The 144,179-nt window shown below is 29.5% G+C and overlaps 6 protein-coding genes across 6 annotated transcripts in view; 2 read left to right on the forward strand and 4 right to left on the reverse strand.

Annotated features, from left to right (window-relative positions):
• Positions 1-26,275: 26,275 nt before the first annotated feature.
• Positions 26,276-52,360, reverse strand: LOC131845007 (circadian clock-controlled protein daywake-like). Its single transcript, XM_059194018.1, has 7 exons — positions 52,324-52,360; positions 51,758-51,882; positions 49,467-49,551; positions 32,331-32,568; positions 29,279-29,409; positions 28,172-28,321; positions 26,276-26,427 (listed from the first exon to the last, which is right to left on the reverse strand). The coding sequence occupies exons 1-7, from the start codon at positions 52,358-52,360 to the stop codon at positions 26,276-26,278; spliced, it is 918 nt and encodes a 305-aa protein (XP_059050001.1).
• Positions 45,873-94,375, forward strand: LOC131844981 (trace amine-associated receptor 8b). Its single transcript, XM_059193989.1, has 9 exons — positions 45,873-46,088; positions 87,063-87,523; positions 87,735-87,860; positions 89,244-89,360; positions 90,590-90,729; positions 91,816-91,987; positions 92,628-92,759; positions 93,479-93,604; positions 93,809-94,375. Exons 2-9 carry the CDS (start codon positions 87,305-87,307, stop codon positions 94,274-94,276), a joined length of 1,500 nt encoding a protein of 499 aa, XP_059049972.1. The 5' UTR covers positions 45,873-46,088; positions 87,063-87,304; the 3' UTR covers positions 94,277-94,375.
• Positions 94,289-95,415, forward strand: LOC131845008 (uncharacterized; the record flags this gene model as incomplete). Its single annotated transcript, XM_059194020.1, has 1 exon — positions 94,289-95,415. A coding segment is annotated over one exon (411 nt), but the record flags the coding sequence as incomplete, so codon positions are not given.
• A 21,127-nt stretch (positions 95,416-116,542) lies between these two features.
• LOC131844974 (circadian clock-controlled protein daywake-like) lies at positions 116,543-119,200 on the reverse strand. The gene is made up of 5 exons (XM_059193979.1): positions 119,137-119,200; positions 118,296-118,515; positions 117,449-117,579; positions 116,889-117,044; positions 116,543-116,694 (listed from the first exon to the last, which is right to left on the reverse strand). Exons 1-5 carry the CDS (start codon positions 119,198-119,200, stop codon positions 116,543-116,545), a joined length of 723 nt encoding a protein of 240 aa, XP_059049962.1.
• A 1,725-nt stretch (positions 119,201-120,925) lies between these two features.
• Positions 120,926-126,813, reverse strand: LOC131844973 (circadian clock-controlled protein daywake-like). The gene is made up of 5 exons (XM_059193978.1): positions 126,712-126,813; positions 124,164-124,383; positions 122,738-122,868; positions 121,925-122,080; positions 120,926-121,399 (listed from the first exon to the last, which is right to left on the reverse strand). Exons 1-5 carry the CDS (start codon positions 126,770-126,772, stop codon positions 121,248-121,250), a joined length of 720 nt encoding a protein of 239 aa, XP_059049961.1. The 5' UTR covers positions 126,773-126,813; the 3' UTR covers positions 120,926-121,247.
• A 10,594-nt stretch (positions 126,814-137,407) lies between these two features.
• Positions 137,408-144,179, reverse strand: part of LOC131844964 (beta-secretase 1-like) — an 8,231-nt gene continuing 1,459 nt past the window's right edge. Inside the window, exons 4-9 of the mRNA XM_059193962.1 lie at positions 143,682-143,856; positions 140,747-141,009; positions 140,060-140,134; positions 139,340-139,447; positions 138,676-138,810; positions 137,408-138,100 (exon numbers count right to left, since the gene is read on the reverse strand). Coding sequence (XP_059049945.1) covers positions 137,789-138,100; positions 138,676-138,810; positions 139,340-139,447; positions 140,060-140,134; positions 140,747-141,009; positions 143,682-143,856 — 1,068 coding nt within the window. The 3' untranslated portion in view covers positions 137,408-137,788. The remainder of the gene's footprint in view (positions 138,101-138,675; positions 138,811-139,339; positions 139,448-140,059; positions 140,135-140,746; positions 141,010-143,681; positions 143,857-144,179) is intronic.

The raw sequence follows: 144,179 nt of genomic DNA on the forward strand, positions 1-144,179 counted from the left end.
ACACTTAGCTTTGTTTTATTACAATGTGAATAAGATGGCTAATGAATAGAAGAGAGATCAACGTTACGGTAAGGCTTTACGTCCTATGCTAGATACTGAGCTACGAAATTGCGAACATGATGTTGGTTTTAAGTTCAACTAACATTTATAGTACTCAGAATATAGGAATTTTGCTATTAGAAGTAAGACAATCAATTTAAATGTGAATCAGTAAATAAATACATGGATACAGAGACCTATGTAATCACATTGATACTACATTAGAATATGAAATTCAATGATGACTTTTTTTTAAATGATTTTTTTAGGTATTTCTTATTATTGAAACGTTTAACTTTATAGTTAATTGAATGAACTAAATAACACTCAAATAATTATGTTTATAATTCAAATAATGGCACATATAGCCCGTTCTGATGAACTTCCTCTAGGTATAATTAATTCAAACATCGTCCCGGTAGTTAGTGATAGGAACCGAATAGCGATCAGATGTGCGGGTCACCTACTAAATTAGTTTTGGACGTACAGTATGTAGAGCAACTTGATGAATTGTTTTACACGGTAGTAGGTATACATATTATATAATGTTTGTGAAATAGCTTAGAGTATACTCAATCTATTCAATTAAATAAATACTCCACAATATTTCAACGCAGAAGTTAGTCGGTTGGTACTTACTTGCTGTAGATTAGAGAATTCATAACATATTATGGATATCCTTTTAATTCTCTAACCTACAGCAAATTAACACATAAGGAATCAAATTTTGATTAATTTAATCTTAGTTAATTTTTATATGAGAAACTTATAACCTATTTTTTACTAGATTTAATGATATTATTAGATGATGTGATATTTGAACTAGATTCTGAAAATTCATCAATAAAAATTTTACATAAATATGCTATAATACCTACTCTAATTTTATTTTCTTTTTAATAACAATGTTATGCAAATGTATTTTTTAATAATTAATGATGTTTCTAATTAATGACTAAACTTCTCAGTAATCGCCAATGCTAAATATAATTATTAATTTAAATCATAATTATTCTCTTATGACAATGTGAAATAAATATATTATTATATTACTATGGAAGTTATTGTAATAAGGTAATTGGAACATACAAAGAAAGTGTTAAATTTTTTAATTATGATAATTTTTGAGATTCAAATATTGAAATTTAAAGCGAAGTATTTCAACCATTTCCAATTAAAGGGTAACCATAAAATTGGAATAGGATATATTAGAATAACAATAGTTCCCTGTGTTAGGGACAATGCGGTCACATCACTGTCTGTACGTTCGCAATTAAACCATACACTGCATTTTCATTTGAATAAATATGTAATTAGAATTAGTGGCTGTACCTTGTTGATTAGCTCTGTTCACCTGTCACATATATGTATTTGGACGTAAATATTTATGTGGATGGATAGGAAATACTATTTCAATTATTAGGATAAATGCATGGATTAGTATAAAAATTTAATTCACTTAATTACAATTGACCTCTTCTGAATGGTAGACTTTATATAGTAGACTTCTTTATTTTAAATATATTACATGTATTTATTTCTAAATGGTAATAATTATATTATTTACAACATACTTTAAGCATTTAATCTTTGATAGTTTCAATATTTGAAAATTTACTATCCACAGGTCAAATAATACAATAAATTGCTCTGAAGAAAGGCATTATAGACTTGATAGCGGAACTTACAAAGCGTTTGGTATCCAATAAATAAACATTATTGGTTGGAGTCCATCGGAAAACGATAGTTTGCACAAACGTCTTTATCACACACAGTTCATTGAGCTTTAATGCTAATTTTTGAGACATTAAGTGTCAATAATTTCGGAAAAATTTAGAAAACCTTTAATAAGAATTATTTCATTCTTCTCAAAGGTTTTCTATAGTAAATTTACTTAACATAATAAATACAAGTAAGTATAATACTGTACAGTAAGTAGTTTTTAATAGACAGATAGATTGAATAGAGATTGATGATTTACAGTTTTACTCTAGATATTATAAGTATATTATAATTTAATATACACCATAATATTGATATTATATTGCCGCATGTATTTAGTAGACTTAATTGAGATCCACAAAAGAAATAGTTATTACAATAACAATAAAATACCTTTTTAAATTTGCAATATAATTAGACTTATAAATTTATCGGATTGCATAAATAATTCCATCGTCAGATTGTCACATACTTCAAAAGATGGTCCACCAATAATAGAGTCTAAGGATATGTTTACACTATCTCAGTGAATCAGAGAGCGACATTGACGGATGGTGTTTGTGTACGCTGGAAGAGCCGCACCGATATCTTGTAAACACCAGGTTATTTATTTGCAAACTTCTTAATGTATTACAAAAGACGGCGCACTTATAACTTTCAAAAGGTTCTGACGTTAAGTCAAAAGGACTAATACAGAAATTGTGAAGGCATCAGCAACAATAGGCTAAAAATAAGGAAATCCCTGAACACCCACGCGAATCAACAGTTTTATTCCATTAAAACATAAAACGTACATATATGCGTTGTGGCAATAGAAGCAATTCTCACTGGCCACTAAAACTGAAACCACGTCTCCACTGGTAACTTACTTAAAAAAATGTATAAAATTGTACTTAAATAATGTAATTGTAGGTTGTGTTATAAGTAGGTCTTTTATGTATTCCAATATTACCATTATATGGAATTAGAATAAAAAAACTATTTACATTTATATTATAAACTAATTTTATTTAATTAATATTGTTATTAATCTCATTTTCATTTATATTACTAACATTTTTTCCTAGATCAAAGTTGTGTATTCACGTCATACCTACCTTTCTAACTTCTTATTTATCTTGGCCACATAAACTTTTTATTTATTTTGGTGAGTTAGTTAGCCTCGCCAATGTTCGTATGTATGTAATATGTAATACTTTCCTAAGTTTTTATAAAGTTCCAGACATGTAATTTGATTTTCGTCTTCATTTACAAATACGATTGATCTCATTATTGGTATTTTATTGCAACCACCCTTGGGATTGGTTGCTTAACATTGCTATTGAACATGATATGTTATGCTATAATTAAAGATAAGAGACTATACCTATGTTTCAATGTATTTTTATACTGTATTGTTTATTATAGGTACCTAATTTTTCTTCGTATAAAAATGAAATTTATAGTGTGAAAGAGATACTTATAGTTCTTTTCAACGTCTACGTACGAGTAATATGTTTATTGATAACACCATAGTACAATACAGACTTACGCCGAAAGGTGAGTGAGAAATGAGTTGGAATCTGGTAGACACAAAATAAATGAATTTATATTTCTCAGGTGACGAAAAGACCTCATCCTCCAAACTGTCTCTTGCGTTAAATTGGTTCTTTATCACCTTAAAAACGAAATTGATCTTATCAGATCAAGCAATAAATTTGTCTCCTGCCGCATGCCGTGTGGATTCAAATATATCTAGAAAGATGTAGATACTAAAGACAACGCCTCTGGCTGTGTCATTGGGAATAACAGTCGTTGAAATATTAATATTTAATTTGTAAAGTAAATATTTTATGACGATAGCATTTCATCGTATTATTTTTTCTAATATCTAACTATAAAACGAATTACTAATGAGTGTCGGTTCGCTGTATAAAGCCATTAATATTGGTGTTACAAAGCAAAGCAATGCGGCACTAATGGCAGAACCCCTAATGTCCACACCATCGGTCAATGTCAACTTGCCAAGCTTTTTGTTTCGCTTATGAAATATCCTTAGTCCTTACACATATTATTATCATGCTTTATTGTATTTGTAATTATTCAATTAAATATTGTTTATGTAATATTAAATTGTATCATATAAGTATCTTATGATTCTATCTTTTTTTATTTATCTATACATATAAATAAAATTATAACGTGTGAATGTGAACGTTTGTTTGTAATATTGAAATAACCATTTTTTACTACATGCATATGAATATAAATACGGTACATACAGAAAAAAAATATTTTTTACAATTTTTGTCTGTCTGTCAGTCTGTCTGTTCCGGCTTAACTTATTGGTAGGTAGATGATATAATAAGGAGTAACTTAGGCTACTTTTATTTTAGAAAAAATAAGTTAAATTCCATGTGAACGACGTCGCAGATACAGCTAGTATATAATAAAAATCGTGACGAGGCGAATATTGCCTATGTGTCTGTTTGTATATTAATATTTCATGTAGAAATCGCTAGAGAAATATACAATGAATTTTAACAGAAAATATTGTTGAACATAAATCAACATGTAGGTTAAAAAGTTGGAAGAAACGGAGAAATTTGTGAAGAGGCGACAGTCACACACTAAGCTTCCAAACTATATTCGAACTCTATTCATCCTGATGGTGCCTTGTTCAGAGGTAAAACACGTGTTGCAATATAGTTATAGACTTAATAACGAACCGGAATTTGAACGCCTATTGGTGATCAAATTCCATATTAATTAATTGTTCTCTATTGAGAAAGCATAACGCATCTAATAGCTGGTGGTCAGGTTTCGGCACTGAATATTTATAGTCTTATCTACACATGTTAATGGTAGCGATATTAAACAAAATAATATAAATCTATTAAGTAATGAAATGGACTTGATGAAATGTAATTAAATCATTTACCTATGTATGTGCGTAGTCGAGGATACCACTAGTTTAGCAATAAGTCTTAATATATGTAGGTAATGTAGAGATTGTTGCAACAAAGCGAATCATAGCTATTAGTTTGTCGAAATGCTCTTGTACTGGAAACTACTGAGAGATACTCTCACGTTCTAACTATCGTATGGCGCGCTTGTTATTTAAAAAATCTGTGCAAATAATAAAGTAAACCACAGACTTTTTTATGTAAGAATGTTAGAAAATAGGTTATCATATTGGTATCCATGTAATAAATAAATTTATTTGAAAATATATTACATAAATATAAGCCGCCTAACGTACAAAAAATAATATATTTTCGTCAAAATAGGATTACTTGAGTGTAAAATATAACATCTATTTTGGCAGGATATTGGAAATTGGTTGTTCAACTTTTAATAGAGCTTTCCAATTTAACAGATATCAGTTTAAGCCAATTTTAATTAGTAACCAACGATGTATTTTATCTTCGAAAGCCGGTTGCTATTAAGTACTTCGAGTTTGATATGATGCGGTGACAGAGTTTGTTTTCAATTTAATCTTTTAACTGGATATCGGTGCCCGGTGGAGATTGCATTTTTAAATTTATTAGTCCTTTGTTAATTAAAATACTGATTCACTTTTAATTTTGTACAATCTCGGTAGTTATATGTCATTTTTTGAGATTTACTAATTTAGAGTACAGAAATAGGTACCTAGTTATAAAAGAATAGAATATTTTAGTCATATTTAAATGTGATAATACCATGTGTAATAGATATGTAATGTAATAAGAAAAGAAAAACCGTACAGCTTTAATTTAGTTAAATACCGCGAGATAGAGATCCCACGGGAAATGGAATTGGTTTAACGATGCGAGGATAGCGTAAAATTATTGTAGAATTATGTAAAATTTATTTGATAATAGGATTGAGATATTCGGTATTGTGACAAATTTATACCATTGTATAGTAATAATCTTACAAAGTATTATATTATTTGTGTTGTTATTAGCATCCATAGAAAAAAAAACGTCATCCACTTAATCGGCGTAACAAATGATTCTATATTAAGTATAATTTAACGCTTACGAATTTTAAATACTTATCGTTTTTAATTACGTTGTTTTTTGTATATTGCATATTGCGTGTATAAAATAAGTAAAAATAACCCGAAAATTCTCTGATAGGCGACAAAGCATGTGTTAACGTAAAAGCCTATCCTCCGAAATTTATAAAAAAAATATTATAAGGTTTATAAAATGGTGTGGTCTTTGGTCCCTTAGGAAAACAACACCTTCCTTTCTTACCTAAGGATTATGTAAACTCGGTTCAGCTTTTTGCTACCTTGAAATTGTGTTTTGTTTTGGTAAATGTAGTTTTTGGTTACGACATAGTTTGAATATTAAGTGAGAATTTAAAAATACGTATTATAATATATTATATAAGTATAATATTAATAAATAATATATACTATTTATATTTTTACATATTCTTTTCAAAAGCTTCAATTGCTTGTAGTCAATACTATTAGGCAAATCATTATAAATTGAACTTTTGTGAAATATGCGAAGTAGTTACATAGAATAATCTGAAAAAATAGAACTGTATTTGCTAACTATACTATACCTATACACCTATACCATATATACATCACCTTACAATCTTCAGTAACATTATGTCTATTAGTCCAGAATTTGCTATACTTTATTGAATGTTGTATTTTAAGAAACGTTTCAGAACTAACAACAATTACTGTTAACAAAATAATTTATTATTGCCTAACACTATATATAAATTCAGTAAAGAAATTACAAATTCCAAAAGTCTAGCAGTAGTAACGGGAGAAACTTCTGTTAGGTTTACTAAACCATATCGCATTTATTTCTATGAAACGTACTTAATTAGTTAACATTACAAGTACTTGATTACAAATTAATTAAATATATTATTTTGTCTCGAATCTACATATTAAAAAATTACACCATGATTCAAATACTTCGACTGCTTTTGCTCAGAAGCCCATGAAATTGTTACACGCCGACACTTCGCACATGGTTATTTCTAAAACTTGGCATGTTACGCTCCGCTACTTTTACTTTGGTTATTTGTCAGGCTTAAGTCGTTTTAAATACACGCGAATACATAACAGTATATACTATTTGAAGAAAATAACGCGTGTGAACTCAATGAAGAGTAAGAAATACCATAATGAAAGCAAAAAGAAGATATTGGTGAAGTGTTAATAATACTCGTGAGTAGAATGATGCCACTTTATTATAAATGGGTGCTTTGGCAAAATTCCGTTGTCATTCCCACATTCATGTAGACTGAAAAATGAAGTGCTTTCATGTGAATTATAGGCCAACTTATCCAATTTGAAAAATAGTCTAGCGAGTTACATCTCAGTCTCAATCCAATAAGGGTTATATAGTTATCACAAAAAACTTTAGTAGTCTATCTGAAATGTTATTTTTTCTTGTCAACATATGAATCCAACAACTTCTGCGTATTGATTAAAGTTATAGCTGTATTATTCGACTTTACTCACTTAAATTAGAACATAAGTACACTCTGTATCGTGTATATATACACTCACTTTCTCATTAATCTTAATTATCTACTCGTATGTATCAAATTTAATACAAATCTTTTAACTAAATAGTTAAAAAGTCCGATTCACCAAAAATATCTGGACTTCAGATCATTTTAAAGACTTTTATATTTATAATATCAGCAGGAAATAATTATATTTATTTTAGTGTTAATACAAGAGAAGCGCAGGTTGATCTAAAATTAGTTCACGGCTCACCTATGGTGATGGTAAGTGATTACCGCCGCCCATGAGCACCCACAACACCAGGGGAACTGCAAGTACGTTGTCGGCCTTTTAAAAAGGAATAAGCTCTTTTCTTGAAGGTTTCAATATCGTATCGGTTCGGAAATACCATTGCTGTAAGGTGATTCTACAATGTGGTTGTGCGTGGCAAAAAGTTTCTAGAAAACCGCACTGTATCCTCCACAGAGCGGTTCATCCAGATGATCAGGATGGTATTTTAGTTTCTGGCGGGTGGTACGGTGGTGAAACTCAGCAGGTGGTATTAATCCGAACAATTCCTAAGAACACTCCCCGTAATATATTCAGTAGAAAATGCACAGAGCAGTAGAAAATGCAAAATCTCGCCGCAAAGCCAATGGGTCGAGTCTATCACATAGACGTTGATTACTAATGATTCTGGCTACTCGGTTCTGAATGCGGTCAAATGGAAGTAGCTGGTACTATGGTGCTCCCGCGCAGAGATGAGAACACTATTCCATGTGCGGCCGGATCTGCGTCTTGTATAATTGCAAGCGATGTGCCGCCGTGAAATACCGTCTCACTTTACTGACAACACCAAGCTTTTTTGAGGCTATTTTAGCCTTGTCCTCCAAATGACTGCAAAACTGTATAAGAATTCAATAAATCTACAGAGTAACTACATTATCAGAGAGATTACATTTGTACTAATTAGATCTTAAGCATTTCCTGTAAATAATAGAAATTCTAAAATAACAACATAGAATTAATATAATACGAGAAAACTGTGTGGTTTCTAGATTGTAGCCAAAGTAATATATGCTCACTGAGGCACGGAGATAAAGTAAATCCTTTCGGGGTTTTTAAAAAATACCACATGCTTTTAATAGCAGTTTATTATGCAAATATTTGCGAACATCGGTATCTGAACGAGCTGTTTATTAAAAACACAGTATTGAATACCTATTTTATTCCAATATTCTTTGTTAAATACGAATTGTAAAAGTTTATAACAAAGAGCAAGAGTCTCTTTGTGTACAACATTTATTTCAGTTTTTGTTACAATAAATAAGTTTCTAGGTTATATGTCGTATTATATTGTATTACTACAAAACTAAATATTATATCAAACCTTCCGATATCGAGCTCCCCAAACCTTCCTATTATGATTATTATGTTTATACTATTTGCAATATTTTTAATATATTTCACTAAATAAGGTTATTTTATTAATTTATATTTATTGGCGGGATATTGTTTTTTAATATGAACCTGGTATGTTTTATGCATGCCAAATATTATAGCTTATTATTAAAACAAAATGTATACCTTAATAAGTTATTATCTATAATGATTTATATTATAGCACATATAATATATAGCACGGATAACATAAAGTAACATAAACAGTAATAATTATTTTTATACCAATAATTAAAGTCGAAACGTAAATTACATAATAATATAGTCCGCATTCTATTTAATACACACGTTAAAACAGTTGCAAAATTTATTCAGTTGTTTAAACCTCACATATTTTTCGTTAATAAGCCCCATTAGGACTAAATGGTGCTTATTAAAGGAATTTATGAACACAACGACGACACAACAATTAAAATAATTATCATTGCAATTCACAGGATTCAGGGAAATGAGAGTTACACATAGTTTTTAAGGATATTTTTTTGCATATCAGAGATTATAACGGACGAGCGAGTGTGCAAAATGGTATAAAAGAGATAGGGTTGAAAATGCAGGAGAGCGAGAATTTCCTGGCATCAGCATTTAGCTATTCGATTCTACTGTTCGATTTGTCGACTATTGTTGGCTACCCAGCTCTTTGTTAACTCGAATGAATAGTTTAATATTTCTGACATTTCGATTTCATTAATATTATTATTTGGAATGAAGCTAGTTTCATATCATCTTGTTAATTAACGCTCAAGAGCTTTAAACAACCATAGTTGTCCGACTCTTGCACGCGTCGTTAAGTTGAAATCTTACTGGATACTTATATTGTAAAATAAACTTCTGTTGCAATATTTAACTCTATAGACTTAGAAGCATTGACTGGAAGTAGATACTTAGCCTAGATTATTTATTTTTTAAGTCAAAATAATAAAGAAATTCAAATAAATCATAATATTATTATGATACGATTTTACCTAATGTGATAAAATCGTATTAAATAATATTATGATTTCTCGAACACATTTCTTTAAAACCAGTCAACAAATAACTTTGTGCTACTCACATATTTTTCCCTGATCTAGAACAAATATCTTTGTGATCGTAGCTCTCTTTTCTACTTATATAAATCTGCACTGTTTGCAACTATTCGTTTTACCCTAGATTAAATTTTGTTAATATTTACGATATATACCTATGTATGTAATAGGTGTAATACGTGTTAAATAGACATGTTTTAAAAAGATTATGACAGAATAGCTCTCTTTTCTACTTAATAAAAATATATTCCAAAAAATATACGATATATACCTATAGTAATAGTAATACGTGTTAAATAGACATGTTTTAAAAAGATTATGACAGTCCTAAAAATATAAGACCTATTCCTATACTCGTTACTAAAGCTAAGTACTAACACACTCGACACAACAGACAATATCCTCAAAAAAAGAACAAGTAAAAGTAGGGAAATGCATAATATTTTAAGCGGTAACATAACTTCATGTACCCAATTGATATTGACAGAAATGGAATTGGCTCTCTTTATTGGATTAACATCGAAGTAGGCATCACCATTAGTTCTCGTGCAACTTAGAGGTACAATAAATTCGTTACAGCCGAGGTAAGGTCTTTGAATACCCTTTCGTCGTGTAAGAATCTTAATACTGATGTGGCAAAATCTATTTTTGCTTGGCAAACTTTTCAAGATTGGTAAGTGTGGGTGGCAACCCAATTAGGTCACTTACTTCTGGTTAGAGCACGACACTTCAAACACGTGGGAGGCTGTGAGCACAAGTGTATTTCTATTTACATAATAATATTGTGGTATCTGAAAAAGTGAATTAGAATTAAACTCTGTGTTTTGTTTGGATATAAACAAATTATTTTGTTCTAATGGATTTGATATTTACATTTTTGATTGCATTACACGTAATTTAGGATTTGAGAGAACAAATTTGAAATTCAATTTCCAAGTAAAAATAACAGCAATTTAATTTAAATGCAGATAAACGAACAATTAATTAACAGAATTTTACTTTCTAAGTGAAAAATCGTAGTATGATTCATGATATGTTATATTATATTATGCTTGTTAATAAATAAAATAAAGTAAGAGTAATTGAAGAGAAATATATTCAAAGATAAATAGGTATAATATTATAATATACTGTGTGTACATACAGTCACATTAATTTTATGTGAATATGTCTTTTTACGAGTATTTAATATAAAATTTAATAGAATTGTATGAAGCTAACGCAGTGTTAACGTTAATCCATACTAATAACTACTTACTACTATAAATACGATAGTGAGGTAGACTCACTATCTTATTTATAGTATTAATATGATGTCTGTCTGTTTGTTATCTTTTTACGACAAAACGGCTGAACTGATGCTTTTGAAATTTGATAGGTTATGTCATGAGGTCCGACGTAGCCTTTCTTTTATTTTTTCTAATACAGAAGCGAGCCTAACACCATGATTTCTATTACCTACTCATGTATGTTACAAAACTTATAAAACTTATAAACTTACTGTAACAATAAAGAAATGCGTTACAATCTCCGTATTATACATTTGACATATGCGCAAGTTAAGAGCTGTCAGATAACAGATTTCACAAAATATTATGACTGATGTAATAATAGTAAACACTTAATGCGTTGGTCATAAAATTATATTATAGGTACTGACACATAATTATACTTATTTAGTTAATTAAAAGTTTAGTTGCGGTTTCTAGAGCCACTATAGCAGATTTTGAGAACTAGTGTGCTTGTTATAAGTTTTTAAGTTGAAAGCCGTCTAGTTGAGTTATTTGAATAGTTTCTGTTATTAAAAATATAAAGTCGTATTCTTCCTTTGCAGTATGTTTATTATATATTATGTTTATTTTGTATCATTAATGACATGACTAAAACGTAGCCCGTTATATCAGAATTATTGAGTCTACGGGAGCCATTTGTCATTTTGAAATTTAATTAAATTCAACATTAAACATCTTTACAAATATTATTAATATGAAAGTGAGTTTGTTGGTTTGTTTCCTAAAGTTAATGGATCTGTCGATCATTATTAAAACTGGGATTTGGGAAGAAATTAAACATGGTACACACAAACATTTATTCCTTTAAATCAAGATGTTGATCTTTTGCCCCGGTGATGCGAACAAGTCTTATTTTATACACACAACAGTTTTCTTGTATAACTACAGGATATTTCAAGTCAATAAGCTCAATCTATATAAATTTAATCATTAAAGTGTATAAAATTTTCGCCAAACTATTACTTACAGTTGTTAGTATAAAATGTCTTATCTGTTCAATATATTTATAAAATCAAGAAAAGAAAAACATTTATTCAAATAAACTTACATTGTACTTTTGAATAGTCATAACATTTTTTTTTATTCTACCGTTCATTCGGAAATAAAATTTAAGAAATAAAATTATGCGAAGTTATAAATATGTTTTGTGTATGCAGATTTTTAGGTCTATAATGATTGCAGTGAGTAAACGAGCAACTGCGCTCCAAAAATAGGTCACCACATATTCATTACAATTCTTTTTGCTTTAACACACGCACGTCATACACAACACTGTTGTTTATAAAACGACGTTTTTCCATTGAAAACTTTCCGTGAAATATTTGTTTAAGAACAGCCTGTTTGTTGTCTGTTACTGCGATGTTAGGAAATGTAGCAAGCATTTTAGTAGACAGATTTCGATCTTTTTTTATGTAATAGGAATGGCAAAGAGGATGACCATACACAAGATTATATGACCCGTGATATCTCTTATATTCACATTGCATTGACACTCCGGAAGACTAAGATGCCTCTGTACACATTTCACAGAATTGTCACCATTCGACTAAATTACCTCCTAAAAAGCATGCTGCTTGACGGCTGAGATAGCAGAGGGACACCCCCTGTTCAGAGCTTAACCTAAGTCAAATATTTATCATCGATTTAGTGCAAATATTATTTTCATACCACGTATTAGAGATTATGAAACATGTTCATTACCGTATATAGAGAATTGACAAATTGTATCTAACAATATTTGATATATTAATCAGAGCGGGCTTGTATCGCTACATGTTTAGTCAGGGTATACTTCCTAGATTAACATTGTATGTAGTTGATCTCATCATTTATCCTAATAATTCAACTGCGTGGTACTTACATACGTAGTATACATATATGTGTTATTCTGAAGTATAAGCTATAGTAAAGTTATCAAAATCCGTTCAGTACTTCTTGCATAAAACAGTAACAAAAACCATCGATCCATCCATACTCACAAACTTTCGCGTTTATACTATTAGTAAGTTTTGGATATTTAGATGATACTCAATCATACATAAATATTTTAATGGAATTAAATAAAATATTATAACATTTTGCGCTATATATACATATACTGTTTATGGTGATGAGATGAAATAACGCACTGGTATGCAAGGAATATGAAGTGATATATTTTAACCCAATGTAGCTTATTCGAATAGTGATGGATTACAGGGTAGTACTGAATGGATACTCACCTAATATGGTATCATGTTCAATCATTTATCTCCACCGCTAATAAACCTACCACATATCTACATATATTTATAATTGGTCTTTAAATAAGTCGAGTATAAAACACATTTCATAATATTTCGGTGTAAAAGTTTGCACAAGACAAAACCTATCTCGACCAAGGCCATGATTGTATTTATGATATAACTGGTTACGTACTACAAAATAATGAGTAAAGTTTTCATCAAAATGTTAGATGTGAGCTTTGAAAATCGTTATGTTCGTGTTCCACCAACCTTCACTAATTCGGTGTTAATCATGGAGATGTTAATTAACATAATTAGTAGACGACTTTATGATTGAGCATGCTAAAATTAAGCTATGATAAAATAGTAAACATCATTAAAGTAAGCTGAAGTTATTAACAGAATCATTTTCCACGTTTCTGATGTACTCAGTATCCAATTCACTATTGCCCTTTAATGAATTGTAATTACTAGATCTATTACCTATTATAATTTTAATTAGAGAAATCAAAAATTACTACTCAATGGATTTATAATATTTTGTTTTATTTCGCTACCAGTAGCATATGTGAAACAATAAATATTCATTGCGGAAGCCTGACCATCACTACTGGAAGTGCACGACCTTTCCTATCTGTGATCAAATTCCAACCGTTAGTGCGACACGTGTTTCACCAGAGAACTAGGCATCATCAGGCATTGAATAGAGTTCAGATATAGCTTCAAGCCCAGTGTTGACTGTTCGACGACCAAATTGCGGAGGCTGGCAACAGTCGATCACGTGTCACACACGATCAACAACAACGGTAATGATATAAATCCATTAAATAATGAAAAGAACATTATTTATATAATTAACCAGGTCTTAACACGAACTAATTTTATGGCAAATAAAGGTCGAGTCAGCTCGTGACCATGGCTAGTGCAATATAGTTAAAACGTCGGGAGAAGTAAATACCATAATATTTCTCATAAAATTAGTTCGTGTTAAGACTCGATTAATAATGTAAATAATGTATATTAAATACAAAAGTTTAAAAATAAGTAATGAAAAGTGCTTCCGCAAAATAACAAATAATTGGATAAATTATAATCAGCAATTATACAGTCTAGAAATTTGCATAAACAGTACAATTGTGTTTTATTTTTATTACTATTATTTTTCTGTGTATAATATGTTTATCTTTTCTAATATTAACTTATTTTACTAATAAAATGGTCAGAAAAAGCAATACATAAATTATTATTATTATAAAATACGGAACCCTTGTATACTATAGACACATTAATATTTAACTACATATAGTATTTGATCCAGTAATATTACTGCTACATCAAACGAAAAGTAAAAATATTAGCTGTTGCATAATTAGGCAATGAAAATTTGTGTTTACTGTTATTAAAAATTATACAGTATAAAACTACAAAAGCTAGTAAATAAAAATATATCAGGACTCTCTATAATATAGATGGAGTTGTCAACAAAACATTATCAGCTATCAATTTGGACGCAACAGTTTATATGCCCACGTTTCGTTGGGTGGCTACGTATATTTGAATTCAACGTGGCAGGGGGATCTACTGCCGACACTCGCATTGTTAAATATATTGATTTATTGTCCTATTTTCCATTACTGGAGAGTCTATCAGAAATATAAATTTACGGTCAAAGTAGGCTAGATTTGAACTCATAACTTTTGAGGCGTATATAGACATTGAAAATATTCGTATTATTTTCTCGAACATATTCCTTACGTTGCGACTTTTCATCCAGACAAATGGCATTATTATAATCAATTCAAGAAAATCTGCACCTATTCATCATGTCGTCAGACATTTTTGCAAGTTACAGAGTAAGATGCCTTTCTGAAAGCCATTAGTGAACGAATGTGGCGCTCGGTCATTTGTCGTGTAGAGTAATGGACGTAGTCGGGGATGCCTCGCCTTGTCGCATGCTGACACATTAACTGCTCCTAGCGTTATATTGGCTTTAACTGCTATCAAGTTATACTACAAATATTCAACTTTTTATGTCACTTTACCATATAATATTACTATAAGCTTTTAGTCGCGCTTTCATTCAGGATACAAAATTGTCTGCGATAATACCACTAATTAACAAACATTTACGGTAATAACTTCTGTGGTCTTTTGTATTAACAACACAAATTTATATATAATATCGTTTATAAGTATGTGGACGTGGATGAATGGAAATGGAGAGGACGCCTAAAAAAAGATGGATGGATTGTGTGAAAGATGATATGAATAAAAGGAGAGTATGCTCTGATATGACGACCAATAGAGATCAGTGGAAGAGAATGACATACTGCGCCGACCCCAAATAATGGGATAAAGGCAATGATGATCGTTTATAAGCATGTCTTAGAGTAAAATAGAGACAGAAAGGGAGAGAGAAAGAGAGTAAAAATAATTAGGTATATATAAAAACCTATAAACCATTTGCCTTATGCACTCGGATAAAACCGGGACTATATCAGAGCAATGGTTGGGCAAAGGGCTCTCTCCACCACTATTCAATAATGCAAATGATTTCACTGAGTATAATTTATATTGTATTAGCGGCCCGCTCCGGCATCACAAGTGTGCATTATAAATCTTTGAATTTTTCTTCTTTTGTGTTCACACTTCCATATTAATGCATTTAAATTCGTTGGTTAATTTAAAAGAACTAAGCATATAGCCGACGACTATACTATAGGTGACTTTCTTCTATACTATGTCAAGATTTTCATACATATTATGTGCTACTTTAGGATTGTCAGAATATAACACTCAACTTTGACACGCCTTCAAAGAGAAAATAGGAAAATATATTCCTGAATTGACACTTCGTCATACAAGAAACAGTATTTTGCAGAGATTCGCTTCGATTTTTACCACAATAGAAGAATCATGAAGGATGGAAATGTAAATTATATAGCTTGTTGGTAAGTATAAGTAATACTTTGGCTCTTTGGCATTTGAAAGACACTATTGTTATTCGACTTAAACAGTAACAACAGAGAGTAATAACAGAAAACAGTAGTTATGTAATATTTGTGAATTATAATGAAATAGTATTAAGGCACTTAGAGGTACAAAGATCTTGCATCTACATCTCAAGGAATATGGCGCAAGGAGACAGACAATCCATTCTTATGGTATAGATCATATATATCTGTCGTTTTATTTTCTTTTTTTCTATTAATAAACTAGGCAGTGGTTTAAAAATATGTAATAATAGAGGAACTATTCAATTAACCAATAAGGTGGATAAAAAAATTCAAATTATGAATGATATTAAGAAGTTTTCAAGACAACTCTCCACTTTTTTGGATAGCGGGTAGAAAATGTCATTGTCCAAATAAAAAAAGTTTATCTTAAGTAGAAATTATATTTTATATATGTCCTAATAAAAATATAATCTAATTTCAAAAACGGTTCTTTATTCTAATACATACATGTATATATCCTATGCGATTATGCGGGAACTTAGGATTCTTTATGATATCGTTCTTAAACTACATACCCTACCGAAGTAGAGATTTTGTAAAAAGTCGTCTGCACATTGTACTGCAACACAACAAAACAACTCCACGGTTAAAGAATTGAATCAATTTTAATGAAATATTGGACTTTATATGAACATGTCCTAGCTGAAAACTGTGTATTTACCCTGGCAAAAAGATGGACTCCAGTCTTGAATTATACGTATGTAATATTTTTTTTAATTTAGATTTCATCTAACGACTTAGTCCATTGACAATTGAATGGTTTATAATCTTCCATCTACTTTATTACTGCGGAGTTAATGTGCCGTGGATGTCGGTTCCGGGTCCCAAGTAATGGATTCTGAGGATATAGATGCACAGATTTATAGCTCCCTCAACAGATATATTACAAGTACTTTAATCAGTTCAACTTCTTGCCTATTAATCTCACAACGTATCTTATACTGAATTCTACTAAATCTGAATAGTAGACAAGTTAGTATTTGGCTTTAAAAAAAAGGAAGTTCAGTTGAGTTTCTTGCCGATTCTTCTCAATTGAATATGTATACTGAACTGAATGATAGGAAATAACGTTAATACAAAAAAAAAAATACATTTATAAGGATAAAATGTCCTACATTAATATTTTTTTTTTGTTTTGGTTTGTGATGATGAGCGTCACAATAAAATACATTACAATATGTAAATCTTTTAAAATCTGTGACGTCCTCTGTGGTCTATTGGTTCAGCACACCGCTTTTCTTTCGATGGTCACGGGTGCGATTATTCGCACGGTAGAAACCTTTATATTCATGAGTATAATTGTTTCTATCGCTTTGGGTATTTTCTATGTAGGTATATTATGTATGTATTTACAAAAAAAAATAAGATCTATATATTTATATATCAGTTGTCTAGTAGCCATAACACAAGTTCTGCCTAGCTTGGGCGGGACTAGATAGCGCTGTGTGAATAGTCCTGGGTTATTATTATTATTACTTTAGCAAGAATAAAAATAGCGTTAAATCAAGCTGTATTCAAGAATATAATTTGGTAGCTCTGTGATTGGTTTTCCGGCTGCTGTTAATTAAGATAAGTAGTCGTTAATGTCCAACATACTTAAATTACTTTTATGTTTAATGCTAAAAATATTTATGTATCTGTTTTGTTGAGACATTAGAATGGACTACTGATGAACTGCGTCGAATAATTTACGAGTGTGCAATAACTTTAGTATTGGGTCAGTCTCATAATATATTTGGCAGCTAGAAGCAATAAAGCGTTTCTATTGTCGCCATTCACTCTCCACTGTCTTAGTTATTCCCTTACTAATTGCAAGTTTCTTCCGAACATCTGCCGTCGTTTAATTAATGATCTTGCTCGAGGACTACCGATATTCTTTACCAGTCCACTGGACTGACAATGACATCGGCGTAACTTGTTTTTGTAATAAATAATGCTCGTATGACGTTGATTACAAAATAATTAATGATTTGTATTTAACATTCTAAAAAACAATTTTATTGTTTCTACAAAACGTCAATTTTATGCGAGATATCATAGACATAGAAATATATAGATACAGAAACCATATAAATGATATACTTGTTAATTAATTTTAGACTTTAATTCAAGATTGACATCAATTTACATATTTTATTTATTGAAACATAATAACAACAGCATCGGTGTAAATAATCCCAACACCTAATTAAAATCGGATTAGAATTTGCAAATGCATCGTATAATACAGTAAAAAATAATTGCCTATTTTATTGATAGATGATTGAAAAAATAATAATTAAAAATTAAAAAAGTTATAAACTGTGTAGTAAAGTCAATTAATCAAATTTAAATTATGCCATGTTGCAGATTTAATTTATTTTTTTGTGAAAAAAAGAACAATTTTAATTAAGGGTACTCTTACGGAAAGAGTTGAAGTCCCTTGTAATCAAATCAAATCAAAAATCAATCATGTGGGAGATTTTAATCGCTTTTTAAGGCTAAGTTTTTGTAATAATATTTTTCTCTACCGTTTAGGGTATAGATGAAATTGAGAAGAACTGACAAAAAACGGTTTTTATTGTAACATTGTTACTTATATATTTACATACATATCTAACTTTAACTGAAAATTCTTTGTTTGAATGACCATAGGCATGAGCGATTGACATTTAAGTTATCAATTATTGAGTAATAGAAAGTCTATTACTTACTAAATTATACCTATGTATATAAATGTTAGTAAATAAGATTTAAGATATGCTGTAAACTTATTTTAAGGTCATTCTAGAATCCAGATGATAAAACATACTGCTCCAGTTAGGTACAGGCTGTAAGAGTTACTTGACTGGCTTTACTCGAAATACTTCAAGGACGTTCGATCTTCATTAGCAAGGTGCTCGCAACTAATTGGCAATACGTTAGCTAAGTGCCCCTATTTAGCCGTGGTGACTTTCGATTAATAAGGAATCTTACAAAGTTAAGGTAATTTTAATGTATATTATGAATTTTGTATGTTTCTTTGTATTTAATATATTAAAATAAACTATTAGCCCACAAGACCCCTTTAGTTCAGTCAGAGATATTGTCAACTATCGACGCAATGGTAAACTAAACTCGATATTTTCAAACAAATGGTATTATAGAATCTAAAGCTGCAGAGAGCAAGTCGATCGCAATGTTTCGTGTTAATTTAATTTTCAATTTTTGTCTCAAGCAAATTTATGTACAGATACAAATAGCACCTAAATTTGAATTTCGAATATCTATCACTAGTATTAAAATATATAGATATAAACATTATACCGCAGTTTGATTGAAAATATAAATAAAAGTGAAAAAAAAAATGCATTTCAACGCTATTTCATGAACTGAAATCGCTCTTGATTCGTCTGTGTTTTTCAGTTTTTTATTTTGTTTTGAGGCATCTGGCGCTATAATTCAAGTATTGCAGTAAAAACTGACATGAATATATATAACAGACCACCAGTAAATATTTTGGAATTTTGACAATAAAATTTTGTTAAGGAGAGGTTTGTCTTGTACTATAAATTTATTTGTGTTTAGAACCGATTAACTATATTAATAATGTGTTTTAAACGCGAGAGTTTCAAAATAACAAGTACAAAAAAATTGTGATGTGGTATTTTCTTTTATATCTTATGTATATTAATTCCAAAACCTTTATATGTGATAAAGGTTTTGGAATTAATCTGTGAACAAAGACTGCAAGTCAAGAGTCATGTAGTAGTGTAAGGTCGACTTAAGTGTTAATTCCTGTACAAGAGCTCCACTAATAGCCCTGATGATATGTTCTATAATTACGTTACCACAAAGGCGTATTTATATAACATCTTAAATAATTATGATCTTACTAATATTATAAACACGAAAGTTTGTGAGTATGGATGAATGATGGAGATTTGATATTCTTTCACGCAAAAATTATTGAACGAATTTAAATAAAATTTATAGTAATATATTTTGTACACCAGAATAACACATAGATTATAATTTAAAAAGATATTATGTAAATTGGGAAAATATAATGATAAATATCAAGTTAGTGATGTAGACGAAGTGGCGCGGGCCAGCTAGTTATATCCAATTTAACAAAATTTACTCATAATATCGGAACGTAACTTAAAATGCAAAGCATTAACCAAAATAGAAAATGTATCGAGATCTTGTTGGTTTTAGGAATAGCAAAATAATAATGTTGAATTGAATGATATTTTTTGATGGGCATATTTTCTTTTCTTTCCACGAATTATTGGAATAAATTATAATAACATTTACTTTGCGTACGTATATTCCATATTATTAATTTTGTCTTCTTCTTCCTAACTTATATATTATAATTGATCGACAGAATTCAAATATTGAAAGTTTTATTACTCAAATGGCCATAAAGTGACGGCAAGTCTGATGGTAACAGTGTACACAACCTGTATGTACACGAACAGCACCTACATTGCTGAGTATACTCAGTCAGTGTAGTATCTCATGCGTTGCCATTTCTAAGGAGTGTCATGTTTCCGTATACAATATTTCATCAATTGAACCTAAAAACAATCAGAATAACATATGTATGTATATATATAAATTTATTTATATATTTAAATATAAATGGCTATAAATTTCAGGCTTGTGAAACTGCGGGCACAACTACATATGCAATGGAAATTATACCAAATTTACCTTAAAAATATATAGATTATGGTATATATTGGTATGGTATATATGTATACATAGGTATATTATAAGAATACATATATATGTCATGACAGCCAAATAAACCATTTTAATAGCCCAAACAAAACTGACTACTATCGTACTTGTAAAAATAATTGTCAGCATCTAACTAGTAGCGACAACTTCTGTCGACTTCCCCCAACGCAGGGATATTGAAAGCGAAGTTAGTTCCACAACTGCGTATACATCCATACCTTCCATTAAAACGTGCACTTTTCTAAATCAACAACTTGAGAGTATTGTTCGCTGTTATTGAACTTTTGAGATGGAGAAAATGCTCTTTAACAACTTATTTCTTTCTATTCCAGGTATACTTGTACATACATAAGTATAGTTTTTAATAGTCTAGCTGCGTGATTATATCTAACAATAGATTTAAATAATAATTTGTAATCAGAATTAGCAATGCCAATGAGCAGGCAATATTGTCCATGAATCAGGAATGTATAATTATTTTGTGAACCTATGCAGATTTTCATGTAATTTGAATGGTAAGCAATCTCACGATCCGTCTGTTACATGAACAGAACAGAAAAGTCTGTATACATGAACTATACGGACATCATTTTATCATACCAGTGGTAACAGAACAACTCATTAAATGGGAAAGTTATAAGAGAATAATGAAAATATATGTTATAAGGTTAGCAATAAAAATATTTGGCTATTGAAGAGCATAATAAATGTGAAATAAGCTTTCAGAACTAATCTTCATCTGTATTGTAGAATTTTCTTTATAACTACAAAAATGTAAGATATCTTGGAAAATATAAACACGGTTTAAAATTCTTTGTTTCAAAGTACGTCAAACATAAAACAATCAAGCACACAATTGAGCTTCTTTCCTTACAGGCCTCAGGTAAAAGGACTCAGTCCTGTAAGAAAAATAGATTTCTGAAGTACAGGCGGAGTGTTCTGTGCTGTATCGTATGTCCTGTCGCCATAAAACAGGTCTTAGAGTAGTAAATTGTTTTTATGACTGCAGGCGGTTTACCGAGACTGCTGGTTGCGGAAATATTAAGGGCGCCTCCTACCTTTCAAGGGTGATTTGAGCAACGTTTGCATGTTATGTTTCTTGCGAAATTGCAGGGATGTAAAAAGAGTTCGTTCGTGTGTTAAAAATGTGGATGCTACGGAATTTTAAATACATATAATAAAATTAAAAAAGAAAAACAGTATATAGTACGATAAATTTACTGTTTATTTACAAAAAAATATAAGCAAGATTTAATTAATATTCTTAATTAATAATGGTGAAATATAAAAGAACGCCAGTGTTAGTCTAATAATTAACTAATAATTAATTAGTAATGTTTCTAAAAATTCAAAAATAATCTTTTGGTGTTCATAGCACCTGTTTATTTATTATAATATGTCAGTCAGTTCGAATTACTGCAATATTATTGCTATATCAAACAGTAGTTATCGTATTTAAGGATTTACTTTTTTTGTAGTTAATTTCTGTCACAAAAGTAAATATGAGGATATAAGGATTGTAATAACGAATTTGTTTGCAATTGAATTTCTTATAATAGTGATGTAATATACATGTAAGCTTTTTTAAGTAACTACCAATATGTACAAGAAAATGTATTCATATTAACACTAGATAAATAATTTCACATTTGGAGAAAGTCATATACATCTAAGTATATATTTCATGATATATATGTATTAAATAGGCTTACATTCGTATTTGATCTAAATTTACGTGAGGTTTTAACTTTGCTATTACACTTGTCTGGAAAAAATTCTACATGTTTGTATTAATTTCTCAAATATAAGCACAAGTGGCTGAAAGACTAAGTTTTTGAGATAAGTTAGTCTGTGTACAGCATGTATGGGATACATATATGTGGTCATATTACGTACGATTTATAATAAAGATTTGCAGATTATGTAAATCTAAAGAAAAATCTTGTTTCAGTCCCCCACCGTCACGCTTAGAGCCTCTTTGTTTTCCTCAGCATCTAAAATTATATAATTATTTCAAAGTTGAATACAGCCCAAGTCGTCTGCATTACAGTATCTCAAGTCATTGCCTTACTTAAGACTAAAATCCGGTCTTAATGTTGCTTTTTCAGCCTATTGTGTTCACAGTGATGGCTCAATTCATACTGGCTTTCCGGCTTTTAACAAACTCAAGAAACTAGAAGCTTTTAACTTGGAAGGAAGCGGGATAGACTTGTTACAAACGGATACATGCGATGTGGAGGTAGTCCGGTCGCAACGCAAGTTAAATAATATATAAAAAAATCTGATATTTATCCCTAAATATCTATAAACATGCGGATATTTGTCTAAAATTCGCCGATCATTATTAATCATGTATTTAATACACGATTAATAGTGATCGGCGATACCTAATATTATAAATGAATCATATAAATCTTCACATAAATCATACATATGAATATTTATTAGAGTTTGCTCATATGTATTGATTAAATGGTATATGTATGTACTGTCATAATAGAGATCTAAATATCTTTGCGAGATAATAAACTAAATATACTAATATTAATAGACCGGAAAGTCTATTAGTTTTATTTTATTATAGAATATGTCAGTAGTCTGACTTATTCTATAATAAAATAAAACTAATAGACTTTCCGGTCTATTAATATTAGTATATTTATTACAAGTAGTATTGTAATCAGCCAACTATCATATGTATCCTAATAGCTAATAATATAGGTATAAGCATTAATAAAAAATATTAGAATCATTAGCATTGCATTTTATTAAATACAAATACAATTAGAAATTTTCTCTCGAACAGTAGTTTCCTTTTGAGGAACGTTATAATTTATGTTTCCAGTCCTTGGTTACTTTAAAAGCTTGTTGTATGTCATTTGTTAAATCTCTGCGGATAGACGATTACAAAGTCATGACTGGTATTCAGGTTGGGTGTATTGTTCTCCGCTTGTCTGTATCAGGCAAATTGTTTCGTTGCAACGAAGAGTTTTGCTAACGTTATACAATATTATTTTCGGAATTTTAGGTAAACATTACTATTTTTAACAACATTGCTATGAAAATTTAAAAATCAAGCCTTTAATTTGTTTGAACTAATTAAAGAAAACACATTAATTGTGTAATGTAAAAGTGTAATGTGTAAATATATTGTACGTATACTAGATTTCTAATATTGCAATATGTCACATTGACTATAGTTGACTGTAGTCTTATCAGTTTGTAGCGTCTGTTTAGTATTAGGTATTATTATATTTTAATACTTTCTATTCCATACAATTTCTTTTCACAATGTTAATTCTTAATAAAAAAAAACATTTACGTAGTAGTTATGATCTTTACATGCGGTCATAATTTTGAATTTCATATATTGACCGGATATAGGTATAATTTTCATCGTACTTAATAATAATAGATAGGGCATAATAAACCTCCAGCCACTTTTTCATTAATCAAAGCCAAAATTGTCAGCTAAATTTGAACGGCAATTAAGTGAATAGGCGATCTCAGCTTAAAAGGTAAAATGACTTTCTAAACAACAGCTATTTGGAGGCAATTTGTAGAAAATTTGTTATGAAAATCGTGAGAATAATACCCACCTCTATTCGAGTTTGTTTGAGCGGTACAATATTAATAATAATAATAATTTGAGAGTCCCGCAGCGCCGCGGCGGTTTCCTTTCGGCTGATCTTAAAATTTGATTACTTGACAAAATATTTCCTTCCTATGATTTTCAGAGGATATCTCTTTGGTGTAGACATATTATATATATGTACATAGTATATATTTAATAGTAATCTTCTTGTTGAATTTGGTTTTGTACGATGTTTTTGCAGATCAAACATATTAATTAATTATATTATATTATTTTATTTGTAATGTCATAATTTGAAATATCAAATTCAATTTTTTTTAATTTATTTAATTTATAATTATATATCAAACAGAAAAATACATTTTAAGCTTTACTTATGTATCAATTGCGATATAGAAAGGAATAATCTCTTTTTAACAGCGTAAAAATTATTGAAATATCTATTTTTATGATAGACAACTATTAGGTAATCCAATAAAGAAGTCGTAGTGGTAAGGTTAAAATATATCAATTAAGTATAGTATCGAAATTAAGAGTATACCTCATTGACATTATTCATTTTTTTAAATGAAATGTTATGTTATTTTTAGTAATCAAATTATGACATAATTTTATTACATATACAATATATCTCTCGTCATCTGTGATTGCCTATGGTTTTTATGTATACATGCCAGAGTTACCCTAAGTTACAGTGAATAACAAAAATAGTGGTCTCTGGTTTATCTAGAATAGGAAGAACTTAAAATAACTATAATAATTCTTCACTACTAACCTTTACAAGTAATTTGATATTGGTAAATCACCAATTAGGGAACAAACGAAGGTTCCCTGCGCATTTAATTTCTGACCCACAAGGGTTTTAATTAAGGGTACTCTGGCGGAAAATCTTAAATTAAAATGGACCGGTACACTATTATAATAAGCAAAGTAATAGTATAGGATAGAAGGAGTTTGTTGGTAATAGGAACTTGGGGGTCACCCAATTCTAACAACATACTATGTCAGGTTGACCTCCACGTGGTCTCGGTTAATTCTAAATAAATTGTAGTTAAGTCCTGGTAAATTGATCTCACTGTACTAACAGACTTCACCTCATGCCCATCTTGTTATTTGAAATTTCTTCACTGGTGCTGAACCGTATTCCATTAGGGAAGGCAAAGGCATTATTAAAACATAATACATTTTAAAAGTAGTAAGGATTAACGTGTTTTGTCGTTTTATTCTACACGATGATTAATTTATGAAATACTAGCTGTGCCCGCGGTTTCACCCAAATCAATTTTATAGCCTATATGTTATTCTGATGTATAAATAAGTAGTTTTGCGTGAAATAGTAACTAATATCCATTCATACTCCCAAACTTTCGCGTTTCTAATATTAATAAGACAGTAGTTTCATTTGTTTTTCTAACAATAAATAGGTAATTTTAAACATTGTGACTTGAATTATTTGAGGAATGAGAGCTTACTGAAGTTCAGAGTTGTGCACTGCACTGTGCATTTTCTTTTATTATTTCTTAATTTTATTATTTGTTGGCAATAAGGGCATTTTAAGCTACACTGTACGTAATTTGGTTGTAATGAAAAGTTAAGATAATGAATAGGGTTTTTCCAATTTCCACTATTACCTAAAAGGTATTTTTTGTTATATAATTTGTAATCAAAGGCATAATTATTTATTTTAGATTTATTCATAATATTATTTAATCATTATTTATCTCACATAAAACGTTATTCGGGCATTAGTTCATCATAAGGTACTTGAGCTAGTAATACACCTAAGGTCTCCACCACGGCTTCAATTAGTGAATTACAGACAGACGGACCGACGTCAGCTACAATTTCCCGCCATAATTCATTCAGCAACAAATTGACTTGATCACCTGTAGATAAAAAATATGTCTTATTAAGTTTTCATAACAACAGAATACGTTTATCAAATCTAAAGTAAATTAATGATATCGATCGATAAGTCAATTCTAATATATACATTATGAAAATATCTGATAGCTACCAAAGAAATAAGAGGTAATAAATAAATATGTTTTGCATACTATACAGTCATCGCATATATATAGACTAAGATATATTGTTATTGAATGAAAGTTAAATGTTGCTACTTAATAGAAGGGTCACAAAACACAATACACAACATAATCTCAAACTGTCATAATATAGTGTAACTGTAAATTTTGTTACTTAAAATATTTTGATGTTTAAAATTCACAGTATTATCACCAATAAGTTCTAGTAGCAGTTACCTATAAATGAATAATATAGAAGTAAAACGCAATCAATTGAAACTATTTAAAGTATGACTTAAACTGACTAATATAGAAATAGCACAAGAGAATGTTTAATTTAGAATTTTTCTTCATTTCATTGTTTTTGTTTACTGCAATAAGAGATAAGCGTAAAATATTCTAGCCCCTCCGTTAGATCCCCCGTACAAATCAAAGGCAGTAACTACGACGGCCTGAGCCGAGGTTCGAACCCCTAGCGGTGCCCTCCAGACTAAAGTCGTATCCGTCAGGCGGTAGTTGTTCCGCGTAATAAGTTATTCCGCGGGTTTGGAGTGCCATCTGCACTCGCCTCCTATCGTCCGGTGAAGCTGTAACGGCCAGCTGCGGCCAACAGCATTAGAGTAGTGCGAAAAAAAAGTAAAGTATTTCATGTGTATTAATTTACTGAAACAAATATTTATGTCGATAAATCCCAGTACGTAAGAATACAGTGACATGGTGGACATAACAATAATCAATAAATACATAAATGAAACACTGCCATCACCACTTTCGGCTCATAAATTGCACAGTTTTATTGCTATGTGCCCATAAAATGCCCTGGATGCTGATCCATCATGAACTCGCGGATTTGTTAGCAAACAACGTAATTATTCCCATAAAGCATTGGGATGCAAAATATTTAAATTATTTTCGTTTCGAAAAGTTGTTATATTATACATATGATTTTATATTGTATTTAAATATATAATATTTATTTTGTACTTTGTCACACAAAATGAGTGTGATGATGTATACTATGATATATATGTCACCCATTCAAATTAGGATATTTCATAAATAAAAATAAAGAAAGTAGTCGGTTTAATAACATATGTTTGTTATCAAACTAACTTCATTCACTATACTAAGTAACTAAACCATATTAGCATAGTAGATAATATAGCCTTTACTGAAAATAATAGGCTTTTCTTATGTAAATAACATCGTAATAATATTGCGATCGGAACATTGAAAGGGTTATGTGAATGACAAGCTGATTATTAGTTGCATCCGGTGTATATTTTTGGGTCACGGATGTTATAGAATCTTGGATAACGGAGTGAAATGAATACGCAATGGGTTCAGCTACATTTACATAACTTAAATTCTGGATGGAGTAAACAGAGGCATGCATTAGTCGAATATTTTTTGTCGTGATACACGTAATGTACAATTTGGACCGGATGTTCATTTTATTTTTGTTATTTTAACAGTATTTTCAATAATTCGAGAAAAATCGAGCGCCACTTATTTTCGCATGAAAATATTTGAATCATCATCAATCAAGACTTCAGAATAATTTCTTTATTAAGTAAATAATAGTAAGTATATTTAGACTCACCAATTGCTTTGTCACCGAGCAAATTTTCTAATCTAAACACAGCCTTTTCTATATTGTATTTGATATCATGATTTATAATTTTCCAATGTATTTTACCATCTGGACCAGTCACGTGTTCATACCATAAACTTATTTGTAACACTGTATTTTCTGAAAATATTAGAAAAAGAATATAAAAAATGTGGAAATAAATTCTTCCATGTTATTTATAAATTTGATGTAAAATATATATATTATACTAAATCAGTATATGACTTGGAAGATGGTAAGTGGTTGTAGCCTGTGAAAGATTTTAATACGGAAAGTACATTTCTATCCGTATCTTAAAGTATCTACTTGTGTTCCGTACTACAGTATTCAGTAATTTAACTGCTATAATTCACACTATCACTGGAACGCATCATGAAAGTAAGCTACTTCTCGACAAAGATAAATGAACAAAATTTAAGCACTACGACGACATTGTACTTTATGTTTTCCTCTATTGTATCTAAATAGATAAAACCTATTTATTATTATTTAAGCGCTCCCTATATTAGAACACGATACATCCTTTAATTCAATAAATATTACAGAATAAATATTAAGAAATGTATAAGGATACTTATGAATATTATAACAACGTATCATATCGCATACGTAGATCTACATGTTAATTTAACCTCATTTTAAAAATGTAAGGACCTTAACTTTACTCTGAATTTATATATAAGAAATTTGTAAATTTGTCATAAATAATCCCGATTCGTATCCCACACTAAAAGCCATGCCCCGTCGATATCAATCACGGTATAAAAACAACTACAAAATTTAAAATTCAACCTAGTATTTCCTAGCTCTGGGCCTTACCTAAAGTTTGTTTCAATATATAACAAATTGCCTTCGTATATAAAATATGAATAAAAATTTTGTAAATTCCTTAAATTGTAGAAAATAATAGTTCACCATAAAGACTATTACAGCATTAAAGAATAACTGAGAGATACAATAGTTTAATGTATACACTTGTAAAGCAATAAATAAATAATCCATTATATAAACCAGATCATTTATATATAATGTGTACAAGTGTAGACTGTCATGAAAAAACTTTAAACCTATACTTACTTAATTTAATAGAAGAATCACCATTAGATGTAATTGGAACTATCATAAGTTTCCCACTGAGATCATACTTATTATGTACATCCAAATTGACTACAGCATTTGTATATATCACTTTTTTATTCAAATCAAATCTGAAAATAAATAAAAGTAGTTTTAGTTATGTTTCCATAAAGATAGGGACATAGATACTTAAGGCGATTTAATAGCAATTGAAATGAGTATCATTCAATTATTAAATTCAATTGAAAAAGGTAAGTACTTTATAATACATCATGAAAAAGCAACCATGAATATGCAGATATCCAAGTAGTGCAAGATTTCGTGCAACACTTTATGTTTTATTAATGCACAGATTCACATATATAATTTCTGGTACAGAAATAGTTTTGTGATAATTTTCAGATGGATTATACTATATAAATATTTTAAAATAAATTATAGGTACATGATTTTACAATATAGGTTTCAAATCAGCTGAAGGTGAAACGCAGATCATATACATATTATTAGTAAGTACTTAAATCTACTTTTTGCATACATTGTGTTGTGCTTTCCGGATAAATGATGGTGCTTGTTTTCTATTTTCAAAATTATATAAATTATTGCTAAATAATATTAGTAATATAAATGTATTGTCTATCTAAGCAGTACCTAAATAAAAGTTAGACTAAACCTAAAATAACCTCCAGCCGTGAATAAAATCCGCCAGATCACTACGAGGTTTTTCACTCCATTACTCCTTTTGTGTTTATTGAATCATCGCTGTGCCTAATTATTTGAACGGCCCCTTTAAGTTAAGGCGCCATCATAATATTATTCGTAATTAAAAGGCCCAAAGCTAATTGTCCGTGAGTCATGACGTCGTCGTTAGTCGGGCATATAGTTCATTAATAGTACCGAGAGTAGAGTGTTAGCAAAAAAATTATATTAATAATAATAATAATAATTTTTATTTTGCAATATTTACAATTTAAATTGTTCCCTGGTACCTAAACTAAGTAGAAACTTGTATTTTAGGTGCCAGTTCTCGCCTCCTCTTACAATTAATTAAAATAAAATAAGGTATTAACTTAAGCTTATTATTATTGACTTGTGTGTGTGTGTGTGTGAGAGAGAGAGAGAGAAACAGAAAAATATTAATAGGGGGATACTAGTATTTCACAGTTTATTACAATATTACTTTTTTTTAGGTGAACATGCAATTATGCATCTACGCTAACGGTATACGGTGGTGGAGGAAGATAAGACGAGCACGAAGCTAGGTCAATGAAACAGTGATAAATTCACGTGGAGTTTGAACTGACATGCAGTAGTAGGATCGGTCCTTATTACAATCTACATCTTCCCCTTCTCAAGAATATATATCTTTTGTAAGAGGCCATCACGAGCATGATTATAGATTGTTGTCACATCACTGGTATAAAAAAGACATAGAGGTCGTGAGTACTAAGTAATGGAATCGGTTTTTACCATCATATTACAGGCTACGAAATAAAATAATAATTACTAAATATACCATAAAGAGTTTGATTGAACAAGTAAGACCAATGTGTTCAGAAATTTTTCTGGAATAACTAAAGACATATTACTCAATCATTTTTACACTTGCAGTCAACGCTCGACTTGTTTGTTTTTTAATCATTATGAGTGCAAATCTACAGTTATCTTTTTCAGAAAAAAATTTAGGTTATTAGCTAATTTTATAAAATTCTATATTAATATACATTATACATTTCAATTTCATTACATAATTTATTTTGTAAACTTTACTGTTTGTTAGGAGGCGTTTTCTATGTTAAACTTATCTTATTTACGAATGGTAGTTAATTTAATAAATAACAAAGCCCTTGGCTAATTAGTATTGTACCCACAGATTTTATTTTCAGTTGTGCCAGGTACATGATTAATGATAATAATTTTCGTTACTAAAGACCTAATTAATGTGTACCATAAAATAGAACTAATTGTAAAGAGATTTGTATAAAATAAATTATATAAATGAGAAAATCTTCAAGCAATTTCAAGATTACATAATTTGTTGTTAAAAATATTTAGACTTAAATATTTATGTATAGAATATATATTTAGACCCATATTATTTTCTTACGGTGAAGAGTTGACAACGTGTTACTTTTTTATATTTTTTGTAGGGCAAAAGATCAATTGCTGTACAAAAAAGTAAAGTCTTAAAAAACTCATATAAAATATATGCTGAAAATATTATTAGTATGGAGATATGAGGTGTATACTTATAGAGATAAATGCAGTCAGTGTCAACCAGTAGAACCAATACGATTTTTTTATTATTGTAATATGGTGCATATATAAATTATTTTGTTTTTTATAATATACAAAATCTTTACATTCTAAAAGACTTGAGTAATAAAGTTTAGTTGGTCTTTCTAAAAATATAAACAACAACATTAACTATTATTAATATAACTATTATTTTTGCGAAATCCATATTTGCGAACTACCAGAATTGAATACAATATTTCGATAACTATACATACATATGTATGTACAAGTATAAAGTAGTTAGTAATATTGTTATGAAATCATTATTACATAGGTAGTATAAAACAAAGTCGCTGTCGCTGTCTGTCCCTATTTATGCTTAAATCTTTAAAACTACGCAACGGATTTTGAAGCAGTTTGCAGTTTTTTTTAAAGTTAGAGTGATTCTAAAGGAAGTTTTATATATATAATAAATCATGTACATCCGTGCGAAGCCGGGGCGAGTAGCTAGTTATTGTATAAATTGTACACGAGTGACGCAGTTTATCTAACGAAAAAGTATCTTTTTGGTAACTAAATATATATATATATATTGTAATATTTTCTTAGACCGTAGTAGGGCCCGTATGATAAAAGCTGAGTGAAGATCGATCATTCAGGTACTCAGCAATCTGAATAAAGTTAATAACGTTGTAACCTGTTACGAGAAATATACCTACCCGTGATATAAGTTGTGTATTGCATAAAATATTTATTTAGTTTATGATAACACCATACATATGAGTAAAAAACTTTACTTTGTTTCAGTACTCACTTTAATTTCTCCAACTTCATATCAGATAGACCATGAAAATAGTTATCTTTGAAGACTAATTTCAATCCATTCTCATTAGGGATGTACACAGTCATTTCAGACACGTACAAAGGGTCCAAGGGTGGTAACTTTCTGCTCGTATCTCCTCGAGCAAATTGCTCAAGCGATTCCCTAGCAGACTTTAAAGCACATTCATTTAAGTTAGGGTCATTTCTGGAGCAAGATTTTATATAATCAGCTGAAATAAATAAAATTAGAATATATAATACAATAAATATATTCTTATTACAATGAATATAGTGTAATAATAATAATGAAGTAACTACATAGCTTCAAAAATCAATACAGGTAGTATACCACTCCGTATATGTATTTGTAGATGACACCTGAATAAATAATGGATTGCAAAGGAATAATTTAATAATACACTTAGCAAACCGGTAGCATAGTCTAGTGTACATTATTGAATTATTTTAGTACTAAACTATTAACTACTTAATAACTACTCTATTTCATTTATAGTATTTATAATTATTGTAAATATCGAGTTAATGCTAGTTACTTATTTAAGAAATAAGAGTTCGTATTGTTCAAAATAGTTTTTAATATTGTAATTCACAACACACCGTTTTTATCAAAACTATGTCCTTTATAAAATTGTTATATATTTTAAACTACTTACGTAAAGACTCAGCACTAACGTAATTTAGCAACAACAAGTTGAAACAAATAAAATACAACATATTTATGTTTCAGCACAGAACTGGAGACTAATGTTCCGTCCTAATGAATAAATGCTATTGTAGTCTCATTCGTTATATATAGACTATGAAAATTATCAGTTCCATGGTTATAATCATGGAGATGCAACAGAAAACGTCATGTACAGTTGTACACGTGATTTAATAAATCACTTAGGAGTTAATTTGTTTTCTGTTTATGCTATTATTTTGCATAGTTATTTCGTATTCGCTCCTATAATAGTTGTGATTCATGTATAAAATATAATTATGTATATGAGCAATAGATTGCTGTCACCGGTGTAAGACGGTTTATGTCGGTAATATTTCGTAACACCTGCTTGACATCTTATTTAGCAAACTCAGTTTCACAATTTTAGACGTTGTATGATGTAACATCAAAGTATAAACTTCTTTTAATCATTATCGGAAAAAAGAAAGACCTTAAGTGAGGATCATTAATAATGTTTTGGAACTATACTAGCTGTTACTACTTATTGTAGGATTTTACCTTCTTGTCTATTAGTTAAAATTTTGACAAAATCATTCGTGACTTTTTTTAAGTATTTTTAATTAATCTTCACTATTTACAAAATTTATAATATGGGAATAACCTTACTAAATAAGACAAATATTTTCAGAAACATTTCACAATTATGGAAGTAACGTATGATATATACTAAAAGTGATGATTAAATAGAGAAACTACTTTTTGAAGTTGATTAAAAATATTATAGCTTTGACCTCTATAAATACACATATAAGAACATGTCAAGCCAATCCCAAGTAATAGGAAAAGACGCTTTTCCCTTTAATTGGGAGTCGGTTAACATGAAATATTATGATCTATAATTATCCATAATAGATAGATGAGTCTAGTTGTAGTATTAAATTACATGATATTATTAAATGACGTAAATCATTTTGTATAATTCATTACTTAACTAGTTACTTCGTAGCCTCCATGACGTACTTAATCATATAGGCAGGAGATATATATAATAACAAATTTTAAAATTTTATTTAATTTCATTAACAGTTACTGTTATCTGCGACTTTAGATCTCTGTTTTTAGAGATTTTGATATTAAATGTCAATAGGATCCGTTTATCTGTTTAGTCGTGATAACGTAACAAATTAAATAGAAAATCTACCATTATTTATTCGCTAAATGAATATAAATATATCTTCGATAATTTGCGATTACATATATAAGACATAAATATTAAAATTTATGATATTTTTTATGTTAATAAATACTTACAACTAAATTGAAATAAAAGATATGTTATATTGGTTAATTTAAATTTAAATTTAATAACTACAATAAAATTACAAAGAATAATGCGATTATAGAAATAAAATTATATTTATACATTTTATATGGTAAACATATTAAGTATTTATTTCGAGTATAATTAAAAACCATACTTGCATTTACTTAGCTTTATAGAACGTTCCGAAACAATCATTTAGAAATGTACAATAAGTACATTTTATGTTTACTATTTTATATTGTATTCCTTTTATTTTTACTTTAACAATGTCTGACATGCGACCAAGAGTAGTTTACAAAGCGACGACGGTTTTAATTAAAAACATTCAAGCCTGTAACCCTCATTCATCATGTTTCATAATAAAAAGCTTAGCAACAATTAGTCATTTTCAAATATATATACATATATTAAATAGCACGTTATTACACTGACACTTTTTTACAAAGAAATATTATGGAAAGGAAATGAAAATACGAAATACATTTGTACGTACTACCTTTAACAATTGTAGATTCTTTTTACTGAACCGCGACATACAAATGTGGATAGTTAAAATGTTCATTCCTGTATATATGTCTGACTATGCCCGCAGTTTCACCCACGTGAAATTATGGGCTATATATACATAAATCAGAATATACATTTTTCGCGTGAAAGAGTCACAAACATCCATCTATACTCTCAAACTTTATCATTTATAATATTAGTAAGACAGGAATAGAATAGAATAGAATAGAAAATCATTTATTCAAATAAACTTAATTTAAGCACTTTTGAATAGTCAACAGTTTTTTAAATCTACCGCTTATTCGGAAAGCTGCCTCATCACAAGAAGAATAAGCAAGAAACTTGTGTGTTGCTCTTTTAAACAATCCTTGTAAGTTCACATTTTACAAGTCGAAACGTGTGAATACAAACTATCAACCAGCACTAATTTATTTAGGCTCAAATATAAAAACACAATAAGATTAAATCAGTCTAGTGATAAGAGCAGACCAGTCCCTACAAGCAGCACTCGTTCACGAGTATGACGGATGAGCCAGCCATCACTGCGCTCGACCATATTTTAGGGAGCCCAATGACCCGGCCCACCACGCCGTCACATGTCTGGACATTTTAGTGAGCATGACTACTTATTCCACTCGACCACGTCACAGCTACAAAAATTACTATATGGTAGTTACAGTATTCGCACTTTACATGAGGATGCATGCGGCAATCAATACAAAAGCCGCTACGCTATCATATATCAAGAAAGAAATGAATGAATATGAAAAATAAATTATCACGTTGTCCGCAAATAAACTTATACTTGCTATATATTGCTATCATTTATAAATTAATCTATCCTCTCTGTCAAATAGGTTTTTATGTGATGGGAATAGCAAATAAGCTGATGTCCCATCTGTTGGAAAGTTATGATGGTCTCCTGTTTTGGCGTGCATACGTGCGTCGAATATGACTAAATATTTAAGACTTAAGATTTAATATTTGTTAATTTGTTAGTAATTATTATTTTAAAAGATTGGAGTGTCAACAGTTTTGTATTCATTATAGCAGTTCAACATTTTCGAGATGATACCATAAAATAGAAGGACTGGCGTTAAACTGCCAAAAATGAATTTATTAATATTAATTTATAAAAAAAGTGATCGACTACAATTTGTTTCACCATTAATAAGATATAAAAAAATAAGATTTTTATTAAAAACAAAGAATAGTAATTAAGTAAGATTTTAGTATTATTATCACTATCAGTACAGCAACATATAAAATTGTAATTACTCAATGGTATTTGCTACACATGGTCATCATTCAAGAATGAGTGTGACGATTAACATTGAACATATACGAATACTTATAATACAGATGCAATCTGCACTATGTTATAGTTGTGAAGTAGAGAGTTCACAGTCTAATCATAGTATGAATGATTGTATTCGACACTACAAACAATAAATGACCGCTAATTCAAGTACTTATGGTAGTACTCTGTCCTTAATGGATCTGCTTACTATAATAGGTAGACATAATAATATGAGTATTTTTTAACACTGATATTTCATATGAGGAAGATATATCTGTTAATATCGTTACTTGCTTCTTCGAGCTGCTTTATCCTCAAAAAGACTATTTAACAAAACAAATGGACGCTATCATACTGTTTTAGATTTTAGAAGTGGTACAGTAATTTAGAACTACATATATATTACCTATTATAATTGCCCAATTAGTATATATTCCATAAACAATAAATTATTCCTATAGAATTATCACGTTATAATAACAGAAGCATGGCTTATGTGTGTATTTAAGCATGCATAATTAGTACGAGTAGATACACGGGTACCTTTACTCACGAGATCACTAATTCCGCATAATTTGCTTTAATAGGGCATTTGCTTTAATTGATAGCAGACTACAATGTTTTGCTAGTGTTTGTAGTAGTTTTTTCTCTGAGTTATAAATAGTATACTAGCATTGTATAAAGTTATGTTCTCTAGATATTAGCATTCATATCATTTGGTTGTTGTTGCTGCCGTTAGTGTCATTAATATGTAAATATAGGTGAAATTAAAAAGTACAACAAATTTAGTTTAATACGTTTACGAGATTGATTAATAAAGGTAAACTCATAAAATACATATATTTTCTGAGTTTACCTTTATCCTCGAGGGCAAAACGCCTCAAGCATGGCAAAGGGGTGTGGTGGTTCTGTTCTTCAAGAAGGGACAAATCGCTTCTGAAGAATTTCCAGACCCGTAACACTGCTGAGTCGAATCGTCTATGAAATAATGGGATTTGAATATTACATCATAAATAAGTGCAGTTTTTCATAATAAATATATTATTTAATAAATATTCGTAAGTATGACTATTTATATTGGTTTGGGTATATTGTATTTATATAGTTATGATTTCTTTTTATAAAAGATAATATAAAAATATATATTAAATAATATGTGATATATATTAAGCTATCAATTCTGTTCAAAAGATGTTACAATTTGTAATGGACACTGCATGAAACTACAGGTTACATGAGATTATATGATAAATATATTGTTGAACAACGTATTAATAGAATTTCTATTGAGTTCGCACGTATTTACAATGTATTGTATATTACAAATTCTAACATTTGTGATATATATTAAGCTATCAATTCTGTTCAAAAGATGTTACAATTTGTAATGGCTTTACAATGTATTGTATATTACAAATTCTAACATTTGCTTTACTTTAGCCGGAGGTTATGTTTAGGGAATATAACAATATAACATATTTGTTTGTTTTACAAAATTTATACAGGTAAAATAGGATAATGGAGTGCATATTAATGTCCTACTGCTGGTAGATCTCCTTTCTTGACTACGATATTAAAATCAAAGTCAAAATCATTTAATCATATAGGATACATCCGGCCTCTAATACGCATAATAATTATTTATCACTATCCCTATCGTCTAGATTGATTGGCTAATTGTTATTTAGTGTTAGTAAACTAGCAAGATATTATTATTATTTTACTCAATCTTTGTATAAAATAAATTAGATTTTTAATATTAGTCAGATACTACTACTATGTACTAGCGGTCATGGTTAGGTAGATACAGGATTTTATTTTAAGTAGGTTCTAGCTGTATTTTACTACAATATGGAAAGTATTTATAATTATGACAAAACCAAATGAGTGAGTTACCAATACGATTTATGTTAGATACTTTTATATTCGCAGCTACAGTATATATATATTTTTTATTTATTACACTTTATTGCATCAGAATAGAAGGACATGAGCAAAATTAGGGATGGTGTATCAATATAATATATAATACATTTCAGTGAGATAGATAATATTATTATAACAATACAGAAAATCAGAATATGTATTTTAAAATCCATCCAAACACAACCGACTGAACGAGATAGGAAAACATAAAATGTCACCCCAACACGTTGACAACGCGGCCAAAGGAGGTATTCCAACTCATTTTATTATTTACGATTATTATTGTAAATTGTAGGATTTTCAGCGCTCGTTTCTTTTATCCGGTATTTTAATCGTACTTAATAATTAATTCTTTTTAATATAATAATGAAGAGAGCGGTAGAAAATTACTGGGAACATAATAAATATAATGCTTCCTTAAATAAAAAGTCAACGTGACAAAATTAATATTGATCGGACACAGAACCCGTTTTGTTTAGTATTGCCAATGATATTACGTTGCTTATATAAATTACCACAAGTATTTAAGGTACTAGTAATAGAATTACCCACTTTAATGTTCTCAATATTTAAGAAATATCCTGTCTAATTGCAATACTCAAAAGAATACACTATATTATTGCAGTCAAAGACAGAAAGTTATTAATAAAAAATAATAAAACTGATATACTAACAATATTGCAGTTGAATATTTTGCTATTTATTCTCTACACCAGAGGCTAGTGAAACTAGATTGTCGGGCATATTATGAATTAGTGGCCGAAAGAATAAAATTCTGACTTTGTCTTCAATTTATATTTAAAAAAAACCGATTATAAAATCTAACAGTCTTTTCTCAAAAAAAATCATAAAACACACTAAATTAAGCAAGCGATTATTTATTTTCACTTGAATAAAGAACTTTTATAAACTTAGGAATGACTCTCCTGATAAAAACAATTTATTTTTTAGTGTTTTTCGACATCTACGTACCAACGTAGTAAGAAGATAGTGAGTTTGTTCAAACTTAAACATGAATTTTAGACAATTGTACTCACTATATAAGTAATATGCGGCTCTAAGATACTGGCTGTTATCTGCAATGTCGTCTGCCTTTTTTTTAATAAAAGATAACTTATGTCTGTTCTGAATACAGTCTATATTCATGTCAAACAGTACATTCAGTTCAGCCATTTAGTCGTGTAAATAAACAACAGACGCGTTTCACCCAACAATCAGACGCACTTTTACATTTAGGATATGACTATAGTACGGACAAAGAAATATAGCCAGGCAACTTCTGAAATGGCATTATTAATTTAAACAAATTTGAGAAACTATCCCACATGTATGATTCCCTATTCATCAAATATTTTTCCATAAACCAGATTAAATAGATTTGCTTCTAGATAAGTAACTTATAGGTACTTGTGATTAACGTGATTTCTTAGGGTAACTTAATGTTGAAACTTGTTCGTAGTGAGGTCGTTGTGTAAATTACGGCTATGCCACTTGAGCGAACAATAAGTCCCTCGGTCCTCATGGGGAAATCAAACCTTAACCGATTAAATTGTCATGCCGTTTCGACAAGTGACTACAATTGATGTTGACACTTTGTACTTATAACTTCAATTCAATACTATTATAAATGTGAAAGTGTGACTGCAGGTCCGTCTGCTTGTTACCTTTACATGGCTAACTGGCTGAAATAATTTTACTAATATTATAGAAGCGAAAGTTTATGAGTATGGATGGATAGAAGTTTGCTATTCTTTTACGCAATAACTACTAAACCGATTTTTATGAAACTTTAGCAATACTACTACTATAAAGTTTTGAAGTGATATAACTTATATATCAGAATACCCTTCACATAATCTAAATATGTATAACTAATATCACATATATATATAAATAATCTATACCAGATGTATTATGCTCTTAATATTATTATTTATATGTTATATAGGTCAAACCGCATAAGCACAAACAATTGCGGGCAAATATATATAATACTTACTGTATTCTAATAAATATCTTATCTAGATTCCATTTTACGCGAGTTGGGTAGATTCCAGCTTCAGAATTCCATCATCGCACATTACGTTAGAAATTAACATACCATCCTAAATATCTAAACGAATAGCGGTCCCGCACCGTACGTTTCTCCTCTCCGAAATTTTTGTTAAGCACAACCGCAATAGCCTTCTAGCAAAGATATTTCCAAACCGATGCCATATTGAAACCTTCAAGAAAATAGCTAATTCCTCCTTGATGTTGATGACCATTTAGCCATCAACTCACTTAAAATTCGCCTGGTATTGTGGTTGCTCAGGTATGTTGCAAACTCGTTTGTAGAGTCAAATGTTATAAGAAATTAAGTATATGTAAGTCATGAGATCTGTAGTTAAGCAATAACGCATAAGGGTAGATAAATTAAATATATAAATAAATAAGAACATATGTAATGTATAAAATTTTCGTGTCACAGTCTTTGTAACAAAACTCTTCCGAAAAGGCTTGATCGATTCTTATGAAATTTTTTGTGTATTTTTAGTAGGTCTGAAAATAAGAGTATCTAGACTGAATTATTTTTTTAAAAACATTACAATATTTATTTTTTTGTGATTCAGCATTAAAAATACACGTAATCCTAAATTTTCGCCCTTCTATCATCAATCCTATTTTTAATAGCGATATAAGTTCTTTAATAATTTTCTCAGTCGATAACTAATTAATTTATATGGCAAACTAGGTTTGCCGAGTCAGCTAGTATCAATATATAAATACTAAGAAGCAAAATAGATAGGACCACTTGTACACAAATACTCGGTTCTGCGAAGTATACTACTTAGTTTTCAATTTCAGTCGTCAGTTGAAGATTAGCTACCATTTTTTTTTTTTCACATAAAATGGTATGTAGTCCAAGGTACTTTAACTTGTTGAATGTTTGGAACTAAGTTCATTTTGTATCCAAAAGTTAGATGAATTACAAAAAATCGTGCCGAAAATCCTGAATAGGCAATTTGTCGAGTTCTAAAGTCCCGAAACTTGTTAGCAATAAGGTAAACGTCTTGTCACCCTTGCCATTCTATCTGATGGACATTGATTAATATTGCTACCGTACCTTTAAGGTAGCTGTCAGTAATTACAAAGATATCATATAATCTTTGATCTTATCTGTGAGAAAGCAGAGCGTTTTGTGTACGGCTTTGTTGTTACGTCTCAAAAAGATCTCAATGATCGTGACTTCAAATATCCGAAATTCGACACCAACATTTTGATCATAATTTGAGTAAAGCTAGCTTATAGGAAGTAGGTACAGGTACATGTACAGGTACAGTAGGTACCTACTGTGTTAATTCCATATCTTTTATGTAACGAGGGAGAATACGTACATAATATTTGTACGCATAATGAATATCTAAGGAATATTCTGTTATAAACATATTGAAGAATAGAGTAATTGTCTTCCTATATAAGAATTGTAATTAAAAACATGATTTATTTTAATGTGCCTTAATATATGAAAAGTATGTTCTTTGTCCGCGATAGAATCCTAAACTACTGAATCGATTTGTATATATAGGTACTCGGTCAGTCTGAAAATAATTTGTTATTTATTTTTATATCGCTAAGTAATAAGGGTGAATACTAAAACTTTTTTATTGTTTTTTATTCATTTTACAGTCCACCACAGTGTTTTAATAGCGATATCTTAATTTATAGGACAAAACAACGTTTGGCGGTACACATAATGGTATATAATTGTATATAAAAGTCAAAAGCACAGATAATATAATATTCAAAAGTTTTATCAAATCTAAAGTGTATGGTAAAAAAAACTTAATAAAAGCACTCTGACTATTTAAAAGTGCTTGTATTAAGTGTATTTGAATAAAGATTATTTTTATTTCAAGTCAGTTATATCATAGGCTAGACAGATGGTATTAAAAAGTCAATAAACTCATTTACTACATTTTATAACAATAGAATAATATAAAACATTCACAAACAAGAACTGTACAAGTGAATTATCTGAATCGGTCAATTAATTCAGCGACTGTAAGTTAACAATAAAATAAATTTAACAAGTTATTCTGCAGTGTTGATGTTGCAAATTTAAGTTCACAATTTATTGTACAGTTTTGACAAAGAACTGAATGTCTGTTTGTAGTAATTTCTTAAGAAAGTCAACAGAAACATTGGTAGAAACATAAATAGCTTGATTGTGTCTTTCGATTAACTTTGATATTCATTGTCTCCATTGGAAAGTTGTCATTTAAATCATATTATTGGCAAATGTAATTTGTAATGGAGTTAGGAGAAAGACGACGAGGAAAACGGCTTTTAGAATAAAAATACAGTCGCGAACGGTTATTGTTATACAAATGAGAAGCAATTTTAAGGGCTTTTTGTCGCCACTCAAATTTATTCCTAATGATGCTCATAATACAATTTCATCACTTGGACAGATAGGTAACAAGAGCGATAGAATTACTGACTGAATCGTAATCGATGAATTTATTTATAAGCTACGTATTAGATGTGTATTTATTTTTTTATCACAGGATAACCGTAGTATTGTAGTCAACATATTTCAAGAACTGTATTTTATAATACATCTTACCGAGCAAGTGTTTGGCATGATGATAGCTAGATTATAATACCAAAGATTATATACGTAATAATCATAGTACTTACTAGTAGATTACGAGTAGATATTTAATTGTCACAGGTTATTACTTTTATTACTATTGGGTTGAGCTGATTGGATGCGGCGTTCTTGTTGCATGCGTACTCACGTATGTCCCTGCGCTATACCTGGAAAGCAGTGGTTTTGAGCAAACAATACAATGAGGTGCTGTATTTTGTCTCTATGGGCGATTTAATTTTGATTTATTTTCTGACTAGCTTGTCTGACTTACTTACTATTAAACTAAAATAGGATTAACTTACAAATCGCAAAAAAAATTAGAAACCTATAAGCAGCAAAATATGTTAAAGAAGTTAGTTTATTATTTTTAAAGAACAACTATAGTATGTATGTGTAAATGTGTGTATATATATGTATATGTATGTCTATATAAGCATAAATACAATGAAGAATTATAATTTAACTCTTTGGGTAGGTAATAATTAAATGTACAGCCGAACTAAGTCGTGGGCTAAGCTTGTTTCTGAATATAATCAAAACTATCATTTTAAGTAAAACTCAACCTCAAGGTTGGTAATAAATATGATATACTAATATGGAAATATTCTAAATAAATAATCCCCATAATCCTAATCTCTTTCGTGCAATAAATTTTAAAAGCTTTAATATTAATTGCTGCACATTACATTAAATTCGTTTTGTGTTATAAATGACAACTAGAATCCGCAAAATTAATATTCACTCCAAATGCGGACAGTTCAATTTTAAACTCCGTCAACTTTTGCGATTATTCATTATAACTTCATATTTCGCTAACATGCTAAAACTTTGCATGAAATTGGTGTCATAACTGTAGAAAAATTAATATCAGACACTAATACGTCTTTTATATTGAACTTGATGACTCATGACCTTCCTTTACTTAATAGGATTCTGCTTATCATTTCATTTATGTACGCAGGATAACTTTTTTACTTTCAATTGATGATAATGAAATGGACCCGCATGTCCTAATAGTATATGCTGGCGGGACATCAGTTCATAGAGTAATAATAAATGAAGGAAAATACTTATGTGAATCTAATGAAAAAAATATATTATGTAAACTACGTGGTCACTTGATCATATAATATATATGAAAACAAAAAAAAAATCAGTATTTCAGATTCTTTAAATTATAAGTATTTCACCTGCTTTTCAGATTGGTGTACTCATCAGTTATAGAAAATAACGGCAACTAATTAAATTATACCAAGAGATGATAATAGTTTCTTAACCATATTCAAATATTATTGATGAAATGTGTTCACATTAAATTAGCGTCTAAAATGTATAATACTTCTAATTACTCTTCATTGATAACTGTCGTATTGTAACGTCTAAATATAATTAATTCACTAATGCATTAACGCTCTGCAAACATGGATTATTACGGAATACATACGTCTATGCAATGGACAATACCTGTCCGTGTAAATATGCAGCTGATATAAGGAGGAATTCTGCAGTTTGCAGCCAAAATCTCCTTTGTCTACTAAGGCATTAGATACGTATATGGTGTATATATTAGTATAGAGCATTGTGTATGTACGCAAGAATCTTTATTCAGTGCCAAAATACAATTATATTAATAACCCTAATGTACTAGACTAACTATGAACTTACTGTTATCAATTACAAAAAGACAACAGATATTTTATTAGAATAGGTATAATGTTGATCTATTGGAGTAAGCTGAAATAAATTTTTAAACTTTTAATAAGATACTGAGCACTAACTGAATACTAACACTAAAACTAAACGACAATGAAAATAATTGTTTATGTCCGGTATTTTCAGTTAATATTAGGTATATACGCCTAAATAAATAACTAATATTAACAAATTTACTTTAAAAAAGGTTTGTGTTAATTCTTTTTATTTGAATCTGTAACCTGAGCTGGATCTGGAAATCTTGACTTGAATGAGTGATATGAGTAAATATCCACCTTTATTGGGTAGGCGTATCTAAATATTAAATTTGATATTTAAATATACCTACACAATTAACACTTTCAGAAAAATCTTTACAATTGCCCAATATATCTATATATATGGATATAATACCTACCCCAAAAATAACGTCGATAAAAGAATTCACAAATACGTTACTAAAAAGTAACACAAGATCTGTTGTTAATGTCTTCGATTCATCCCTGATCTTTACATTACAAAGCGTACATTTCCATAGAGGCTATTGTGTTGAGAAGGATCTATATAGCTCAATAACCTTGCACGAAACGAAGTCAAAATCTCATTTTACGTGTAAAAATCAAAAATGTTAAAATATGTGATCATATAAATTGTACCTATCATTAATACGTCACAAAATATATTATTGATGAGTTGCCATTTCTATGATCAGGTGGTAACTGATAAAACTGAACTTCCTAATGTGTTATTTTCTTTCAAAATTATCAATATTATTATATTTTCGAGAGTTAAGTCACAATATAATTCATACATACTCGATTCATATATACTCGGGGATATATATAGTCCTCAAGTGATACGCGGACGGGAAGAGTCAGCGTGGCAAGGCCTCCGACAAGGTGAACTGACGAACTGATCAAGATTGCTGGAAAGCGTTGGATGCGAGCAGCGCAGGACTGATCGTCTTGAAGATTTTTAGGGGAGACCTTTGTTCAGCAGTTTTCCAGGCTAAAATTGATGATGATGATGATACGAAGCTATTATCATAATTTAGACATATAAACCTCACTATTAAGGCAAATATGAATAGATAAGCTGTAGGCTGCATCGTGTACCATGTATCCGAACACGGCTAAGTACCTATACGCACGAGAAAGTCGTCATTTCTTTGACAGTCTAGTAAATCGAATGTTTATTTTAGGCCTAACTGAAAAGGATTATATAAAGTAGTTTTTAGTATCTACAAAGCCGAGATTCCAACCGGTATCTTTTGAGGTTCTTACCTTACAAACGCGTCAATAAGCGGTTAAGTACGACAGTGAGGATAGAGATATCCGAAACAAGCTCGTAATCTGCTTAGCGCAAGCACTACTGGACTTTATCTTCACGCCGGCGGATTGCTACCCTCGGGAACTACCGAATATTTCAGCTTCAGTCACCGTTCGAGCTTCGCAGGGTTGAGACGTGTGCGCTACATCCCCTGCGCACCTTCACTCACTCCGTACGAGAACAAGTCTACTATTTAAATTTAGAATTTGCTGTTCGTTATCTTAACTAGTCAAGCATTTATTCATAATTTGTGAAAATTTTTATTCGTGAAGACATTATATAATAGTCAGGATTACTGTGTTGGTGAAGGCTGGTGACAGCAGTTACTGTTGACACTGTAGACCGACTGTGGTAAGTCATATGCTGTATAGTATATAAATATTATTCCTAAACTTACTCTCTTCTCAGATGTGAAAAAATATTAAATAACATACTTCAAGATGTCAACACTTAAAGTTAAAACTTTAAATCGAGAGATACACATATTTTTCAGTTCCGAATGCCTTTATTTAAATAAATTAGATCATTTTCAATTAATAAAATGGAAAGTTACATAAGTTTCTTAATTTTCCATACTTTTAAAATTACTTTAATTTTTAGATATCTTGCAATTGTGAGTTTTTTTTAATATTTTTAAATACTAACTAACCGTAGGTTAGTAACCTACACATAAGGAATTTAAGATTTTTTAATATTTATCTACTCAATTATGCAGTACTTCTCAAGTAGATATCCGTATATTATTAGATAAATATATGAATTTGTGTAAGTAAATATACACTAAGTAATAAATTATTACTTAGTGTTTCTTTACTTTCACAAATACTTACTACCTATTATTATTATTACTAATAATTATAATAATATGGTAGTATTTTCAAATCATAAAAATATTATTAATTATAAAGCAATATATATTTAATTTGTTTAAAATAGATAATTATAAAATGCATATGGCTTCCCAAATATTTGGTTTAAACAATTGAATGGGCAAATAAGTTGATACAAAAAATAAACATTCCTTTTTCGATTATACTAAACTTTCTTTATACTTTTGATGATTATGAAACAAAAAATATTTTCTTCCATTTATTATAAAATATTATATCTTCTACCACATTCTGAACCTTTATGAGAGATACGAACCGATCAGATTAAAACAGAAGCTAAGGAGACAGAACCTGGATGTAGGTGTATCTTGAAAATCTTTAAAATTTAAATGGAAACATTACGTAATCTCGAGCTGAAAGACTGCAGTGTTCATAGGGTCTTATTTAACATATTAAGACCTTAATTTTCTTATCTTATTGTTAACTTGATTTACTTAAATTAAGAAGTACATTTTATACTTTGAATAGAATAACATCTAATGAAATCACACAATAAGAAACATGATATTTCTGTGTTCTGAAATGGTAACGCAAGAGTCATATCATGGTCCTCACATGAGAATGTGATTTCCGTAGTGTTGTTTACGTATATAGGTGACGGTTACCACTTACCATCGGATAGGGTCCGTTTGTTCCATTCCAATTACATAAAAAAAACTTATTACATTCATAATTTATAATGAGACTTAATCCAATATTACAATTTCAGTATTACAGATAATTTTGTTCTGTAGCCCGCGTTAACGAGACAGAGAGAACAAGAGACATATGATCAGACTCATACGTCTCTTGGTCTCTCTGTCATGAAATTAAGTAATAATTGGTGTAGACATGATAGAATATATTTATGATCAATTAAGTGAAATATTCTTTTCTAGCAAGTTTTATTCATTATTTTACAACGACAATGGTGACATCTAGCTTACTTTCCATTAATGGTATGCAGCTACCGTTCCTTTCCGCCCTTGACCGTTTACTCTTATAATTTATCACGGTTATTTTGATGAAAACCAAAGCCAAGTAGTTATATAAGTAGTCACAATTAAGTCCTACGTTCCTATCAAAATGCGATATTTAATTTAGTTTTCATGTTAAATTATATACGTGCCGTAGAAATACATTTCGAAAATGTATGAAAATGATACAATAGCATTAGAGTCACGATATGTATTGTATTTTAGTGAAAACTCGAGGTAATGAATAGTAAAACACGGTTAAGTAGGCAGGCGTAAATTTTTACTTGCTTATTAAATATATCTGCAGACGCAAAGCTTTATGCGACTGTCTCCAGTGAATAAAATAGTAATTACAAAAACTCAATTTAGTACGATAAATATGTATCTTTTGTTTCCTATATATAATTTGATTTAAGTATAGTACAGTAGTACCTCCAAGTTCAAGATATTAAGTAACCAAACTGAAGTAATAAAGTTTGCATTTTATTTTAATTTCATCGACACTCGTTCGTAAGTAATCTCTCAAAAATATTTTATATTTATTAATATCGTTTGTATCTTTTAAATTAATAACTTTTAAAGTAAATATTGAATTGCAACCTACAGATATGCGTTCTTATTTTTAATAGAATTTATACCTTTTGTTGTTCCTACTCTTCCTCATTATCATAGGATTAGAATAATCATATCAAAATTTACCCAAAACGTGTTTGAGGGCTCCAGGAGATTTACATAAAAAAGAAATTATTCAAGTTAAAAACAGGGAACAAAATTTTTATTGGACATTCTCTTCAATCATATTTCAATATATGGTAATATATATTATTTTTCCCACATAACTCTAAATTTTCTACTTAAGCTAACTAGGTAATATTGCGTGATTTTGAAAATTACAAAGCTTAATAATTGTTATTTTAGATAATAATCAGATAAAGAATAAATATATTAGATTGTAGATCTGTAATTTATTAGATTCAATTTTAAGACTGAAAAATACTCCAATTCTAATATATTATCGAGAAAAGCTTACACAGCACTTAGAAAAGGTATTACGATGTTGAAGTCTTTTTGTTATTAGGTATAATGTCTTTTAGGAATGGTTTAGACTACGGAGAGAGAGGTAATGCATGTATTTACTGTATGATTTAAAAAAATAAATTTCTATTTATAGTAATATACCTTCATGACTGTAATACCAAATTGGGGTAGTTAGGACATTGTAATCCGTCGATGTCACGGTGTATGTAAAATTCCATATGCCCACATTTCGCAGGGTATTTCAAATTCTATTTGGGAAGAGGAGCGCCTACTGACATCTCTCATATTAATTTAATTTGTTTTTGGTGCTTTCATTATCGAACAATCTATTAGATATACGTATATATATATATATATATATTACACATTCGGCCGCATTTGAAATACTATTATCACATACTGAAAATAATACAGTAAGACAGTTAATTCTAGTTAAGTGCCAGTTAATTCCATTTAACCGCATTCGGAATCGAACGGTTAGCATCAATTAATCATCAACGACTTTGTAAGAGATACGACCCACTGTCTTCAGCGATCTACTGAATCACTATGCATTTTTAGTGCATATATCATGGTGAGTATTCTGAGGATTTAGTTTAATACCAGCTGCTGAATTTTAACATTCCGCAACTAAAACCCGCCAGAAACTAAAATACCATCCTAATAATGTGGATGATTGACGATCCTCCACCTTGTGTTTCTTTAGAAACTTTCTGCCATGTACAACCACATTGTGAAATCACCTTCCAGCAATACTATTTTCACTTTCTCAATTTAATTCGAACCAGTACGATATTGAAACCTTAAGAAAAGAGCTTATTTCTTCTTAAAGGCTGGTAATGTACCTGCAATTCCCCTGGCGTAGCGGGCGTGCACGTGGGCGGTGGTAATCACTTCATCATGATGGTAAAGTGTAAACTCGTTTATTTCCTAAAAAAAACAATAACAATTCTAAACAATGCTATGCTATATAAATAAATACAAATATATATTTGCTACTTAATATATCAAAAGCAGTATAAGAACATTGAATACTATAAATTTATATAGGCACAATTACAGATTCATCTCTTACCAAAGTTTTGAAAAATCTAAATATAATAATATTTTGAATTATAATATTTTTTTTCCCGAAATCACACAATTTCGACTTAATAAATTACACGTACTTTTTGACATTCAAATTAATTTACATTTATCCGGTCTGTCCTCGAGTTTGATTTAAACCTCCCTTTTATTTAAATTCAGTATTTGATTAAAGATATCTCTATACTGCATTATATTTCGCTATAACAGTATAATTGGTTTAAGTATTCTTTTACTCTTGGCACTCTTCTTGAAAGGTTCGCTTAAAGTGATTTTCTCTCCCAAAATATATAACAAGAGAAACAGTCTTTGAGGCGAATGGTTGACTCCGTCTAAATCTGATTTTATTGCAGCCGAAAGTCGCCTACAAATAAATTTACTTTTTCATTGTATGATTTATTTTATTTCATCGTATCTTTCATGAATACTGATGAAAGCCTATGGGTGGTTATTGTGAACAATTGTTCTGAATTGTTTTTGGCTAAGGACATTGCTTTCCAATCTTTTTTTATTTTATCCTATGTACAGTATCATAATACTTACACTTTATTTAATTAAAAACATTTGGCAAAACTATTCCTTTAAATGAGAATTATATTGTACGGGATAAAAAATATCATGTTTAGTTTTATAAATATTAGTAGATTTATTAATTTAATCATTTAATTTTTCTATTGAATTTGAATGTATACAACGTAATGAAATATTAATAAAGTAGACAGTAATAAAGCAGTAAAAAAATAACGTAAACATCCGATATTGAAACAATAAATATGATTCTCAATTAAAACTGTGTACTCCTACATTCCGTACGAAAAGCCATGTAATTTAGGCACAGTGCGAGTTTAGCGAGATGGAAAAAATAAAAACGGAAGACAAATAAAATGGCTGGCAACAAATCACGGTCGAGGATGCGTAAACAGGCAGTCGTGAGTCGTGAGGGATCGTGGGACAATGTTCCAACACTGAAGAACTATTACAGATATTATTAACCACCGGGTAAAATGCGATTCTGCTCGTTTACTTCAAAGAAAAACTTGCTTTGACCTTCTTATTTATCTTCGTGAAATAAATACCAATTGACCAAAGCAAACTTTGTTAATTTCATTTACTGTGTACGTGTATCGAAATACCTAGTACCGATAAACAAGTTATCTTTGATCTTTTAAAGTTTGAGAAAATATTTTTATTGACATTCTTTGTAAATGATTCGAAAAATAAACATATTCAGTGTTATACGACATCTTTTAATTAAAAAATATTATTTTTAACTTTAAGACCTTTTATTTTCACATAATTATAATGAGTTTTTTTTTATTAAAATGTAAATTGTAATGAATATTATCTACTTTTATTTTTCAATGCAATATTAACAGTAACATGAACAAGATTTACATGTTTAGCGATGTTTAGTTTTTAAATCAAAAGTGTATTGATACACATATATACGATATTATTATATCTATAACTAATATATTATCTATATTTTATTAAAATATTTTTGTATATTAGAAAAATTTACGCTTGGTTACTTTATATCCAACTGTGTATATTTTTGTTTCGAAAACATTGATCCAATGAATTCCCATCTGATTACGTAAAACAGAATAGACTCCTAAACACTATGTCACGTGCGCTTTGGGCTATAAAGAAACCTTTTCATAACATTTTTTTAAAGATTTCATGATGTAGTTACTTGAGGAAAATTATGAGTTATCCTTATATTAGATAAAATATTGGCGAATTTGTGTTAAGATTATAAAGTAGTGATGCCAGCAACTTCGTCCGTGCTTACATTTGTAGACGCTATCTATGTACCGTCTGTTAATTAATAACCGATTTAGAGTAGTTTACTACCACGCATACTACATTATATAAAGAGATTGTGGAATGAACCACGGTTTTGAGATTTTTTTTCTGAAAAATTTTATGACCTATGTTGTACACATGGAAGTATGTATATTTAACGTTAATAAAAACTATGGATATAATAACAATGTTGCTGTATTAAATGATGAGATAGGTAAATTATAACTAGTTAATATCCAACCACATCTAATACGCGATCGAAGCTACCATAAGCCACTTGTTCGCTCAACAATAATTGTTCTGAAGCTAGATCAAGGTCGATTGATAATTCCATCGATGCTTCTCCAACCACGAAAGTACCGCAAACTAAGATGCCAATATTTATATATGTTTCAATTATCTTTAAGAGCATCGTGGCGTAGTGGCTTATTATCCCGAAATAGATATAGAAAATACAAAAAAAGACTGACGGAGAACATTTTTAAAGCTAAATTACTATCCATTGACATAGATTTTAAATTGAAATAATTATAAGAGACGGTTTTATGTTCAGTATATCGGTATACATAGCTCAGTATACATTATTACAGTTAAACGGGTTTTAACAAGAACAATTTTATGGTAAATAAAAGCATTCACCTTTGTTTACCATAAAATACCAGATTAGACTAGCCGTAGTCACGAATTGAGTTAGCTCGTGACCACGGCTAGTGCAACCTAGTCGAAACGTCGAGAGAGGTTGAGACCTTTATTTACCATAAAATTATTCGTGTTAAAACCCGTTTAATTACATTAATAAATCTGTACTCTCAACACCCGGAGGTTCCTCTACAAAGAGGTCCATGTTCAGTACTTGGTGTTATAGTTAAACATGTATGTTAGTATCATTGTACGGTACTTTTATGGACCCACCAGTGTGACGTAAATTCTTATTCGTTAACTTCTTATAGCCATCAAATTACCTTCATGAAGCAAATGACATTATTTGTTATTTGAAATATATGTATATAAATATACATAAAGACATTATAATTATAACCCTGAAAAAATCACACAGTATCGTCTAGTCCCAAATTAAGCAGATCTTGTGTTATAGGTACTAAACAAATTATAGAAATACTTATGTAGATTATTTTTAGAAATACACAGAAAACATTCAGACAAATTCGAACAATCATACTCATGAATACAAATATTTGTACCAGGCGAGGAATTAAACCCGTGAAATAGGCATGAAAGTTTCTTGTTTAATACAGATAGATATCTGGGAATAAATTCAACGATTCAACGGCATTTATTATATTTGTATTCTCAGTGGAAATAGTGGATGAAAGAGAGTCAGAAATTGTACTAGTAGCAAAATAACTAAAGAACGAGTCGTTTATATAATAGACATCGTAGTATAAATGCTCGTTTGCATCGCTAAAATTATAAGTTAAGAAAAAAATAATGTTATAATGTCACTGAAACGCTAATGTTAGAAGTAACTTTGTTATTAAATGGTAGGTTTTATTTACATTGTATTCAGAAATATATTTATGAACTTACCATAATACAATAGTGATCGCGCCCAAATAAGATCTGAGGTTTCTGAAATCTACTTGCATAAATTAAATAAGTATTAGTATTTCTATCAGTCTGTGTGTTTTCTAAGTATATAATTGTGTGTACATATTTCCAAAAAAAATATCTAAGTATTTATATCACTTATCTAGTTAGTACCCATAACACATGTTCTGCTTACCGTGGGACTAGATGGCGCTGTATTAATTGTCCAGGGTCATTTATTATTATTATATGCATAGACGAATATAAAAATTCATCTCATTTTTCGAATTTATTACGTCGATAAAGACCTTCAATAGTAGTATATATCTTTCATCTACAACAACAATTTTATACATTTTGCTGTACTTATATGTATGTACACGTATATCTTACCTGACAGCGCCTTAAGTCGAAGAACTCAATTATAATGTTTTTATTCCTAACCTATCCACTTTTTAATATCTAAGTTAACTTAATTGTATCATAATCTCTCAAGTGAATATTAGATACTACCTTCATTATTATGGTAATTAGTGGCTTAATAACCTGCCATTCATTTAATCTCATCGTGAATAATGGCGGAATTTGCATGATTTCATGATTTAAATGTCTCGAAAATTTACCTTGCATACGCAGTATTTCCTATATCTAATTTTAAGTACTTAAATATTACTAATAAAATTGATCATTTTTATTTATCTACTTAAAAGAATATGGTACCAAAAAAACTTTAAAATTTAACAATATGCACATATACAAGTTCATTTTATACTATAAAATTAGACACAAGACCCAATGAGAGTAGTAGTTTTCATTTTCTATTTTCAACTCAGAATTATTTTTTCTTATTGAACATACAAAAGTCACGGTCACAAGATTGACTTAGTATAAATTAGTTATTTACAAGAATTAAGTCTAGTCTACTGTCACTGAATCACTGCTATTTTTTTATTTCTTTTCCATTCTAAATTTGAATCATTGTATTTCCTTTGTTTATCAATACACTATAGACAATGTATTTTCATCCTACAAATAATTAAAATTTGTAAAAAAAATAAAAACTGGATGAGAGTAAGGTGAGATAGCGTACGTAATCTCATTAAATATTATGATATGCGGACATTAAATGTAACCTTATTTCATCAAATCGTAGATTTACATAATCTTATCATAAAATAATAAATTTACACCACCTTCACACTGAGTAAGGTAAGGGTTGCATTGCCTCTTGATATGAAATTGTTCTGCAAACAGCACCTTCTTGCTTTAAATTGGCATACCTGATTTTAATTAAAGTAACCAGTTTACTTTCTCTTGATGTATTGTACTAATAAAGATAATTAAATTCATTGTTTGGGTTTATGTTAATGTCATTAATTCTGAGTTGTATATAAACTTATGTATTCAGGAATTCAGGTATTCAGACGGTACAGCTTATGACAATTACATACATTCATCCCCTACATTAAAACTAAAATTAAGAAATCTGTGATGCCATAATTCCTGAATAATTCATAATTCCATTGTCTTCTATAATTCCTTTTTTTCAATGCGAATAGAACAAATAAAGCAAGTTGCTTAGCAGCAGTAGCTGATTTCTATGTAATAGTGACAGTAAAATTTACGTTTATATTAAAACTATTCAAAACTAACTATAATAGGAAAATATTTTATATTACACTAATTGTAATTTTATAAATTTCTAACTCCGATAACTATATGAGAGTCACAAATGCCATTTTTAAAAAAAAATATCTGTTAATAATTCTTAAAACACAAAAAAAAACGATTCTACGTTACTGCCGCAACAGAACTAATTACCACAAGTCAAAGAGGTAATGACTGGTTTATAAAAGTTATTAGTACATCTCTCTGTTAATAATACCTACAATGAATTTGATGATGTATGATTTCTAAAACTAATAAGCCTCTTGTAAAAGAGTATAGAAAACAATAAGTGATTTAAATATGTATAAGCAAAAGGCCTATAAAATGGGCCTCGTGCGTGATTTTAGTCCTTTACCCAGGATTGAGGCCATTAGTAGTTTGTCCTTTCTTAATGGACCGGTTGAGTATTCACTCGCATAATATGTGGCCGACTCTTTAGGGTTACGGACAAAACTAATGGCCTCTGGCTTTGTACTGCATTATAGATGTAAAGAGCTGTGATGTTACATGAATTAACAGCTTGTAAACATCCAGGTACCTGTTATAATAATTTTTTTAATGACCACGTTACCAACTTTATAATTATATTGAGTGTCAAGTTTCACTTATTATAGTTGCAAGAGGAAACAAGCTGATATCTCACTTTGTGGAGAGATAGGTACTGTTGCTATATACACACATCAACGTCATTGCGGACATCATTTCATCATATAATATTCTTAGTACCACTCATAATTTGTTACTACGTCAAACAGCATGAGGTGACATGCGTTTTTATCATAATATTTCACTTCTATATATACCTTCAAATCGAAATATCGCTTACGATGTAAGCAGTTTGTTATCCAAAATTGGTCAAATACCTTCTTACCTTAATCTACGCAGACGATTTTGTGAAAAATCTACCTTAGTAGACCGAGGTACATAGTTACTGATTGTTTCCGAAATACTATTTGGTAGACCAACAAAAAATATTACAGTCAGATTAGGCTATTATCACTCTTGTAGTAATCGAATTACCTACTAACCTTGCTCATATATCGCAAATTATATACAGATAGAATATTCTTTTATTTGCATCTATACAATCAAATGAAATTGAAGGATCTGTTTCAATGTCAAATTAACAGCCTGTCACTAAATACATATGAAAGTATGTGCAGTATATAAAAAAAGTAATTTAAATAAAATGTATCTGTATGGCTGTTTGTTCTTGCTAATCTCTGAACCGTATGGACCGATTTTAATTTACAAATAGTCGATGTTATAAGGAGTAACTAAGGGTACTATGATTTTAGAATTTTTATGTATTTTATTAAATAGTTGTATTCCACGCGGTCGTTTTCCCGGATAACAGCTAGTAATACAGTAAAAGAGAATAGTTATATTTCAATATAAATTGACAGAATATAGCCTACTATTATATCATATAACTTATTGTGTCATGGATATAATAGCACCGAAGTGTTAACCAGACAACAAAAATATTACACGAAGCTTTCTATTCGTGTAATGTCATTCTTTTTCTGGTTTGAAGAGTCGCAATATTGAACCCTAGAGATTTAATATCCCAGTGCAACAATATAATGCTCTTTCTTTATAACCAAATATAATAAAAAGCAGTGTTTATCCGAATTCTATGAAGTCCAATACGACAGTTTAATGCCAGGTACGACAGAGCGAAAACATAACGCAATTACAACGGACGGTCGACTACTGGAGGGCAACAACAATAAAGTAAGGGTTTTAATGTAAAATTAAATTTGTTTGTTGGAAAGGAAACGTTTTTTTAGAATTGTGCAAAGTCGAGGCCGCGATGGACTAATAACATCGTCAAAATGTTTGATGAGACTTTTTGCAACCGTAAATCTCAGTTTTATGTTTCTGATTACTATTCAGATCTTCTTCATTACTCGAAGAACACTCTGTTTACTGTTCTTTTTAATCAGCTTATAAATGATATGTTATGACTTCGATAGATTTCCATTTTTTTCACAGATTGCACTATAAATAAATAATAAACAATACAGAGACTGCTCTATAAATGGATGTTATAAAAGAGACCAGAGAAATAATCCTCAGTATGAATGATATTAGAGCTTACTTTCTGTAAGAAATTGTAATATTGCTGCAAATATTGGAATTATAACAAAATATATAGTATATACTAAATGATAATTTGCATATAACTTAATAGGTATATATATTTTTATTTTGATGAACTACGATTTACAAATTCATCATACACTGTATACAATAAACGAATATAATAATAGCAAATAACAAAGCAATTATTACATAATGTTGTTTCATAACATTATGCATATGACTTTGTAACCCACTGGAATTTCTAAATCCTTCTTTGGCAAGCAATTATTACTTAACTCGCTTAAATTCGTCTACTATGTAAACTGTATGCAAATTACAATTCGCTTCACCACAAAGGATTATATAGGACTCCAAGGTTAGTCGAGGTTGACTCCAAAAGCCTATTACAGATACTAGATAAAAAATATACCCGCGAATTTTTTTAAAAATTTTGAGGTTATAGAAAAAAAATATTATCTTCAATAAAATGTCTATAAAACAAGCTTGAATTATGGCTTCCTTTAAAATAGGGTTATCACCCTTTTGAATATCTCAAATAGCAACGACCGTCGTAGGGTTGACAAGCTGTAGCCGTTGTACGGTTATTGAGGCAACTTTTTGATTTAGAAAAGGATAGTTCGAACACATTTCACGAAAGTAAAGACGTGAAGAGATCCGGAACGCTTCCTTAATTCGGTTGGTCACTGGATTATTATGTAGACGTGGGCTTAATAAATTTGTACAGAACCGGATATAAATTTTTCGTTTTCCTCTATCCATTCTTGTTATAATTTGGTTTTAAAAGGTAAAAAAAAGATAATATTAATTCGAAATAGACTACTGTTTTATTTCAGTATTTAAAAAGTATAATGTTAGGTACTTTTGCAATTGGCTGCCGTAAGTTTGAGGTTCGGATAGTAGGTATGTTTTATATAAATGTATTTTCAAAGTTTTTTATTATGTAAAGTTTATTAAATTTATTTTCTATGAAACTAATATACTATGTATGTAGTATTTATAACTACAGTTAAAGTAAAAATAAATTATTATAATTCGTACATTTTTTACCACTATATACATATTTTTTTTATTCACATATATAATACCTTAATTAGTAGACTAATAAAAAAAAATAGTAAGTAGTAAATAGTAGACTAATAACTAAAAATATCATAGCGCTTATTTGTATCTCATATGGTAGACCATATAAGATACAAATAAGCGCTATGATATTTTATTATATTATAGCGCTATTTAACACATGTTATAATATATATACATATATATAATATTAATGATTTAACGATGCATTAAATATTAATACTAAAGATATTCGGATGGTCTATATTGAGCTGAGAATTTTCTAATGTACATACATAAAGCAATGTGCATTAGTAAATGCCCAGCTAAATAAAGATTTGACAGGAGTCAAAATCTGCAGCAACCTTTTATAGTACAGATTAATTTGGTTTAACATAGAGAGCGTTTAGCAAGAGAGCTAGTGAAACTACAGTATATACACAAATTTTATTATTAGCAATTAAAATCAGTAAGTCGCCTTATACAGCTTGGAAAACTACTAAATTTAAATAACAATATCCCATAATTGAAAAGCAATGAATGCCAGAAAACTTTATATACAAACAACGTTTATTTCATATATCTTCATAATCGCCCCTGTATTATTGTATATTGATAATTATTTTTGTCATAAGTCTTATTTTATACGAACCGGATACTAGTCTTTCCAATTTCATATTTTAATTTAATTAATATTACAAAATTGTAATATTAAATTTGATATTTGTTAGTATATTTCATAGACTTTATTTTAATAATCTATCTATGCCAACCCTAATCATACGGGATTCTTGGGGTCGCGCCTGGCATGTCTACGTGCCATCTTCCGGGATAACCTATACCATAAATTTTATTCGATAACGAAATAATTTGATCTTTCACCTATAGGCCTAGAATTCAATTTCGTTTATCTTCTTTTTTTGTAAAATATTGTTTTCACTACACCTACTCTACTCAATATGAATTATTACTATGTAGATATGAGAAAAATCTCAAAGGCTATAATTTCATTATTGACTTTGGCAGGAAACATTGATGATAATGTTTTTTTTTTTTTAATTTTCTTTCTTTTTCTTAAATAGTAATGTAACAGTGCACTATCAGTTGACAGAAGATCATCGTTGTGTAAAGCATGAGCAAAGCAAAGCATAAGAAACATATCCGTATTTCTGATACATATGAAATGTGTGAGGGTGAAGCCAAGCATTTTCTCTTACATTAATTTGTTTTATTATGATAATAATAATGAAGCTTTTTACAATTATTTGTGAAATTTATAACTGAAATCCTTTAGTTTTTTACAAAAAAAAATATTTTGAATTTCAGTATGTCTTTTGATATAGGCCTCCCCCAATGATCACCATTGGTTCATATCTTTTGTAACTCTTTTCCATTTTGTGAGCATAGATAAATTACCTCATTTGCCGAATTCATTTTTTGCCTTTACCTTTTTCTCCTATCCATCACTAGGATATCATCATCATTTTGTTATTGTCCTACTCCATTTAACTCTTTGTGCACACATCATGTGGCTAGTCTATTGCTACTTCTGCTGGACTATTTTTGTCCGTATATCAGTCTATTTCGACTTTGACCTGTCAGTGTTTTTGATCTGTTGGGTTATTATTTTTATTAAATTATCTAGAGAAAGGTGGATGTGTTGCATTCACCATGACTTCGATAATTAACAATACTTGAGTGTATTCGGTTGGAGTATAATCGTCCTTACTTGTATGTTATGTTAAGATTTTTGGTGTATGTCAGATTTAAACTTAACTATACTTTCTATACGGGGTAAACCATCGGTCCTGCTCTGCTCGCATCCAATGCCTTCCAGCGATCTTGACCAGATCGTCGGTCCACCTTTTTTCTTAAGTAATATATTTTATTCTAATTTATATTAAGAAAGTCACACTGTGAAACTAAGCTGAAAGTAAGTCTGAAAAGTTTATATTTTCACTTGTAAGTTACATCACAAAATCTAGTTAGAATTCCATTAAGTGAATGGAAATCCGAATGAAAATCATTGATTTCTTAAATTTATACTTCGTGTTTTTCTTCTGTCTTTAATTGATCTCATAAAGTAAGTAAGTCTAAACTAGACAGTACATATTTACCAATTGTGATTTAAATTATTATTTTGTTAATTAAAAGGACTTTACTTTAAGGATTGGCCCTGAATTAGTTTGTTAAAATTGAAATCGGTTATTTCTTATTAAAAACTTTATAAAGACTTCTGCAATACCTGTAGGTATTCAGTGCTAAGTACAAAATCCCCTAAGTTTCACCAGAAGCTTTTGTTTATCATTGTTATTAATAAGGTAGACTGAAAAGTAGGTTTTATAGTGGCGCGTAAGTAATTTATTGCTAAAATCTACTCATGATTTATTCATAGACTGTTTTTCGTTAATATTGTCCCTAATACCAACTCGCACGACTATAATGCAAATAGAGATTAATCTGCCTATAGTTACATATATACACATATACATATATGTTAATGGAAAAATAGACTTAGTGATGACATGGCAATGGCGACAGATAACCTTGGTTTTGCAGTGTTCCAACACAGTTCTTCTTCAATGGCTATGGTGAGATATCTTTTTGTGCAGATATTATTTTAACGAGCTATAATAAAATCTAATCTATAATTGAATTTATTATAAATTAATTCAAATTGAACATCATTGTCATCTTCCAACCCACATCTCATATCCTATGGGGTCAGAGATAATTGTTTTAATTTTCACTCATCTCGGCAGTTACTAACTATTTCACCATATTATCGTCAAACAGTCAATCAATCTTTTTTTAGATGTTTCTCTGCCCTTATATGGAGAGTAGGCATGTAAGGCAGGTCGACCATGACAAGGTACACTCTGGACTCTGGTACTCAAGGACTAATTGACCGAACTTCATGCTCATTCTAACGTCCTACACTCTTGTCTCGTAAGCATGTAGCGCTGGCAGGTACACCATTCCATTTACCCATAAAAAACGTATCTACATTCATATATAATACTTTCTTAAAACATTTTCTTAATGTAGGTACATTGAATATATGAGTGAGTGTACAATATTAAGACGAATCCAGACTAATCGTGAATATACAGTAGAGAAATCTTTACGTATATCCGAGAAGTGCCTCGCCGTAAGTCGTTGACTTTCATGAGGCAATATTTCATCAAAGATAAAGACAAGTTTTATGACAAATTTATTATGTTACCTTTGATGCTTCAAAGAATGTCATTAGCCTTCTTTAGCGACTGCAAAAGTTAACAGACAGAAAGTTCTTGAAAAGAAGGGGCTTGATTAAGTATCTACATAAATTCAGAGCTGTACTTAATTTATTTTTCTTAGGGTTCATGTGGTTAAGATAATATTTCGAGATGTAATATAATTGATAGGTACCTATTTACATTTGATAATAATACAATGATAAGTTTTATATAATGGTATAATTTTGGATATCATTATGTATCATGCGATACATGATGACGTTGTGTATATTCATCATAGATGATGATTATGCCATTGCGGAGTTCTCCGATGTAGTACTACCATACCATATAATTTCATTTATAAGAAAATTCAGGTTTATAACTGAAATATGATTTTAAATTATGCATATATACACAAAATTTTAAATACTACAAGTATTTACAGTAGTCTACCAGTCTTGTACAGTTATAATTTCTCTGCTTTGTCCCAAAGGTTTGCTGGTATACAGAGAATGCTTTTAGAATTACTTATGTCCGCTGTGTTGGCATGTAACTTTGCTGTTTACGTTAGGTATTAGAAAATACGCTCAAGCTATGTTTTGATAAACAAAATTAGAGAAAATAATTATTTATTAGAAAATATTCGGTTGTATACGAACTTACAGTTGAAAGCATTCTCTCAGTGTCAATTTTCCTTCAGTTCTTTATATATTTTTTTCTTTAAATGAATAGCTTTAATACAGTGTTTTATTATACCATTTTAAGGAAGAACTTTATATAAAAAGCGCAGAGAAATTCAAGTCTTAACGATTATAAAAAGATATTTTTGTATAAATGAGATTTGTGAAATTCTATTAATTGTATTACGACCATTCCAACGGGATTGCTTCGGATTGCTTGGGACCAATTTAATCAGAATGAAAGTGGAAGGTATAGGAAACAAAACGTCCACTTTACGGATAAAGGAAAATATTAAATTCAAGCTTCGACAGCGCTAAAATAACAAATTAAAAGGAAGAATACAATTATATATTATGGTAATTTATTAATTTCTTATCCGTTATTTTACACAAAACTGTTACATAATTACTAAGTGACTTACTTTTACCATGTACTTCTACTACTGACAGTAGTAATAAATTAGTATGACAACGAGGAAGAATCTAAATTAAAATTTGCTTCAGTGCTTATCTTAAATATCTAATATAGATTAGGTAATAATTGTTAATTTAAACAATGCTCTATTTAATAATTAACTTTTCAATGTTGTAGTTAATCTTTTATTTGTGAGATTATGCATGTTTATGTATAAATTGTAAAAGCAGTTTTAAACAAGAATCAAATATACTCCTTCGCAATCATTCCCTCAGTGATTAATTTGCGTACTAACTAAAACTTAACATTTGAAATTCAAATTTCAAACATTTATTAACAACCGCAGGAAAGGACAACTTTTATTTGTTTGACGTATTATAAGATATTTATATGTTCAGAAACTTCGATTTAGGGTCTTCTCTTGTGGATGTATTTGCAATTAGAGCCCTTGCAAAACTGTTTGAAACAATATATGATTTATAAAGGTTCTACCAAAGTTCATAATGTATACAAATGCGTCTAATAAAGCTCACTCGACTACTTGATTTATTTCTTTATTTCAAATTCATAACCTTTAGTTACATTCCTATATGAATACTAGTATTACATTTTGTAGCAACTATCAGGCTCAAGTGATGCGTATTACTAAACTTCAAAAAAATCTATTTGATATATGTATGTGCCATAAATATACTTGTTTTGTATAGGTAAATAAAGTGTATTTTATTAAGTCTTAAATTGAGATATGTCGAAGAAACTTAGTTGAATGATTACTAAAGATTTAGTTGTTTAACGGTGTAACGAGTCAAATTGTTTTTAATAGTTCAAATGTCACTTTAGTACTGAACTAAAGAAAAATCTCTGTCCTATATATATCAGTTGCGTTTATTGCATTGATAATGGGGACATTGTGTTATAGACTCTGTACTTAATTTCAATAGGAATAATGAAATATTTATTTAACGGCAATTAAAAGATAAAAAAACTGGACTACGCCATCTAAAAAATATATAACAATATCTATTGACCATTATATCAACTAACTATTCCTATTAAAATTTCCTAAAGAGAATGGCTAAAGGGTATTTCTTTGAAAGGAATCTTCCTGAAACTCACCAACTCTAAGGAATTTGACTAAGAATTAGTGTAGCCACTATAATTTTAAAGCTGAATTACTCCTACACTCTACAAACATGTCAGCGACAACCTTGCGTTATTGTTTAATATCGATACATCATACGCTATTGTCTTCGACTAGAAACTGTTATGACAAGTTATCAGTCGACACAAGATTGTTATGGTGTTAGTTGTCTTTATATGTAAGATATTATTCATGTCAATATTGCTTTGTTTTTGACGATCATGGTGGTATAGCGGTGATAAACATAGTAGAGTAGGTCAAGGAAGGTGACTACCCACCTTGACCTACCCTATTCTACTATTAATATTAATATAAAAAATTGTAATAATCATGCTTAATAGATTTTTTATATTAATAAGTATTTCTTATATACATAATAAAAAACTAAACTCCTAAACCATCTGAAGACATTCTTTCAGTGTTTGAAGTGTACATTAATTCACGCATTAGCTTGTACATTATATAAATACCTATAAAAGTCACAAAACTGGTGTGGGCCAGTGGTTATTTATGCAAGTTTATAAAAAAATATATGAACATATCATCTATTAAATTTAATTTTTTTTTATTCAGATGAATTGGCCATGAAAATCTAAAAACTGAGTTTTAAGATCGATTCAAAGCAGCGTAGTTGAACCTTGTTTTTTACCTCTGTATCTGTCTCTCTGTTCTTTTTCCTTATATCATATATATTTTAGCTACACTACAGCATCGTGAGATCCCACGCAATGTTTGTCTACGAAAATTCTGCATCAATTAATTGATAGTGTAAGAATAAACCTATTCACGTGAATACTATATTTATCTAGTAAACGGATTAACCTCATCGGGTCCGAGATGCGGGTGGTTACTGTAGATGAAGATAATTAATATCTATTGTTTCCTATCTATCTACATCGACGCGGTAATGAATTGGTTTGTAATTAATCATCTATCTTAATGTAAACAATGAATGATTATCATCTAATCTTCGAATATATTTTAACAATAATAATATTATCTATTATTATAATATACACGAATTATATAGCTCATGTATATTACCTGTCTATAGACTTTTTTACGAACTATTTTAATGCTGTTAGCCGTAAATAACGTAACGTACAACAAATTAATGAATAATTTACGTAACGACAATTATTTTTAATTAATTTAATTCAATTCTTAACATTTCATGTCTAATAAATGTTATTTAATTTAATACTATTATTTTAGGACTGGTGATAGCTATTTAATAAAGCGCTGGTTTTATGAAATATAGAAAAAGTGGCCTCATTGAACTCGGACTCTTCTGAAATACCAGTAATTAATTTTTGAGGAAATATTATAAAGCTCAATGTTTCTTTGTTTAGATGTTAGTTCCTTAATGATGCTTAAACGCAACATTTAGTACCCAGATATATCATATTCTAGACATTTCTTACCCGAAATCACCCAGGTAGCGCCGCGGGTTATACGTAGTGTTTTGTAAAAGGTTAATTCACAATAAAACCTTTAGTTGTTATAGTAATTGAAGTGATTCTCGAATAGTGTACATATATATGTGGCTGTAGAAATATGTTTAGACGCCGTGTACAAGTTTGATAATATAAAGAAAGGAATCACACAAGGGACGAGAGTCAATTGAGTGAGACTATAACGAAGTGATAACCAAGAACAAGATAACAATAGATCTCTGATCGAGTAGGTAGTGCGTAGGGATAACAATGGCTCCCTAATCGAATTGTCTGTACCTACTTACGTAGGGCAGGAAGAAGGAAATTGTTATATTTCGAAAAAAAAAACTAAGTATCCACCTACATAAATTTCTTTCTGATAGTTTAATATACATAGGCGCCTTACCGACCGGAACTACATGTGAATGCACTTGGTAAAGACTGTCTGTGTCGAAACGTTTCTGTCAGGAAGCTTTCATTTAATTATATGTATTCAGTAAAGAAACACTCGACTCGACCGTTCGAGTCCTGGGACCTGATCAGGAACGCGGATTGTGTTTGTCTGGGGCACCATTTTTTTTTCTAGATTACAGCGGCCCTTCATTCTGCACAATAGAAAAGTGATTTAGTGATTTTAGGCAAAAAATCTGTCGGACACCCTGGTGATAAATGGCAAATGTTATGCCTCCTTATCTTGTAATTTTACTATCATATAACGCCTTCAAACTGAAACACACCATAAAAAAGCCAGCGACTTGGTGGTGAAATAGCTTATATTCATGTAGACGAATTTATACAAAGTCTAGCTCTAATAATTTTTTTACTATTATTACTTTATATAAATATTTCACATACTATATTACATTCTATATTTCACATACTAATATAGGCTTATTTAACTTGGCTCCAATAAAAACAAAAGTTAACCTATTATTTATTCTATTCTCCGAAGATCGATTTGAAATGTCTCAGTGAAAGCAAAGTTTTTTATGCAAGTGTGGAATACGTGAAAGAAGGAAAGTAACATTGCTTTTATTGATATAATTGTACCTACGCTCTCGTAGATGCCTAATCGAGAAGAATTGCAAAAGTTTAGTGGACGTGATCGGGTTGTCAAGGCGAAATAGGATGTAATATGTCGTATGGGACTTCTAAAAGATATTATTTTTCTAAATAAAAAAGAGTTCGAATAAATTCACCTATGAATGGATGAAATAATATAAACTCTTTATTATTCTTCTCACAGAATATGAAGTCACTTAAACCGTATTACTTATTAAGTATTACTATGTAATATTATGTTATCTGTGGTATTACTAATATTATAAAAGCGTATATCTGTGATAGTGGATGAGTAGAATGTTTATTTTCTTTCACTTAAAAACTACTAGATTTTTTAGAATAATATTGTATATATAGATTAACGCATAGAATAACGATTACCAGAATACGCATCACAGGTTAAAGCTAGTTCAATATAAGAAGGTAAATAAAATATTACGAGAGATACCAATGAGCAGCCTAATCTCTATAGAGCAATCTCTTGCAGCCAAACTTAGGATGTAGAGTTACTTCTAATTTAGTATTAAGGTACATGTATATAAGGTACTATAAAATGTATACTTACTGCTTTTTTACTTACTTAGTTACCTTATTAATTATCCTGAGACCAGGTATATGTATAAATTTAATAGCCAAATAAGTTCTCGCTGTTAATCCGTCAGATTATTTAATAAAATAATATAATAAATCAAAATTAAACTTTCAACAATGATATCACGTAAACTGTTCAGAAACTCCGAAAGTGAAAGGAAATATAAATTTCCTTGCGAAGTTAGAATAATTTGAGGTCTAAATTATTGAACTGTAATAAAGGAAATCAAATTTAAGACTCGTAGCAAGTTGTGCTTAGATTTAATTTCGAAATGTTAATTAATACAACCAACTTTTTATCGTAACCTCAACTTTTAATTATTATTTATTTTTCTATAGAGTTTTTGTATAACAGCCGTTGTCAGCTTTAATAATATATGTTGTGAATGAACTATATAGCGGGTAGATATATTTGTAACGGCGATATACAACTGAGTGAAATGTCATAGCTCACTGAGCATATCGATATGATAATTTTCACTAACAATACTTAACTATATATATATTATTTAAATTATTAACCGGGTCTTAACACGAATAATTTAATGGCAAATAAAGGTATTTACCTCTCTCGGCGTTTCGACTAGGTTGCACTAGTAGAGAGTAATGAGTCAGCTCGTGACCACGGCCTTTATTTGCCATACAATTATTCGTGTTAAGACCCGGTTAATAATTTAAATAATGTATATTAAACACGAAAGTTTAAAATTAACTTAACTATATATATTAATTAAACTAATTTAATTAATATATATAGTTAATTATTATATCAGGTAATAGTTATTGATTGCCGTTAAATGATGTTCGACAATTTTCTTATGTTAGTACATCCTGATTATTGCTAATTTGGATAAAAATATAAGTACGCGTAGTATAGTTTGGTCGATAATTAAATAACTGCGTTTCTGTTGTCGTGTTACTTAGAGAGAGCAGTATAGTTGGTACAATATTTACGCATACAATATATAAGATTTATTACAAACGGTAGAACTTAAATATTGAAATATTTTTCATTTATACCTAATATTAGCTACACATATTTATGACTTAGATAATTTTAATTCGTAATATAAGCTTATATTTTATTGATGTATGTTACACCAATATAATATAGTTAACATATTTGGAAGAAAACACCTCAAGTTTTTTATTTAAATCCGACATATACATCTTTATTAGTGTATTAATAAATATTTATTAAAACTTTAATGCACAAAGCAATAAAGTTGTAATATTTTTTTTTTATATTGAGTGTATAATAGGTAAAATATGCAAAGTATTAACGAAAATAAGACTGTTCAAGAATATATGTGAATACAATATTACAAATCCCGATAAATAGCAACAAATAAATAGCGACGTAGATTGCACAGAATCGCAATGAAATTTATTTTATGCACACAATCGTATATCTAGGCTACATAGCATACATTTTGTGCCAAAATGCGTAGGTAAAAAGAGATAAAAATAGAGAACGCCAGTATGATCATAATTTGTACCAGGAATGACATCTACTTGGCTTTATAAACTGAGTCGCTATTGATATTCATATAATTAATCAATTACATACTTTTTATTATTCCACTGTCTTTGTGGTATACTGACGAATAACCAATTTCAATCATATTAAGATTAGAAATAAGATCTATCGATTAAGGTTTCAAATTAGGCGAAGTAATTGCAATTCTCCTCATTTTTAAAGTCGTTACAAATATAGATTTAATTGCTCTATGTGGTATCTACTCTATACTCTGAATACAGTATACGGCAAAAATGTATGTTGACCTCGATTTTTTTAATAAGCTTTCCGTGATATTCTTAACAGTCTTTCAAAATTAATTAATTACTAAATTTATTTTATTTTTACCAATATTTTCTTATATTTTTATTTATATTCTTAAAATTCTTGTTTTAGTAGTATTCGTGTCCTATCAATCCTACAATCCGTCCTATGATATGCCTTGAACAGTACAAAAATTTGTATTCATGAGTATGATTGTTTATATTGACCTAGGTGTTTTCTACGTACATATAATATGTAAGTATTAATAAACCATATATCTGAGTATATATATATCATAATCACCATCACAAACTCTGTTTAGTTAATTAATTAGTTAACTAATTGGCGCAGTGTGAATTGTTTTTGGTTATCGTTATTATTATTACTTATATCATATCTCTTAGATCTGATCCAAGTTAATTTTAATTGAACTGCATACAATACCACAGTGCTAATATATTGTAATATATTTGTGAATCAAATAACAAAATGTAGATTACTGTCTAAAACTAAACTCGTATAACTAGTATCAGCCTGCAACTGCCATTTACGTAAAGTGGATCGCATTAGGCTCACTAATAATCGCTGAATGTCCATTACATTCAGCTGACGTTCACAATGACATGTCCCAACGTAGGGTTCTATTGTTTTCGTGATGCCCAATTATTGTGTAAGAGATCGAATTGAACATTGCATCTTCAAAGGTAGATTATTATTAGTTGTATGAGAATGGTTTGTTATTGAAGATTCTTTGTAAAAACATATTACTGGATAATTTTATTGTTATTGTAGTACTGTACCTACTGTAACAGTCATACATTTTAATCAATGTTAGCTTATGAAAGTTTTATAAAAATAGTCATTTGTTAATATTTAGTCATATTTATCTTTCGCTCTATTTTAAGTAAGTAACTAAGATACTACTATTTTTAAATTAAATTTAATTACCTTTTTGAGGTGTTTTTGAACTGATTCAATGTTATTTTAAACAAATAGTAGAGTAATTTTCAATCTACATCATCATTGACCCTGTACTAATTTTGAGTAGTACGTTTAATTTTTGGGATAACATAACATATGATATATTATTGTATGACTATTATTTTCCAACCTTTCTTGTTTTTATGCACTGAACACAAGTTTTGATTTATTAAAAAGAGAATCATGATATCATAATAAAGATAGTATTGTATTCATGATTTAGGTACACATATAAAATGTAAAACTCCTTTGGTATTGATAATACTATTATGAATATTTCAAAACAGTTCGCATAATTCATATATGCCGCTGCTCTCAATAAAGCTGGAGTCAGTAGCCATAATAATAAAATATTCAGTGTAGCATATTAATTCCGCCTCTATTCTAATAGCTTAATTGTTGTTAACGTTTGAAACTTGCATAACAAGCTTATTAAAGTTGTGATTCAGTATAAAGTGTATTTTACATTATTTAGTATTTGACTTGAAATTATTCATGATAATAAATTGAAGACTAAAAATTATACTAAATTTTATTCTATTATACATATATGACACTCATTATAATAGTGGAAAAGTAAAAAGAAGTAAGTCCAATAAATATTTTCTAGTCTACTTACGTACTAAACTTACGTACTGTACCACAAATATTAAAAAAAACATATACAATTGTATGTTTATTAAATATGCAATGATCCATTACATATATTATTACCATAGATAAGATAATATTACATATTATTACTGTTAATTTATGTGCTACTAATACAAAATATTGCCTATGTCCCTTTTTATGATACAATCTATATTTACGCAAATTAATAAAATATTAAAATTCGTTGAACCTTTTAATTTGGAAATGGTAATCTATGGACAAACTGACACACACACACATATTAATGGAGCACCAACAATGTTTTTTTTTATTTTCACAATATAGATGTATTCTTCATAAACTACTATTAGATATATGACCACTACATTGTACTATTTCCTTCTGTATTTCCTTTATACTGTATATATTGCTATCATATGTATAAACAAATATAAAAGTCAGATCTCTACTATATCGTTTTCTATATTATATGCTCAATTTAGTGTTAGTAGAATGTCACATCGCGTAAATGCCGAGTTAAGTGCATGCCATTAGTCATCCGTCTGCACTTTCCATAACTCTTTATAAATCTAGATAGAAGATATTATTACTGGAATATATTTTGTGACAACCAGCGTAAAGTAAATTATCCTAAAAATATTACCTGGTAAAAACGATTATTATTAATATAGTCCTTAATGGAAGGTCAGAGAGTTAATATTATATTGAACTTTTAACACAATTGGGTATAGAGTTGTCTTGGTTTTGTGAGACTATTTAATTTTGCTGACATCATTTGTCTATTTTCTTAAAGACTATGATATATTTAGGATTAAAGTCATGACCATCACAGCAAATTACGATGCTTTTATTAACTAATATTGTTCAGCATTGACTCCGAATAAAAAAAACACGAACAGGAAGCGTATTATTAAATGAAAGGAAATGAAAACTCTTAATTAACATATTACCTTAAAAATATTAAGTTCTAATTTATCCATTAATTTTTTATGAAATCTTTATATCATCTCTTGAGACTTAAGCAAATGTGAAAATTAAGTTTTATTTTAATCTTTTGTTTCTACGTTAAATTAAATTATATTAATAAATATATTTGAATATTTACAAATTTTATACAACTTTTTTTAAAGTTTGTAGGTATATAATTATTAAGCCAACGAAATAGAGTTGAAAATTAACAATTTGTATCGTGCAATAGTGTCAGAAGGAACAAAATAGCTAAGAAATGTTAAGATAAAGTAATAGTATGAAAACTAAATTATCACAAATAAATGTACCATATAAAAATATAGAAATTAAACTATAGTGGATTGATGAGATGGGTTAGTAGTAGTTAATAAAATTTGTATTATTATATACATATGTGATTTATGAAGTAGACATAGTCGTGTATATTATTCATAGTAGCTCCTTCTGTAATGATACCAGTTAAAGATATAAGCATGAATAACAAAGTCAATATATTATTTAAAAAAAAATTATGATCATAATCATTCCAAACTATATAATAATTGACTGCTGAATCATAGGATTACTCTATGGGTGATGGAATACGAATTCATATAAAGAATAAATAAAAATAGAGAGTGGACTGTTTTTTTTGAAAAGAGAATTAATGGAAAACGCAGGAGAGATACGATTTCGTCCGTGAAGAATACTCCGCACCAAAATAAGCAATCTAACACCAAACTTACTTACTTTTGTTCAGGAACGTCCCGATGTACAGTCTCCATCGGAACAGTGACCACTAACTCTAGAGTATATATTTTCATAAAAACAATTATATTATATAAAATAAATCAATAATTTTCTTGTTTTAAAATAGGTAAAATATGGAGCGTCCTTTTTAATGCAGTTCCTATTTTCAATTGCTTCTTTTATTCTATATTCGAAATTTAAATGGCTGCATATTTTTATTTCTGGCCAGTATTATCAAGCACCCTTTGCTCTAATAAGCAACCCGGTGATACAACCTGTTTAGACTAAGGAAGTTCAGAATACGGAACAATGGGTTACTAGTCACCGTGATATTGTCTGCCTTTTTTACACAAAAGTCCGTCCTGGTGGACGGACATAGGCTATCTTTAGAACCATCTACAATCTAACTTCGTATCAAAATTCATTAACATCCGGTCAGCCTTTTAGACGTGATACGGTAAGAAACAGCTCGACACACTTTTAAATTTATAATTATAAGTACGGTTCTAATTGTATAATTAAAATCCAGTATATATTAGTCGCAAAAACACAATCTATGATCTGAATATAACTCACACATGAGAAGCCACTGCACACAATTATCAGTGATTCCACTTCAAACAGATGTACGAGTGTTATCGCTTCAAGATACGCTCTCATCGATTTTCCATTAGTCGCTAGAGATGTCTTGTGATACCGATAAATGAAGACCTTTATTACAACGTTTACGTATAATAAAGTTAACTCTGATGTAATTCTATAAAGTTTTGCTGCTGGAAAGGTAAGCCTAGTGTACCTGAACAAGAAGTTAGCGTGTATCTTTATACTTTTGCGGAAAACTTTGAAACAAAAGTAATTTCAAGAGCAATGACCGTGTATAACTATAGTTTTATTAATACGTTTACTTAGTACATAAATAAGACCCCTTAGATATATAAGAGTAAGGTATTTGTTAGGATATTGGTAGATTTCGATAAGTAGATACCGGCCAAGAAATTAGAATTACATAAAGCCTTTCGTGTAAAACGAAACTTTAAATATTTTCCATATTCCACTTTACATCTAAATAGTCACATTTATTCTTTCTTTTCAAAAAGGGTTATTGATTAACAAAATTTTTGACTATCTTTAATAACATACAGATGTTCTTGAAAATCATACCATGGTAATGTGCAATTTAAACTTAGAACTATATTTTTTTATAATGGCTTGATTTGAACTTACGATATGTGTAGTCGAAGTAGCGTAAAATATATATATTGAATATATTTGTATTTTTTTGTCTCTACAAACATCACGATCATATAAAAGGTGCTTATAATTCTATTTTATTACATTAGATAGCGCATCATTTTGTATTTTTAGTGACGGTTACATTTTTAGAGCCACTTTAACATCGTAATATAATTTTAAGCGAGCTATCATATCACTTGGATCTTTGGGTTTTTCACTAGCTGGTTTCACGCTGGTTTCACGCGACGTGAAACTTTATTTCTATTCTCGTCCATAGTTGGATGTAATGTTTTTTCGCATTAAATATAATATATGACGGATAATACGCATAACACGTATTACTGTTTTTCTTTCACGTGTTATTGTGGTTCCGCGTCATAAAAACACAAAGGGGCGGCGACGGCATGAAGTGATTTAAAGTCACCGCGAAAGTTGTACCCTTTTCTGCTAGGTTGTTTATATTTCTTGTTTTAAATGCTCTCCCTGATGTTACATTTTGACCTTGTAAATATTATATAAGCAGTAGATATAAAGTTGGCTGATAATGTTTAATAAATTATTCAATTGTACAATAAACATATAATATAAAATATTTATTGAATGAACTGCTACTACATGTATTTTATAATATTTTTTTTTATTTCATAAGGCATTTGTTTCTTAGCCATTAGAGAACAAACTCTTTAGTCTAAGAACTTTTGTCTCAAATAGTTACTTTTATCACTATATGTCGTGGATTAAAAAGCGTTTCCATTTGCAGGTATTTCGGTTTTAGAACAATACTGAGGTACTCTATGAGAGCACATTAAACAAGAAAAATTCATCAAAAGATTTCTATTCATGCAATGCAATGGTTGGCATTGCAAACATTCATAGGCTATACGATAATCGCTTATCATTAGACGCATCGAAATGACGCCTCAAGAATTTTACTAGGATCTTTAATGTTCCCAGAACAAATAAAAATAGGTCAGCCGTGTTAACCAGACCGGGTCAAATGTTGTTTTCGTCTTTTCATTACAACCTAAAAAAGCTAAATATAAGCTGACCAACGAAGTTTCGTAGTTAACTTATAAGTTCTCTTTTTATTGCCCTCTGATGCAGATAAATATGGTCATATAACTATTGGTTAGTGCAGGAAAATTTCCCCATTATGTTGTTGACCATTGTTGTTGTCATAGGTATGGGGTTTGCAGCAGTAGTTTTCTAGGACACAACACAATAGGTTTATACGAAGAAAGGTCACTTAATTTGCATGTGTGTAATCTTAGAACTAATTTTCTTTTACAACTATTTTTATTCTACTATTAAATAAGTATTTTTCAGTGCAATACATTTTGTAGTTTCAAATAATAAAAATATTTTTTTTTACTTTAAATATTTATTCTAAAGTTACTAAATAGAGAAATAAAACACAATAACTTATTTATTTTTGAAAAGAGAGAATTACATTAGAATCGTAATAGCTTAAAATTTATTTTATTGATACTTCCAAATAACAGAAGAAAAGTACATTATCATGTGACATAACCAATTGAACATAATAAAAATAAAATAAAGATAATAAATCAAATTTACATTATTATATTACAGAAGAATATCCTTTAAAATTGAATTTTGTAACGTTTGTCATAATTCATAAATATTAATTGTGATATCGTATATCTCCTAATAATTTCCATACTAAATGGAATTTGTTTCAGAGTTTTTTAAACCATGGCGATATTAAATCTACACCATTAATTTAAACTCTGCTCATATTTTTCACGAGTAGCGGAAATTCGTAACGTGGACACTTGTTTTGAAAAATAACAACAGAGATTTTAATCAGTAAAATTTATCTTAAATGACCGTATCGTATTAGTGCAGCGTATTATTAGTATACTGTATTGTATTAAGATTTTATCTTAAATGACAGTGCCATTAAACTAGTATCTGTCCGCGGTTTCGTCCGCGAGACCATGAATAATCTGATAAATCTTTCTGTAATATTAGTATCTATATGTTAATTGCTGCTCATTTATATAATATATATTAGATACTATTTAATTATTTGCTAGGTACATCTCACAGCCCTGCCTACAAGGGTAATGTTGTTGTATAAAAGTGAAATAATTATTTAATATTGTTTACATTTTTTTATTGTATTGTAAAGAGTTGAAATATCTATTTTTTCTTTATCATATTAGTAAAGATTGATGTCGCAAAGAACAATTGATACGCATGTATTACATAATTAAAATGTATTAAAAATAATTGCTTTTTTTTTTTAAAATAATAATATGTTGGCTATCCCATTCTTGGCTTTCTTGCCAACTTCTCAACACAGCCAAATAGAGCAGCATGCTTGTACTCGTGTGTAGATACTTCCTGACCTACATTACTGTTCGCTATGCTGAAAACATATATACCTATACACTGAAATAGATACAAAAAAATACACCATCGATTTATCAAACAGGAGTAGTAATACATTTGTAACTAGCTACTTGCCCCGGCTTCGCATTATACATATGTATTATACATATAAACCTTCCTATTGTATCACTCTATCAGTACAGTTAAAAAATAATGTTTGCTGTAGTTTCTATCACAAGCTGCTTCATCGGAAACCGCAAATATACCGATATTTGTCCACATGGAAACAGTCATCTTCTTTTTCCTAAACTGCGTAGCCTTATAAAGTAATATTATATAATGGATATATTCGTTTTTTATTTAGAGATAGAGAATTCGTACCTACAAAAAGTTGTATAATCAGCTAATGTAAAATATGGCCCAATTTCATTAACTTCATGAGCTGTGCTTTAATTTACAGTAGGTTACTTTATCTTTAATAATTTATTTCTTAAGTTTATAGTTTAATTTATTTTATTTTATAAATAGTTGTTAAAACGCCTAGTAAGTGAGATAAAGTAATTGGAGCATCTGCGGCTAGTGAACTGCCCGAAAAGTTGCCTGCACTGTGTACTCTTACATGTAAATCTTTTGTATCTAGTATTATGAACATTTTATGAGTCGCTCTATCTTTTGTTATTTGTTACTTGCTACAAAATAGTGAAGTATGATGTACTATGGTGTGTCTAATTAAACAAGTCAGCATATTCAGAACATAACTAATTCTATTGGATATAATAATGTATAACAGTATTCTATTATTTAAATACATTATTAGTGCTTAAACAATCCTACACATATTTAAGACAATTAAACAGGTGCCCACACATTATATTTGGATAATTAAAACTGTTACAACTACTGTTTAAGCTATTTCATTTTTTTTAAAGTAGTGAATATATTTTTCTATAGCTCCCGATTAAGGCAACTGGAAAAAAAAGAATCGAGTAAGTTTTCTATACTTGATTATTTTAATGTTGTTTCAGAATTTTTGATAAGAAGTGTATCGACTCTTTTACAGTAGTAAGTAGTTGATTATCGACATTTTTCATTGGATAAATCTTTCTGTAATATTATTTATATAATGTTATTATTTGATATTCAATGTTTTGACAAAAATACTTGTGAACCGTTTAGTGATAGCGGTGGATGTAAACAGTAATTACCGCCTGCAAATTTATCTACCGATTTTCGTAGACTTTTTTACTCATGCTGTCTTCACAGCTCTATTACTGGAAGTCGCCTGAAAGTCACTACCAACTAACTCTATTCCGTCTAGCTTTCTTTGTAAATGGGTACTTTTGTTCGAAACATCAAAGTGCTGAGTGAATATTTATAGATTTATTTCATGTCTGGTACTGAATTAAATGAACCATACAAAACTAAAAGATATATACATAGCCAAATAAAATTATTCTATCATAAACCACATAGATAATTTAATTTCACACAAAAGAAACAGAATTGTTATTACAAAAAAATCTCCAAATGGCTAAATGATTCGAGACTGAGCAATAACTTTCTCGATGGGTGGTGAGAACAGAGCCAGAACAGTGAAGGGCGGACAGAAAAACGCGTCCAAGGCTTCCGGAGCGGCGCCCCATCGACGATAGAGAACTTAATAATTATCTTGACCCAAATTTTCTTTACACACCACTATATTCTCGTTAAATGAAGCAATAAAGCAATAAAATTATCTCTTCTCCTGTCCTTTCATCTGAACTAATTTTGTAATGTAAAAAAATATTATAAAAAACATTCATTTGAACGTCTCAGTAGTCTAGCGGTTTTGCACACCGACATTACTTTCGAAAGTCGCGGATTCTATTCCTCGCAGGGCACAAATATTTTGTATTTATTGGTATAATTGTTTGTATCAGTCTGGAAGTTTTCAATTTATATATTAATTAACAAGAAAATGCATTATATGTATTGGTATCAGTTATCTAGGACCCATAATAGAAGCTCTGCTTAGCATAGAACTAGATGGCACTAGTATGATTTATCCTGAAATATTATTTTTCATGGAGACAAAATTTCTAACTATTAAATAAATTATGACATTAGAAAGAAAAAAAAACATTACATTTAAGATAATTGATATTTAACCTTTAGCAGATATACATAATTTTTAAATATTATGAAGTATTCAAAAGTTTGTAAAAAAATAAGTCATGATAAAATGTAGAAACTGCACTACTGTCTTTTATTTGGGTTTTATTTATATTCCCTAAGAGGGTAAAATAGGTAATAAAATCCACAAAGCTAAATGCTTCACCAATCTGGAGGGGGAAAAAGCGAAATAAATAGTATAAAGTCATAAAATGTTTTCAAACAATTATAGAAATTGAAAAACTTTGCACCGATATTGAATATTCATGAACATTTCCGAATACTGTTTTTTGGAAACTGAATTAAATTTTTCAACATAGATATAAAATAATTCAACCAGTATAAAGTAGCAACCATGCACCGAATAAAATTGTTACGTACTGGGTACTATAAAAATAAGTATAGTCATTGACATTGAAAATATTTGTGAATATATATAAGATTGAAGTCAACAATTATTTTACTATAAAATTATATAACTTGTCACGAACTACTACATAGTAGTTGTAACAATCAAGTTTTCTGCTGCTTTATAATATCTATCTGAATATATAAAATAATGGTCTAAATAAAAAGACATTGAAAGGAAATATTTTGTTATCTATAAGGGATAGAGTCAATAGTATCATTTAGACATTTTGTTTAATTCATTTTATTTAGTAATTCTAATATGGTAATGCTTTTTAAGAAATTTAAACGTCGAGAGCGTGGTTTACGGGAATCCTAGGCATTACTGAGTTATTTGTTTTCACTGTGACGTTGTGGTTGCCCTTATATTTAGCACATACATTTTTTATCTATATATTTTTGTTGATTTGTGCTATGACACAAAATCTTACTTACAAATAAACATCACATAAAAGAGATATAGTTGAGAAGTTTTGTTTTATTCACCCATAATATTATAGTCCAATATTATTGGCACAGTGTAGTTCACGTCGTTCTCGTAATCTTGAACAATAAAAAAAAATCTTAAGATATATCCCTTGGGGGAGTGACTCCAATAAATCCTATGAGGTTTTACTGCTGCTCGCAGCGTACCAGACCCCTATTCAAGACTCATATATTATTTAAGGTACAGAGTCACGTGCAATAGTCAACCGATTTCAAAAAGGTTTGAGTCTCGGGTGTTTTTCTTGTTATATATAAGAACTAACGGATATTACATGACACCTTTGACCTCTGGAATATCACATTGCGACGTCATGTCCTTACAGATGTTCGATATAAGAACATATGGTCCTAGATTGTCTCTTACAATCAGGTGGGCCGTCCGCCATTCTATAGTTATTTAGGTGCAAAAAAATTTAACTAGAATCGTAATACTGCACTGTGATATAGTTTTGAATGTAATACCAATAATGAATCTATTAATATTTACTTTAATCTATAGCAAATCTATGGGACTTCCTATACCTCGAAGTAGTTTTTTAATGTAAAAGGCATACATCGTACAACTGTACCACTATTGTTTTTATTAGTGTTTAATTAGTGAGATACATATATTCGCATTAATCGTCTGCATACCAAGAAGTTCTAGAAGTATACTATATGCTATAGTATTAACATTATGATAATTTAATGAAATAACTTATATTGTGTGTACTAACAGTGAATTTCAAGTAAAACTAGATTTATCTTTGCAAGTAATATATGAGTACAATAATATTAATTTATAGTTAGAATACCTCACACTTCACATAAATTTATGTGAGGTTACAATTGTAAGACGTGATTCGAATGTATATACACTTTAATTTACGTAGTCTGAATGTTTTGATTATATTATCATATTTAATGTTTGATAAATTAAACGTGATTATATCGTTTTTGGTGACGAAATACATTTCAACCGATTTCAATGAGAAGTATGGTCTCAATTCTAGTGGTCACTATTATAAATATAGTGTTATTTAAGACTATACTCTGCAACGCATTAATATGTAAACCCGTACATTGTCTAACACATGTTAAAATATTACACAATCAGCTGCTTTATGGATGTGGCATCTACTGATAGAACAACTCTTTTGTAACAGAAATCTGACGATCTGGCGGTAGAATTGGCAACCGTTCGTCAATATATATGATGTACGTCGCGAATAGTACCGCTTAGTGCTATCACTGTGGACTAAGATATGTTAATATCCTTGCACCTACTTTAACATTTTCTTATATTATTACTTCGACAAGAACTTACTTGTATACCAAATTTAATTATTAGATATATGTATATATTGTAGGCACAATAATAATATATGTTATAGCGGTATATATATTTTATTTTAAAAGAAAAAAGTTGTTCCTTAGCTCGTCTCCTAATTGTCCAAGTCCCACACAAAACAAACAGATACAACTAAAATAAACCTCAACTTGAAAATTGAAAACCACTGGAAGCTTCAATATTTCAGACATTTCAGTACAATTCCTCGAAATAAATATTTGCTGAATCAAATATCTGTCGTAGATAAGCATTTGAGGAGTTTATTTATAACCGACCAAACTATGCAAAAAGTCCTACCGATCGATGGTGGTGCGTGAGAAATGCAAAAAAAGGGTGAATTATGAATTTTATGTCTAAAAAAATCAGGTTACGTAATCCAGACAGTCAGTCATCACAAATGGTGAGTTAGAATAGTCATTACACATCGTAACACCATTTATTTCGTAAATGCGACTGTTGCAAACTCTTTTTCAATGTTTCTTTTTATATCATACTAGCTACTCGTCCTGGTTTTGCACGGGTGTACATTTATTTTATATATATAAACCTTTTTCTTGAATTACTCTATCTATTAAAAAACCGTTTCAAAATCTGTTGTGTACTTTAAAAGATTTAAGCATACATAGAAACAGAGAGCGACAACGACTTTGTTTTATACTATGTTATGATTTCGAATATAAGAATTTAATATTCAAGTTTCATAAATCAAAGTTCTTTTAATATATAATATATCTTATATATATATATATATATATATATATATATATATATATATATATATATATATATATATATATATATTTTTTGTACCACATCATCATTTTTATTTTGTAGTATGAAATGTACGTACCTATGAAACTGTATTCGTACTTATAAAAGAATATATGGAGTAGGTAATAAATATATAAAATATATTACCTACGCCATCTATCCTTTTAAAGTATGGGCTACACGAAATCGATCTTAATACTCGTATAATTTCTTTAAAGTGCCATTTTCAGGCTTCCTTCTGACATAATTCCTATGCCTTATAGGATTCAACCTATTATTTTGTCTATATAGTTAAAATACAGTCTATGTCTTTTACAATAATGTTTGCTATCGCAATTACAGTAATAAAATATTATGCGTGGAGGTCAACCTTATGGTGCATTGCATAAATGTATCTTAAAACTAAATAGCAATATTTTGAAATTACAACGTAAAGCCTAGAGAGGCGATATTGCTTTTAATAATATTATACACATTCTTGTCGTACATTTCACTTTTTTTTATTATAATTTCAACGTGCAACATTTCATCAATAAATAGATGAAAATATCTCTTTTTTTAAATTTGCACAATATTTTTTATTTATATTGCTCTTGCTAGACTTAGGGAAAAACAAACGCTGAAACACAATTATCCCTTTGTTATATAGTTAAATCCTTTACAGTAGATATATACTTCATAAAAATCCTATATTTCAAGTTTTGAACCTGGCTAAGGATATATATATATATATATATTGATTATATTAAACTTTATTTATACCTACCGGCCATGAATATCCTGAATCCTGAATCAGTTTCTTATCCCAGATAAGAAACTGATTTTATTTAGTTACCATTCTAGTTCATACATTGTAGATTGTAGTTATATATTGTAGATACATATCATTATACTTCAACTTATGTTATTTAAGTCCCGTAATTACACTTTTGATCTGATCATATTGAGTGAATTGCGTATTCGAATTTTGAGGCAAATACTTTAGTAGACTTATTTACTTTTTAGCAAGTAATTTATCTCCACTAATAATCTTTTCTCCAAGAAGTCGACATCAGAATATTGTGAGGTTATTAGGGTTCAATTTATATTTATCAACCTTTTTTAAATTTGATAAGGTATCATTTAGAGTCAAAGAGAATAGAGTACAGATCACCAAACTATCAAACTAATAGTGCCAGTGCCGTCTATCTTTCCGTCCAATTTTGCTCAAAATCCCCCAAATATTTTTATTGGGGGAGTTAAAATTACGTTAAAGATATGGACCATGCCGTCACTATTATTCTTCTGTTTGTTATAATATATACATAATCCCTACTAATACAAGGTTCCCTACAATAAAAACATCATTATTTAACAAATTCTATGCGTGTTATTATATAAAGTAAAAATTTCGGATCAATAAGTTGGTAATCGTCTGTGTAAATGTATTTCTATTTATTTGGACATCAAAGTTTAAATTCAATATATCAGGTCCTTTGAGTGTTAACTGAATTGAACGTTGAACCCTGTAAATGAATAAGCAGTAATAAAATCATAACGTGTCTATGTGCTCACTCATCGCACGGGAAGTGCTTTCATTTTAAACTCTTTCATTGAATCGTTTAAGTAACCAAATATATTTAGTCTTTGATGTTTGATTTTTAAATAATAATATAAAATATAATTTCGACATATTTTTTTACCTCGCTCAGATTTTTTTGCATATTAATATAATTATTTCTTTATAATAATAACTAATTTCTTTTCAGTTATTTATATGTATATCAGTGATACAAAAATATTGTATCACTGATATACATAATATCAGTGATACAATATTTTTGTGTTTTTTTTTTTATTTTTTTAATAAAACAAAAACAAAGATAAATCTTCTCATTACCTAGCTATAATACAGTCGTATTAGTAGTAGTACCAAAACTTCTATGTTTATACATTTATATTAAATGTCTAAATTTTAACAAGTAGTTAGTTAATTATTTTTTACTTATTTATACTTATTAGTCATATATATCAAATTTCTGATACTATACATAATAATAATATGATATTGTAAAGAATATAAAAAATCGTATTTAAATATTCTGCACAGGATAGTACAGTAGTTAGTTTGATTGTACACTAAACAAGCATAAATTTCATGATAACATTGAAAACGTCGTTGTGTAAATGCAAACAAACGAAGATCCAAATATTATTCGTATTACACAAGAACCCGACAGAGCAGTGATATACAAATCCCCGACAATGAGAGCCAAAATAATGTTTGATATTTGGTGGTTGCCGTCGAACCAAAAGGAGGATGTTTCCGTGTCACTGGCGTTCGAGATGTCAGCTTTCGCGATTATATTACGAGTGTATGCGAGTAGGGCGAACAAATTGTGAAGCCAAACAAAGATATTGAAACTATCACTATTACTTATTCTTTCCTTTTTTAAACATTTTTAAAACACCTAGTTATTTTTACGATTTACTGCAAGGCCTAAATGTGGCATAACTTATTTTTACGATTACTATATATCTACACGTGTTATATTAATCTGAACATGGAATATGAGTAATGTATTGTTACTTTACCGTTCTGAAGTACAAAACACCATAAAATTATGAGGGTTTATTGAATACTATATATATTATTTACTAGCTTTTTCCTATAGTATTGAGTAGTATAGTAGTGAGTAGCATCATTTATTTTTCTTCCAATTAAATTTTTAGTATACGTTAATATAATACGCTTATATAACATTATAACCATGCGGAAACTCACGCCACATCTATAATTTTAATAAAGAGAAAGAATAATAATAATAATCAAGATTAATTGAACACATAATGGGACGTATCTTTTTTTTAAACATCCCGTAGACGAACAACTTTATCATAATCATTTTATCACAATAAGGCTCAACCCCTAAATATATATTAAAAAGTAATATACATGTTATATTGTATAAAATTGTTTTGGTTATGGAAATCAGATAGGTGAATAAAGAATAATATTATACAAGTGGGAGATACTTACTAGTTAACTCTCGATATGGAACGCTATTTCCTGAAGGAAATTGATGCCTTCTCCAATCGGCAAAGTACCGAGAAATATATTCCAGCGTGGATTCTTAGTGACCTATGTTCAGTCACGCACGTACTCTCACACCTCATATAATGCTTTTTTTATCTCAGATTTCCATTTATTATTTTCACTGTATCATTTAAAGGATATAACAATATTAGTAGATATATTTTTTTTTTCTAGGAGCGCCCACAACTTTGCATGTGTGTAAATTTCTAGACGCCATCTATTGAAATTATTTAAACGACAACAGTAACTAAATTATTAATATATAGTCGTCTATAATGTTATTTATTAAGTAATTAACGAAATATTAGGTGGCGTATTGACATTATTTTACATCTTTTTCGGAGCTTTTATGTAGGTTTTATCGATCCTATGTTGAAACACATTTAACAACATATTTTATAATAAAATCTTTACTATTTTAAAAAATCTGTTTGTTTGAACAAGAATACATCAGAAACAAATTTTCTTTTTTTTTTAGTATTATACTGCCCATGGTGTTAATAATAGAGCAGATCATCAATAATAATTGTAGCAAAAACAGGGAAAATATGAATTAGACGATGTTGTGCGGGTAAGCTAATAAAACAAAAAGGAGCCGTCACGGCTCGCCTAGCAGATGTCGAGCAATCTCACACTTGTCACTTGCATATGCCGCGGATTCATATCAATGGTTAATGGTATGCGTTGGATGGCCAACAGTGCGGGATGATAGAATGATCATGAATTCAAGTCAGTTCGTTCAACCTCATCGTGATGGATTGACTAAGAATTAACCACGATGGTTTCTACTCTATTAAAGGACTATTTAGAGGTCTACATGACATGGTTTATTATTAGAAATTTGGCTACTAGTTTCCGTTACTAACAATCCCACACCACACTAATAATTCATACTATTAATTACACATTTCATCTATCTATGTAGTCTAACATGGCGACACGTCGCTACGCCAATAATTTGATCAGTTGCATTAATGCTCTCATGTAAAATGTACATATAATAAAATAGAATAGTAAGTGAAGTAGACGATATTAGAAGAGTACATAACTAGTTGATTTTTCTTCAGAAGTACAGGAAATAGGCGCCTATCGGCCAAACCACTGGCATGAAAGTTGACAGATTATTACTGACTCTCACCTATAAATAACTTAAAATTTACATATAGATGAATGTTCTATCTTTCTTATAGAATAAAATTAGTTTTTAGGTACATATTCTATATCTATATTGGCTATATCGTCTACATCTGTTGAATAAGACAATGAAGTTTGATCGTGTAATAAAATTGTCGTGTAAATTAATATTAAAATACATAAAATTAAAATTTCTTCGACAAAATTATTCCATGCAAATTGTATTGTAATATCAATGGTGACTAATTACTCTATCTGCAGTGTATAACAAATACCATCAAATGGAAATCGTAATCCTTTCTGAAGTTTATTAAAAATCGAGATGACTTTTATCTATACAAAATAAGCTGTGTATATGAAAACGACACGAAATCATATTATACCGTAAAAATTCAATTTCAAGGCTTTAGGTTGGCTCAGGTGTTTCCCATATTAATCTATGATTAGCTTATATTAAAGTTAATCTTCTTTATGTAATATTATTTATTTTTATTATTACAAATCATCTAATTATTATGTACGGGTGTTGTTGTTTCATTAATTGATGTAATCTTATTTAGACAAATATTGATATTTTTTAAGTATCTACCATTTTCAAATATGCAACATATATAACAAACGGACCAGAGTCTTAACTTTATAATGTATTTGCACAGTTTATTTATGCTACTTTACTATAGTTTTGCCTTTCAAGATCTGTTTATTTTGTACTAGATGTTTACTGCTAGAATTTCGGCAAAGTGATTTTTAGTGGATGTTTACTTTGTTAAACATGCGAAAACAAAGAAGTACGCATAACAAAAAACAAAGTCAAGTTAGAAAGTCATCTACGTGGGTACCTCTGTCGAACTTATTTCTATAACCAACCTTCTCGCTTAGCAAGTTATGTTCCGATTTGTAGTAAAATTACAGGGTATGGAGGTATAACACCCTAAAACTAAGTAGTGATTTACAACACATGCTGATTATAACTAGCATCACGAATAAGTTACCATTATATGCCTGTAAAATTAGTTTAAAATATTCCTAAATCAAAGTTTATTAAAGACTTACCTAATCTATTTGGTTGGAGTGACTATTGAGCGAGTTGCAATAGTAGCAATAAACAAATATTTTCTAGAAGAAAATACCTGGCTGTAATTTATCGTCAACCCACTGCTTACGTGTAAATAGTAACCGCATAAATAAAAAATATTGTGTCTATTTCGATTATTATTTATATACGATAACTTTCTTATAATATCTGTATTATTTACAGCAATTACAAATAAGAGTATACCAAAATATGCTCTGCGTAATATTTTGCTTCTATTTTTGATCTTATAAAAATATTTTCTAAAATATTAAGGAGTCAGAATAGCACCATTTATCAAGTTAATCCTGGCAACGAAGGAAGTGAAATTGATTCAGTATCCACGACTCAGAATCATTTCCGGCTTTTCCCTGTTTTCTTTTTGCAACGCAACAAGAATATTTTATGTCCACTTACAATTTGTGACACACTATTCTTGTAAAGGGAATCTTGCTATGAGTAAATTTAAACTGGACTTATGTTTATTACTTGCCTAATTTAAAATCTATTGGACATTTTTGAATCATTTACAAGTAGGTTTACATCATATATCATAATGTTTGTGAAAAATGAAATAGCAGTCAATCATTAATACTTCATTCGTAATGTATGTAACGATTTTCTTCGTTTTTTATTTTATTTGGAAAGGTAATAAGTGTATTAAGTGGCAACCGTCGCATAATGCTGTTTATGCGTGTATATACGCACATGAATTATTTGAGACATTACACATGAATCATTACAGACAATAAAGTTATCATGTGGTACGACACAAATATTGCCACTCTGGAGTACTAAGATGTTACTACCTTATGTCGCCTTTTAACCTAAACCCAACATACAAAGCATGCTGCTTGGCGGCTGAAACAGATGAGACTGAGGTATATACATAGATGACTTTTTAAAAAATCTACTTTGGAGAGCTAGTAATGCATATTTGACGGTCTCGGAGGTCTAGTCGTTTAACACACCGCTTAACGTCCGACGGTCGCGCGTTCGATTCCTCGCACCGGTATACATATATATGATTCATAAATATGATTGTTTGTATCGGTCTGGGTGTTTCTATGTATATTATGTATGTATTTATATCAGCAGTCTAGTGCCCATAACACTAGCTCAGCTTAACTCGGAACTAGATGGCGCTGTTTGAATTATCCAAGGAGATTATATTATTATTATTGTAATCTACACAACTATATACAACTTTAATATTAAATTACAATATTGTCTATTATAATTTTATTATTTATCACCATCGTAGTATAACAAAACTCGCAATGAGATATGTTGTATTTGATTAACTACAACAAAATTACAAACCTTCCTTTGATCAAAGACACAAACCGTACCAAGTTGCCAATATTTGACATGGCGATTACTAAATGGAAGCGAAGGCACTTCGTGCCATTTTATCAATTAGAAAGTGGAAATTAATTTAATTACGTTTGCTACAGGAAAGTCCTATTAAATTACAGGTATTAATATTTCCGCCTTTAATGCAACTTTATTTGTTTCAGGTGAATTATAATGAAGTCCAAGCAACTGGGATATAAGTCACCATCAAGTATATCTGAACATCACGGAAAATATAATATTTAAATCTGAGAAAAATAAAACAAAATGGTGTGCTTAAGTTGACAAATTTTAACTATACTGAAGTAACGAAAAGAAGTCTGGAAGAACTAAAAGCAGTTACAACATTTATGATCTAAATGCCTAATTCAAGAGGAGATTGCGCTGCTATTTGCAGGCGCCGACTATGTTCGACTCGACTAAAGGCGCATTGCTCATAGCGCCATCTCTTTTTAATAGTTCTTGCTGGCAACACGGTAAAGGCTGGCCTTCTACATTTCCAGCGCCAGCAGACATTCTGAAAGCCTTCTTTATATTTGCAATGTCAATGGCTATAGTATTTGGCAATTTAGTGCTAATTTGTGTATTGAATAATCGACGTTATATCAAATATATAGATAATCAGGTAAAATAACTTTAGATTAGAAAATAAAAATACTTATTTTAATAATATGAATTGGCTTCTTAAAATATTAATAAAACATTATAATATACTCATATTTAATTTAACTTATCAATGAATAAGATACTTATAAATAGCTTGCTTATAAGAACTACAGATTATACAACATTAATAAATGCGTAAAATTTTGAATTTAAACTCTATTTTCTAACAGCCTAGGTATCTTCTGACTTCATTAGCTCTCAACGACTTGTTCACGGGTATCTTGATTGCTCCGGTGGCTCTTTTGCCCGCTCTCTACAAGTGTTGGCCATACGGGGAGATCTTTTGTCAGATACAGGTATACATATATAGAAATTAAGTTAAAACTATAATTTCAACTTTTTTGTTATGACGTGTGAAATAAAATTTGTACCAATGTTACTAAATTCATTAGTTAAGTTTACAATAAAATTAAATGGAAAATTGATGTTATAAAAGATTAAAACAAAATAAAAATAGAATATTAATTTTCCATCTAAATCTCAAGGGAGTTATTTAATCTAGTTAGAAATAGGTAAGCGAGGCTACGAAGACTTGCTAAACTTTATTTAAACAAGAGACTGAGAGAAAATGAGTAAAGTTGTTTTACGAGAAAAAAGTTCTCAATTGGAGACGCAAAGTTAAAGGTAATCGGATATTATGGAGAAATACTCGACGGTAGCACTCGTTTTCATCATGTTTTTGACCTATTAAATTTGACCTCAGAAATATAAATCGAAAAGTTCTTTCAAAGTAATTTTATGAGACTTCGCTTCGAATGCATGGAAAGCAAAAATAAATTACACGTGATGACTAGAAATATCTATAATGACAGCATTTAAGAAAACATCAAGCGATGAAAATAATCTACATTGTAGAGAAGCTTTTGAAGCGGGAACAATTTGCAATTTAAAAGAGTAATTGTTAGATATACTGACGCGGCGGTCTGCAAACAATAAAATTGCTAAAACTTCCACTTTGGTAACGTATAATGCTCGGTTGTTAATGGTATAGTGACCGGGCATAAAGTCTTGGATCTTGGAAGTTTTGGCTTTGTTACTTGGGCCATCTGCCTACCGCTTAGCTCGCTGAATCGTAATTCCGTCACTTTCAGGAAATTCTCTTTGTTTCATTTCATGGACCAAGGTCACTTCAGAATATTGTCATAATCACCGTTATAATCAGCATGTATCTACACACGTTTGACTGCACGAGTAAATCTAGACAGTTGACACACACCGACGATTTCTTAATCACAAATATTAAGAAATGTTTATTTAAATTCAGAAAAAAACTAGGTTTTGTTAAATAAGTAACTATCGTAACTTATTTATCACCGTGTTAACAATTCTTTTGTCATGTTTATGTCATGTTATATTATGTTACGATGGGCTTCATAAAATATGATTGTATAGGATGCTGTAAAAGTTATATGTGTATATAGCCATCAAAGACTAATTTAAGTCGACCGGATATTCAAGTTAAAATCTGAATCTCTCAGAGAAATTTCAGAGTTGGTAGTAGTTAATAAGTCACCGTAGTCGTAGTTTAATCTTTTGTAATCGCTTTGTAAGTATTTCAATCCCTATCGCTTATGAAACGAGATTGTCCTCCGGTCACGAGTCACTACGCTTATACCCGTTGCTAAGTTTGAAAATGATTCACTTCTTTATACTATGCTGTATCTATCTATATCTTTCAGGCACTTTTACGAGGAGCAGTAAGTCAACAAAGTGCTGTTATTTTAGTGTGTATGGCAATCGATAGATATTTGTATTTACTACATCCTAACACTTATCACAAACATTCGAGCAAAAAGGTGAGACATACAAACATTTTATTTTTATGAAATATTGACGATATTATAAATATGAATCATATTCATCTGATCCACGAATTTCCAAACTAGAAAATAGAAATAATTACACAATTGCTCAAAATATGATTACAATCGAATGATATCTCTAGATAGCAGGCCATGAAGTACAAGTTTACCTTAATTCAAAATATGTAAAATCTAAAGTAATTAAAATACATTTATATTTTTAAGTAGAAACAAATATTTCAATATTCAAATATAAATATACTAAACTTTCAGAGAATTTAAAATTTGTTCTTACCAAATATATTTATAATTTGTTTACCTCACAGCTTCAATGAATGTCTCAGAGACCTTTTGACAAGATTGCAGCAAAACAAAGGGTTCATAAAGTTAATTAAATATTGAAGTCGTATTCACACATTCAAGAGTTTAGGATTCTGTAAATCCGAGGTTGCGTTCAAAGAAGGCTTTGCGTACTTGATAACACCTTTCTCTTGGAGTATCTCTTTGAGCTACTTATAAAGTTTTGATATTCAAATCTGACTTACATAACTAAGCTTTGTCATTTATTACCGTGTTTATTGCGTTGATTATTCGGAAACTTATGTATACCATACTAAATCCTAACAATTACCTATGTAATTATTCTCGAAGAATTTAACAAGGATGGTTCTTTACGAAATTCTGTTTAAATTTTCTTCTCTTTGGATACGCAGTTCAGTTTTGAACAAGTTTAAGGCTTGTGGCGTAAAACAAATAAAGTAAATAATTGGGTACTTTGAAATTTGCTACAACGTAGCTTTTCTAAATAAGTAATTGATTTAATAGTATTAATAAAATTTTATAAACTTAACTTAATATGCTATCGTCGTCGTCGATCTCATATTGTATTATTTTACTGATAAAGGCTATAACAGAATAGCAGAGAGGGTGGACTCACTGCCCTCACTGTGTTATAGACCTGTTTTGTCTCATTCATTAGTTTTAAATTATATTAATGTATGGCGAACAGTTGTATTAGTTTTTGTTTGAGACAAATAAAGATTAATATTATTATTAAAATTCGAAGAAAATATTACATTTTAATAGTTACATACGTCTTACATCGGTTAAAGATTATTAGTATCTTAACTTACCCTACAAGGGACGCTGTCTATGCTTAGATTCAGTATTTTATTAATTAGTAGTTATATTAAATGTAATATAATATAACTGTTTTATTTCAGGGCTGCGTTTTAGTCATAAGTATAACGTGGATCCTATCTGTTTCACTATTTGCAATAATGGTTCTTCCTCGATCTGGGTATTATTTCAACTCTACGGGATTGATGGCTTGTGATGTATTCCACAGCAGAGTTGCATTCAGGTACAGTTTAATCTACCGTAATATTATATTAAATTAATACATATTATTATTTTATACAAATTAATAATTCATAGCAGACAACATGACTTGGAAGCTAGCTATCTCCTTGTTTACGCCCATTCGCATGTAAATTTTTTATATATATTTAGTTGATAAAACTGGATTAACTTACATATGGAACGATTTTTAGCGCAGCGGCCATATAAGTGAGTACAGACATGTGAGCTGATTATTATCAAAATGAAAATATACAACAATATTTTCTATTATTGTAACCATTGTACTCGCATTTATATAATATTATGTTTCGTAGATATAGAATGTATGTAAGTAGTTCTAGTATTTCGGTCATCGCACAATCGCAATCGCAATCGACAATTGATATATAAAATTAAATAAAAAAAATAACTCGAAGTCAAGGATTGGTTGCACAAAATTTATAAATTACCTGTAAATCAATAATAATAGAAAAGTAATATATAATATTAGAACTTAAATTAATAAATACAAAGTTTATTAAATGCATGAGCCATCCAAATGTCAGTCATGTACACAAATAAATAAAATAAAAAAACTTTAATATTAGATATATAGATTTATCACAATAACACACTTTAGGCTGAAACTTTTTTTATAAACGCTGATTTAATCACAGGTAACCTAATTAAGTAGATATAACATAGATAAGCAAACACTAATCAACATCTACAAATCAATTAGTCAGAACTCAACTTGGCATTAGTTCTAACCATAATTTTATGAGCTCATTAAAACTTTTATTATTACTCTCTACGGAATTGGGCGGTTTCATAATCATCGACTTGTCTGTTATGTTACCGAAAAGTTGTTTAAAACTGTTACAATTGTATTACTTGAGAATGTAATTTAAATTTGTAATACGAATTACTATTAATATTTCAATATATTTCTCAGAAACCTTTATTTAGGTATACTTACACATAATTATGCATAATTTTATACGTACGAGTATATATTAATTATCTGTTTACATACCTAATATCTGTTACAATATTATACAGATTAAAAATTGTATACTTAAATTCAAATAGTAAACATTACTTTCAGAATACTCTCTTGTTGTGCCTACTACTTTCCAACTACAATGGCACTCATGTACTGCTACGGATCGGGCTTCCATGTCAGCAAGAACAGAAGCAAATGTGACCAGGATTCTACCAGATCCAATGGTGTACCAGTGCCTTGTAATAAGAACTCTCGTGGCGACCATGATATAGTAGTAAGTACAACTTAATTTCTTGCTTATAAAAATTGATATCAATATCGTGGATCAAAAACAAACAACAATGCTGAGCATATGCTGTAGCCGAACAAGTAAAGCTAGGTACTGGCTTGAAATGTTATCGAGACGGGCGACGCGACGTTCTATTGCTCGTTTAAATATCTCTAACTACATACTATGGCATACACGCAATGTCAATAATGCAACCGATATTTTGTGTTTATAATACTGTACTTATTGATTATAAAGTCAATTTTATATTTCATGAAAAAGTGGACTCTATAAAAATCTAAATATAAGTTACCTAGATCGTCACCACGCCCTATTAATTGATTCTACTTATATGTAATAACATTATTTTAGATATTACAAACTATAATCACTAGTACTCTAATACCCATAGGAATTAAGTAGTATTGATAATTATAAACATTATCGAAATATGCCTCTAAACGTAATTTGGTCTACCATATCTCACAATCATGACGAAACATAATGAAAAACATATGCGAGAGACTAATATCTCGACCTTTCAAATAATTTATTTCATACTCCTGAAAAATGAATTCACACTAAAAAAAATACTCATAATGGTTAACCGTTATTGAACTGATAACATCTTTCAATTTTTAAACAGCATATACCAGTACCAGTGCGACCACATAGCGTGAGTACATCACGTACTATGGCAGCCATGTCCTTAGGATTCATCGTTATGGTAACCCCGGCCACCATCCAGGAAGTCGTTGCGGCATGTACCGGCTGTAAGGTATAAACATAACATTTTATGGTTTATGACTGAAGTTTCTTTCGTCAAGCAAAATTAATATTAAAAATCTCTAATATTTATGATTCTATACTACATAGAATCGTAAAAATTACCATTCGCGGAAAGTATTTTACAAACTTATTTTTATTATAGAAAATGATACTAGATTACAACATATATTATCTATATCTATCAAACTATCGACAAATGATGTCATCAATAACAAACTAATAGTATATTGCGATACGTGCACTTCTTTTATATTACCTGTTGTAAAAAAAATACATATTACATACACATAATCGAGATACATTACATAGTGCCACTTACATAAATTATTTATATTACAACTAGCGGTACCTGCGATTTCGTGTGCAAGTTCTATTTATTAATGATAAATGTCAAATGTCAATAAAACATTAAGAGATTTATTAACATAGTCTATTATTGAATTAACAGAATATTTAAATTAATAAAATAGTACTTGGCTTACCGATAATCTTCTCAAAATGGATTATTTTACTCCTCTATGAGATATTTTTAGTTTTTCTTTAGTCTATAATAGAGAATCGCTAAAGAACAGAATTAGAATTCTATAAAAAATGTCCTAAATCCTTCACCCGCTATTACATGAAACTTAACACACAAACCGATTTCCGCATCGCCTGGTTTTAACAATTTTATGTAAATATAAATATTTCACTATTTTCCATATACAGGTACCACCCTCTTTGGATTTCATCGTCACTTGGTTAGCATTGAGCAACAGTTTTTGGAATCCTTTTCTGTACTGGCTTCTCAATAGCCACTTTAGAAGAATTAGCAATGATCTCCTACAATACTATGTAAGTACACTCCCAAAGATCATATTCTACTGAATTCTAAATGGAAAACAAAAGAGATTAAACTTCAATTATCTCACGATTTCGAAGCAAATTACTTTATAACTCTCGTCGAGGAACCTCTTTGCCTATAAAATTATGATAAACAATATTAGTCAAATAACTTTTGGTATAATATTAAAATAATCAATATTTCAATTTTCATAGGTTTGTTGCAGACGAAGTAAATCTTTTCCAAGCTATGAAAAGCCAACAGGTTGCTGTGGATCACCAGTTACGTCTGATTTGCATTCGAAGGGAGAGTTTGAAGGTCTCGGGGAAAAATATTGGGGAGAGATATTAGAACGCACTGTTTCTTCAACTTCCTTACATGCTATCCAAAAAGCTTGTCAACGGGATCCACTCCGGTGCACTGGGTCATTTAAAGGATGCTCAAGCAGCACATGTAAACAAGATCCAAGATATTTTGACAATTATGGAATTACAGATTACAGACATTTGGATAGGTCTACTTTTCAAATTGAACCCTGTTCACGACAATGTAGATTGAAGAATTCAGATTTCTGTTTATTTAGACCTAGTCCGGGCTTCGAATGTGGCCGTTCGCGGTCTAATTTAAGTTTAGATGAAGGAAACTTCAATAAAGCTTGTAACGGTCGGCATTCAGAGTTGTGAGAATTCCGGAACTGTCCGGTCTTCGGGCACAGAAGTAATAGTATAGGCTTGTATCCAGGAGTAGAGCACTTTAATTCTAATATTAAATGGAAATTCGATGACTCGCAAGGAGTCGATGATGATTTGCAAAATCTGGAACAAAATCTTGATAGAATTAGAAGTCTTAGCTATGAGAGAAATTTCAATGGATACGGTTTGAAAGATAACGACAATTTGTTACAAGTCGAAGTTAATGATGTTGAAGAGGACTCTGATAATAACAAAGACTATAATGGAAGTGTGCGTGAAAATTGTGAAGATAAAAGTGATTATAGTGCTTCTCATAAATTTTCCCGTAATTCTTCGTTATCTAATAGAGAACTTGACGTAATCAAAGAGAGTTCAAGAAGCTCGAGTGATACAGAAGTGACGCTGACACGATGACTTCCGAGAGTGACATTCGATAAAGCAGTGAATGTTGTTCATTTAAACTTATCCCCTGAACATAGACCTTGTAGTCGAAAGTGTACTGCGATATTAAAGAGGCATCATAATTTGCTGGACAAATAGAAAATCATATAGTAATAAGTGTATGTGGACCAGTAGATTCAGGTCTAATTTTGTATGAAAGTCATTTTAATTTTAAATAAAATTTTACTTGTGAAACACTAACAGAGAATGGCAAAAATATTGTTTTGTACATTTCAAATGATTTACTATCCGAATTATTGTCAAGGTTTTAGAACCTACGAGTATAAAATTAAGCAATATTTTTCCTTGTAGTTATGACGATTGGTATTTTCTGCAATAAGTATGATACAATAAATAATTTGCATAATATAGCTTTTATTTTAGTCTTTACGTTAAGGTATTATTACATAATAATAGTAATAAATAATCTTCAGTAAATGTGTTCTATTGAAGTTTATAAAGAATGTGATACAGACCTACTTGTATGTATGGTTGTTATTTGTTCAATTTATCTCTGCAGCTTAGAGCCTAAGTGTATTCTATTCATGGATTCTGTGTATGTATATAATTCTAAAATAAGACTGTATTAAAGAAAATTAATAAGATATTCTGAATCGCACAATACTTTTCTTCTATTTTATGTAATAATTAACAAATTGTTGATGTCTACCTAAATGTCATAAGCAGCAAAAGAAGAGAGAAAATAAATTCTTTTTAAATATGTGTTTATTATTTCTATCTGCTAATGATAAACGCGTTATGCTGATTTATTTCTAAGGATTACATTACATTAAAAATATTAATTTATGCCATACAGGCCGTATATATACATTACTAAGACTCTTATGTGTTTATATGTCTACTTTTTAGATAAATGATAGGGATATAGATAGGACTATTTCGTTTTGAAATACAAAATATCTTCACGTCAAATTTCATTAATATTCGTTTAGTTGTTTAGTCGTTAACAGGTAACAGTAAAACTAATATACTTTCGCATTTATAATATGAGTAAAGACTTACGACCAACATACAAAAATGTAACCGTCATTATGAAAATCTGAGGAGATAATAATATCTCATTATATATATATCACACCAAATCGACCACAGTGTATTAATTTATTACCTTCATACATACATACATAATATACGGTACACCAAAATAACATTTTTTACAAATTTTGTCTGTCTGCCTATTTGTTCAGGCTACTCTCTGAAATGGCTGGACCAATTTTGACCGATTTTTCGACAGGTAGCTGATGTAATAAAGGGAAATTAGGCTACTTTTATTTTAGAAAAGTAAAATAAAATTCCACGCGGACCAAGTCACGTGTATATACGCAATACAATTGCAACTGATTGCTGTCTTTACGTGTAAGATACGTATATGAGAAAAACTATTGTTAAGGATTTTTAGCACTGTAATGAAACTCAGAACAATGATTGTTTCAATTTTTTTCTGTTTATCTATACATACAAATCTCAGAAACGGCTTAACCGGTTTGATTTGATTCTGACTGGAATATTTACGATATCCTTAAATTAAAATTAAATATTTGCTTTATTGTAATCGGTATACAAACACATTATACTCAGATCATGGATGCATCATAAAAGTGCAGCATTACATAAATGCAGTAGATATATCTATATATGTATGGGTTACTCGTATAAAGTTTATGGGTTTTTTACGGGCCGTCCAAAGATTTTACTACTTCAAGCGCTGTAAAAGACACTAAACGTGTTGATGTTTGGGTCCAGGGTTTATCTTGAGGCTCGTCATCAGTTTCCTTCTAGATGGGAAGTGACATTAGAATGGTAATAAGAAAAACCTGGGTTAAGAGCAACGATCATACTGTAATGTTATGTTAAAGGAACCAAACCTAAGAAAAGAAATATCTGTAACAATTTATGAAATAATCTACTGTAAATCAATTTTTATATTAATTAATTAATATAATTGTGTTCTGTGTACCTATATCATAAGCTGAGGGTTTATATTTGGAAAATTTCATTATTCCAGAACATTACTTTAAAATATTTTTAACAAAAAAATGGTAAATTATGTAGATATTTGATAAAGAAATATAGCAGGATCGACTGGTAAAATGTACAGGTATTGTGTTGCGTATATAATTGATTATCGTATCAGAACCAGCATGTCAAAATAAAAGAAATACTCTAAAATGAATTGATTAGTCGTACTGACAACGAACACACTACATGTTCTGCAATTCCTGTAGAGCTTCTTTATGTATAACTTCTTCCATTTTCTAAAAGAGATAATTCAAAGAATAACTCTCATACACAACTTGTAAAATGGTTTAAAAAATAACATTTTAGCTTTATTGATATCTACTAAGTACGGTATGTGTATTAATTACTTATTGATGTTAAAATTGTAACCTATAAGGAAAATGTTATTTCGTTGAGAATAATAAATTACTGCTTATATGTAGCAACAGACAACAATTTACATAGACTTTAGTTTGGTAATAAACAAAAAAAGTAATAACGGACACCAAAAATATAACATCATGGTGAGATTCGAGAATACAAAAGATACAAATATTTACTATATTTGTAATTTCTTTCATTTCAAAATAATAATTAATATATCGATATAAATATTAAAATATTTAGGATAAATAAAAGCATTCTGTTCACATATTTAGCCGAAATAAGTACTTGTAAAGTTGTACTAAAATCGTATAAACTAAAAGCATCCACATTTATATACCATTTGGACTTTGTCGAGAGGGTTGCGGTGAATACTATAAATGTCTAACATTTCTTTTTACGTACGTGTACATCAAAAAATTCGTAAGCTCAATATATTGGCAATAAATTTTTTTTTAAGCTATTAATTTTGAAGATTAAACAAATATCGTGACGATTGATAATGTTTTTATGAAAATAATGTCCGTCGTTCGATGAAGTAATAATCACATAATATAAAATAGTATATTTTATCAGAAGTGCTAATCAAGACGACATTTATTGTAAGAATCATGTGGTCGCATGGAACATAGAGGTCCTTTTTGTTTAGACTAAATTGATTCATCAACCCATAGCTTATAGTTTTAGGATCATGAAATTGAATATTTATCGATTTATAACGTAACGTACACGAAATTATTTATTTTTAAAAACCAGAGCTAAATAGTGAAGCACGTAAAAAGCTTGCTAGTACATAATAATTGTCTATTCATCAGGCTTGGTTTAAAAGTACTCGATTAGGATACTCAATTTTGGCCTTCGATGAAATCTTTGGTTCTAAAGGCACGTACTATAAAAATTCTGCCCGAGGTGCAGAAAGTGGTTACGTAATAGCACCTCCTTTGAAACGCTTTTTAAATTCCATTGCCCTTTATTTATACTGGGTATTGATGGATATTTATACCAACCGATTGTGTGTGAATTTTATTTTTTTCGAGAATTTTCATTTTAGGAATAAATAAGATTACTTGACTATTACTCGTGACCTTGACCTTCGCACGCGTTTAAAGTATATATTTTTTAATTGGTAGTTGTATTTTTGTAATGCAGGTATGGTTTTAAATGATAATATAATTTATAAATTTATTGACTCGGTCTAGCACACCGCTTTACGTCCGATGGTCACGGGTTTGATTTCTCGCACAGCACAAACAATTGTATTTACGAAAAAATATATCTATGTATTTGTATCAGTTATCTAGTATCCATAACACAAGCTTTAGCTAGCTTAACTTGAGTCTAGATGGCGCTGTGTAAATTGTCCTGAGATTATTATTATTATTATAAACTTTATTATAATTTATGTATTAATTTGAATATAAAATATGGAAAATGATTTATATGAAGCTATACCGAAGTTGTATATATGTATACTTATAACTTTTAAATTAGACAAAATAATATTTACTGCTTCTCATTCATATTTTATTATTATTAGTTTCTTATCTTTCATTGCGATAGACAGAACTAGTAAATGTAATATTAAGTTCTCTTATGTAAATTCATCCTCTACAGTAATCAATCCTAACAAACTAGGCCTGCAATTATATACAAGAATAATCAATATGCTGACATATATATTACTGAAATATCCATTACAGAATGTAAAACTTTCTTTTCCTAATCGATGTTAACTAGAACCAAAGGCGAATGGTGCTAAAAAGTCAAAGTACAACACAATTTTATGGGGTACGAAACCTGGATAATGTTTGAAAATGGCTTCGAAATGAGAATGCCCGTATTAGAAACCGTTTAGATTCCGCTCAAGACGCGGCAGCGTGGCGGCTCAGTCGTACGTGATAACCGCCCTTTTGTATCATACACACTTTTCCTCTGAAAATTTCATAGGCTCTCATTTAAGATAACTGCACAATGTAACTTTTTCCTTCTTAACTGTAATATGTAAAACATTTTTTATTTTATGTATGTAGGAATTTGTTCTTTAACTACTTATAAGTCTTCATTTTGTTAAGTGATTCTAAAATTCAATTGCGGACTCTCTTTTCTTTATAACTTACAGCATCAGAAACGGAGCATAGTACTCTTATGAAATGAAGTATGTAAGTATGAAGTACTATTAGTTCATAAATGATCATTTATTGTTATCTCACGGAATAAAAATTAACTTGATACTCGAACATGCTACAATTTCAATCGAGCAGTTTCCGTAAGAGTTTCAGAAATTCTTAATTTCATATGGATCATAGCAATCAATACTGTATAGTTAGATACCTAAAAATACTTCTAATAGCAAATTAGTTTAAGAACTAAATCTCACTATTTTTTACTTTAACAGAAATAAATATATTTTTAGTGAAGCTTAAGCGAAACTTTCACTAAATTTTAAGTGAGCTTACAGCTAATAGATTAGTGAAAACTGCATTTAAAATAGACAACATTCTAACATCACTGTTTTGTGTTCTATCATGTCGATAAAGTCCCCAATAATAATGTTCTCTTATAAACTTTTCAATGTGGCAGTCTATAAGTCTACTACTAGCTCTTGGATTATTTAGATATTTTATCGGTTTGTCTATCACCATTAGAAATATAATATTACAAACACATTTTTTCTTAGTGTCCATCAAATTTGAACTGCCGACCTTCCAATCTAAATCAAATCTTGATTTAGATTGGTAGGTACCACTAGGCAACTGTATCATCATATTCATATATCATACATAATCAGTTCATTACTCGTGAATTTATTTCACGAGTAATGAACTGAAAAATCAATTTTCTTATTATCAATTAATTTCCTTGAAACTAATAGCTTCTAAAGACAGAAAAGCAACACAACACGTGAAATTGAAGATTCTCACTCCCAGAAACTTTTGATTAAATGACTTTCCGCGATTTTTCAACTTTCAATGTAAAATCTGTCGAGAAAGTCTTATAGAAAATTATTTCTATAACTTCAAGAAAGTTTTTATTTTCCAGAAATGATTTTGTTTTAAGAAATGTTAATTAATATATTGTAACAGTAAGCGACTAATCTAGCGATTCCAGTTTTTTTATTTGCTACGGTAAGTACTTGTAGTATAAAAACAATGTGTAATTTAGTATATATATTTCTGAGACAATTAGAAAATTTTAGAAAGGAATAATCGCTATTTATTATTACTATTATCGCTAGTTATTATACTTATATATTCAATGTCTGTATATGTCTTAATTTTATTAATAACTTTTTCTTTTTATATAAATATGTATGTAATGGATAAACAGAAAAATAACTTATTTTACGATTTAAAAATTATGTCACCGTTTGAATAGTACATTATTCCAGTGTTATATTTTTTCCTTCTGTTAATATGTACATATTTCATAATATTATGAGTATTCGAGCGAAGCTGGGAATGGTCACTTGTTACAAAATAGCTGTAATCAAAGTCCTGTTAATTACTGCCACATTAAAGAAATAGTTAAGATGCAGATATTTATCCGGATAGAGTGATATAGTAATCATCACCTAAATAAATGACACCTACTTAAATGACTAAAATTCATTAGTTATTAATAAATCAAGTCGACAAATTTCTTTATAATAAGAAAAACATAAAATTTTCGTCGTTGTAATATATCAAAACTTAAGTAATATATCAGTACTTAAGATAAACCTTATTTTCTAAATTGACTAAAATTAAAAAAATATATATAATGCAATAACCATATTTTATGCTTTATAACCATCATTTACATTTGAATGTGACGAAAATATCCTCACAAAAATATGTGTATATAATAATGATCTTCCCTCTTCATTAAAGACTTCATTTGTCAAATTAGAAACCAAATTAATGTTATTATTATTGAAAGATTCTACATCGTAATTGCGTCGTCCGTTTTTGTATGTCTGAGACATAATAATTTGTCACAATTTGGCTCGATTTTATACGAGCGTATTTAGAAAAGAAATTATTATAAATGATATCGCGTGAGGTAGGAAAGATTTTTACTCGAGCTGGAAAAATGTTGGTGTTTTATTGTCGTGGTTTATGTCATATAACATTATGTAAGGTATGGGGATGAAGCCGCGCGGTCGCAGTAAATGTGCAAGACGTGCTGTGTATCTTTATGGGTTCTAATCCATCTTTAACTAATATACAGAGACATACCTACTTAAAATAAAGATCAAATGCATAAGGTAAAGATAAAAGAAACTCGAAAAAAAATGTATACCATGACATCTAGAGGAATGACAACGGTAGACTTCGTTAGTCTACTTTTACTAGAACAAATGCTTTTTTATGTCACTGGAATGACAAACAAACTGACGGCTCATATTATGGTAAGTGGTAATGATTGAGTATATACATATACAGTCCACCCCTGTTGCTGTTCTTCTTCTTCAGATGGTCACTCTTGACAGAGTGGTCATAGAGAAAGAGCTCCTTACAAAATGTAGGGAGCTCTGTTGCCTATTGCTGTTCGTGCTATTCCTGGGCATACATGGGCAGTGAATTCTCACTCACATATGCTATCGAAAATAAACAAGCAACTTGTAATTAATACTTTTTTAATTTTCTAACTACAATACATTTAAATATAAAGCAAAAAGTAGTTCAGCCATTTATAATAATAACCAAACCATCACTCATTGTTATAGTATTTCATCATATTAGTTGATATTAAATTATTTTATATTAGCATCATAATTTTAAATATTGATGTCGTTTCTTCAATGTCATTTCCACTCGCGATCTTGGTAATGGATTTTACTTAATGGAAACAAACAACAGTAATAAAGATTTTTTCTTCATAATTGGTACCTTGTGGAAATTAGATATTCAAGTTGAATTTATCACCGACTAAAATTAATGGTAAGAAGTAATATGTTCAGACATATTATATAAAGTACAGTGAAAACAATAGATTAATTATAATAATAGAGTTGCTTTTTGTTCTGTAGATATCAAACATAACTAATAACTATTGACAATTGTGCGTACAGTCACCACTGTACCGTTCACCACAACAACCCAGTCGATAATAATTTATTATTTGAAATATACATACATTCTTATTTTATTTTGAGCTCCTTCCAGGACTTTCTTTCGTTTACTAAACACCCAAGCTGTAAATTATTGCATAGATGCATCATACTGCTCTAAATTTGAATATGAATAAAGCACAGCGTCTAAGCTCAAAATACGCATAGATATTCGTGTTTTACTCAAGTAACCTCTTGCAACGTATCTATAATAGCATATCAAAATTAAACACCAGAGATATATCTCTGGTATTCAATTTTATAATACTATGGTAATTTTAACACACAGAGAAAATTCTTAATTAAATAATAATAATATCTCAGAACAAATCCGTTAGTACTTATATTACTATATATTAATATAATTTTACACGAATATACACTATATGTATTTGTATTTTTGTAAATGTAATTTGTCTATAGTTTTTTCTGGTAGCTTTGGCCATATTTTATTAACTCAATTAATACTGAGATTCCGTTTTTGTTAATCACAAAATGATCTCATGTAACTACAAATTGTGTAACGATGTATTCAACTACTAAAATTAAGCCACATCATTAACCTTCATTTGGTTTAATTACCAATTTTGTCTTTAATTGGTTACTGCTAAATAGTTCATTTTAAGTTTCAACTAACTGTTATACCTATATATATATTCGAATATTTATTCGAATATATCTTAATTATAGTAGTAAGTTTAATACTTTTTATTGCTTATATAGTATATTTTATATTAAGGTAAAAATTTCAAATTAGTTTATTTCAATAGGAACTTTGTATTTTTTTTTATATTTTTTGTAGTATGCTTATTTACTTGAAATTAGTAATATACTTTAAAAGTGAGTTGTTATATTGTAACTTAAATTGTAAATGTCTTGTAAAAAGATAATATGTTCTGCTACTGATAAGTACGACAAAAAAAAATATAAAAAATAAATACAAAGTTCCTATTGAAACAAACTAATTTGAAATTTGATATAGAAATAACTGTAGTATTATTTTACCTGTAAACACCTATTGTAAATATGTGTTTTAAGTGTACGAGACAATCAGATCTGCAATACCCATGCCACTTCTCTGAACTCTAACTTGAGTTTCAACAGAATCTTCCCTAGTCACAACGAAGTTTATCCCATAATTTTGTTTATCGATGGAAAAATTCCAGGTGTCCCACGAGAATGGCTTCATTTTCCCGGATAAAAATACGCAACGCACGTACTTTGAGCGCGGCCAACTCGTAATTTGGTTCAAATCGGTCGTGTCGTACCGTGATTGGAGTACACACAAACACAAACTTTGTACGTATCGATTCACATGTTTGTATGATAGATAATAATTTCTCTACTAAAAGTTCAGTGTTCTAAATCTTCTTTATTATGGACATTATATTTTTCATCTATTAATAAGTAATCTAAGATATGTTATGTCTGACAAAAGAAAATATGGCATAAATAAAATTATATTATAATAGGAACAGAAATAGATAAATTGTGATAGTTGATTGGGTCTTTTTGAAATGAATTGCTTGTAATGTATACAAGAAATATTTTTACTTATACATCACATGTCTAAGTATTAATACAATATTTTGCAAATACTATATACTATCAAGTGCCTTATGTGAATTTTTCATGAACTCAATTGAGAATGGCTTCTAAGTTATTTCAAAAGATGTATATTTATTTATTATATACGTTACATACTACAACTAGTTAATATACTAGTTGTTGGCGACAAACCTCGTTTTATATATTTTTATAATTTTGAACTATGTTCTTAGATACAATTTTTTACATTTATTTAGGTCTTACTTTTATTTAAATTTTTTATTTAGGTCTATAGTTGTGTCATATATACCAAAATATAGGTACTGTAAGGGATTAGTGAGTTATTTATTTACCATTGCCGCCAACATTGCCGTTGACAGCCGTATTACTAGTAATAATATATGCATAATACACAACGAAAGAGTATTCATGTATCAATATTTTACTTCTGTAAATAGTTTGCTTAATAGTCCTTGCTTCTTAAATAGCTTGACTTGAATTTTGCTCAATATTGCGTTTCTATATACGAGTTTGATATACATACTTTTCATCTCGAAGTTTTCAACAGGAAATTAATAACTGATATCAGAGTGAGTCACAGCGTTGTGTGGCCGAGTATTTATGTAGGTGATTTCTTAGGGGAATTTAATTTCTTTATGTCTTTGACATAAATAAATATATATATATATATATATATATATATATATATATATATAAACACCTCACAATCACAAATCTGTCCAAATCATCACAAAGTGCCCAAAGAGGTGTTTATATATATATATATAAATAGTATGTGTGATATACAGACAATTAGAATTGATTCGACTAAAGATTAGCATCTGATTACTGAAAAGGGTAGACATGCAATTAAAGGTCAGTAAAAAAAAAGGTACCTATTTCCACGTTCAGATGCTATGTATTCGTCTTTACAATACGGTTGTAAGGATCTAAAGAATATAATGGAATGAAGTAATATAGATGTCGTGTCTACTAATTTATTTTTACTAGAGTCAAAATAATTTTTTTAAACTACCTTAAATTAGTAATTAATATAAATATATTATATTTAAATTAATATAATATAAATAAATAAATGCATCTGAATATCTTAAAATGTTCTTGGTGCAGATCACGTCACGACATAAGTATTGGTTACCATAATTATATGGTACACAGGCCTGATTGCGGTAACCTTTTATAAAGTCAGCTACAAAAAATGTAAAATAAAAGAAAATTGATTAATAGATCCAATTCTGAAAAAATAATATCTAAAATAAATTAAACTAAATTTTAAAAACTCCTGTTCTAAGTTCTTAGTACAATTATGTTTTTTTACCACGATATTGGCAATCAAGCATACAGTCCATTTCATTAGATAGGCCATTCAGTAACAGTTTATCTTCATAAAAGATATACCTGTAGAATTCTCTTTATTTACTACAAAGTAATTTTGGAGTTTACAGTTCCTCCATTTATTGTACATATATGCTTTTAAAATAGAGTACTCTATAGAGAATAGTCTATGAAGTACGATAATATAACAAAATGAAAAAGTGATGAAAGTACGGAAATTTTTTCGCTTCAGCTGTCGAAACTGTGAATAAATGGTTGGTACCAACTCGACACATCCCAAGAGGGTAATAATATTTATGTGTCTTTCACAACTACGTGTATATAGCTAGGTAACTTACATTTTAAGACATTTTTATATTATAAACTTTACATTAAAAATTATTACATATAACAACCTTTAATAGTAATTTACTTTAAAATAAAATTATTACCTATATAAAACTTTAGTCAAAATATTGTAAATCTAAATCCTGCCTTTATAGGAACAAACTCTTTATCGTTTATAATTTTATATTATTATTTATCTTATTTGATTTGAAATGGATAGACAAGATAGAGGATAAATAAGATAATAATAATAAAATATTTAAAAATACAATTTCTTACTATTTTGTATTACTACTGTCTGGGCTTAGATGGTTAAATGAGTTAGGTTTGAATCCTTCAGATCGTAATCTTGGAAGTTAATTAATTCAGCATAAGTGATAAACTTATTCTATTTTATCTTATCTGGTAAATTAATTAGGCCTCACGTAACAAACATTATTCGACTGGTTAATCAATACTACAATGTTATGTGAATTACTTTTTTTCTTTTTTATGTATGTATATGATAATTCGTGTAGAGAGATTTCGGGATCCCGCTGAACCTACTTGAAAAATTGATTCACCATATCCAAGTTAAGTTGTGTTCCGATTCCTTTCACCTTTTACTACATATCCTCTGAATGAAAAAGTATGGTGATATATCGTACTGCTACTCCGTCGCCACACTGTCACGCGCCATATAAATTCTTATTAGGTACCGCTAGCCATTTTTACTATAAAGTCCCTGCCGTTCATTTAGTTAGTTGCCTCGAAGATACCATTAGGCAAGTCACCAGTCAGAAGATGGCGACTAGCCAAGTCAATAACATTTCACCGACATAACAACACTTGGCAACAACAATCCCGTATTGTGTTTAACTGATAGAAAGCTCGGATTTATACAGTAACCCATACGGCGTATTATTTACTGGTTATGTAAACATTCGTGGTTCATAGTTCTTGGTTTCTATTATCAAACTTTAGCAATACAAACTTACCGTTCTAACCATAACAAACAAGTAACTTGAGAGAATGATACGTACCTGTAGATATTCTAACCCTTCAAAACATGAAAATGTGGAAAATAAATGTTAAGTTTCGCATTACAACCTTAACTGCATGAGTAGTAAAAGATGTCTTAATTTTTTCTGGATCGAGTCAGTAAAAATATGTAATGGCTTTCTATGGAAATGTAGTATTTATTTTATTGTAAACTGTTAAATAATTAAATAAATAAGTATGTATATTTTCTTTCTATTTAAGATTATTCTTTTAATTAATCTTGTTACACGAGGTACCTTGTAATAGGTACACTTCTTCATTCCTTGTTTCTGTTTAATGGTGAAATGGTTATAGATGATTGCCGCTGAAGATTATTTTTTTAAAGTTTTTATATCCTCTCATCTGCGAATGAGGCAATTGTTGGACACTGTAGCCCCATCTGTGAGAAGTCCTGTATTTTATCTCACAGATGGGGCAATAATATCATTTTGACAGCTAACAGTTGAAAGAAAAAATATATTAATATTATATAAAACATGTTTACAACATTACTACGTTTATTATAAAGCAAAATATTATATTGCTGTTATTTGTACGTGAATTGAATGCTATGAAAATTCAAAAAGAATGCTTCTAAAATGTTTAAATATTACTATTAATAATTAATTAATTTAGTTAATGTTTGTAAGACAAAAAAAAAATTTTATTCTGCTTGTTTGGTTTAACTGTACGTTAATAAAATTACATGGAGGGATGAACTCTCGTGGCGGATCTGCGGTGAGCATCTCGCATCTCGTAGCGGATGTGTGCCAAGTAGTTGTTTCTCGTAGCAAGCATCCGGCAAGCATACTGTGTCTCGTAGCGGATGATGGAGGTGTGTAACTACTAATATTAAGTACTAGTGTAATACTTAATATTAGTAATTCATATAATAGTGATTGGTAGTATAAGTGGTAAATTCTTTGGGCGACTTTATAACTTACTATTTAATTTTTATAGTGCACCACTAGTGGATTATAATAATATAAGCATATAATCAAAGCTATAAGGCCATCGTTTAAAATATCCCCCCTCTAGAAAGGTCTCCCTGGAAACCTCGAGGAAATCGTCTTGACATGGTATATTGCTATCAATAGGACTATTTGTTCCTAACTAACAATTCCTTCTCTAACTTACTATATATTGTGGTAGTTATAAGAACATACTTTTATTCTTATAGTGTATATTTTGGATGACCTATGTCTTTTACAATATTGTAGTATGATAATTTTTTTTTTCTTTAATTTGTTGAAAAAAGCCATAATATAAGCCGCGATGAATATAATACAACTATATATGTAAAGATATATATATATATATATATATATATATATATATATATATATATATATATATATATGCTTGCGATAGAACGTTATATTTATACCAATTTACTCGCAAATAAATTTTATCAAATACTAGAAAATAAAGTCAGAATTTTGAAGAGATCTAGTGACCGCACTGTTGAATATGAAAAGAAAGATAAGTCAATTTATACGGCTTCGTTACCTTATTCAACTGAATTGTATAAAACTATTTATATAAACATTTAACCCACAATGAAAGTAAAACAGCAAGTTTCTCTACCATTTATTATTACTTATTCTCTAACATTTATATTTACTTTACTTACATTTATTATTTTTGTTGGTTTCATTTTACCAATTTAGTTATGTAATAATATCATCTGTATTTGCTTCAATATTGCGGATATGACCTCTAACTCTGGGATAGGTTTCCAGCCTTAATCTACCGGTGTTGTGGGTATAGTAATTAACCACATTATCAGAGATATCCAATCACTTGAAAGCCTTCGTTTCGGATTAATAACTATTGGGTCTAAGCTACAATAATTGATACTTAAGATGCTCTCTGATACACAGGAAAGCATAAGTCAGACTGAATTACAGGGTTTTAATGACTTTAATTAACATTGCTCAAACTGGTTAATACTTTAATCCGAAAGCATAACATACTTGTGGTTTCAGGACAGTATTTTGTAGTGTAATACTGGCGAAATCTATATTTATTCGCCCAGTCTAAGGTAGATATTATATTGGATAATATTTAAGTTTTTTATTAAATCATCATTAATCATTAGTGTACAATTCTCAAGCCTTTATAAAAGAAAGGTACAAAAAATTACGTAATGGTACGTAGGGTATATCCATGCTAATATTGTAAATTCGATAACGTATTTTTCATTATATTCGTTTGTTACCTTTCACGACTCGACGGCTACAGTGGTAATACTAAAATTTCACTTCAATTTCAATTTTTATTTAAAAAAAGCAGATGAGCATGATTTAAAAAGAGATACGATAATTTTGCTATGCTAAATAATATGATTAGGAGTGGATAAAGTGAATTTATATAGCATTATGCAAGTTTTCGTAGCAATTTACATTCCAAATGGAAGCTTGTGCATTGTTAAATTAAATTTTATTTACCTAAAACAGAACAACGGCAGCAACAAAGTTATTATGTAATTCTGCAGGCCACTACCTATTGTTACTGTTAGATAAATATAAGTACATATATACGCTTAGTGTAAACATTTCAGAGCTTAGACAACGAGATATTTTGTGTACTTATAGAAACAAATAATGCTTAATAAGAGAAATTTGGAAGTTGCTATAATACCTATTTCTGAGTATTGCTTACTTGTAATGTAAGTTTACTTTTGTGAGATACGAGTATTTAGAATAGTTAACTAAAATTATTTAACAATGGTATATTTGTTCAATTTAAATAATAAAATCTTCTCGAAAGTACGTAAACTCCAAATGCATAATTCAATAAACGAGTTGATGCACATATTTTGAAATATAACGATGGCCCTTGTAGTGACTGTTGACCAGTTTTATATATTTTAAGCTGGTGGTCACCAAATCATTCCATCAAGCTCTTTAAGCGCATTATTAGGATTTATATTCTCCTATTCCTGACATTATAATAGATATTTTTTGATGCCCATACAAATTTAGTAATCACAAAATTAATTTAATTATATGAAAATATAGTTTTGGAGGTGGATGTTACAGAGAAACCTTGATGTTACAAATTAACCACCGTATACCTAAATATAATAATAAAGAGAATAATAGGTTCTTTGATTAAATTCGCAGAATTATATAAAATCAATATTTAATAGAAGAACTATTTCTGAGAAGAAATGAACAACATAAACATGCTGTTTGGTTTATTTAGATAAAGCATCTAATACAATATTAACTAAATATCTAAGTATATTTTAATCCTAGAAATAAATATAACGTTCTTTTATACAACAAAATAAACATGAGCTACATTTCAAATACATTTAGGTACAATCACACTTCAGTATAAGCGCATCTGCCTAGGGTTGTCATTCACCCAGAAGTAAATCCTAAGTAGTAATTGTATTTGTTATGAATAGTATAGAAAATGTCACTATTAATTGTGTTTATCCTTAATTTATTACTTAATGTATCTTTACTTAGATATAGTATTATATATTCAGAATATCGTAAAACATAACTATTGAAACAAATCATAAATACTTATAATTAGAAAAATTACGTCACGTTTTATTTTTATTGCGTTACTGATATTTCGACAGCGTTTCATCCACTATGATTACGATAAACTGAAGAGCAGATGGTGGAGCCGATAGTAAATTAATATTTTATGGGTAGACATATTCCAAATAAAAAAAAAATGTTGTAAGATTCCGTTATTTTGTTTATGTATATGACCGCGCCAAATTTAAAACGGTATAAAATCATAAATAAATTGGTAGATGTATAAGACAACTCGAAATAAATTATGCGAAAGGAATTTAATGTATTATTATACTAAACCGTTTAGCCAGAGTGGTAATAATGCGCTAAATCCTTTTAATCTTAAGAAAATAAAATCTTATGGTTGCTCCTGGAAGATGGGTTTGGGTCTTGTATAAGAAGCAGGCATGTCAGCCTGTAACGACAATTGTTACGATGATGATGTTTAATTAAGAAAATTATTTTTTATTGTTATAATTAAACAAAGTACAGTACAATACAATGCTACTGATGATAGTTGGCATTTAGTGAAATTTTGAATACATTTTATAAATACATAAAACAAAAATAGTACGATGGTTTATTACTTTATATGTATACTGCTAGCGTAATATAATATTTTATTAAAGGATTACCTAGCTATAATATGTTTTCAGACCATTAATATAATTGATAAATGACATGAAATTATGATAACCGGACTACCTATGTAAAAAGTACTTACTTTTTGTATATCTTAAGCAAATCTCTCGTCAACAAAAAAATTGTAATATTTTAAATATAAATGAAGGGAAATACTTTTTAAAATATCGCTATTAAGATATGCGTCGTAAAATAAACTTAAATATAAACAATTTAAAAAAAAACCTTGTTTACGTATTTTTTCAAGTGTACTTTGACTTTGTTTGTTATACATTGATAACAAATGGTTATGCCTCGTAACATCTTAGTTCTCTGAAATGACGGTAAAGGGTAACATGGGCATTACATAATGGTGACGCCTTACCATAAGCGCAATCCGTGGCTGTCTTTATATAGCATACCGTTAGCACTTATCGCCATGTTTACAATTCCAATTATGAATAAAATATCAACTGTTTTAAAAATAGATAACAGCCCTGTACTATAGAACTCATACCTGTTCGTGGTGCCCCTAACTAAGGGCGCGCGCACACGATTGTTTATGCGGTGCTTCCAAACCGCACAGTAATGAGTGTCAAGTGGTTGCGACAGCAACGCGCTTTAAAATCTAATTTGTGCTCTGACGAGAACGCTTTTACACCGTTTTTAGCTCCCCACTAACGAATACGTACTCTTCATTGCGCTATAAAACTTTAAGAGGAAGAAGGGATTTTCTATTGCGCAGACTGAAATTATTATTCATTTACAAGTGTGCTATTTAAATATATATTGAAATCATAACAGTTAGTGTAATTTATATGTATTTTATTGCTATAAATATATTTTTATATTTATTTTAATTAAATATATGAACACTCCTGAAATATAATTTTTTAAACTACCTACTTATTGGGAATGCAGATTAAGCCAATAATATTAGAAAAAGTTAAAAAAAAAGTATTTTCATATTTGTAAACTTTCAACTAAATTATTTATTTCTTACACTTCTTGTTTTTGATAAAGTATTTATGAGAATGACTACTCTAGTTATTAATTCATACTCATGTTATATTGCTTAACAATTAAGATAAAAGCAACAGCATGTCGTATCCAAATATGTAATGAAATAAGACGTGTTCTCATCAACCTTACTCCGATCTTAAATACTGGCTTTTAAGCTTAATTAATGCTTTAATGGGTTATCATATACTCAAATATTCGCTATGTTATGGAACAATAGCATTTGTGTGATTTAATTAAAAGTAGGTACTTGTATTAACAAATGAGAAACAGGTGCTATTATTAATATATTCAGCACACCTACTGAAAATGGTGCAGGTAAGTACACAAATAAATATAACTATTTATGTAGTTAATAAAATAAATTTATGCAATTTATATTTTCCATTGCAAAATATTAATAAAACTATTCCTAATATATAGTAATATTATACCTCTAAGAAGAATATTATATCTGACATTTGCCATAACTCTATCAAGCTATAGTTTTCTGATGACGTTGATTGGATTAATAATTATTTTATATAATTTAACTGATGTATTGACGGCAATTTAAGGGATATGAATTTCCATTTGTCTTATATTGATTCAATCTATGCAGACAATACTCAATTATCTTACATAAATAATATTTCTATGACTAGAAACTTTAAGTTATGAGCCTGGAGATTGTGCCGAAACGTGATAAGCGACTTGCGGTTTATTCACTAATTGAAACGAACTAAGTTACGTTTGTCATTGTTCCTTTTGTTTGTCATAGCTTTACTCTATTCATTGCCAGAGTTTCCGTTATCCAAAGCCGTAATACTATAAATTGTACCAACAAATAGGTGAGGGTGTGCATTCAGTTTTAGGTAAAGAAACGTGATATTCCTTTTCTTTGGTACATTTTATAGGTTTTATTTAATTTGTGACTCAATGTATTAATGAAACAAAGCCATATGAATTTACAAATTAATGACATATTCATGATATTGTAGATTTTAAGAATTAATAAATCGAGACAATTAGAATTTTAGTTCCAATATAATAATATGTCTTGAGTCTATGACCTACTTCATATATCATTTAACACCTAAGCCATATTTCGCAGAAAAGTCAGTCCGAATATTATTTATAGACTGGTATTTTAAATTCACAATCCAAGTAAACAAACTTCGGGCATGTTACAATAAATCAGAATATGAACTGGAAACTTGGCTCACTTCTACAGTATCTATGACTATTAAATAATCAGTTATTCAAAATCTAGCCATCCCTTGTTATCATTTAAACATAGCGTTATGTATTATTTTTTAATTTTATTTATTCAGAGTTACGGAGATGTCAAAGTAATGAAAATAAGTAACGCTTGGAAAGGATAATAGTATTATTATATTCAATTTAGTATAAAGAACTTGCATCTCACTTTACAGGAATGCAGTGACTTGCATTGACCCCAACCACAACATGGGCAGCATCATGAATGAGTTCTCATTGTCCGAAGGATGTGGTATATCGACGCTACCGTGGCAGATTGCCCTTGTCAGTGCTGTGACCACGTAAACAATTTCAATATTATAATATTAATTCGTATGTATGCTAGTCTAAGATATTTACAATATAGTATATATATATATATATATATATATATATATATATATATATATATATATATATATATATATATATATATATATATAGTAGCCTAAAATAAATAAAAATGAAAGAGTTGAGTAAATCCAAATAATAGAAACGGAATGTAACAATATTTTATTTACTTGTTTCGAAGGTTTAACCGAGGTCGGTGGCGATTTTAATTAAAAACCGAGTTGATTGGGAGTCGATAGCTTTTATCCGACTGCAAATATTGGTGAACACGTTTAATCAATCGCCGCGTATAATGATTTAAGAGTATTTCCATACATCTTTCCTATGATTATATACATACATATTTCCTATATATATTTAATGGTCTCGGTGGTCTAGCGGTTAGCTCACCGCTTTACTTACGATGGCCGCGGGTTCATTTTCGAAGTTCGATACAAACGATTGTACTCAGGAGTAGGATTTTTTGTACCGGTCTGGGTGTTTTCTATGTATAATATGTGTGTATTTAGGAAAAAAATATACAGCTATTTATTTTTATCAGTTAACTAGTATACCTAAAACACAAGCTTTAGGTAGCTTAACTTGGGTCTAGATGGCACTGTGTGAATTGTCCTGAGATTATTGTTGGTATATATTCATAGAAAAATATTGATAGATACAGTAAATAATACCTAAAGTTAAATCATGTAATGGAAATATTGAAGTATCTTATAGTTGATTATTCATAAATAGAATAGAATTAATTCTGCCTACTAAATGTTGTGTTGCGTATAAACACCTATTCAGCTTATTGTAATAAGTACATAAATATATTAAATAAAAAAAAATAGTTCTTCACAAAATTTATCTCATGAGCACAGATAACATAATATTACATAGTAAGGCTTTATTCATGAGAATTAGAAAAAAAATCTACTACAGTTTATTCTGCGAAATTCAGTATTTATTTTGACTAACGGATTTTTTCCTTTAAGCCTATTATCATATTTGTTAATATACTTCCAACTTTGAGTCATAATATTAAGAATCTTATAGATTTTTTGGTGATATCTACTAAAGTCACATACTAATATACATATAAATGTATATTAAAACTGTTACTCTTTATAATAATTAGTCACAAGTTTCTCTGTCCAGTTCTCTTTTTCTGTTGGACGTTGATATTAACTCTATAATAGTAGGACTATTATACGAGATTCGCAATTCAAAAGAAGAACTGTATAATTGAACATAATAATTTTAGCTTTGTTATACGTCCGTGGTTACATACAGCTATTTAGTGTGAATAGAACGATTATGTTCTGTAAGAAGAATTGCAGTTAATCACATCATCAGTAAGTGAAACATGGTATCATTATATTTAATTAAGACAGGAATATTACCTTTAATAAGTGGATACATAGTTGTTGTTATTATCGTGTATGAAGTAAATATTTAATACATACCTTGTTGTTTGAGTCAATCCTGTTGAAATAATTAGAAATAAGAAGGTTTACAGAGCTGGCTGCTAGCGTTTCAAATAAAGCAGTATATTTCCGTACAATTAGTTTGGAAAAAAGTTGCTGTATAAATATGAGAAAGCATATACTATATTAATACAAGCATTTCGTAAGAATATCGAGAAAAATCTACCTACAACGTGAAATCGATAGAGCAGGGTTCCCCAGTACCTAAACATATTCTGATAAGACTTCTTTACTCGTATATAAGAGTATGAGATATATGGGTAGGATAGTGTAGGTTGTACCATTTTCTTTTTATGAAATCTAAATAGAGTAAAATAAACTATAGTGTGATCGACATCGTATAAATCGACACAAAATACTTAAACATTTTCAGATTAGGATAAACTATCATCTCGTACGTTATGTTATCGTCACATGCTAATAACAGTGAAGATGTATAATAACAGTATTTATTAATTAAAAGAAAAGTAAGGTAACAGTCCGACATAACTTGCCTATATAATTAGGTGTCCAGACATATTCTCGTTGCGGTTTCTGAATTGAAAAAGTTACCGAACTGGAAAATTAACTGTTTATGCCTTCTAAGCAGCCTTGTATACCCTATTAGGGATAAATTATGCTATAATAATTTACACTCTCACTTTTAAAAGTTTACACTGTTCAGTAACATAAAAAAAATAATTTCACAAATGTTTCATTTGGCATAATTTTAAACATATTTATCATTAATCCATCTGGAAGTAAAAACGTTTTAACTTCCAGATGGACTTCCTACATATGTTTATTATTATTTAGTAGCTACTCGCCCCGGCTTCACACAGGTGTACATGTATTATATATATAAACCTTCCTCTTTAACCAACTTTATACTATGTAATAATGATGATGATGATTTTATTATTTGCTTAAAAAATATTTTATTAAAAATAAATTATGAAATCATAATTTCACAATATTGGAAATCATTCAGTTCAGTTACGGGCACTACATTTTAAATCATCTGAAATGTTTGGAATATGGAACTATGTCTTAGCCATTTAATTAATTTCAACTATTATAGTTTATTTTTCCCCAGACGTTGACGTCGTTACTCAAGGCTCACTGTGATAACTAGATATTTATGAGACAGCTGTGGAAATGATTAGTAATAAAATTCTTGTCCTGTATCCGGACGAAAAAATTAAAGTACTATAATTTATTAATAATTGTATAAAATATAAAAGACACGTCCGAGAATCCTGATCAGAATTAGATTACATGAACTCTCCTAGGAATAGAGCGACAATGAAATTCTCTAAGTAAAGTGTAAGTTTTCCTACTTATTTCATTAAAACTATAACGCTTTTAATTATCTACCATAAGATTTTATGTTCGACTATTATAAACATATCTTTGGCGCAATGCATAGTTTAAACAACATATTTAAATGCACATTTACATAAATAATATTATTGTCTTCAAAATGTATACACTCGTATTATCGGTTTTACCTTTAGGCCAATTTCATTTGACGGTGTAACCCGTTTGGTAGCGATAAAATATTCATTTGACTGACGATTGGGTCTCCTGCGTAATAAAAAATAAAAACGGTTTGCACACATAGATGTACGTACGTATAATAATATATATGTATGTATGTAATACTATACTATAAAGATATTAAGAGAGAATAAAGAGAGATACACTTATTTAATAAATATTTACATAAAATTATTTTTAATAACTATATTTTTTTATTGCTTATTGTAGATAAAAAAGAAAATATTGGTCATTTTCTTAAAGTCGAGCATAGATATTAATTAAGCATGTATAGATATTGTCTTTTTTAAAATCATTGAATTATTATATCTTCTATAGGGTTTTTGTCGAAGAAAATAGCAACATTTTTCAAGATTTTCTTGATGGCAGACTCGATTATAGGTCTACCAAACTCAGTTGATACTTCTTTCCAGTTATCATTTAAGAAGATGTGCATTGAATGACCTGTAAAAAAACACAAATCTAATAATTTGGTCTTTCCCAGTGTGGGACAACGTTATCATTGGTTTTCTTATGTAATGAATTAATAGCCTTACATTTCTTTATTTTATGTGGCATTGCTAAACGTACAGGGTAGATATATATAATGGCCTATGCGTCTGTTATAGATATAGTAGTTTATAAAATGAAATACTCACTCAATTCTTTATTTCCGTTAAAGAGGTTTGACATTTCGAAGTGAGCATTACCAAGAACTTCGAATTCAAACTCGTACTTCTTTGGAGCAATACGTTCCTTGCCATCAGTGCCTTTCTTCAACTTATAATATACGAACAGTTTAACGTCAACCTCCTCTAAAAATAAACAATGTTTGAAAGTAGGATATGTCCTACAAACCCCTGGTTAACACTAGTAGTTCAGGACTGAAATAATTTATTAACACAGAACACTCATATACCTTAATTGTATTATCTTTTTTATTTAATTTTATTAAAGTATATATAATTTTGTACACTTTATATAACACTAAATACTTAATATTAAAATATATAGTTAAGTAAACTATATATTTTAATAAATATAATAAAATCATAGATTTTTTGTTTTCTATAACCGAAACAGCTTATAAAATAAGCTGCTTGGTGACTAAAGTAGTTGAGATAGGTGTATACCACGCAAACGTCTTTGTATAAAGGCTATCTCGATAAGGAGCTTTGGATTGTAAAATATAAAATGTAGTGTGACACTGTATACTTACTAAGTTTTAAATCGAAATCACCATCTCCAGAAACAGGTAAGATTAATACTCTGCCACCGGCAGTGTAGTGCCCTTTAAGTGAACTGTTCGAACGGAAATCCATTTCTATAACCTTTTTATCTATATCCCAACTGTAAGTATCAATAAATTTTAGGTATACATCGAGAACTGTCTGATCCGACAGTTATTATGCTGTCTAAATTTAATTTATATTATTTGAGATATAGTAACCAAAATGCTTTGGCAAAACTACCTCGAAAAATTTTAACCAGTTTTCACGAATATTTAAATAACCTAATCAAAAACTATTCCCCGATTATGGGGACGTAAAAATTAAAGGTTATGATTTTGACCGGTATTTATGAATATAATATGTTCATCTATTTCCTCATAACGTTCAAATTTTGTACCTACTTATCAGATTTCCGCAAATTGTTTGCTGATTATAGATAGGTTCTGTGATGTCATTCTAAATTGAACAAATGTATGCCATAGCTAACTATTGTCAGGGTGTGTCGTGTCGTGTTGATAGAGTTACATGAGCTTAAATTATTTTTTTATTTAATTAGAAAGAGAAACAAACACTTATCACTGGTGGTAAGTGGTAACCATCTGCCATTAACATGAATAGCACTGCGTTATCTGGACGACTCAGTTGCGTCCTATACTGCACCCTTTAACCATCCTTGGCGACTAGAATACATAGATAGACAGAGGTACCTACGCAGACATTTTACAAAGTCTACCTCGATGAACGTTCTAGTAATATAGCGTAACAAAATACCAGAACAAAACATTCTGGCGTATATCAACAAAATAAAATTTTCGAGTAGAAAAAATAACTTACTCAACTTTGTAAATTTTTGAATTCTTGAGACCCTTTAATTGGGCATTTTTCAGGCCAAATTGCAGCCCCGATAAATCAAATTCCACATCATCCATGTTCATCACGTCGAGAACTTCTGTACCTAATTCTGGCATACCTTCCATGAAAGTGGCTACACCTTTTTGAAAGGACTTAGTAAGGCATGCTGCATCATTCAGGCGGCATTTCTCAACTGGCAATACTAAAACAGTGACATTAACAAAAAGTGCAAATCTGCTCAAAACTATATTAAAGGCTTATATAGTTTTTTTACGTCAGTACTGGAAGAGATATTGTTGTATAGATTATCATCGGTCGACAGCATAAAAATAATCCCTCCTCAAACAATGTTACATCACACGCACTGCCCTTTATTTATTCTTTGGTTAGTATTCTTAGAAGCCATAACATACATTATTCGGCACCATTTGAGGACATAATTACACAAAGCAGATACTAGTGCTTACTTCAGTAAAAATAAGTTGTTGAAAAATTGTCTCCATTTGGGCTTTAATTTCATTTTATCTAATAGAAATATTGCTGGCGTTTATATTAATTGTATTACTGTATTGTATTTTAGTTCATTTATTTTTATTTGTCTAGACAAAATAGAGAAATTTCATCATTGAATGTATAATAGGTATATGCACGGAAAAGCATTATTACATTATCTCATAACAGATGGTCATATTATCCCATATAAAATTTTCTTTAAATTGTAATTAAATTGCATGGCCCGAAAATGACCTTTCAAATGAAGCAGTTATTGTAGAACTCCATCAGTTAGACAGACTCGATAAAATTCGATAGTAATAACACTTACCAAAACTATGCGTTGAACCAATCAAACATAACGCAAATACAAATAGTTGCAGTGACACTGACATATTACGATATTACCAAGTTGCTTTAACGAAGATAAAATCCTACTGTTTAGCATCGCGGGATTCTTATATTAATATACGTTATACTTAGACCAAGATTTTAAATTACTTAACAATAATTTAGAGCAATTATAAAATTGTACTAACGAGCTGCAAAGTGTTATAATAATAACTGTTAATATATTGCTGGATTTACTATGAATTGTTAGAAATAATGGCTATAAATAAGTAGGTAAAGAAAAGTGTGAATAATAAATGTTGTATTTGTTTTTATATAGAAAAGTTCCCTCTATACCAATTACAGCTTCTGAGCATTTGCAACATAGAAAGGCCACAGTTAAGTACCTAAATCTAAGTGACCAATTAGCACTACATCTATACTTATATTACGAATAGGTTTAGTTGAGAACTTAGTTGAGAATATGGTTGTTCGACACTATCACTCGAGTGTCGTTCGAAGACTATTCACTAATAATTTGATTTTGAAAATTATATTTGCGTCACATAGCAGCTGTAATGAAAAATATAGAAAACAAAATGGGAATAATGTGTTGTAGACGTGGTTGCCTGGGTTGCCTAGTTTGTAATAATAGTTAGCCGAGAAGTGTGGAACGTAACTAATTTACGGCAAAGTTTTACTTTGATTGATTGAATACTTGGATGAAGTGAGACGCAAGGTCTATAAATAGATATACCTAGAATGAACAGTAGAAAAGAAAGAATACCTACACAGTAATTTTATTACGTGCACTTGCTCCTCTTCGGGAGGCCGAGACCTTAGCTCCCTGGAATGAAAATACATGAGGTCAAGTGGCCTCCTGTCCGTAGTGCTGTTCATGAATATTGGCGATGACTGCCTCTCATCATTTTTATGCATTCCAGTAATATAAAAATCACACTTGCTTGACTACACAGATTAATAAGGAAACTATTGTAACTTCAACCTTACTGTGTTCTGTGTCTAGAATTTTAACTGAAGATTAAATAGATACTTAAAAAAAATATCCAACACGTGTTATACAATTAAAATTAATAAGTAGGTACAACAAGTATCTATATTTCATATTTATCTGCTATTTAAAGACATATTTATACTGAGAGTATATAATTTTTGTCATGTAAATGTATATTTTGTGGCCCATGTATGTACATATTTACGACCCACCTCTCGCACCTATTATACTAATTCTGCTCACTATAGATTAAAAATTTTGTTTACAAAGAAATTTACCTACACATTAGATCAGATTTTGATTAATAAAGTTAATACCAGAATCGAATTGCAGAAGATATGACAAAAAATAATACAGCTGAATAAAATGGTAAGTATTGATAATTGCAAGTTAAATAAACCGTTGTTTAAAGTTGACTGACGCCTGCAATATTAATGAATTTTAACTAATGGTAAATAGAATGTTAGAATATATCAGGCATTAAATTAAAAAAATATACAAGGAGATTCCATTAGGTAAGTAATAATACATAACAATACATTTTTTTTCCAATTATTAATATTTTATTGTCAGATAACTTGTATAAGAACATTTTAATGCAATATTAAAATTACATCGTTGTGATTTATCCCCCATACCCATATGTATTTTTAAAAGTACTTACTGAAAAATACAAATATATACTTAGTCAATACAATACGTTTTCAAAAAAGAATTGTAGAATACTAAATATATTGTTAAAACATTTAATAACAAATTCGTTAAATTTGTCTATTTTCTACTAAGATTCTTGTGATAAGATGTACAAATTTATTAGTGTCCATAATATATTAATTTTCGGTTTGGTATACCCATTAGGACTTACATATTTGGTAAAAGACTTTACTTATGTATTAATAATACAAAATATTATAAAATAGAAATTTCAGTAACAATGTACCAATTACATAAAATTAATGTTATACCTTCATATTCAGATTCAGTCTTTAGTAGTAGCTGTCTATATCTATATTATTTTAACCTAAAATACTACAATGGTATAAAATTATATTCAACTTAAAATAGTACGAACAATGTAATGAAACATTATTTTTTTATCACAGCTCCACTATCTCTTCCAGCGGATGAGTCCTAAAATAGGATTTAATGACGTTAAATATTTTAGCGTTTGGTTTATCAAGCATAGGTGTCCCAAATTCCTGCGCTAGAATTTTCCAGTTTTCATTCATGAATTTGTGCATTGTGTCGCCTGAAAAGAGAATAATATATTTATTTAGTGTATATTTATATCATAAAATTTCTTTTTTATTTGAAGACTTAAACCACTGAATTAGGTTATAAAGATTATCAATTATCTGTGTATATTTATTGCCAAATTTAAGTTAAAAATATATAATGCTCTCATTCTCCTTAAATTGTTCTCTTCAATTCAAATACATATCTTTATTCATTTATGTTAATTATATACAATTATCGAGACAAAATCAAGACAAAATATTAGTTCTCAATGTCTACTACATTGAGAACTAATATTTTGTCAAGACAAAAACATTTTATCAAGCCAAGAAAAACTAACCAGAAACTCAGCTGTCTATCTTTTCATTCAGATTGTACTAACAATATATACTAAAGCTTAAGCTTAAATTCGATATTACGATATTCAATATAAATTATTCCGGAATCATTTTAATCCCCGAAAATTTCTTCAGTCAATTCTGTTACATCATCAAATCAAATAAACTAAGAACAGTAAACACATTCAAATCTTACTTACTCAGCTGTTTGTTTCCGTTGAATAAATTAGTTAGATGAAAATTCGCGTTGGTTTTTACGTCGTATTTGTATTTGTAACTCTTGAGGTCAATAAAGTCCTTGCCTTCCGAATTCTTTTTTACTTCAAATGGCATTGTCATTTCTATGAGAAGATTTTCTGAAAACATAAATAGTTATAATCTACACTTATAAAATCATTTGTCCTGACTAACTACCAACGTACAGTCAAAACTTGAAATATCGTATTTAGGATTTTTTATATTACAACTTGATGTAAAAGTAAATGACACAATATTGAAATAATGGTTTCATTAAGATTAGATAATGGAACTCGTAATTTAGATAAGTTATTTTTAAAGAAATCGGAATTCGATTCTAATTAGCATGTGAAAAAAGTGTTTTCAAAAAATCCAGTACATTTAGTGACTACGTTTAATAGACCTTTGGTCATGCATATAAAGTATCTGTTAATGGGTGTGAGGATTGTGCAACTGAGGCGGTCTAAAAAGGATTGAGAAGGTCTCTTCAGGGTCATCTAAGCACTGGCTATATCCCTACTATCATTAGAAGGCTAGTAATAAATTCGTCCATCGATTATAAATACATTCCTAATAAAGACACGTATAAGACAAAGAGATGCAGCTGTCTCGTTCTATACCATGCATACCGTGGTCTTTAGGTGTTCTTAGATTACCCTGACATTTTGTTATCAGGCGGATTTTCTGTATATTTACCACTTTATGCTTAAACTTCAATCCTGCTAGTGAAATATATTTCAATTCGATAAATAATTCATACTTCATAATATACATACTTAATTTTATTGTAGTCTGTCCATCGCCACTTATAGGTAAAATAAGAAGCCTTCCTGATGCTTTGTAAAGTCCATTCATTACGATATCCGAATGGAATATAAGTGTCATTTGCTTCTTAGCCAAGTCGATGCTGAATATAATAATAAAAGCAGATTAGACATCGAATGATTGATCATTTAAATGAGCGTACCAAGTACCAAGAGTAAAGTTTCATAAAAATCGGCTGATTTTTATATGATGCCCGGGCAATGTCAAAATATGCTGCACATATTAATATACGTCTACATTTGGAGACATATATGATATTACGTTCGTTAGAGGAATTTGCGTAATAAATCAAATTCTGTTAGTTACGAGTACGAATATAGTATAATCAGTGACATCAATTTCGAACCTGTGATTTTTTTGTGAAATATTTCAATTGAAAGAGAGAATAAAATAATGTTGTTCTGAATGGAATCCAGTTACTCTAATTACTCCTTTTTTTCTACTAATCTTACACATATGAAAGACTGTACAGTGATTTGGATGTTCTCTCATTTTCATTTAAATTTACTTAGATATTACACTAAACAATACTAATTAAGTAAAGCTACAAAGAACAAAATTTAATAGAACAACATTTAAAAAAAATCCTTAATCATAAAATACCATGATAAATAACATAGACATAAGAAGTAGGTACGTAAGGTATACTATCACCTCATTACAAGTCGTGATTTGCCAAACTTTTGGATCCGAACCCATGGGATGAGAAAATAAATGAAGCAAATATTTGTGTTACTCAAAGAAAGTCCCATAATATAGGCAACGTTTTGTTTTTAAAATTATACGATTTATAATATTTCTTATAAAATAGTTACTTCATAATTTTGATACAATTATTTATAATAAAAAAGTAGGTTTGTTCAAATAGTAGTAACTTTGTAGGAAGTACTAGGTCGTAGGCTAGTAGGTAAGCTCTTATTATCCTTAAAATAAAATTGAGATTTTATAACAGAGAATAATGTAAGATATGTACACTAATATTATAAATTCGAAAGTATATTAATCTTCGTTAGTTACCTTTTTACGACTAAACGACTGAACCGCTTTTAATTAAATTTAACATGAAAGTAAACGAAATATAAGAACGGACTTATATAATATATGTATTTTATCTAAAAAAATCACTGGATTACGGGTACCAGCCAGAAATAAATCTGTAAGGAACTAATACAAAACAAAATCTAGTTCTAAATAAAATTACTATGGACTAATAAATTGAAATTGGCTCCAATTTCAAAGCAATTATCTCTTATTTTTGAAGTCAGGAATATTCGAATAACGACACCATATATTAGCTAAATCTGGTTTGGCTTTTATAATGAAGTAGGTAATTATTATATAAGGTATATAGCGGGACAGTTAGGGTAACCAGCTGACCTCAGCTTATCGATGACTGCCCTCTTGAGTCCTTTTATGTGCGCATCCTTAATACCCAACTTGAGTCCCGCAAGGTCCACTTTAATTGTATCTATATCCATTATATCTAATGGTTCCATATTCATTTCCGGTACGCCGGCTGCCATTGCCGGAATTACAGACTGTGCAGATGTCTTCAAACATGCGGAATCCGATATTTTACATTTTTGTATCGGCGGAACTGCAACATAATATTCATTTGTTATTATTAACTAAAATGAATAAAAATGTAAACAACACTAATTTATATGTTTGTAAATTAGGAAAATAATGACACAACTAATCAGAAAAAAATATTAAACGTGAATATTGATTATATCACGACAGGCTATCTTGTATATAAAAAAATAGACGAAGTCGAGAATAACATCTTCATATACAAAAATATATATTTTTAGAGATTTACCATGATACCACTGTATAGACTACATGGTAAGCATAAAGCAGTTTCTAAGACTTCTACTATAAGAAATTTTAATTTCAGAACCTCTTCTTTCAAATTGGTCGAACATAAAATGAATACAATTTAGAAAATACGACTTTCTAAGGTTACATATACATAAATTAAGTTTAATTCTAAAACAAATAATAGTCCACTATTGTAACTGCCTACGTTTGAGACCTCGTTAGTCACTAAAGAGATTACAAGATTGGAATAGAAATTACGTCCTTAGAACCAGTAATTATTGCGGATGAGATAATCAACTTAATAAGTCATTAGATGTGTTGAAAATAATGAAAACAGACTAATTGCTGATTTTTTACTTTCTATTAAATATATTGAATAAAGAATAATATTATTAAGAAAAGGTACATTCTTGAAATGTATTTAAATTTATTTTTGGAATTTATAAAGATGTATTCTCACAGTAGGTAATAAGTGACATACCTAACTGCTATCTCAACGGATTAATGTTAGGAAATAAATTTAAATATCTGTAGAAAATATCTAAATTTATATATAATCGACTATATATAGGATAGGTAGGTAATAACTGCGTTGTTTAACGTAATATCTTATATACAACATATTTTTTTGATGTACTAATAATTTATGATAGTATCTTCAAAATACAAATCAATCAAACTCAAATCATTTATTTAAGTAGGATAGTTTAGCCACTTACAATAGTACGACTATTTTATTTTATTTTTATAACGCTAAGGTACAAAAACGTATAAGAATTAATTTAGGAATTATTAAAAAAATAGACGTATTTGTTTTTATATACTAAGTAGGTATATCTATATTGTTTTATTGACTCTCTTTTCTATTGCAACATGATAGAACTTATCTATCTTATCTTATTAGTATTCCGTGCAATTTATGAAGTATTTAATTAAGTGAAAAAATCATTTGGTATTGATAATTGTCCATACATTGTAGTGGCACAATGTATCGACAATTACCAATACAATGCAGTGGCAAACACTAGACCACTTTTTATCAGTCCAGTCTAGAATCACTTAATTACAGTTAATTGAAATAATCAAGTAAAACAATCAATTCACACTACAATGTATGTGTGACATGTAATTCTTCATTGTAGGTATGTCAGGTGACAAGATTGTACCTATTAATTAAATTGAAGCCTTTTCGAATATTTTAAGTAATTTTTAATTACTTAAGTAGTAAGTTTAAAATATTTATAATCACAGACTTATAAACCTACTACTTTACATTGAAATTTTTATAATACTTCCTAGGTATACACAATTTGAATAATATTTCTGGAATATTAACATACATATAACCACACATAATATAATATTATATAGTATAACTATTTAATTTCTTGTATAGAATGCACAGAAAATATTTGCGCGGGTGACTTTCAAATGAAAAATATTTTATTTTTACCAATCCGTATGTACTAAATAAACTTAATTTTTTTAATTAGTAGGTAGTATCCTTATTATTAAAACTATTGTACACCCCTTAACATTTTAAATATAAATATTTTGCACGTACCTATATAAAGTACTTATTGAAATTATTTAGGAAAAACGAATGAACATATTAGTTCTACTGTAACCATATGTATTTGCACATAATAAATCAAAGTATAAGGCATAATTTAAAGATTTATGACCAAAGAACTTTTATACCATTTTGATTACAATGAAACTAAATACTATTTTAATGAATATCCAATTACTTTCTATCTTAATGAATAATATTTACTTGATTTTATCTATAATTATATTTATTGTATATTTAGTTGGTAATTTATTAGAAAGTACTGTGATAATTCAGTTTATGATATTGAGATGAAATAAAGATGAAGGTATAGTATCTATTATTAAAAAAACGATCCATTACATAGCTTCATAAGTTTCAGTAGCTGTCTAGTTATGTACTTCAGAACTGAAATATGTGTTTTCTTTGCAGGTATCTGTTACTATGATTTTTAATAAAGATTTTACATCTACAAATAATATACTACCATGTTTGATCTCTGTTATCGTTAATTAAAGAACATATAAATATTAATTAAAATAAACTTACGTTCCGCAAAAATGATTCCTATTTTTATAACAAATATGAAACTTGATAATAGAACACTCATTTTTCACACTGTTATTCGGGTGACCGACCCAATCGAAAGCTCATTCACTAGTCCGTCGGCCTCTTTACCGCACTCATATATAAACAGTTGCATTAACATTGTACGGAGTCAAGGCCGATAATACGTTGTAGTACCGTAACTAATTTAGACTACCTATTATTTATGGGATATAGTCACATATAACATATTATATTAATGGGCCTTAAATGATGTAATGAGCAAATGTCAACTTAAATAAATTACGAATAAATTACTATCATCATTACTTTAACAATAACAGTGATTATAATAATATAATTATAATAGTGACTTAACTACTAATTGATTTTATCTGAATTCCTTTAAGTAACGAACTATAAAAGTTGACAATTTTTTTTTCATAATAATTGAATTGCGGTTCTTGTTGCGGCAAAGGAATATACTGGCGAAGAACTAATCAAGGATGACAGGTAAGTTTACCTAGGCATACTTTGTACATAGTTGCCCAAGTAGATACCTCTGTTTCTATTTATATAGTCAATTAACTTTGTTTATCACCTGTACCTATGTTGTATTCATAGTTTAAAAAACGTAAACGCACAGAATCATGACATCTTTATCTTTAGGAATGACAACTCATGAGAAATACCACTTGTATCACGAATGATATTAATGTTGCTGTTCAAATAGTGATGATCGTTGCCACTTTTCGGCTATTCACTTTAGCTGACGTCAGCTTCTTCCTGTTTCAGTTTGTTAGTAACTTATAAGGGTTATAGTCTCCTGTGAGTAAGAGTATGTCAATGTGGACAAAGGTATATAGTACTTGTACAAGTAGATTATAGGTACAAGACAAGTGGTTTCTTCAAACAAGTTTATATGCGTCCTCGATATCCTTTTAGACGTATTGAGTTTATAACGACTATGGTAAATAACTCTACCTACGAGTATGTATTTATCCAATACTGGATCTAATGAAACATAACATTTTATTATTAAATAAAATAATTTAAATAATTAATAATAAAGAAGGAAAAAAGCCAGGTAAATTTAATTACATTTATTAAATGTAATCGAGGAAAGGGTCCCTGCCCCAAAGGTCGTGACATTAGGGGCAATTTAATTTATTTTTACCTAACAAATGGTCGTGGTAAATAATGTTTTACACGTGTTTTTAAGCCAGCTACTTGTAGTCTAGAAGACTTGAAATTGATAGTCACGTAAATATTATTTGGTTTCATATAAGAAATAACTATGTCAAAATAGAAGATTGGTCGGTTAAGGTTAATCTGACTGATTAATTATATGTTCATGTATATTGTAAGTCAAATTTATATAACACCAAAGTTTTATCACCATCAGATACGTAATTTTGGATTATATAAAGGGGCATACATTTTTTTTACCAGAAATATTGTAAACCCGTGTTCTCAGCATAGAGTACATCTTACAATTTTTTCTGGTTACCAAGCAAATTAAATAATTGATATGCACAGACATATACAAATAAAATATACAAACATATTTATACAGATGATAATTTGGTACTAATATGTACCTACATGTTGTACCTGTCAGATATTAATTCTTGATTTTTTAAATATTAATCATAACACAATTAATAATTACCATATTTATCATAGGCAATTAACACCATTCTATTATAGACATGAATAATTGCGTACTACAGATGAAAGTATGGAGGAGGTAATTATACCGCGGCGACCCCAAATAAGGGGACAAGGGCAAGGTCACGACGAATATAATTGCTGTTGCTTTAATTATTCACTATATATCAAATTAAATAATATAATTAAACCTTTAAAATATGTTATATGTGCATACATTATATTTAGTGTGATATAATTATTATTAGTGTATTGGATACTCAACGGCTCAACGGGTCTTATGGAATTTTTTATTCTCTATACTCCTACCATAAAAGGAGATTTATGAATAAATTACTTTGTCCGTTTTTCGTGTAAAAGTAGTCCATGTTGTTCTCTGCGATATGTCTCAATCTCTCTTCACGTCAAATTAATATCCTTTTAGGATTTTAAACGTGAAAAAGTAAAAAACATACAGACATACATTCGGCATTATCCGCATTTTTATTACGATGAATTTAATTTTATGTTTACGGAAAACACAAATCATTATTAACAGTAAAGTTACAGTTTCATTAATTACACGTATTTAAATACACTTAATTCAAAACCGGTAGCAATATTAAAAATAGCCACGAAATAATCAGTTGGCCAATGTTTATCCATTATTGTGGGGTCCGCTCGATTATGCGACCAAAAATTGTGCGTTGCATTTCTAAAGGCAACTAGACGAGACTGGTTTCTGCGATATTTCGCCGGTTTATCTACATGTCAAGGTCCACCGGAATGCTGAGATTATGATCACATGTGTATTGCAAGAAATGGTTGAAATATTCCATGTGTTTATACTTACACTGATTTTGCAATGAAATCGTCTGTGGCCTTCCGCTTCGCCGTTGCACTATACCAACAGACGGCGACTTTCCTCTGGCCATAGTTATCGGTACCTTTACGACATTGCATATAGACGTGACCATGAAGAGACAATATGAGACAACTAATTAGGTACTCTGTTACAACCATATTCTACTACTAGATAATTTATCAATATTTAAACCGGTAAGAGACGAGGAGAGGAAGGGCTGTTTGTGGGTACATAGTATGAGTTCCTACGCATGTGAGGCATTGCGGCCTAATTCGTAACAATGAACGAAGTCAGTTCATCCTCCACGCTGCTCCTTGTTCCATTCGGGAACCATAGTGGTTCATTGCATTGAATGTGCCATGATAGGATAACTAAACTAAAGAAATTATATACATAAAATAATTTTAAATTTTTTTTCCATACTATTCATATAGTCATAACACTAGAACATTAACTTAATATACCCTAATTACTGTCATATAAAGATAGATTAAATAATAATTATTATTAAAAAATTAAACACATCTTTAAATTAAAAAAAATGTTTAAAGGAACTTACGTGAATGTTTATTTCAAATTTCAAATTTCGAACTCAATTTTTTTGGGCTGTTGATAGGTATATGTGTAGGCTATTTACAAATTTGTACATAATTTAGAGCGACAAAGTTTCTTTAATAATAATCGTATTTGTTTTATTTCATACTTAAAAAATAGCTACTTGTTTACAATTATGTACTGCGTATGTAATTTATGTAATGAACTATTTATTTCTTCCGTATTACGGTTTCCGGAAGAAAACAAATTCAGAAAAACAACGCATATGATTGAAGGCCCTATACAGGTCATTGATCCTTATTTAATTTACTGCAGTAGGCAGTAACAAATGAAATAAAAAATAACGCATTACCTTGTATCTACTTGCTACGGATACTATAGTGTCTAATAAACAGGTATATTTCTGGCTGACTCACATTTCTCACATTTACATATAAAACATTATCGCAATTTTACATAGATATCTATAATTCCTGGATTAGGAAAAACAAACTCAAAACCGAGCGTATCTAAAAGTTTCATCGCGTAGAAAATTAAATTTCTTTCCACAAAGCATTAGGCGCGATTCTTTCCAATCTTGGCATAATCGGAATTTCATTTCGGTTTCTACTCGCGACTTCTGCTTCATCTCGTTTCTATGCAAATTAACGCAAAACGCTTGACGACTGAATTATTTAATCGAACATCGAGAAGCTATCTGAATGTCTAAGTGTTACTTTATTAGTCGTGCTCCAGAGGAAAAAAGAATTGGATTTTATATCTTGTCCCTCAACAAAGAAATTTTAATTTTAGCAAATTAGTATCTGGTTCAATACTAGGGTAATTCAGCTATCGACCTTTTTTAAAAATAAAGTCTGGTTTCCGATTTGCTCCGTGACATTGCATTATTTAATTTGCACCTAATGGTGGCGATTAGATAGTAAAAATAATACTTGATATTTAAATACTTATACATCAATATTATTTGAAAAAAGAATACCACTCGGATATTATTCGTTTTAACATCACTAATTAAAACATTAAAATAAAATGTAATGTAAGGCTATAATGCTTATAATGTAAAACCGTTGGATGAAACAAATGTTTGTCACTTAAGAGTTAATGTTGTATCTAACATTAACGTTTGAATAGACTACAGAAACTCTATGTACCTATATGTATATTTATATTGGGCCCAATACATAATCACACTACATTATATTCCTCCATCTCAATTAGTTGTAAATGTAATTACGAGTAGCCAATATTTTAATTTCCTAGGCAAATGCTATCATTTCCTTTGCCTTAATAAAGACTCGATTGGGACAGGAATTACGCTGATCGAAACTCAAATGATTTTGTATAAATAGATGAGTAGTGGCCGTCAGGCTTGCGTCATTTCGAACAAAATAATCACTCAGCAAATAACCACTACCTTGACTGCTATCGTTTTGAAAATAACGTTTGTATGAAACTATCCAACTAATGTTTTTAGCACGACATATTTACAAACAATTTGTTTGCATAGATTCATTCTGAAGGTTTCGCTGGTATCTCGAAGCCCGCTTTACTTTGACTAACTGAATTGTTTTTTGTATAATCTGTAATGGTACGTATTAAAAGGTACATTTTTTTAGAATCATTGAAATGTACACCACATTTGACACTAAAATCAGAGACAATATAGAGTACAGGTGGTTCGCATAAATTCGGTTCCGTGAGCACAGTATGCTAGGCATATAGGTATCTGATGCGATTCCCAGCACTTTTTGGTTATTATCCCTGATTCGAATGTCGTGTATTTAATACCTATATCAAATGTTTATTGTAACAATGGTACCAAAAATATTTATTGTTTAGAAGCTATGTTGTGCTCAACTTTATAAAATGTAGCGTTGATTTTTTATTGTTACATTTATTAATAGAAAATATTACATAGGTAGATATATAAATTTCTTAATATTTTGCAGTGTGGACTCATTGCCCCTTCTGAGTTGTAGACGTTTTGTCGCGATTAATACCATTTTCATGTTATTAAAACAAGAATATGTATTTTTATTATTTAATAATAAATATTATAATTATAGCCGTGTACGGCTGCCATTTCTTGCTCTGCATACAAAGGTACCTATCGATGTTTATCTCAATATTGTACATACCGGCTCGTTAACACCGTTGTGCACGTTATAATAAAAATATTAATTATAAAACAACTTCATAAAAAAGACACCAAACAAGTGTATTTTTTTTACTCTGTAAGTATTTATGCAACTTTTTCTTTTTGCAATTGTTTGGCCTTATATTTATTATACTGTGAACACTATAAGTACCACATCTACTAATTTCGTTACGATTTAAATTAAGTTTTTATTTTATGCTACAAAATTTTAAATTTTTATATATATCGATAACCTTTTTTAACCTACGATTATGGGTATATCCACAGGTTTAACCAGAACAAAAAATTAACCAGAATTAAAATTTTACTTTTAAGGAATTAGATTACTTTATTTATATAGACTAGTTTTCAGATATTTTTCATTCATAGCAATAAACATTATGGCTAAAACTATTTGCCGTGTTAGACGTCAGTTTGTTCGTTGTTTCTTTGTGAATCACAATTTACATTTTCATACAGAAAATTAAATATGGCTGTCGAAAAGTCCAGAACTCCAAATAGTGGGCTCTCAAAAACTTCATTTTGGTTGGAAAAAGCAATTGGATGCGGTTGAAAATGGAAGTTAAATTTATCATTGCAACTTGTCTGCGTCATATAAGTGGTATGAAATTGAATTTTGAACTGTAGTCCGCTTCTTTTTATTAGGTCGCCGAGATGTGGTTTATTTTCCTTTATTCTTTATTATAAGTGCCTACTATATTCATACTTATAAAATAGTTCGTTCTGGGAATATATATATTTATTATATTTTTCTGAGTTATTAATACATATAAAAATAGTAAATGTTCTAACTCCTATTTTTTTTTATGGATGCCAATGGAATGGTGTCCCGTCTGTGCTAACGGTTTAAGCTGGCACGTACAGGACACCAGTGGAGGATAATAAGATGAGCATGAGGACAGAGCAATTACCTAATCGTGACAAATTCACCAAGAATGTATCACGATGGTTTCCAAGAGGGAACCCCGTGGAGGTCAATCTGACATACTACTTTGCTAGCAATATGATCATCAGTTTATATAACTAACAATCGCCTTTCCTCCCAACAGAGCCGCAAAAAATAGCAAGGATTATTTAATTAGGTACGTCACACGCTAAGAAGAGTGAGGGCTAAGCAAAATGTGACGTTGTTTGAAATTTCGTAGGTATTCGTCACATTAACGAAAAGAATTATTAGCGATACACTTTAAAATATTGCCATATTTAATACAATTGCAAAATATGTGATGTCGTACTAGAGTGTGGAGTTTCACAAATGTCAGGCAGTGTGACAATAGGACAAGCGGATAGAGATGTAGGTATTCTGTGGGCTATTAGTAGCCTGAATTAAATAAATAAACTTTTTAATGTGTGATGTAATTTATGGATAATTATTAACATAAACAACATGACCAAATTATTAGACGCAGTGCAAATTTTTGCTATTTATATATGTTCATTTTTATTTTAAATATCATATATATAAAATAATAATAATAATAATATATAAAATATTTTCAACAAGTACCCCTTTCTATTTTTGATACCCCCTATGTAATGATTTCGAATATACCTACATACTAGGGATGTTATGGATATGAAATTTCGCATACGGATAGCTTTCGGATATAGGAATGATTATTATACCGGATACGGATACGGATGCGGATATGAAATTATTTCGGATCATACGTTAGTTTCGGATAATTTCGGTTACGGATATTAACTTTTTAAGGAATCTCAAAAGTAAAATACAAAATGGTTATATAACATATCTCAATTAGGCTCCGCCCCTATACGATATTATCCGAAACTTTTATTTCGGATTCGGTTACGGTTATGGATATTTTTTATATCGGATATCCGATAGTTTCGGTTACAGTTACGGAGCTCCCTAACATCCTTACTACATACATAATCAATTCGTAATAATTTATGCCTTAAAACACTTTTTTTAAGGCATAAATTATTTAATTAGCTACGTACGTACTGTGACATTAGGTATCTACTAATAAAAATAGGCAGAAAACTGTAGTGCGTCTAATAAATTGGCCAGGGACTGTAGGTATGGTAATCTAAAAAGAAGTAGCAAATATATGTCAACCCTAGATCATTGTTGTCATCGAACACTTGGGAAAAATCGTTACCGTTACACCCCATCCCTTCAACTTGGCATGGTCGTCGTGAAATTTATTCCATCATAATTCAATATGATTGAGGGTGGATCCTTTAACAACAGGTTTTAACTTGCCAACATATAAAATTACGGCTGTACCCGTATGTGACACCGCTATCTTCGTATTTTTATTTATACATGTAGTAGTATCTGTAGTAATATTGTACAGACAAAGTTTGTACCTAGCTATGTAGTAAGGTATTGTATATATACTACTTAGTAATCAATCAAATTACCAATGTAATATGAAAAAAAGTCTGGAACCACTGCTTAACAGCAGTGTAGAAATTTTTTAAGTCGGTAATTTTTAAGATAGGTAAAACATCTATCATTTCAAACTTGTAAACGACTTTAGGTAAATGTCAATGAAGTGTTTAATTAAATTGTTATATTAACAAAATTCAATTACATAATAATAACATTTTTATGTTATCTTTTTATTGTAAATTTTAATTAATTTTATTCATTATTAACCGGTCGGTAACGCGAACGTGACATCCCTGGTGTTTCAAGCGTCCATAAGCTAGGTAACCGTTTATCTTCAGATGGGCCGTATGCTTGTATGCCACCATCGTAGTATAAAAAACCGCTTGAATTGATTGTATTGCACAATAGTGAGTTCAACCTCTTTGCTGATATATTTTGCGTATACTATTTACTATGTGCATATTATACTAGCAACCCGACGTGGCTTTGCATGTATATGTAATTATGTTTATTATAATTTCGAGAATTTTATAGTTACATATAACTATAAAATTATCGAAATTATAATACGTTAAATACGTTGCGTGATCAAGAAGCGGAAAAAAGACTATTATATTTAGAGTAGCCTTGAGCTACTACTGACTACTGACTTAAAATGCAATATCTTAAACCCATAGCCCATATAGTTAGCTACGTTTCGTCGAAGGAAAAAACACAGCTTGGATACATCTTTACACGGTACAGCAGCTAATATTAATTACCATAAAATAAAACAATTTCCAAATAAATACAATCTTTTATTGTAAATATATTTTCATTTTTAGCATTAAACCCTTTTGCCTTGATTGGTCTGTATATTTTCAAATAATATTGACGATACAATTTTAACATGTATTATACATATTGTAACCGACTTTTAATAAAAAGAATGAGACTGATAATTATATTAATAAGAATTGTCCAAATTTAAAAATAAATACATTATACTTAATTAATATCTACGTCTAAAAACAAATAAGCGTACACACTATAGTCTGTCAGGTTCGTGCACAGCGTTCAACAAACGGGCAGGCTGTGTGCGATGTACCGTATAAAATTATATAAGTAATTGTATATCTGTGACATTTTGCCTACAAAAGAAAACTAATATAACTATAAGTTCAAATGTCCATTCTCAATACGGGCTACCAAATTAACTGCAATCCCATTCCAATTTCATATTAAATCTTGTATTTTGGTGAACCTAATGCATTAATTTATTTATACAAAAATATCCTTAGTGCTAAATTACAACTAAATATTTTCATTTAGCAAATATTTACTACAAGCTATGTGTACTTTAGCATTAAAGGCAGCTGCTGCCGCTTCGGCGACAGTACAACATGAAAATTAATTTACATGGAGTAAAGAAATACTGGTACAAAATATTTCTTATTAAAATTTTCCATATCGCAATGTGGCAGGGAATGTAGATAAATTCATAGTTGATAGCTCCTTATTTAAGTTCTATATGTGATGTCAATCAAACTTCTTGTTTACGTAAGTACACATAATATGTAAAATATATTTGAGAGTCAAGCTATTACGACTTTGGATATGTTACATATTTGAACACGTGAAGTATTCACTTCATTTACTAGGTACACCCATCTTGGCATGTATCTGATAGCCAGCAGAACGCTTGCATGGAACTGACAAAATATATACACAAAAACAGCAATGCAACTAAAGTAATGACTAAACTCATATACTACGTAAGTACAAAATATCATTATTATAATAAACATAACTAGGAAGATCCGATTTTTTTTTAGTTTAACAATCAGAAATTTAAGATTTACCTCTTTATATATGTATATTTAATATTTATTACAATGTCAAAACAAATGGCATATAAGGTCTATTGAACGTAAATAAAGTTTTCTTTGTATTTTGCTCCGCCAAATTAATACAACTTTATCCTTAAAATTAAAAATACTTGTGATAATAACTTATAATAAATAAATATCATATTTATCATCACGTCGTGTAAGCTTTTTTGGAAGAAAGACAAAAAAATACATTGAATACTTGATTTTCTTTTCTTATAACAGAATTAGGAGGTGTAGTAGTGTAAGTAAATGATACCAATACATTATAGAGCACTAAATCTATGTTTAAATAGATTTAAAAAATCCAACTCAAATTACACAATCCAACTGCCTATCCTAACGTACCTTTGCTTCCGTTATTACCACACGAAATAATAATAAATAGAATATATTTAAAACCAAGAAACAGTCACGAGGTTTCTCATATATCAGTGGTCAATCTGTGACAAAAAAAAATAAGAAATTAGGCTTAAAAGAACACTACACGATACCTACACTTTAAGAACCATTTTTTAATCTACTAACGTTCTAACATGCAAATAGTATTATAGTAGTAAATTATAAATCTACTAAGTTCATATTTCATAAAATCAGCATAAACATTATAATGGTGAATTTATATGCGAATCCAAAAACCGAGTTTGAAGATAATGTTTACAGTACAAGTTACGTTATAATTAACTTGGATTAAAAAGGACAAAATTGCGAATTGTTTTACGTAATTTTAAATGTCAAGATAGTGTTCATCAATTTTTATATTTTTTTAATTACTCTAAATGCTGCTGGCCATAAATAGTTTTTACAGCTTTACGTGATAAAAATGGAACTTATAGATAGATTTATGCACCCCATTATAATAGTTATAACTTAAAAATCTTAGAATGTCCCCCTGAGTGTGAACCAGTAATAATAATATATAGAGTGCAACGAACATACTACTATATAGAACTTTGACATGAACGTAATTAATTAAATGCAAATAATTGATTTGTGAACAGCAGTGTACTGGAAGTCAAATAATAATAAGGTGAATCACTAAGAATGTAGATTATTTAAATAAATACTTTTCATAATATTAATTTTTCCACTGTCACAACAAATATCGCATGTATAAGTAAAACTATTGTAGTAATATCAAAGTCTCTTCTTAAACTAAACCCTACCATCATTGTTATATAATTTTTTTATTTTATTTTTCTTGTCAAATATCTCATATTTAAAAAAAATATATTTATATATATCATATGGCATGATAAATTAAAAACTTGTAGACCAGTGTAATCAATGAAACCGATGGGATAGCGCTCATGAATATCAAAAATATTCTAAAAAAAATACACTTCGATATTCTGTAAAATTTAGATTGCCCAGCCCTTATAAACATATGTACATAGAACGCTGCTACAAAGACTTTGCAGACTGCTGTTTGCGCAGACTTTAATTAAAGTCGAATCGGGAAAAGCAAATGAAATATGATTTCTCCTGATTAACAAAAAACAGCCATTCCCCGATATCGCCATAAAATTATTGTACTCACTGAAGTATAGCACTAAATTAAAAAATATCTATTATCGTATTCCGGTTGTTGTAAACAAACTAATGTAAATATACTATTAGTCTTACGTGGAATCTTGTTGTACAAGAGCCGCTTGCGACAACGATATCTGATTTGAGGCCGGCAACGGTTTCATGAGCATCATTTTAATGCACGGTGCTAGCAAATATATTAAAACTGCTGCAGCTATTATCGATATTATACATAATGTCCATTGCGCTGCTTTAATCGACATAGCTCCGTCAGATATGACCTTGTTAAGTTGACACGCCGCTCTGATAGACGTTGTAACGTTATATGGACCCGTAATACGTGCGTTGGGACCGCAGTTAGATGACTGCCAGCCGATCCAGCCGGCTGACCGATTAAATAACACCTGAAATTTAAAATTGAATCGATTAATATGTAGTTGATAATAAAACTGTAAAAATAAACCTTTTCGTCATCAACATCAGATATATTCCTATTTCCAAAAATATAAATGTGTAACACTGTTAGAGCTCACTGTATCGTAGGAAAGAAATATTAGATATATTTCATACCTTAAGAACATGCAATAAAAACAAATATTACAAAATAATAAACGAATTAACGAAAAAGGTTATGTTGTTAATTTGTCGAAGTGGGAGCGATATATTTACTAGCGAAATACAGATTTAGATCTCTAACAGACTCCTTGCAGATTTCGTTCGGCAGAGAGAGAAATACGAGCCGAAAAAGTGAGTGTGTCGTTAAGTACGTAAAAACGTTGAAGTACGTCGGCAAGCCCCCGCCCCCCCCCCCTTACACTCGGTGTCATTCCATGAATCTACGGAATGCTAAGTTCATCTGTCTCTATTCAATAGATGCAATGTTGAAAACAAAACAATGATCAGTTCAAAGGTACGTAAACTGGTAAGAAAATCAACATATTTCTTTTATATTCAATTTGTTACAGAGAAAAAATATTACCTGCAATCCTTCCATAGCAGTGTATCCTAGAACAGTCTCCTTCCCACCTGCCTCAAGACCTAATTTGTAACAGAATTCTGGTACTGTTCCATTTTCACTAGTGTTGTTACGTGCAGACACAACCCGCATGTAATTCTGAAATCATTTAAGAAGAAATATATAGAAAGAAATAATAATAAACAGACAGAGTAATACCGGATAGTCGTAAAAAACTTAACATGTGTAAAGCCTTCCGATGAGTATACTTAAATTCCATGTAGCAGTATGGCAAGTCTATCACAATGTCTCGAATTAATTAGGTTTATTATCCGTGTTCACATCACCGGAGAGTCAGACAGAAATACTTGTCTCGGCGGGGCCGTCGCCTTTAGGTTTGTCTAGCGGTGGTCTAGCGGTACCGCCTTACTTTTGATGCTCGCGGGTTCGAATCCTCGCACGGCACATACATTTGTATTCATGAGTATGATGGTCTGTATCAGTCTGGGTTTTTTATACGTATAACATATGTATATTTATGAAAATATAGCTATGTCTATATCTAGTACCCATAGCACGAGCTTTAGCTAAATTAACTTGGGTCTAGATGGCGCTGGGACAATTCTCCAGAGATTATTATTATTATATAATTTGTTAGCAATTTAACTTACATAAAAAATCAAACTACCTGCGGTGGTAATTCCAATGTGAAATACTCCTGATCTGATTCTGTACTTAGCAAGTCTATCGCTAACCACGGAAGTGACCAGTTCTGGGGTTCTGTCCAACATGCAGCCTGGAATTCAGACAATCAAGTATTTAGTATGTACGAACTTAAACCTGACTCTTTTCTCCTTTAGAAACTTAATATTATGTCACATTTACAATAAATTCGCTAACGAGACATGTGTGTACCTAAATCTTATAGGAATTTTTCCGCAGTGTAAAAAAATATAGTGAATTATTAACGTAAAATATGTATATAATTGGCAAAAGTATTAACAACGAATAATAGTAAAGAAAAATCACACTATCTTTCTAAATATAAAATTTTAGTTATAATGTCGTCTATTAAAAATAGCCAGAAATAAATATAACAATAAAGTTCCAATGATCTGTCTGTAATAAATGTTTTACGTAATAATTTCTACATATTGTACATATATCAAAGTAAAAAGTGATACTGCACTGTAGCCAGATTTCTGTAACAATTATTATTCGTTTCATTCCAATTAGTATACAAACAAAAAAATCAAAATGGACACTATTATTATTTTAATGAAATTTGACGTGATTATAGAAGGATATTGACCATAAATAATATTAATTTCACGGTTAATAATAATAACATTTATTAGGGTTACACGTAAATATAAAGTTGAAATAAATCAATGATGACAACACTAACCTCTGCATGATACCAGAACTCGTCCAAAATAAGTATATTAGAAGACAAAACAGCATTTTTTAGTTCATCCACCACCTGAAAATAAAAGTAAGAAACGTTTATCGTCTCATCTGACGCAAGGAAAATACCCATTAGTATACAATTTATTAAATACACCCATATACAATAGAATGACATGATGTCTTTGTCTCATCTATTTCTATCTCCTAATAAATAAAAAATAATTCTTCATGTAAGACATTTTATCCGCTTGTGAAAGTCAAATGTTTTATATTAATATTTTCTCCATACCATTAATATAATGTGTTATAATAATGTGATATAAAATCTTGTATGTATATAAAGTTACCATACTCATCCGAAACTTTCTTGAGGGTTGTCCGACTTTTATGAAATTTTATACATATGAATATACGTATATAATTTTACTCTCAGACCCACTAAATAGTAGGTCTAAGAGTCGACTACTATCAATTTTTCATACCCCTAAGTGATAAGTGTTGTCCACCCCTAATATTTTTTTATAATGTAGCATTAAAAAATACAAGCAACCCTACATTTTCACCCTTCTACGCCGACCCATATTTTTACTAGCGATTTTAATTTATGTGGCAAAACAATGTTTGCGAGGTCAGCTAGTAATACTATTATTATATTATAATAAATCTAAACGAACTAAAGACGAACCTGCCGGTATAAGTCATCAGGCAGTCTAATATTAGTAGTACCACTATCCACTATACTTTTTTCCTGGTTTAATTGCTGACACATTTCTATATTTAGATCTGTGGATACGTAATTTTCTTGGCTATTTTTAGTTGACGCTGGCACAGAAGTCATGTTAGGTTGTTTTAAATACATTACTCTCATTGATAATACACCCACTTCGTACCAACGTTTGCGCAATATTGGCGTACGAAATATCGTTTCGTAGGTTTCAACTGCATCGTCTGTAAAAATTAAACAATATTATTATTATTAATACAACAATAAACAGTAATCAGAAACAATAGAATTCTATCATGGATGAATCATGGTTTATTTTATTAATTATTATTATAATTGATAACATTAATTAATTGTAAAATTTCATACTATGTATACTTTATTATAATACAATAATTTCAATGGTAATTCTGATCAATAAAACATATATGTATTATAGGGTAAACCCTACAGTGATTGCCCAGTGTATAGATATTGCCCACAGTAAGAAGATGATACATTTAAACCTATTTATAAAGGAGTTAATTCGAATACATCAAAATTCGTTGGATGGCATTAAGAGATCCTCTAGTAGAACGTTTAATAATAAATTGGCAAATTATTTAAAGAAAAACATAGTGTTATGGCATATTTGTTGACAAATGGACTTACCTATTATCTAAAAAGTAAGTTTCTTAAAGAATTTCTTAAGGATACACTTTTTGTTTTAATTTATTGTGTTAACTTAGCTCCGTTTTAAACTTATTGCTATAGAGAATAAGTTAGTAAATGCTTTATACTATAATTTCAAGGAATATTTATTGTGATGTAAAATTTACCTCTTAAGGAGTTAGATGGGGTGGGCAATTACTAAATCTTATTTAGATGAATTTTAGTGATTGCCATATCAGTCATTTATAAATCATATATGTGTATAGACCGGGAATGTCTATTAAAATTTATTAATATAAATTATATATAAATTATTTTTGTTAAATACATTTACGTAGTAGTATTATCTAGTTCTTTATAGAATGCCGAAGGTTACCAAGTTAAAATACAAACGGAAAGATTTAAAGAGGGCAATCATCTAAAATATTAATCCAAAATAACAAAGACAGGTTTTCAGATCGACAAATAGCTCAAAAATATGGAATTCCTAGGACAACGCTGATTTTTTAACATTATTCAGGACACAAAATCAGCTTGGGTTAAAATATATAATGCAAAAGAAGAAGCTATTATTGAAGACAGGATAACAACTTCAGCACGAAAAGGTTTTCCAATTCATAAAGAAAATATTTTGAACAGTGTTCAAAAATTTCTAGAGGAAAATCCAAGACCTAATCCATTCGTGAATAATAGGCCTGACATTGGATAGTGGAAAGTATTTTATAAAGAAACATCCAAAATTAAGTATACGGAGTTTTGAAGGTCAAGTTCGAATAAAATCAAGCTAAAATGTGTATCTGAAAAAGATTTAGGTTCCATGAAATATTGCTATGTCGATGAAAAAATAATAAGCCAAGTCTTAAGTCAAGTTTTCAATATAGATGAGACAAATTTTCATATTTGCCAGAGTGCAGGACTAGTTGTAGCTGAAAATGGTTCTAGAAACGTTTATAATATTGAACATTCAAATGGAAAATAATCAATAGTCATTTTATTTACTTTCTCGGCTGCTGGTATTATTTGTAGTCCATTTGTTCCCCAAATCTTTTATTAGTGTAGTAAATATACAAAAATAATAATACAATAAGTTAACTCATCTTTTTGGGACTATTTAGCATACCCTGTAACTCCGGTAATAAAAGGAAATGATGTAATAGCAAATGGTTATCTTTCTGTCTGTCATCAGAAGGACAACCATTTGCTATTACATCAGAAATATAATCAAGTTAGCTTTACATAAAGGCAATCATATAAGGAGAATCTGAAAGAAAAGAAAAGAAGAAACTAGAGTAAAAAGAAAAACAGGTTTTGCACGCTGGGTATGTTTGTGTAGTATGCAAGCAATTTTTAAAAATAAAATTAACGGCAGCTGCTGCCACAAATCATTTTATTCAAAATGTATTCCTGAACATTACAAAAACCACATGCCAGATGTATTAGATATTCTTTTGTTTTTGTGTCATTTTTACTATAAAGTAGATGATTCTTATTCTGCTAAAGACACTGATTCTGATTGTTTAGAAATGTATACTAACGTACATAAAGCTATAAAAGATCTCAAATAATAAATAAGGTCTTTAAAACTTGAGACATTGTTTTGCTTTAACGATTAATGTTAGTCAACATTCCTAAACAATAAGAATTAATGTTCAGATGGTATATTTTTAACCAGATTTAGTAACTATAGCTTCATTAATGCTATGTGGGTTAATAACTATGTGATCTAGGTCAGTGACTATCTGGTGGCAATCACTATACTTTTAGTTAGGTTATTTTTGTTAAAGCTTGTAATTATTAGTTTTCTTAAGATATTTAAATTGTTACTGTGGATCTCTTACGCTAAACTATTAATGTTACCAAAGACGGCGATTACTCACCAACCTATTATTTTAATTAACATTTATATACATATAAAACCAGTATAATTTCCTTAAATTACAATCACTACCAGTGTTTAGGTATATTGTATGAATTATGTCAAAAATATATGTCAGGTTTTAGTAGCATTATTATTTATGCTGCAGGTATATATTAGACTGTACATAACATGGCTGATGACACAGTGTTAGTCTAATAATAGATTTGATGATTTAGGTTAAATTGCAAAGAAATGCATCAAAATACAAGTTGTGTAGGAGGTAAAACAGTAGTTATCTACTATTTATCTATTGGCAATATACATATTTTTCCAAGAGGGATTATATTATAGAATGTAAATATAGTTTATGAATGTAAATGGACTTACCAATTACTCTAAAATTTCCATAGTGTGTAGCATTACTTGAACTTTTGACTCCACATAATTTCAATTCAAAAGACGATGGAGTCTTTAATCTCCGATCTAAGGAGTCTAACCAAGACTCAACAATGAGATGGTCGCCCCAAGCTCCAACTGGGAGGTATGCAAGCCCCAAAAGACCCTAATAATAAACAAATAATATTACCTATTTTATAGGAATATTTCAATTGAGATTAACTATCCAATGTCATATTAGATTCTTTATGGGATAAATAAGTGGGAAAGATAGTTCATAGGTAATTAATATGAAAAGAATATGAACTTTCTATCAACATTACTATAACAAGTCATTATAAATCATATATGTGTATAGACAGGGATAGTCAATTTATTTATTTAATGACTACTACTATGCTTACATCAATTTGGCAGAGTGTTTTAGTGAAATGGACTTAATATTATTAATATGCTGAAGATCTATAGTGTAAGTACTATGTACCAAAA

This window comes from Achroia grisella, unplaced genomic scaffold, assembly GCF_030625045.1.
Source record: "Achroia grisella isolate CSIRO2021 unplaced genomic scaffold, CSIRO_AGI_Agris_v1 utg445, whole genome shotgun sequence".
In the NCBI taxonomy this organism is placed as follows: domain Eukaryota; kingdom Metazoa; phylum Arthropoda; class Insecta; order Lepidoptera; family Pyralidae; genus Achroia; species Achroia grisella.

Coding starts and splice junctions, on each gene's coding strand:
- LOC131844973 (XM_059193978.1), bottom strand. CDS start 126,772: ATGAGTGTTCTATTATCAAGTTTCATATTTGTTATAAAAATAGGAATC. Junction 124,384..126,711: donor AGGAATCATTTTTGCGGAAC/GTAAGTTTATTT, acceptor ATTATGTTGCAG/TTCCGCCGATACAAAAATGT. Junction 122,081..122,737: donor ACAGACTACAATAAAATTAA/GTATGTATATTA, acceptor TTATGTTTTCAG/AAAATCTTCTCATAGAAATG.
- LOC131844974 (XM_059193979.1), bottom strand. CDS start 119,200: ATGTCAGTGTCACTGCAACTATTTGTATTTGCGTTATGTTTGATTGGT. Junction 118,516..119,136: donor TGGTTCAACGCATAGTTTTG/GTAAGTGTTATT, acceptor TCACTGTTTTAG/TATTGCCAGTTGAGAAATGC. Junction 117,045..117,448: donor TGATTTCGATTTAAAACTTA/GTAAGTATACAG, acceptor GTTTATTTTTAG/AGGAGGTTGACGTTAAACTG.
- LOC131845007 (XM_059194018.1), bottom strand. CDS start 52,360: ATGGACCTCTTTGTAGAGGAACCTCCGGGTGTTGAGA. Junction 49,552..51,757: donor TCGATCGCGTATTAGATGTG/GTTGGATATTAA, acceptor TGTTTTTTTTAG/GAAATAAACGAGTTTACACT. Junction 29,410..32,330: donor ATGAAGTTGGAGAAATTAAA/GTGAGTACTGAA, acceptor ATTTATTTTCAG/ATTTGATTTGAATAAAAAAG.
- LOC131844981 (XM_059193989.1), top strand. CDS start 87,305: ATGTTCGACTCGACTAAAGGCGCATTGCTCATAGCGCCATCTCTTTTT. Junction 89,361..90,589: donor ACAAACATTCGAGCAAAAAG/GTGAGACATACA, acceptor GTTTTATTTCAG/GGCTGCGTTTTAGTCATAAG. Junction 92,760..93,478: donor CGGCATGTACCGGCTGTAAG/GTATAAACATAA, acceptor TTCCATATACAG/GTACCACCCTCTTTGGATTT.